Raw genomic sequence first — 144,179 nt, 5'->3', positions numbered from 1 at the left:
CCTTTAAAATCCTTCATTTGCTCACCAAAGAAATCGGTTTGGCAACTGACCTTGTGAGTTTAAAGAAGGGAAAAAAAATGTATTCATTTGATTCCAGCACTAATTTAAAGTACCTGAGATTCACAACCTGGAAATAGGCAGAGATTTCTTCAGGCACAAAAATCAAATAGCCCGGGACTTCCTTGGTGGCACAGTGGGTAAGAATCAGCCTACCAATGCAGGGGGCACGGATTTGAGCCGTGGTCTAGGAAGATTCCACATCCCATGGGGCAACCAGCCCCCTGTGCCACAACTTCTGAGCCCACGTTCTACAGCCTGCACACCCAGCTACTGAGCCTGAGTGCTCCAATGACTGAAGCCCTTTTGCCAAGAGCCAGCACTCTGCAACAAGAGAAGCCACTGCAATGAGAAGCCTGGGCACCTCGGTGAAGAACAGCCCCTGCTTGCCGCAGCTAGAGAAAGCCCTCGCACAGCAGTGAAGATCCGGTGCAACTAAAAGCAAATTAATTAATTAATTAAAGAGAAGAAAACAAATATCCATTTAAAAACTGGATAGGAAATTCCCTGGAGGTCCAGTGGAGACTTTGCTCTCACTGCCAAGGGCCTGGGTTCAATCCCCGACTGGAAAACTAAACTCCCACACGCCTTGGGGTGTGGCCACAAAATGAATAGACTTCATCAGAATTTGAAACTTCTGCTCTTGATAAGACATAGTTAAGAAAATGAATAGGAAATCCATAGACTAGGAGGATATATTCATAAAATGTTTATTTCACAAATGGCTAGTATCAAGAACGTATTTTAAAACTCTTACATGAATGGAGAGAGTAACATGGAAACTTTACATTACCATTTGTAGAATAGATGGCCAATGGGAATTTGCTGTATGTCTCAGGGAACTCAAACAGGGGCTCTGTATCAACCTAGAGGGCTGGGATGAGGAGGGAGATGGGAGGGAAGTTCCAGAAGGAGGGAATATATGTATACCTATGGCTGATTCATGTGGAGGTTTGACAGAAAACAAAATTCTGTAAAGCAATTATCCTTTACTTAAGAAATAAAAAAAAACTCTTACAAATCAATAAGAAAAAGACCAAAAAAATTTTAATGAGCGAAAAACTTGGACACTCACAAAAGAAAATATACAAAATGCTGATAATCTCATTAAAAAGTGCTCAAAATTTTACCCATTAGAGAAATGCAATTTTAAACTATGAGATACCATCAAAACCCCACTATAATGGTTAAAATTTAAAAAACTGAGAATACCAAGTGTTGGCTAGGATGGAGTGACTAGAACTCTTATATACTGATGGCAGGAGTGAGAAATGGTACAACCACTCTGGAAAAATATTCAGTGGTTTCTTATAAACATACATCTACTCTATGACCCAAGAATTCCAATCCTAAGCAATCACTCAAGAGAAATGAAACCTATGTCCATACAAAGACTTGACCAAGAGTATTCAAAGACATTTTAATTCATAATAACCTCGAGTTGAAAACAACCCAAATATCCGTCCCAGTAGAGTAGTTAAATTCATACAGTGGAAAGTTAGTCAATAATAATAAGGAACTAACTATTGAAATGCACAATAATGTAAACGAACTTCACGGATACAAACTTTATGTTGAACAAAAGAAACCAGACCCAACAGAGTGTGTGCAGTTTGTTTCAATTATAGGAAGATCTAGAACAGGCAAAACTAATTAATGGTGGTTAAAATGAGAAGTGTGGTTGTGTCTGGAGATGTCAGATTGCTAAGGCAGCGGAAATGTTCTATATTTTGATAGGAGTGAAAGTTACATAAATGTACGTATTTGTCAAATTTCATCAAATTTTGCACTTCAGATTTGTGTGTCTCATTGTCCCGCCCTCCCCCCCTCCAAAAAAACCTTATAAATAAATACTGACCTATACTTGGTAGATTAGGCTCCAGTAACATAAATATATGGGCTTCCCTGGTGGCTCAGATGGTAAAGAATCTGCCTGCAATGCAGGAGACCTGGGTTCGATCCCTGGGTTGGGAAGATACCCTAGAGAAGGGAATGGCTACCCACTCCAGTATTCTTGCCTGAAAAAAAAACACATGATGGGGGAGCCTGACAGGCTACAGTCCATGGGGTCACAAAGAGTCAGACATGACTGAGTGACTAAGCACAACACAGCACTATATATACGTATAATATGCTATACATACTATATGAAGGTAGTGGGAGCCTTTTATATCACGGTTGGCCAAAGGGAGTTACAAAAATGGAGAGGGAGAACATTCCGTGTGAAGGTCGATTCGATTTGGAGATATCAGTATGAACTCACAGTTTCAAATAAACGCCCTGACTTTGTCCACTGAGAAAGCCTAGAGAAGGAATGACATACCAGTTGTTACAAGTACACATAGCAACCAGACCTTTGGTTCCAAATACCATTCTCCAACAAGGGGTACCAGGATTTCTTGGTTAACAGACTTCTGCGAAGAATGTATAAGATAAACCTAAAATATCTTCTTGTGCCAGAAAGTGAGAAAGCGTTCAAAGAACATTGGGAATTTATCAAAAGATTGTATCAAATCTATCAAATTTACCAAAAACTTATCAAATCTATCTGATTTTATCAAATTTATCGAAAGAACACAGAAGCCAACCTTCAAGACCTCCCACTGGCCAAATTGAGAACAATCTGAGCATCAGAACTCTCTCATTTATTATTACTACTTTAAGGGACTTCCCTGGTGTGGTTTGGTCCCTGGGTCAGGAAGATCCTCTGGAGAAGAGAATGGGAACCCATTCCAGTATTCTTGCCTGGAAAATCCCATGGATAGAGGAGCCTGGCAAGCTACAGTCCATGGGGTCACAAGAGTCGGACATGACTTAGCGACTAAACCACCACCAGTGGTTAAGAATCCACCTCCCAATGCAGGGGATGGTGGTTTGATCCCTGATCAGGGAGCAAAGATCTCACACGCCATGGGGCAATTAAACCTTCGAGCCACAACTGCACCCAGCTCTGGCTCTGCCATACTGACTATGTAAACTTGAGCAGTTTATTTAAAATCCTAGGTTTCCTCATTCATCAAAAAGAGACAGCCATACCACCCAGGGCTCTTGTAGTAAATGAAGCCCACAATGTACATGACATGTGCAGCATAGTGCCCAGTTCGTAGTAAACCATAAATGCTTATTCTTCATGCAATTAACTTCCCATGTCTCTTATCGTGCTAGTTCTATTAATTCCCTGGCTAGTGGTGGGGATTATTCATGCCAAACCTTTCCACGTGCTGCCCATTTGCCCTTTGCTCTCTGCCCTAAGTGTAATGCAGATTTGTTTTGTCAGGAAGATCAAGGCCTTGGAGCTGGGCCCAGCAGGCAGGATGTAACATGAAGAGCAATGGGTTACAAAGTGTTTTGCAAAATATACCTCAAGGCAGAGATCTGGGGCAGTGCTGGCACCCTGAGCCCCCCAGAGATGGCCCTCTCCTAACAACAGGTGCTGGTACACTTCCAACAAAGCTAAGAAGTCTATTCTCTACTCAGGAATTTAGAGGGAGAAGAAGTGGTGTCCAGGGAAGGTCAGATATAACAGCTGTCCAGAGCTCACAACTGTTGCCACACTCAAGGCCACGGTACTTTAAGGTGGTCCAACTAAAGCCTGTCAAAAAGGCCAGCTAGGGGACGCTCCGGGCCTCCTGGTGAACTGGAAAACAGAACACTGGGACTATGAACAGCTGTAGGATGGACTCCTCCACAGAATCACACATGACCATTTCTTTTCTGCTCAAAACAAACAGTCTGGAAGTGGACATCTGGCCCCCAAATTTGGGATCTGCTGCTTGCATAGACCTTACTCCATTTCCTACACGCAACCAAATCATCCTTTGTCCCAACAGCAAGAGGGTGGTTTCATCTTCCAGTCTGTGACCAGAGTCAGGAAATTTAGCAAGTTTAGTTAACAATGTAACTCATGATGGTGTAGGGAAATTGATCTTGTTTTGGGTTAGTAGATGTCTAAATTCTCTTGGTTTTTACAAACTAGTAGATTTGAAACACAGTAAAAACTCGAGACTCCAGATCAAAATTTGAACCCACTTGAAACAGATGGCAACTTTTACTGAAGCCTTCAGTCCACCTTGCAACTTTTGTTCCTTCTTGTGAGAAGTCATCCCAACATTTCTGGTGGTGATGCAAAAGCCCTGGACTTCTCTGTGGCTCAGCTCGTGGTGAGGGGATTCAGAGCTCCTCTCTTCTCCATGCCAGACCAAAGTCCAATCAGCCTGCTCCTAGGATCAGCATTAGGCCCTGCATAATTGTGCTGTTTGCTGACTAACTCCCGAACTCTGAACTTTACCTGTCTCAATCTACAGTCCGGGTCCATTTCCCCATTATGTTAGTCATCTCTATGACTTGGCTCCTTCCTGCTGATAACTGTTAGATCTTGGGATGTCCTATTTTCTTACCACTTCTCATCCTTCAGTGGCCCCAGAATTTCTGTAATAGGAGTTCTTAGAAGTAGCAGTCTCTTTCAAAGGTGGTTAGGCATGTCTCTGTTCTTGTACAATTCTAGGGGCATCCCTTACTCTATATTTCACATAAATGATATTTCTTCAGAGAGATGAAACTTGAGGACTCATATTAGGAAATTGCTGTGAAGTTGCATTTCCCTAGAACTCTTTCTTCTTATGTGTGTGTGCTAAGTTGCTTCAATTGCACCCAACTCTTTACCACCTTGCGGACTGTAGCCCACCAGGCTCCTCTGTCTATGGGATTCTCCAGGCAAGAATACTGAGGTGGGTTGCCCCCTTCCAAGGGATCTTCCTGATCCAGGGATTGAACCCCACGTCTCCTGCAGCTCCTGCACTGCAGACGGATTCTTTACCGCTGAGCCACTGGGGTAGCCTAAACTGTGTGTTTATCTGGAGAAGTTGATGGGTGGGGAGGCTAAAATTCTCTCCAAGTCACCTCTTTGTGCTGCCACTACCACCCATGACCAGATAGGAAAATAAATGTGGGAAGAAAATTTGAAATCAAAGGTTGTGGTAGAAGTTTGCATTACCACCAACACTTTCAGAAGGGTCATAAAGTGACCCTTGCAGAAGTGAGACTTAAGTGAAAACAGAAATGGTAAGAAGGGAGTTCCCTGGTGGTGGTCCAGCAGTTAGAACTTGTTTCACGCTGAGGGCCAGGGGTTCAGTCCCTGGTTGGGGAACTAAGATCCCATGAGTTGTGCAGCTTGGGGAAAAAAAAAAAAGAAGAAGAAAAAAGAGGGAAAGAATTTGCCAGAAGCAAACCTACCTGTAAAGACTCTTAATCCTTGCTGTTGATTAGGAGGATGGCTCCTGAATGTCTGTCAGTTAAAAGGTTTTTCTGGAAGAAGAAGGCGTCATGGGACCATGAGTCAGGTGACTTGAACTTCTAAATCCTCCAACTTCCAGTTACTGAACCCTGTGGGAACTACTACCCTTTCCCAGGGGTCTCCTGGTCTGGAGAAGAGGATCAGTGACCAGCCCACCTCACAGGTTGTTGTGAAGCTTAAAGCTCAGGTAAGATAGCGGTGTGAGAGTATAGTGAAGGGTTTGGTTTGCTTCATATTGTAAGTTTCAGTTTACCTAAAAACTTCTAAGCTTCTCGGAATTTCCTTCAGAAAGTTTAGGGAACCTGACAATCATTTCAAATACAAATTGTTTTTGTAAACTCCCCCTTTTTCCCAGATATAGCTGTGTCCAGAATGACCTTTAAGTCCCCCTTTATAATGCAAATAACCCTTGGGGGGTATTTCCAGGTAGCACTTTGAAGAGAAAACAAAGTTATTAGTCGCTCAATCATGTCTGACTCTTTGCAACCCCACAGGCAGTACTCCGCCAGGCTCCTCTGTCATGGGATTCTCTAGGCAAGAATACTGGAGTGGGTAGCCATTCCGTTCTCCCAGGGATCTTCCTAACCCAGGGATCAAACTTGGGTCTCCTGCATGGCAGGCAGATTCTTTACCGTCTGAGCCATCAGGGAAGCCCAATTGTCCATAAATGCTTCAGCTCAGCGCAGGATTGAGATGTGGTATGTTTCCCTAGAAGGAAGGCAGGACCACTTAGAGGTTCAGAGATCTGATAGCAGATGAGGTGCAGGGCTGGCCATCCTTCAACAATTTTGTTAAATGTGCTGATTCCTATCGAAAGGGTTGAAATCATTTATTTTTCTCTCTGTACTATGTCTCTATTTGTAAATGTACATGAATAAATTATATTTAGTCCAGTCCCTTAATGGACAAACCACAGATGGCTAGTTGGAGTTGGAATCTGAGGTTTGCCAAGGAGGGGAGTGGCGGTTAGTGCTATGTCAGCTCATAGTTCAGTTATGAGAAATAAAATATGAAAGGACAAGGAAAATACTGAATGTTTTCAAGAGAAAAGTTCAGAATTCTCCTTCATTGTCCTTCTCTGCTGGAGAGTAAGTCTGGCTTTTTTTTTGGCCACGCCTTTTGCAACATGCCTCTTGCAACATGGAGAAGGAAATGGCAACCCACTCCAGTATTCTAGCCTGGAGAATCCCATGGACAGAGGAGCTTGGTAGGCTACAGTCCATGGGGTCGCAAAGAGTTGGACACGACTGAGCGACTTCACTTTCACTTTCACTTGCAACATGCAGAATCTTAGTTCTCTGACAAGAGATGGAATCTGTGCCCCCGTGCAGTGGAAGGATAGAGTCTTAACTGCTGGACCACCAGGGAAGTCCCTGGTCATCTTTTATGGACTGATTTTTCCAGTTCTTAATATTTGCCATCTAAACACTGGATGGATCGCTTTCTTCTTGTTGCTCTGATAATTTGGCGGGGTTTTTTTTGGCTGTGCGAGTTGTTGTTCAGTCGCTCAGTCGTGTCTGACTCTTTGCGACCCCCCCATGGACTGCAGCACGCCAGGCTTCCCTGTCCTTCACCATCTCCCGGAATTTGCTCAAGCTCATGTCCATTGAGTCAGTGATGCCATCCAACCATCTTGTCTTCTGTCATCCGTCCCCTTCTCCTCCTGCCTTCAATCTTTCCCAGCATCAGGATCTTTTCTTTGCGTTAGGTGACCAAAATATTAGAGCTTCGGCTTCAGCATCAGTCCTTCCACTGAATATTCAGGGTTGATTTCCTTTAGGATCAATTGGTTTGATCTCCTTGCTGTCCAAGGGAGTCTCAAGAGTGTTCTCCAAGCACCACAGTTTGAAGGCATTTATTCATGGCTCCATCATGCCACTCACCAAACCTCAGTTCCCTGACCAGAGACTGAACCCATGCCCCTACAGTGAAAGCACGGAGTCCTAACCACTGCACCGCCAGGGAAGTCCCATGACACTTTATACATATATATATATGCATGTATATATGTATAAAGTGTCATATATATACATATGTTGTTGTCGTTTAGTTGTTAAGTCATGTTTGACTCTTTTGTGACCCCAGGGACTGTAGCCCACCAGGGTCCTCTGTCCATGGGATTTCCCAAGCAAGAATACTGGACTACCATTTCTTCTCTAGGGGATCTTCCCAACCCAGAAATCAAACCTGTGTCTCCTGCATTGCAGGAGCTGGCTCAGTTGTAAAGAATCCTCCTGCAACTCAGGAGTCACAGGAGATGTGGGTTTGATCCCTGGGTTGGGAAGATCTTCTAGAGGAAGGCATGGCAACTCACTCTGGTATTCTTGCCTGAAGAATCCCATGAATAGAGGAGGTTGGCGGACTCTTCTTGCAGAGCACAGGCTCTAGGGCAAGTGGGCTTCTGCACTTATGGCACCTGGGCTTAGCTGCTGGGTGGCATGTGGGATCTTCCTGGATCAGGGATGAAACCTGTGTCCTGCATTAGCAGACAGATTCTTTATCACTGAGCCACCAGGGAAGCCTTAAATTTATATTTTATATAAATATCAGTTTCTTTTGATTGAGACTCTTTTGAGAAATCTGCCATAGTTTTAGGACTTTAGGCTCCAGTCTGCTCTGAGCTCCATGGCCATAGGAAAGTCACTTCAACTCTTTCTGCTCTTGAATTCTGAATGTCTGAGGATAACAGAGACTGTTGCTATGTGTCTTTTCCTTCTCAAAAGGAAGGAAAGTGAGTCGGTCAGTTTTGACTGACTCACTTGTCATTCAACTGACCTCTTAGGTCAGAGTAAACAAAAACCCTTGGGGAGCTGTCCCGTGGAAGGGTAACCATGTCCTTGAAGCAGAATGAGTGTAGAGGGGAGAGACATCACAGCTTTGCTTAAAATCGACTGTGGTTGTGTGACCCTAAGGGATTTCCCTGGAGAGGAGCTAAGAAATGAAACTGCTTTTTATCAGAAGGAAGGTGGTTTAGAGAGTTAAGGACTTTCAGGGGGAAATCAATGCTGTGTTTAATTCTCGAAAACTTGGGAGAACGAACCGCAAATTTTAAAAAAGCACCCTAAGAGGTAAACGCAAAAAGCACTGCAAAGCTCTGTCACTGAGAGAGTGGCACAGAGGAAATACTATCAGTTGAGTTACATTCAGAGATATCTTCATGAATTTCTGAGTGACAGTTAAAGGTCTGATTTGGAAAGTGAGGGTCAGAAATCTGAATTTTGGTTGGTTTTTATGTGTTTGCCACATTATTGTAAACTAATGCTCTCTCCAAGCCTCTGCCCTCATCTATAAAATGAGGATCTTGTAAGCCTCTGGAGATGATTAGGAGAGATGATTAGGCAAAGCTCTTGGCCTGACTTAGCTGTGGTAAGCACTTTTGTGATTTAGAAAAATCAAGAGAAAAATCACATTCCATAAAGTTTACCATTTTAAAGTGTACAATTCAGTGGCTTTTTCATGTATTCACAAGACTGTGCAACTAGAACTTTTCCATCACCCCAAAAGGAACCCTGTACACATTAGCCCTCACTCTCCATTACCTCTTCCTCCCAACCTCTGGCAACCTCTAATCTACTTTATTTTCATTTTATTTATTCATATTTTTTGGCCAAACCATGGGATCTTAGTTCCCTGACCAGGAATCAAACCGGTACGCCCTGCAGTGGCCGTGTGGAGTCCTAACCACTGGACCAGCAGGGACTCCCTAACCTACTTTATATTCCTATGGATTTTCACAGCACAGTCCCCCTGCCACAGATTTGCCTATGCTGGATATTTCATATAAATGAAATCTACACTATGTGGTCTTTTGTGACTGGGTTCTTTCATTCAACAATATCAAATATGTTATTGTTATTACCATTGTTCCTATCTCTGATGACTCAAATAGCAGGAGAATGAATGACATATTGGACATGGAACCTCTTTGTGTAGAAGAAATTGCTCTGGAAATGCAAAAATGGTTTTATGCCTTGAGGTGTCCACTCTTTCATGGGGACGGTGAGCTGCCCACAAGAACTTGCTAGAAGGAAACAAAATTGTAGAATTCAGAAACGTGATAGGACTGAAAACATCCTCTATTATTCAAAAATACATTACCCACTTGAAAAATGTTCAGCGGGCTTTTCTCCTAAAGCTTTTGCTTTCTCAGTTAAGCAAAGCTTGCTACCACTCATTCAGCTTGTCAGTTTCCCCAACCCTTCGAGCCATGCTCTGCCTGAATGCAGAACATGGAGGCAGGGCTGCAGAGGACCTCAGGAGGCGGCATCAGCGATCACTCACAAACCCAGCTCTGAACCATAGCCTTTGACCAACCCCAGAGAGGTGCTGGAGGCTGTCAACAGGTCTGGAGGCAAACAATATGCCTGATTTCTATCTACTCTTAACATTGATCTTGTGTAACACAAGAGAATTGGGAGTAATTTTTTATTTCAATTATGTGAGATGATGACTCATTTGGGAATTTCCCCATTCAAATGGGCCTGCTCAAATGCAAATAATAATTTATCAACAATCAGAATTCATGGGAGTATTAGCTAGACTCTAATGAAAAGCCCTCTTCACTCATAGAACTAATTATTCTGTTTTGTGTTGGCTTCTGGAGAATTTCTTGGAGACTTGAGGCCTCAGAAGAATCTTCTCAGGGACTTCCCTGGTGGTCCACTGGTTAAGAATCTGCCTCGCAACGCAGGGAACACAGGTTCAGTCCCTGGTCCATGAGCTAAGATCCCACATGCCGCAGGGGCAGCGAAGGCCGGGCGACTGCAGCTACTCAGCTCCAACTTCTGAATCCCATGCGCCCTAGAGCCTGTGCTCCTCAACAAGAGAAGCCGCCGCAATGAGAAGCCCACACGCACCTAGAGAGTAGGCCTGCTTGCCGCAACTAGAGAAAAGTGTGTGCACAGTGTGTGCAGAGCCTGTGCAAAGGCACAGCAAAAGACGCAGCACACACAGCACACCCCCAAATACAATAAATAATGTTTTAAATGTCAATGACCTTAAAAAAAAGGAATCATCTAAGAATTTGCTGTCTGATTTATCTTCTTCATCCCACCCAGATAACGTGGCCTGTACTGTAGTGTTACCACTGTGTAGTGATGGTGTGTGGCTTCTAGGTCTGGGCAGGACTCTCTGGCTTTTGCCATACGACCTGGTGGGAAATCTAAGCATTTCCTCTCAGTAGCAAAAGAAGGTCAGGAAAGAGTGTTGAACTGCTTTTTCACTGACCTGTGTGACGTGGATTTACCTCTATGCTTGGTCCCACCTCCCTTTTATTAAAAAAAAAAAAAAAAAAGTGTTTCAAGAGGCAGTAGGGTTTGGTTGCTAAGAGATGAGACTCTGAAACCAGACTCCCTTCAAATCCCAGGATCACCATATTGTCACCAAATATGTAGCATCTGGCAAGTTTCTGATCTCTGTGCCTTAGTTTTCTCCTCTATAAAATGGGGGTAATCATACTATAGATTGGCCAAAAAAGTTCGTTTGGGTTTTTCTTTTTGGTCAACCCAATAATTACCTCGTAGGGGTATTGAAATGCTTAAGTCAGCTACTACAGTTAAAGAACCTAACAGGATCACTGCCTGTGACAAGTAAAGCATTATACCAATGTTTTCTGCTTGTATACATATGTACCTACAAGTATAAAGAAAAATATAATGAACATCCAAGTCTTTACCCAAAAATCCTAACAATATACCATACTTGCTTTAGATATTTTTAAAGAAGTAAAATATGACAGAAACAATTACACACACAGACACCTGGGTATCCTTCCCCTATTTATATTTCTTTCTTGAGATAACTATTATCCTAAATTTACTACTTGTTACTTTTTAAAGTTGATATATATGAATCCGAAAAAAAGTATACACTATTGTTTCACATGTTTGTAAACCTTATAAAAATGATATTATACTGTATGAATCATTCTGCCACTACTTTTTCCATTCGGCTTCATGGTTTTGAGACTTACCTGTGTTGCTACATATGGCTAGTTCAGTCAACTTAATTGCTGTAGGTGTTTGATTTTATGACTGTGTCATGACTGATCAATCCATTTTCCTGAGATTGCTTCCGGATTTTTGCTGTCACAAGCGCTGTTGCCAAGAGTATTATTGTGTCTTTGTACCACACATGCAAGAATTTTCTAGGGCACATACCTCGAAATGGACCTGCTGGAACATAGGGGAAATCACCTCTTCAACTTTCCTAGACACAGCTCTTGGTGGTGCCAAGTGGTTGTCCCAGTTTCACTTTTCCAGGACAGAATGCGCAGTCCTCTGGTTCCACGCCCTCAGCAGTACTCATTAAGCCTGTCAGTTTCTTCATCCATCAGGGGGAAAACCATGCCTATGGTAATGCATCCACAAGGTCTTCTGTAAGTCCAGAGACACCTTGTGAGATGTTACTGATAGCCCACTATGTGCTGGACATCATGCCAAGCGCCTCATTTACCTTGTCTTGTTTAGGTCTGTTACTGACTATGGAGGAGGTGCTTAGAGTACAAGGTGCATTTATTTAGGAACAGCGTGAAATCAACTCTTGGTTGTGGTGTTGAATTTCTGGTAGAATGCCTTCTGCTGCTGCTGCTGCTGCTGCTAAGTCGCGTCAGTCATGTCCAACTCTGTGCGACCCCATACACGACAGCCCCCCAGGCTCCCCCGTCCCTGGGATCCTCCAGGCAAGAACACTGGAGTGGGTTGCCATTTCCTTCTCCAATGCATGAAAGTGAAAAGTGAAAGTGAAGTCTCTCAGTCGTGTCCGACCCTTGGCGACCCCATGGACTGCATTCTAGGTGTGAACAGTCTGGAGAAATAATGTGTCTGAACACTGTTTTGTTTTGTTTTTTTTTCTAAAATTAGTGGTATATATTATGAATCATAGAAGATTTTCATGTGAATTTTTAATGTAAAGAATGATGTAAGCTTTTCATGTAAATTGAGGGGGAAAATGTCACCCACGTTCCAATGACTACACACACTATTGTCACTGTTAACCGTCCAGTTTTTTCCCCGTGAGTGCATTGTATTGTTTTAAGGAGAGTTTGTAGCCACTTTAGAGCTTGGAGTCATGGCAACAACATGGATGAGAACTTACCCGTAGTGCAATTTCTAAATGCCATTTATGCTAAGTGTCGTGTATAAGTTAATTCCTGTCTTTTTAAAAAATTGGAATGCATTTCAAACACCATAAAATTCAATGTCTTTTAAAGTCTACAGTTCTTTCTTTTCAGATGAGGGCTTAAGAACTGAAATATTCTTTTATGTCTATGAAAATTATAGAGGCCCAATGCCAGTTCAATGTCCAGTACTATGTTAATAGTAAGAGTGGGTAGGCAGGTATAGCTAAAACAAATTGCCTCTTAAGTTGATAATACTGAAGCTGGGTGATGTATACATGGTAGGTCATTATATTATTCTGCCTTCTTTTGTTATATGTTTCATAACTTCCATAATAAAAAGTAAAAAGCAGTTAAAAAAAGTCTACCTTTCTGCTTTAATAACCAATCTTTGCATACCTGAATTTGTGTCTCTTATGTGCAAATCAAGACTTAGTAATAAACTACTTTATAAAACATTGTATAGTTTACAAAACATCTCCACATTTTATCTCACAACTACCCTCTGAGGTAGACAGAGAAGGTATTGCCATCTCCATTTTACTTTATTTATTTATTTTTTGACCTCAAGGATTTTGAGGAATGTTAATTCTTTGACCAGGGACCAGACCCAGGCCCTCAGCATGGAGTCCTAACCACTGGACTTCCAGGAAATTCCCCTAACCATCCCTATATTAGAGAAAACAGTAGATCTGGGACTTCACCCCATTCCTCAGACATGGAATTCAGTGGCCTCCCCACTTTTATTCAAAATGAATACAGCCTTAGGGGTAGGGGACTAAGGGATACAAAACATTATGTATAAAATAAATAAGCAACAAAGATACATTGTATAGCACATGGAAATATAACCATTATTTTATATAACTTTAAATGTAGCATAATCTATAAAATTATTGAATCACTATATTATACTAATACAATATTATAAATAAATAACAAAAGAAATACATACTTATTGCTTTTTTCTGATTATAAAAATAATGTGTATTATTTTAAAACAATGTAGAAACATTACAAAGAAGAAAAAAGTATGTGACCTGTAACCATTACCAAAGAACATTTCTCTTAACATTTAAAAAATTTTATCCTTCCAAATTTTTTGTTTGCAAAAATGATAAAATGTTTCATAATCTTTCTCAAACAATGATATGCTATAAACATGTTTCTCAGTCAGTAAGTATTGATCTGCATTTATCACATGGCACTATGGTAACTTATTTAACAATCTCCTGTTGTGGGACATTTAAATGGTTTCAATTTTCTGTTGTTATGAACAATGGCAAAATAAACATTCTTTACATAGTTCTCGGCTTACTCTTTAAACTATTTCCTTTAGATACATGACTAGAATCGGAAAATAGGCATCAAAGCATTTAGAAAGATATTTACGTACGTGCCTGACAATTTCAGAAAGGTTGTATGGATTTACATTCTCAGTCATCCAGCGTTTTTGTTTGTTTGCTTCTTCATTAATTTATAATTGTTTTTCTTGAGATAGATGTAATTCAGATATACCAGTGAAAATGTAGAGGCTAATTTGTTAACCTATAATCAAGTTAAACTATTGAGCAAACCATTAATAAACAACTCACTGTGTTTGTTTAAATAATCGTCAAGCTTTAGTACATAAGAATCACCTGGTAATGCCTGGGCTCCATCCCACACAATGACTTAAATTCCAGAGGTCTGGAAAGATTGAAGGCAAAAGAAGAAGAGGGCAGGAGAGGATGAGATGGTTAGATAGCATCACTGACTCAATGGGCATGAATATGAGCAAACTCTGGGAGATTGTGAAGGACAGGGAAGCCTGGTGTGCTGCAGTCAATAGGGTTGCCAAGATTCGGACACAACTTAGCGACTGAAAAGCAAAGAGTCGGACACAACTTAGCGACTGAACAACAGAACGTAGCAACCGACATTTTTAACATGAACTCCCGTCCCTCAGGTGCCCCTCATGTAGGTAGTCTAGGGAATTAGAGAAACACTGGTTTAAGAATATACACAGGTGTAGATTGAGAGTTTGCTGCTTATGGGTCCTACTACTTTTTGGGGATGTCAAGTCTGGTAAGAAATGAAATATTCACTTGCTCTTTCTTCTCTTGGCCTCATCCGTATCATTCACTCAGCCTCTATCTCTTCCTCTGTCACACGCAGGCACATTTCTGTAGGAAAAAAAACAAATACTTTGGATTTTTGGAGATGCCTTTATTATAGGCTGCCATAAGTGGTTACAGACAAGTATTTGATGTGTTCAGGCTCCTCTACAGGGCTTTCAGTTTTGTTTCACACTGTCCTGTTTTGCAAGCAGCCGCCTCTGACGTTCCTAATAAGCTGAGCATCTGAGTCACTTTTCTGAAGAAGCTGAGATGGTTTTTAAAGTGGTCTCAGAGGCTCTGTGGTAGGAAGACAGACTGAAGGTGAAGAGGCAGTCAAATTCTATTGCACCTCTGAGGCAGGGAGCCCTGGAGTCCTTCTCGGCCTTTTTAAATCCAAACTAGGTTTTCCAGTATCTACCGTTCCAAGAATGGCTCCCCACTGCCTCATTCAGGAAACGGCCTTTATTTTTCTCCTTGAAAGTCTGACTTTGCCACAAAGTCTCCTTTCTCATGGAACCGTTCAGCTTTCACACATGTGGTGGCTGGGCGAGGCCTTCAGACACGCGGCCCGCGCAGACTGATCTGCTTGTGAGAAACGTGTGAGGAGAGCAGGGCCTCACTGGTCTCTTTCCAACAGTACCTTTAGTGTGCCTGTTAAACTTCATATGAGTGTCATTGTGCAGTACATGTTCCTTTGGATGTGGCTGGTTTTGCTCAGTATATTTTCAAGACTCATCCGTGTTGTTGTACGTATCAACGCTGCTGCTGCTGCTCGGTCACTTCAGTCGTGTCTGACTCTGTGCGACCCCATAGACGGCAGCCCACCAGGCTCCCCCGTCCCTGGGATTCTCCAAGCAAGAACACTGGAGTGGGTTGCCATTTCCTTCTCCAATGCATGAAAATGAAAAGTGAAAGGGAAGTCACTCAGTCATGTCCGACTCCCAGCGACTCCATAGACGGCAGCCCACCAGGCTCCCCCTGTGCATGGGATTTTTCCAGGCAAGAGTGCTGGAGTGGGGTGCCATTGCCTTCTCAGTGTGTGTATCAGTGGTTCATTCCTTTTGGTTGCTGAGTAGTATTCCACTGAATGGCTATATCACACTTTATCCTTCTTCCTGTTGATGAACATCTAGCTTGTTTCCATTATTTGAATACTACAAATAAAGCTACAATGAGGGCCTCCCTGGTGGTCCAGAGGCTAAGAATCCTCCTTGCAATGCAAGGGATACCGGTTTGATCCCTGGTCTGGGAAGATCCCACATGCTGTTGAGCAACTAAGCCCGTGCACCAGAGCTGAGCCAGGGCTCTAGCACTTGCAGACCACAACTACTGGGTCCTCGTGCCACAACTACGGAAGCCTGCTCTCTACAGCCTGTACTCCACAACACGAGAAGCCCCTGCAATGAGAAGCCTGAACACCGCAATGCAGAGCAGCCCCCACTCACTGCATCTAGAGAAAGCTTGCTTACAGCAACTAAGACACACCACAGCCAATAAAATAAAATAAATAAATCTTAAAAAAAAAACAACCTGCTATGAACATTCATGTACAAGTATTTGTATGGAAGTAAACTTTCATTGCTTTGGGGTAAGTACATCGGAGTGGGATGGCTGGGTTTTGTGGCAAGTATATGCTTAATTTCTCTTTTTTTCCCTTTGGCCACACTTCATGGCTTGCGGGATCCTGGTTCCCTGACCAGGGATCGAACCCATGTCCCCTGCAGTGGAAGCATAGAGTCTTAACCACTAGATAGCCAGGGAAGCCCTCATGCTTAACTTTTTAAGAAATGGGGCAGTTAAAAAAGAAATTCTCACTTTTAGTTGTCAAGTGCATATCCTATGTTAGTAATTCCAGCTTCTTGTTCCTGTGGTCTATCTAGTTGGAAAGAATATTGTTTTAAGAGTCAGAAGTCTGGGGTTTGGCCTGAGCAGCTTAGTTCTAGACTTGGATTGTGAAAAAAGGGATCTTTTAGCTTCTTGGAGCTTCAGTTCCCTAATCTTTAAATTGGAGTTAATTTTTCCCTTTTTTTTTTTTACTGCATTGTGAGGCTTATGGGATTTTAGTTCCCCGACTAGGGATTAAACCCTGGGCTTTCCACAATAAGACCACAGAGTCCTAATCACTGGACCACCAGGGAATTCCCAATAATTTCTATAACAATGAAAAAATTGGAAGTAGTTTCAGAATCCATCAACAGGAAACGGGTCAAGTAAAATAAATTCCTAAATTAGACAAACCGTGCTACAGCTCTTAGGCAAATCAGTGTTACAGCTCTATTTTATTTAGAAGATAGCAGGAGAGAGAGAGAGTGAGAGAGAGAGAGAAAGAAAGAAAAGAGTGCACGCAAGCGGGAGAGAGAGTCCCTGAGAAAGCGCTTTGGCTCCTCCTTTTATATGTTTTTTCCTCCACCTCGGCCTGCCCTATGCAAATTGGGCTTAGCCAGGAGTGCTGTTTGTTCTGCCTGAAGTCTTCACTCTGGTCCTCGGATCTTCTTTTGACCTTCCTTGTCTTTTAGCCACCGCCATTTTGGACTCCTTTTCCCTATTCTAGCTACCTAACAGAATACTATATAGCCAGCGGGGTGGGGGAGTTTGGGATGAGCAGATGCAAACTGGTGTATATATATATATATTTATGGTTGTGCTGGGTCTTCACTGCTGTGTACAGGTTTTCTCTAGTTGCGGTGAGCAGGGACTAGTCTTTGTTGCAGTGTGTGGAATTCTCAGTGTAGTGGTTTCTCTCGTTTCCGAGCACAGGCTCTAGGCACACGGGCTTCAGTAGTTGCAGCACGTGGGCTCAGTATTAGTGGCACACAGGCTTAGTTGCCCTGTGGTATGCGGAATCTTCCTGGATCAGGGATTTAACCTGTGTTCAAGACTCTAAGCTCCCAATGCACGGAACCCAGGATTGATTCCTGGACAGGGGACTAGAGTCCACATGCTGCAACTGGGAACTGGTGCAGCTAAATACATCAATATTAACCATATAACCTAATGCCTGTGCTATTTCTGAGAATGAAATGAGGGAATGTGTTGAAAAACTATAAGATTTTATTATATAAATGTAAGATATTGTATTAATATTGATCAGTTTAGTTCAGTTGCTGTCATGTCCGACTCTTTGCGACCCCATGGACTGCAGCACACCAGGCTTCCCTGTCCATCACCAACTCCTGGAGCTTACTCAAACTCATGTCCATTGTGTCGGTGATGCCATGCAACCATCTCATCCTCTGTTATCTGCTTCTCCCACCTTCAATCTTTCCTAGCATCAGGGTCTTTTCCAATGAGTTGGTTTTTCACATCAGGTGGCCAAAGTATTAGAGTTTCAGCATCAGTCCTTCCAATGAATATTCAGGACTGATTTCCTTTAGGATGACTGGTTGGATCTCCTTGCAGTCCAAGGGACTCTCAAGAGTCTTCTCCAACACCACAGTTCAAAAGCATCAATTCTTGGGTGCTCAGCTTTCTTTCTTAATCAAATTATCAAAGTAAGAGAAATAAGAAAAAGGAATGACAGCTCCATAGAAACTGTCAAATTTGAACATGAGGAAGAGGTTAAACTCCGTAGAAATGAAAGAAATCTGGAATGACTAAAGAGCCAGTTTTATTCTGAGCTTTGGGCTTAAATTCTGGCTTTCTCAATATCCATGTCTCCTTGAACAAGTTATTTAAACCCTCTCTCTCCATTTCCTTATCTGCAAAATGGTAATAACAATAGTACAGATCTCATTTTGTCCTGAGAACTAAATGTCAAAGCATTTAAAGTGATGGACATTTGGCACCTTGTAGGGGTTCATTATGTATTTGTTCCCCTTTTCCTCCTTTTCTGTCTTACCTCTGCCTAGGGGCAGATAGCAAGATCCTTTACATATTGTGACCCAGTTGGAGAAGAGTGAAAAGAATGATAATAATGAACAAGAGGAGTTGTGAGCGTTTTTTTTTAACAAGGGGGAGAGGTAAGAAATTGGTATGTTCTTGGAAGATGCTTTGGCTCTGATAAACTAGAGGGGCCAAGAAAAGAAGAAGAAGAAAGAAGAAAAGAATGTACTATTTCTGGATGTATCTAGGTCAAAGGACCAAGGGACATGAAATAAAGACAGGTTTTCTTTTCCATTGTCCCATTCACTACATTAGGGAAAAAAAAAAAAGACCCAGGGCATCAGATGCTTTGTCCAGGAAAAAAAATAGCATAACGGGTTGGTTCCTTCTGTTTTTGTAGCTCTTGAGTAGGAGCATAATAGGGTAGAGGAACTGGAAAACCTCCAAATGTGGGGGATCTGGTCTTTTCCCATCATGCTCTGGATGGATGTTGAAAGCAGAGTTACTGCTCACCACAGTAGGCTGCTCTTCAACCTCACCTCTTCACTTCCCAGAAAGAATGCTCCCTCCAGGACACACAGAAGTGCAAATCAAAACAGAAATCAGGTATCGCCTCACACCCATAAGATGGCTACTATCAAAAAACAGAAAATAACCAGTGTTAGCAAGGATATGGAGAAACTGGAACACCTGTGCACTGTTGGTGAAATTATTTTTTTTAATTTTTTGCTGCAAACTATCTTTTATTCATTTATCTTGTTGCTGCTGCTGCTGCTGCTAAGTCGCTTCAGTCGTGCTGCTACTGCTGCTAAGTCGCTTCAGTCGTGTCCGACTCTCTGCGACCCCGTAGACGGCAGCCCACCAGGCTCCCCCGTCCCTGGGATTCTCCAGGCAAGAGCACTGGAGTGGGTTGCCATTTATTTCTCCAGTGCATGAAAGTGAAAAGTGAAAGTGAAGTAACTCAGTCACGTCCGACTCCTAGCAACCCCATAGACGGCAGCCCACCAGGCTCCTCCGTCCGTGGGATTTTCCAGGCAAGAGGACTGGAGTGGGGTGCCATCGCCTTCTCCGTCATTTATCTTAGTTAAATTCATTTTTGGCTGCGCTGGGTCTTCGTTGCAGCACACAGGTTTTCTCTAGTAGCAGGGAGTGGAGGCTACTCTCTAGCTGCAGTGCTGCGGCCTTTCACTGCAGCAGCTTCTCTTGCTGAGCAGGAGATTTAGGCCTGGTGCCCAGTAGTCGTGGCCCACAAGCTTAGTTGAAATATAGTCGTGAAAAAACAGAGTAAGGACTCTGTCCATCCCTGCCCACATGTTTCTTTTGGAACAGTTTTCTTACTGGTGGACACTGGGGCTATTTTCAGCCTTTTAACTTTTCATTATTATATGTATTATAATGCCTCTATGAAAAGTTCATTTATAAACCTAGGATTTGGGGGTCGGAGTGTACGAATATTTCAAAGGTTCTTCATACCAGTTTATCTAAATTCACATCTACTCACCTTTAGGGAAAAATATATCAATTTCCATTCCCAGAAGCAGTGATATTTGAAAGTACCCATTTCCCTACAATCTTGCCAACAAAAGCTATTACATATTTTTCAAAGCTTTGCCACTCTGATTAGGCAAATGTGATGCCTTATTGTTGTTTTAGCCCATTTCCTTATCTATGAGTGGTATACATCTTTGAGTGCTTGTTGGCTAACTCAATATTCCTTCTTTTGTGAACTATCCGTTTGTGTCCTCATTTTTCTTTTTTTCTCCCCCTGTGGTGTTTCCATTATATTTAAGAGTAGGATGTCCATTTCTATCTATAAATCAAATATTCACTTTATCCTACTTTTTCTCCTCCGTCTTTTTGAAATGACTTGATCGTTTCTTTGACTTCATCCTGGAGATAATGTATTTTTGTCTTTTAAAGGGGAGCATATATTTTTTAAAGTCTTTATTGAATTTGTCGCACAATCGCTTCTGTTTTATGTTTTGGGTTTCCTGGCCCTGAGGCATGTGGAATCTTAGCTCCCTGACCAGGGATCAAACCAGCATGCCCTGCACTGGAAGGCAAAGTCTCAACCACTCAACCTCCAGGTAAGTCCTGAGATAATGTATTTTGAATGGAGCTTGGAGAATTCCAGGAATCTAAGGAAAGCTGAACAACTAGGATGACTCAGGAGGACAGAAACCACTTTCTCCCATGCCTTCAGGCCTCTTATCTTTGCCTCTCTCTGCCTTATGGTCCACTTATTACAGATGGGCATCATCTCTTTTTCATGAGTGCCCCACAAAGGTCGTCTCTTTTTGTGTATTTCTATTATTCACTTTCAAGCACACAGCTTAGGTCTTGTCAAGTGAAAAAAAAAGCACAAGGTGAGAGTTGTGAGTTAAGTTTTATTTGGCCCAGGAGACAGCATTTCAGATAGCTCTGAGAAACTGCTCCGAAGAGGTAGAGGGAAGGCGAGTGTTACATATGATTTTAGTGAAGGGGGGTGCATAAAGTTAAGCACACATTTTTGGCAGAGGCTTGCTGCTAGTCATGAGGAGCAGATGTCACCGTAATGATTTTAGTGCTTTCCTAGACATGAGGGAATGCAAGACTTGGGCTCATAAATCTTCTCTTGAGAAGGTCTAACAATCTAAAGATCAGTTCCGCCAGTTTTCCCCAGAGGACAGGGTGCCTCATTCCTGATCTCCCCACTGAACTTTCAGCAGGTGTTGATGCTCAGCAGCTGCTGATCTAACCCTTATAGAGGTAGATGGCAAGTGCCACTTTGCAGTTGGCAGCCTATTCCACCAGCTCATGCATCAGTTGTGCCTGCTCAACTGTGTCAGCTCAGTTGTGTCCTACTCTTTGTGACCCTATGAACTGTAGTCCACCAGACTTCTCTGTTCATGGGATTTCCCAGGCAAGAATACTGGAGTGGGTTGCCATTGCCTCCTCCAGGGGAATCTTCCTGACCTAGGAATCAAACCCAAGTCTCCTGCATTCCCTGCATTGGCAGATGGAATTTTTTTTTTTACCACTGAGCCACCTGGTGAGCCCTTTTCACCAACTCGCCGAGTTCCAATTTCAAATTCCTGATAGAGAGAATCTGATTGGCTGATCCTGGTCCAGTGTCTCCCTCTTGTCCCGTCAATGAGATGTGAGGGCTAAGGGACATGGTTATCTGGGGAAGAAACGGCTGCTGGGGGCCAGCTAGAATGTTGCTAAAAGTTTGCAGAGAAAGGAGGTCATCACAGTTTGCATGCACACCCAATAGCTTTCTACTACAAGTTGCTACTGTCATATAATGTATTCTAATATCAATTTAGAATCTAATATCAATTTAGAAAACTCAGCAGTGGCCACAGGACTGGAAAAGGTCAGTTTTCATTCTGATCCCAAAGAAAGGCAATGCCAAAGAATGCTCAAACTACCGCACAATTGCACTCATCTCACACGCTAGTAAAGTAACGCTCAAAATTCTCCAAGCCAGGCTTCAGCAATATGTGAACCGTGAACTTCCAGATGTTCCAGCTGGTTTTAGAAAAGGCAGAGGAGCCAGAGATCAAATTGCCAACATCCGCTGGATCATCAAAAAAGCAAGAGAGTTCCAGAAAAACATCTATTTCTGCTTTATTGACTACGCCAAAGTCTTTGACTGTGTGGATCACAATAAACTGTGGAAAACTCTGAAAGAGATGGGAATACCAGACCACCTGACCTCTTGAGAAATCTGTATGCAGGTCAGGAAGCAACAGTTAGAACTGGACATGGAACAACAGACTGGTTCCAAATAGGAAAAGGAGTATGTCAAGGCTGTATATTGTCACCCTGCTTATTTAACTTATATGCAGAGTACATCATGAGAAACACTGGGCTGGAAGAAGCACAAGCTGCAATCAAGATTGCCAGGTGAAATATCAATAACCTCAGATATGCAGATGACACCACCCTTATGGCAGAAAGTGAAGAGGAACTAAAGGGCCTCTTGATGAAAGTGAAAGTGGAGAGTGAAAATGTTGGCTTAAAGCTCAACATTCAGAAAACAAAGATCATGGCATCTTGTCCCATCACTTCGTGGGAAATAGATGGGGAAACAGTGGAAACAGTGTCAGACTTTAGTTTTTTGGGCTCCAAAATCACTGCAGATGGTGACTGCAGCCATGAAATTAAAAGACGCTTACTCCTTGGAAGGAAAGTTATGACCAACCTAGATAGCATATTCAAAAGCAGAGACTTTACTTTGCCAACAAAGGTCCGTCTAGTCAAGGCTATGGTTTTTCCAGTGGTCATGTATGGATGTGAAAGTTGGGCTGTGAAGAAAGCTGAGCACTGAAGAGTTGATGCTTTTGAACTGTGGTGTTGGAGAAGACTCTTGAGAGTCCCTTGGACTGCAAGGAGATCCAACCAGTCCATTCTGAAGGAGATCAGCCCTGGGATTTCTTTGGAAGGAATGATGCTGAAGCTGAAACTCCAGTACTTTGGCCACCTCATGCGAAGAGTTGACTCATTGGAAAAGACTCTGATGCTGGGAGGGATTGGGGGCAGGAGAAGAAGGGGACGACAGAGGATGAGATGGCTGGATGGCATCACTGACTCGATGGACGTGAGTCTGGGTGAACTCCGGGAATTGGTGATGGACAGGGAGGCCTGGCGTGCTGTGATTCATGGGGTCGCAAAGAGTGGGACACGACTGAGCGACTGAACTGAACTGAATATCAATTTGGACTCTTGTTTATTCTCTGAATCGGTTATGTTACCAAAAGCTCAGCCTCTCTGTACACCAGGGCTGAATCTTGGAGATAGTTTTGGGTGAAGTAGAAAAGGATAGCTTTATTATTGGGTCTGGCAAAAGGAGACACCCCAGGATTCTGCCTTGAAAAACTATGTATACCAACCTGGGAGAATCTGTTGAAGGGTTTTCTGACAAGATTAAGGTGTGAGCAGGGTTTGCACCCTGGAGAAGGAAATGGCAACCCACTCCAGTATTCTTGCCTGGAAAATCCCATGGATGGAGGAGCCTGGCAGGCTATAGTCCATGGGGTCGAAAAGAGTCAGACAGGACTGAGTCACTTCGATTCACTAATCTTGTCTCAGGGGGGGCCTCCTAATCTTGATGAGCCTCTCTAATCACTTTAATCTTGCCTCAGGTGGTTTCTTGGCTGCCCCTCCCTTGACCAGCTCCTCCCTTGAATCTACTCTTTGGAATTCAGGGAAGGTCATGGAGGCTAAAGTCTTGACTACAAGGAGTGGAGGACAGAGTGGAGGGTCCTGGGGGGGACCCTGCTTGGTTTCTTATGTTGTGGCATAATCTTGTCACTTGCTGGCCCTGGCAATTCTGAATGTCAAGAACTTGGATACCTGGAGGCAATCTAAGATGCTCTGGTGAAATTGTTAGGGGAATCACTGACTGATACAATAGGAGGTCCTGGTAAGGAATGCAGAACTTACAAGCTACCACCAACTGAATGAATTCAGGAAAAGTCAAAAGGTGAAAAATATACCAGTCCATATTTCTACCAACATCCAATAATTCTTCTTGTTGGAATCCATCTTGGCTGAAAGATGCTCAAGTCACCAGGTAGGATCCTGAGTCAGAATGATTGGCTAGAGACAACTCAAAAACAAACTCTATTACCAAAAGCCTGAGACTGCTACAGAGCAGTTCTCCTGAGTTTTCTAACCCTCCTATTGTCCGCCCAATAGCCCCTTCCCAATAAAGTCTTTTGCTTTGTCAGTATCTATGTCTCCTTCCCTGGTGGCTCAGTTGGTAAAGAATCCACCTGCAATGTGGGAAACCTGGGTTTGATCCTTGGGTTGGGAAGATCCCCTGGAGGAGGGCATGGCAATTCACTCCAGTATTCTTGCCTGGGGATTCTCCATGGACTGAGGAGCCTGGCCGGTTACAGTCCACGGGGTCACAAAGAGTCAGACATGACCGAGTGACTAAGCACAGCACAGCACATGTCTCTTTGAACAATTTATTTTCAAGTATTAGACAAGAAATCCTGAAACTAGGAGTTCCCTGGTGGTCCAGTGGTTAAGAGTCTGCCTGCCAACGCAGGGGACACGGGTTCGATCCCTAGTCCCGCATGCCGAAGGGCAACTAAGCCCATGTGCCACAATTACTGAGCCTGTAAGCCTAGAACCTATGTTCTGCAACAGCAGAAACCATCGCAATGAAAAGGCTGCGCACCACAACGAAGAGTAGCTCCCACTCGCCACAGCTATAGAAAGCGCATGGACAGCAACAAAGACCCAACGCAGCCAAAAATAAATAAATATTGGAAAAAAAAAAAAAGAAACCCTGAAATTTATCTGGTGTGGGATCTGGGATTAGTCTAAATTTTTTACATAAGATCACCAGCCGAAGAGATTTAGAAAGTGGCAGGTCTTGGGCATATTCCAGGCAGTGACATATTTAAGCATAGCCCCTGTGATGTCTGACTCTTTGTGACTCCGTGGACTGTAACCGGCCAGGCTCCTCAGTCCATGGAGAATCCCCAGGCAAGAATACTGGAGTGAATTGCCATGCCCTCCTCCAGGGGATCTTCTCAACCCAAGGATCAAACCCAGGTTTCCCACATTGCAGGTGGATTCTTTACCAACTGAGATGGTACCTAGAAGCCCCTTTGGAATATTGCTTCTCAGTTTTCCTTTCTTAGAGCGGCTCAGCAATTTATCCTTTTGCCTCTCAACCAGCCCTTCTTCAGGCTCTTTTCCTAACAGAACAAAACAAAGGGGCACAGCCATCAGGGCAGGACCATAGATGTTTTTATATGACCACTCAGACTCAAGTGGAGATTCACATGTCTGAGAATCTCCTGATTGGGTAACACCTCATTTCCTTCATCTCATATCCCACCCTACAAAAGAATCTTTCCATGGGGGGATGGGGTGGGCTGGTTCTTCATATCTAATATGCCAGCCACCTTGGTCAGTGTACACAGTGGTTAGGGATAGGGCAATATTTATTGGGCATCACTGTCCCAGGAATTGTAGATGATTAGCATCCTTGGTCTTCAGGGAATTCATGTTCAGGTTACAACCTCCAATCTCGTGAGAACCAGAAATGTCCCCATAAAGTTTCAGAATTCACTTAAGGAGTAGTTATACTGCTTTGAGATAGCTCCCATCATGAACTGAAGTTCTGAGCCATTTGGGTCTCTTATTTGCAAGGATCTTTTTTGTATTATGTGGGCTGTTTAGGTGTGAGCTGAGACCCTAGTACTGACTGAGTTGGCAAAGAACTTTTAATTTCCTTTGGGTCAGCATTCTAATAGCATCATCAGATTTCAATAACATTTTCTTCTTTAGATCCTTGGTCAACACAACTTTAATCCATGAATGTGCAAGTTAAAACAGTTCCTGGAAAAGTGTATACATTTAGAATTATTTTGTAATTTAAGGCCACATTGAAGTCAAAAGGGAACTGAAGCAGGATATAGTGGATAGAGTGCTAGACTGAGAATTTGTGTAATTACTAGCTGTGTCATTTCAGATTAATCAATTCTCTTCTCTCAGTTTCAATTCCTTTGTAGACAGTCTCACTTCCTTTCAGCTCTAAAGTTGGGATTTTTATAATCTTTCTGTGTTCTCATTCTATCATCCATAAGATTCAGACAGTAGGAGAAAAAAAATCATTGGAGAAAGGGTGGTCCCTTATTAAGAAAAGAGAAAGGACACATACTTCATATTGTAACAGAGGACAAGTAAGAGAAGTGAAGTAGAAGAGGGACCAGGTGAAGGAGTAATCCCTATCTCTTCATCTCCTCAAGATTATGGTCACAATATTAGTTACCATTTCTTGAGTGCTTCTTAGGGAGCAGGCAGGGTACTAAGTTTATATATTGTTAACTCTTTAATCCTTACAATAAACCACTCTGGACAAGCACCATGATTACCAATAACTGGCAGAATGAGAATTTTTCCCAAAGGTGTGGGACCTCAGAAACTTTTAAAACCTTTTAGTCTCATTTGGTAGTAGGACAGAAGGAAGTAGAATCTTTCTGCCGTTCCAAAATCTCATGGCACCCTAGATGCTCAGTTCAGTTCAGTTGCTCAGTTGTGTCCGATTCTTTGCGACCCCATGAATTGCAGCACGCCAGGCTTCCCAGTCCATCACCAACTCCCGGAGTTCACTCAGACTCACGTCCATTGAGTCAGTGATGCCATCCAGCCATCTCATCCTCTGTCGTCCCCTTCTCCTCCTGCCCCTAATCCCTCCCAGCATCAGAGACTTTTCCAATGAGTCAACTCTTCTCATGAGGTGGCCAAAGTACTGGAGTTTCAGCTTTAGCATCAGTCCTTCTAAAGAACACCCAGGGCTGATCTCCTTCAGAATGGACTGGTTGGATCTCCTTGCAGTCCAAGGGACTCTCAAGAGTCTTCTCCAACACCACAGTTCAAAAGCATCACCCCAGATGCTACTGGTCTCTTATTCTAGCTGTCTACTTGTTGAAATTGTTATGGAAAACATAGGAATGAAAGATAGTTTCTAGTTTTGCGGCTCTGTATTTTTGGACAAGGCATACAAACTTTCTGGTTCTTACTTTCCTTAAGACAGAGAGCCACTTAAAGGCAGGAGACCATTTCTTATTCATCCTTCCCCCATGGGGCTGTAGGAGTGTCGGGCAAACGTGGTGAAAGAAGGAATGAAGACGGTGAAGAAGGTGAAAGAAGGTAGTCCCTATGCTTCCTTTCTTATTCTTTAGTTTTGAAATGGGGCCTTGATCAGGTACTATATGTACTATATGCACAGTAACACTTTGCTTTCTAAAAACGAAACAAGGCAGGTCACATTCTCATGACTTAAACTTTATTTTGAGAGGCTTGGTGTTGACGAGTGGGTGGAAGATTACATGCGGTGTTGGCACGGACCCGTGATTGCCGTTTGCACCGAGGCCTCCTTTACTTTCCGGAGACTGGAGACTACCGTTGCATAACAAAACAGCACCGGTGCCACCAAGTGTGTGGCCGGCAACCAACTATTCAGGGCATTATCCCTCTGCGAAAGCAGCTCTAGAAACTTAAGCAAACAAGCGCTTCCAGCGGGAGGGGCAAAGCCCTGGCTGCGAAGAAGAATGGGTCCTGCGTGCAATCTGGTACTTGGATCTCGTCCTGGTCTCTAGTTTCTTTCCCGACTTCAGTTTCCTCACCTCCAAAATGCTCACACGGTCGTAGACCAAGACCCCCCAGCTTTCCCCCTGCTCCAGCCCGAGGGCTTAACTCCTCCTCCTCAGGGTAGGGGCGGGCCGAGAAAAAGGTCAGTCAGGGAGTCACCTCCCCGCGCCTCCTGGCCTTCCCCTTCCTCCTTCCTTCCGCCCGCCCCCTCGCCCCACCGTGGTGAGGTCACGCGGGGGACGTCACGGGGTTGTGACGCCACTGAGGGCGGGCCTCTGAGAGAGGAAGGGGCGGGGTCTAGGCAGGCGACGCTTGCGCAGTGGGCGCGGCGCGGGAGGAGGCGGAGGCGGCGGCGCAGCTAGAGGCGGCGGCGGCGGAGGCGGAGGCGGCGGCGCCGGGGGGGTGGGAGGGGGGGGAGCGCGAGAGCGAGTGAGCGGCTGAGAGAGTTTACCCCGATGAGGCGGTGAGAGGCCCGGGGCCTACCTCAGCGGAGCGGGCTCGCGGCGCCAGCTAGCAGCGGGCCCCCTCCCGGTCCCCGGGCCCGGCGGCGCGGCGGCTGCTTGGTTGTGAGGAGGCGGGGAAGCGAGTGTCCGGCCCCAGCCATGGAGGGTATGGACGTGGACCTGGACCCCGAGCTGATGCAGAAGTTCAGCTGCCTGGGCACCACGGACAAGGACGTGCTCATCTCCGAGTTTCAGCGGTTGCTCGGCTTCCAGCTCAACCCGGCCGGCTGCGCCTTCTTCCTGGACATGACCAACTGGTGAGCCGGCTCCGCCGCCGCGCCAGCCCCTGGCAGCGGCCTCGGGGCCCCGAGGGGAAGGGAAGGGACACCCGAGCTCGGCGGCAGGGCGGGCCGGGCGGGCTCTGAGGGACACCCCTCTCTCCAGGGGCGGGGAGGGCGTGTGGGGAGCCCTCGGGGCCTGGGAGGAATTAGGGGCCCGAGCAGGGCTAGAGGGGGACGTAGGAGGAGAGTTGGGGGGCCACGGAGGGCTGGAGAGGCGGAAGGGAGGTGGGGTGGGGGGAGCTGGGGCTGAGGTTCCGAGGAGTGTTCTTAGCCGCCGAGGACCGTGGGAAGAGGAGGAAAAGGGCTTTAGCATCGAGGAACGGGGTCCACCTGGGAAGAAGGGGGCCGTGGTGTTGGCTAAAAGTAAAGCGGAAAATCCGAACTTGCGGAGTGGAAAAAAAGCTTGGGGTATGGAGTTAGAGGCTGAAGATGACGGGGGTTGAGGGGAAACTCTGGGAGAGAATTGGGTGCTATGGGCAGAACCTGGCGCACGGGTGAGACTTGGGAGTTAAGAACATTTGTGTGCGTCTCTCTTAAAGTGTATGTCTCCATTCGAGAACAGACAGGAAAAAGGGGAAAACTTTACTGGGAAGGACAAGTGAGTAGGGTAAGAAAGAGGACTTTCCGAAGAGCTGTGCCAGGGAAGGGGTGGGATCTACTAATGGAGGACCGGGCGTGCTAGACCCGGGGGGCAGGGTCTGGGGGGAAAAGTGAAGGAGAGGAGGTTATCCTGCGGGAGGGAACTTTTCTGACGGGATTGGCGCTCTGGGCTCCAGAGTGCGGGAAGGGAGAGGGGCTTCTCTCAGAGGCACTTACGGGAAAAAAAATGCTGGGTTGTTAGCCGTTTGGGAAAATGGAGAACTTGACTTTTTGGCCTGGAGTCTTCTTGTAGAAGACTGATTTGGGACAGAGGGCCGTGATAACTTCGACTACAGAGGTGTTTCTTGGTTTTGGGTGGAGCACTTGCTGTTTCTGGTAAGCAAGGTTTCCCCCTTGTTCTCTGAGGAGGGCTTGTCGAGTTCACTCTAGGTGAGTGATGAAGTGGAGACCAGTAGACTTCCTTTGAAAGGATTTCAGGTGAAGTAGCTCATCTTTCTTTGGTCAGAAAGCCATAAGATGATTGCCCTTTGCTCTCTGTGTTGGGCACTCAGTCCCCTGGCATGTGGAATCTTGTTTCTTTTGGCATGACTTACAGAGCCAGGCTCCCCTTTATTCCGTGTCTACTTGATGCCTCAAGCAATGCCAGAAAAAGAGTTTGTAAGCTTTGTCTTTATCGCCTTTCTCATGCAACCCTATCCTGAGTGGTGCTCATCGTATAAATGAGAGTTTTGTAGCTGTGGTGGCTCCAAAGGTGATGTGTGAATATTTTTGTGTGTAACATCATTGGTGGTGCCTGTTGTTTTATCATTAAAGTTGATATAGTAAGAGTGGGGTTGACTTCCTAGATGTTTAGAAGTATTTCTTTTTTTTTTTTTTTTAGAAGTATTTCTGATCCCCACTTTTATGTCCAACAGGGACTACAGCTTCCAGTCGTTTTCTGAGCACCAGCCTGTGTGTTTAATAGAGAGTGGCATGGGTTATTGGAAACATTGAGCAGAGGTATTACCCTGGTGAAATTTGGAAGTAAAGCTATGTCTTGAGGAGGGTTGTGCCCTTGCCTGCCTGCTTCCCACCCCCAGGTCCTTTTCTTCCTGTTTACACTAGTTCAGCATAGGAAACTTGGCATATTGTTGCTGCCAGTTTGGTAGAAATCATTATTTCTCCCTACCCTCTTGTGAGTTGTACCATTTAAATCCTGCCCTAATAAGTTTTTAGTTTTTTAGAGTCAGTATTTATTAGTCCAATTATTATGGCTACAAAGACAGTGTAATGAATTTTATATGCTTGAGGTATATGTGTTTAACGTCTAAGATTGTTTTTAAGTGGTGTGAAAGGTGAGGCTCAGTGCGGATAAGAAAAAAAATTATGGTTGCATTATAAAAATTTTATTTGAATTTTATCTAAAAATTATTAAGCTTAGTGACAGAGTAGCATGTGTTCTGAGAAGATGTTATCTCTGTGTAAAACAAGGTGTGATACATTTCTGAGCGAAGGAGTGAGCCATTAAAAATGTATTCTGGTTCTAAAGCAGTTAGAAGTCAGTAGCTTCTTAAGAATCCAGACTGTGAAGTGATAACTCAGCTGTAAGTACATTACCTATTTTTTTGACTGTGGAAGTCATATGTTATTTATTTTCTTTGATTATAAAGTGAAAAATCTGTGAACGAAAGGAAGTAAGGGTTGTTATTCTTTTTCCAATGAAAGCAGTTAGCGTCATAATCCAGTATTGTGTTTTGATTCCAGTGTTGACCTGGCTAAATTTGCCTTGTTAGATTTTTATTTTAAACAAATACTAATTATAATTAATAAATTCTAGCTAAAATAAAATACATGAATGCATACTTAGTCAAAATATTTGTGTGTTAAATATCTAAAGTCTAGAAATGTATTGTTTTTAAGCGTCATTTAGTGTCTGACTTTGAAAACTTCTGAGATAGTCCTGATACAGGTTGCCAAAACTTCTCTCAAATTGCTGTGGTTAACCTGTTGAGTTTGAGATGAATAACCTCTGACTTCCTAAGTGCCTGTTTTGGGTTGTAATAAATAACCGCCATTCAGTTGTCTAGTGATGGTTTAAAAAAATGTGGTAAAATAAAAATAAAAGTTTTAAAATGAAGGCTTAAAATGAGTCTTCTAAAATGAAACCCTATTTGGAAAGACAATGTATTTGTTTTCAAAAGTAAGAATTTATTTTCTGTTGTTAACCAGCAACTTTTTAAGAAACTGTTGAAAACTGACAAAATTGAATGTTTTGGCCTTATAAATTACCTACCCTGCACACAGATTTTTTTTAGTCTTAGGTTGGATGTGTACTATGTAGGTATTTCTTCTTAATTTAGAACCCAGTATTATTTCAGTTTTGTACTGTTTATACCTGAGCTGGCAGCCATGTTGCCAGAGATTGGTGGAACTGCCTCTTAACAAAAGTAGTCAATTTTCAGTTCCTGAGTATCTAAAGTACATAAATGGTATTGTGAAGGAACCCAGTATCTGCAGCAAAACTGAGAAGATTTGTATATTAGAATAACATTGTATAGGTGAATGTCTTCTAAAGACAGTATTAGGCTGTGAGTATAGAACTTGGAATTCTGAAACTGGAAGCTGGCTTAAGATTCTCTGGTTCATTCCAGTTTTTCCTGTAAGATTGCATTGAACTCTTCCAGGTAGCTTATTCTTGAATCCTCAAGGGCAGAGATTTGCATGGTACCTTATTATAGTGTTTAATTACCTTGCTAGTTAGAATCATGTCAAAACTGAATCTTTCTTACTGTAATTTAAGCTTTTTTCATTTGTTTGTGTCCTCCTTGGAGATGAATATCTAATAAACACCTTCCTTAAAAGATCAGAAAGCCTCTATTAATACAAATCACTAGAAGTTTTCAACCATACATAATTTAAAAATATTCAATTTAATGGTTTCTCATCCTTTAATGTAATCTGATAGGTTTATTTTTTCCCCAACAAAAACCAACAGGATTGAGAGCGGAGTTTAATTGTGGTGTGATATACATAATATAAAATTTACCATTTTTAATCAGTTTTAAATGTACAGTTTAGTGCAGCATAAGATTTTAAATTCAGTTGTGTTCCCTCTAAGTCATTTGTCTCTGTTGTGTTTTCAGGGTGAGTTATTCTTTAGCATTTGTGACAAGAGGCGAATAACACTTCTAGGTTAAAAGAGGACATTAACGTGAAAGTTATTTCTCATTATGTGTGCATGCTAAGTCGCTTCAGTTGTTTTCAACTTTTTGCGACCCCATGGATAGACCACTGGGCTCCTCCGTCCATAGGATTCTCCAGGCAAGAATCCTGGAGTGGGTTGCCATTTCTACTCCAGGGTATCTTCCGGACGCTGAGATCGAACATGCGTCTCTCGTGTCTCCTGCGTTAGGAGGTAGGTTCTTTACCATTAGGGCCACCTGAGAAAGCCCTATTTCTCATTATAGAGATAAGTTAATTATCTTTGACGAGCATGTACACAGTGTTGGTTGTTCTGTCCCTCCTGTTCATTTGGCTAGCCTTCCCTGGTGGCCAGTGGTAGACTCCACGTGCCAATGCAGGAGACGTGGGTTTCATGCCTGGGTCAGGAGGATCCCCTGGAGAAGGAAATGGCAACCTGCTCCAGTATTCTTGCCTGGAAAATCCCATGGACCTAGAGAAGCCTGGCAGACTACAGTCTGTAGGGTCTCACAAGATCAGGACATGACCTAGCAACTAAATAACAGCATTCATTAGGCTAGTGCTTTGCAGTTTGGGTGTTGCAACATCCTAGGTTACCTACAGGTATCTTCAGGAAGCAGTGTTTATTTTTTGGAAGACTGCATGCACCCATTATGGATGGAACAGATGTTTTTTAAGAAAAATAACTCAGGGAAAAACATTTTTGTTAAATAATGTCCTGTAGACTTTCAGCTTTGTCAGAGGTACCGTTCTGGGTAACAGGAAGGTATAACCGCTGTGCAATGAAGTGGAATCAGAAGCTAGAGGTGAAAATCAGGTGTACTCTGGTCTCACCATGCCTCCCCTGCCTGATCGAGATCCGTTTCTCAGTCACATGTATGCTAAATGAGTTTCTGATGCACTTGCTGGTGTATACGTATGAATCTAGACGTCCCTTTATGACGGATTAAAACTTGTTAATGATGGTTTCCTTTAAAAATGTGTGCCAAGCAGCAGCTTTAGGATCAGTAGGAAAGGTTGCATAACGTGATAGAGTGTTGTCCACGCTCTTGCATTTTTAAGAAGATTGGGAGTTCTTGCTTTGGGCTTTCTTCCCCACTAAAAGGTTGGGACTCTGGGTATAGTATAAAATAGTTTGCAAATGGTACATCCAGGCTCCTTTTAGTTTTAAAAGGAGGATGGTAAAAGCTACCTTGTTGTCCTGTACTGTTCAGTTGCTGTGAGACTTGCATTTCTGATTATATATCAAGTCAGAACTAGTCTCCATTATAGCTAGGGTGGGTAGAGGTGTTTCTTTACCACCTCTTATCTTCCGACTCCCCACTCCAATTTGTTTAGCATATAACAGCAAAAACTCAACCTGACAGTATTTATTTATTTATTGGCCACATGACTTGTGGGATCTTAGTGCCCTGACCAGGGACTGAATCTGGGCGCCGAGTCCTGACCACTGGACTACCAAAGAATTCCCTCAACCAGACAGTATTTAAACAAATGTATTTTGGATGGACCCCTGGTAGATGGTGTAATACAAAGCAGGAGACAGCCTCTATTATCATTTGCTCTCTAGTAGAGAAAGAACATGCCTGAAACTAAGAGAGAAAAAGCTTGGGGACAATAAGGAAGAAACATTTATATATTGATGCTGAATTAACAGAGGAAAGCTTCAGAACTGGTAGGGATGGACTGAATCAGACAGAACCAGCGATTCACAAATATTGACTGCTCACTATGGGCAGATTTCTTAGAAGGTTTGACATGGCTGGGGGATTTGAACTGATGGAAAAGTTGTGTCATGTTAGGTTTCCTGAATGAAACCAGGAAGGAGCAAGTGGAACGGAGCTGTCTGGATGATTGGCTTGGCAAGAATGTGGTTAATGGGATCAGAAGTGAACAAGAGCTGGAGCTTATTTTTATTTTTGCTTTGGAATATTGTTGATTTTTTAAAAATTGCGGTGAAATTGACTTAAAATCGAACCATGGTAAAGTGAACAATTTGAGTGGCAATTAGTGTCTTCATAATGTGCAACCATACCTTTATCTAGCTGAAACATTTCCATCACTCCAGAAGGAAACCCCACACCCACTAAGAAGTTGCTTCCTATTCCTTTCTCCACCCAGCCTCTGGCAGTCTGAATTCTTTCTCTATGGATGTACCTATTCTGGATATTTCATATAAATGGAATCAAAATATTTTTCCTTTTTGTGTGTGACTTCTTTCAGACTTCATCTGTGTTGTGTCTAATATCCATCAGTACTTCATTCCTTCTAATGGCTATGTGGCTTCCCTTGTAGCTCAGTTGGTAAAGAATCTGCCTGAATACAAGAGACTTGGGTTTGATTCCTGGGTTGGGAAGATCCCCTGGAGAAGGAAATGGCAACCCACTCCAGTACTCTTGTCTGGAGAATCCCATGGACAGAGGAGCCTGGCAGGCTACAGTCCATGGGGTTGCAAGAGTCAGACACAACTTAGTAACCAAACCACTAAATGGCTGTGTAATATTCCATTGTATGTATATAAATGCAGTTTGTCTGTTCATCTGTTGGTGGACATTTTGAGCCATTTCCATCTTTTGGCTATTGTGAATATGTGAATATGTGCTATGAGTATGAGTTTTGATGTATTTGTTTGAGTACTTGTTTTCAGTTCTTTGGGTATATACATAGTTGAATTGCTGGGTGATATGGTAATTCTATGTTTAACTTTCTGAGGAGCCACCAAATTATTTTCCACAGTGGCTGAGTCATTTATTAGGTTGGTGAAAAAGTAATTGGAGTTTCAGACTGTCTAGACTCAAACACATCTTTATTAATCAAAATAGGAACCACTACAATCAACACATTGTTGCCAATGAGAAACAAGTTTGTTTTTAAGTTTGTAACCATCTGAGCTTCAGGATTCAATGAACTCTTGGAAAGCATTTTCTGCCTCCTGCTGGTTGTTACATTTTCCCTGTAACAAGTTGTTGAGATGCTTGAAGTGGTAGTCCCTTGGTGAGAGGTTGGTGAGAGGTCAGATGACGGATGAGGCAGAACTTCGTGGCCCAGTTCATTCAACTTTTGAAGTGTTGGTTGTGTGACCTGTGGTCAGGCGTTGTCATGAAGAATTGGGCCCTTTCTGTTGACCTAAGACTGGCTGTAGGTGTTGCAGTTTTCAGTACATCTCATCCATTTGCTGAGCATACGTCTCTACTTCTCAAATGTAATGGTTTTGCCAGGATTCAGAAAGCTGTAGTGGATCAGACTGGCAGCAGACCACCAAGCAGTGACCATGACCTTTTTTTGGTGCAAGTTTGGCGTTGGAGCTTCTTCTCTCTCCCAAGCATGAGCCGATCATCAACAGTTGTATACAATCCACTTTAAAAAAATTTTTATTTATGTATTTTTTTGCCTGTGCTGGGTCTTCATTGCTGTGTTGGCTCTTCTTTCGTTGTGGCAAGCGGGGGCTTCTCTCTACTTGTGGTGCAAGGGCTTCTCATTGCAGTGGCTTCTTTAGTTGGGGAGCATGGACTCTAGTGTGCACGGGCTTCAGTGGTTGCAGCACGTGGGTTCAGTAGTTGGGGCTCCCAGGCTCTAGAGCACGGGCTCCATAGTTGTGGTGCATAGGCTTAGTTGCTTCCCAACATGTGTGGGATCTTCCTGGACCAGGGATCGAACCTGTGTTTCCTGCTTTTGCAGATGGATTCTTTACCACTGAGCCACCAGGGAAGCCCTAGAATTCACTTTTCATCGCATGTCACAATCTGAGAAATGGTTCATTGTTGCATAGAATAAGAGAAGACACTTCAAAACACTGAATTTTTTATTTGGGGCAGCTCAGTTCAGTTTCATTTCAGTCGCTCAGTTGTGTCCGACTCCTCGCGACCCTGTGAATCGCAGCAGGCCAGGCCTCCTTGTCCATCACCAACTCCCAGAGTTCACTCAGACTCACGTCCATCGAGTCAGTGTTGCCATCCAGCCATCTCTTCCTCTGTCGTCCCCTTCTCCTCCTGCCCCCAATCCCTCCCAGCATCAGAGTCTTTTCCAATGAGTCAACTCTTTGCATGAGGTGGCCAAAGTACTGGAGTTTCAGCTTCAGCATCATTCCCTCCAAAGAAATCCAAGGGCTGATCTCCTTCAGAATGGCCTGGTTGGATCTCCTTGCAGTCCAAGGGACTCTCAAGAGTCTTCTCCAACACCACAGTTCAGAAGCATCAATGCTTCGGCGCTCAGCCTTCTTCTTCACAGTCCAACTCTCACATCCATACATGACCACTGGAAAAACCATAGCCTTGACTAGACGGACCTTTGTTGGCCAAGTAATGTCTCTGCTTTTGAATATGCTCTCTAGGTTGGTCATAACTTTCCTTCCAAGGAGTAAAGCATCTTTTAATTTCATGGCTGCAGTCACCATCTGCAGTGATTTTGGAGCCCAAAAAACTAAAGTCTGACACTGTTTCCACTGTTTCCCCATCTTTTCCCCACGAAGTGATGGGACAAGATGCCATGATCTTTGTTTTCTGAATGTTGAGCTTTAAGCCAACTTTTTCACTCTCCACTTTCACTTTCATCAAGAGGCTTTTGAGTTCCTCTTCACTTTCTGCCATAAGGGTGGTGTCATCTGCATATCTGAGGTTATTGATATTTCTCCCGGCAATCTTGGGGCAGCTCAAGGGGCACTCATTTACCCAGCTTTTTCACCTTTTCAGTTTGCTTCAAATGTCAAACGACCATGGAGTGTTCGACAGCAACTTCTCCTGTAGTTGTAAGAGAATCAGCTTTGGTCTCTGAGTTGTCACTGTCATCTTCTGATGGCTGGCTACTGTGCCCCTCGTCTTCAAGGCTCTCCTGCTGCCTTTGCGCTACTTCTTGAACCGCCACTGCACTGTGTGTTTGTTCGCAGTTCCTGGGCCACGTGCACTGTTGATGTTGAGAGTTGTCTCCACTGTTTTATGACCCATATTGAACTTGAATAAGAAAATCACTTGACTTTGCTTTTTGTCTAACATCATTTCCGTAGTCTAAAATAAATGTAAAATAAACAGCAAGTCATTAGCAAGAAAAGTGAAGCGAGAAATGTGCATTAAACATAACCACATTTATTTAAGAATGTATTCCAATATCAAACATCAAAATTCAACAGAGCAAAACTGCAGTTACTTTTGCAGCAATCTGATACATTCCCCTAGCAAGGTTGAGGGTCTGTTCCAATTTTTGTACAAACTTGCTAACACTTGTATGCCATTTTTATATTAAAGTGAGTCTAAAGAGGTGCCTCATTGTGAGATTGATTTGCATTTCTCTGATTACTCATCATATTGAATGTCTTTTTATATGTTTGTTGGCCATTTATATCTTTATTGGTGAAACATCTGTTCAGGTCCTTTGCTGGTTTTCTAACTGGACTGTCTTTTTATTGTTCGGTTGTAAGAGTTCTTATAGACCCTTATCAGATATGATTTACAAATATTTTCTCCAGTTCTGTGGATTGTCTTTTAAATTTTCTTGTTAATGTCCTTTGGTGCATAAATGATTTAATTTTAATGAGGTCAAGTTTAATTTTTTGTTGCTGCTTGCGCTTTTGGTGTTACAGCTAATAATTCATTGCTTATCCAAGATCTTGAAGATTTACCTCTGTTTTTTTCCTAAGAATCTTACGGTTTCAGTTCTTATATTTAGGTCACTGATCTATTTTTAGTTAATTTTTGCATTTTGTTGAGGTAGGAGTCCATCTTTATTCTGTAGTTTAATTTTGTCATATCATATGCTCTGGAACTGGCTTCTCATTGACTCTGCACTAAATATACCCTTTACTTTTATTTAGTATGTACTTTACTATCTTTAGACTTCCCTGGTGGCTCAGACGGTAAAGCGTCTGTCTACAATGTGGGAGACCCGGGTTCGATCCCTGGGTTGGGAAGATCCCTTGGAGAAGGAAATGGCAATCCACTCCAGTACCATTGCCTGGAAAATCCCATGGACAGAGGACCCTGGTAGGCTACAGTCCATGGAGTCGCAGAGAGTCGGACACGACTGAGTGACTTCACATTCATGCACATTCATTCATTTACTATCTTTGCCCGCCCCTGAAAATTGGTCAAGAAAAGTGTGCACGGTTTTCTGTTTGGGGAAAAAATGTATCATGTTCTATCGGCACCCAAACTAAATGTGTGTTGAAAAGATCAGTCCCTTCTAGCCCACACCAGTCTTTCAACTTTTTCCGACTTTTCTCTGTTCTGTTAACAGCCCCAGTGGTCTTGCAGACAGAAGCCTCCAACTGACTTATTTCCTGTGCCCTCTCCTTCCTGAACACCCCAGATCATTTGCCAAATCCAGTTCATTTCCACTCTGCAGTGCACGTCCCAACTGTCTTTTTTCCATTCTCCTTGGCATCACTTTAGTTGATAGATTATATTACCACTTTAACAGGGTAACATTGGAATAGTCTCCAAACTGGTGTTTTGCACCAGGCTCTCCTCCTCCAGTCCGTTTTGTGGATATCCCAGTACTAGGTCAGTCTTTCTGAATCACAGCTTTGATCAGGGCCCTTCCTTTTTCAGAAACCTTTGGGCTTGGTTGCCGGCCAGGTAGAGAGAAGAGAGCTTTTAGCTTGACTTTTAGGACTCTCCTTAGAGTGATCCAGCGGGCATGTCTTTTGTGATGGATATTGTGCTCCTCTCCTGGTGGGCTGCCGTCTTTGGGTTCGCATAGACTCGGACACGACTGGAGCGACTTAGCAGCAGCAACAGCAGCTGCCCCTTTCAAGCTGGCCGCCTGCTGATTGGCCACACATGCTTTGGCTTTTCCAACTTTTGACTTTTTTCTTCTACCTAGAATGCTATTATTTCCTCTTTATACCTCGTGAAATCCTTTTTTTTTTTTTAATTGGGACATTAATTCTTGGTAGTGCTGTCTGCTCTGAACTCCACTCTTGCCTTTTTGCTAACATCATGTACGATTCTGTGCAACACACAGATGTCATACATAGTGCACACCCTGGAGATAAACATGTCCCCTAACAGCCTTTGTTTCTCCCTAAGCAGCCGATGCAATGCTGTGTATGTGTAGGTGCTCAATAAATACTTGTTAAAGTACTAATAAATACCTGCCTGAAGGTAGATGAGAGTAAATATTTCATTTGTATGGAAGTCTTGAAGTCTAGTGCTGTTAGAAGAAACAAGTTCTATAAACTAAGCTTCCTTTCAGGCTTTTTTGTTTGTAGGTTTAATTTGGGTGTATATGACATGAAAGCAAATTAAAATTTAAGTAGCCAACAAAAATATCATTTCTGGAAGAAATTTGAACCCTCTACAGGTTGGTTCCACCATATTATATATCTGCCTTTCCAGGCCTGTCTGCTTGTACTAAATATCCTTTGTAATCAGTTTATGAGAGAATGTGTTATTCAAAACTAGGTAACATTTGTAGTTATGTAGATATGAATGGGGAAAGTATTCTGTAAACTTTCTAAAGTTCTCTTGGATCTGTGGCATTATATGTATATTTTCAAAGCTTTTATTTTTAGCTGTGCTCTTCGTTGCAGTGTGCACGGAGCGTCTCGTTGTAGTGGCTTCTCGTTGCAGCCTGAGGGCTCTAGAGCGTGGGTTTCAGGAGTTGCAGTTCCTGGGTTCTAGAGCACAGGCTCAGTACTTAGAGGCACACGGGTCTAGTTGCTTCACGTATGTGGGATCTTCCTGGACCAGGGATCGAACCCATGGCTCCTGCATTCACAGGCAGTTCACCACTGAGCCATCAGGGAAGCCTTCCATTATGTTTTATTGAGGAAAAACTTAAAAAGCATTATAAGCAGGTAGCAAGCAGGGTGGTGCTGGTGATGGTTTAGTCGCTCAGTCGTGTCTGACTCTTGCGACCCCATGGACTGTAGCCCGCCAGGCTTCTCTGTCCATGGATTTCCCAGGCAAGAATACTGGAGTGGGTCGCCATTTCCTTCTCCAGGGGATCTTCTTCACCCAGGGATCAAACTGTGTCTCCTGCATTGGCAGGTGGATTCTTTACCACTGGTCCACCAGGGAAGTTCATATATTTGTATATACATATACAAAGTTAAATGTGTATAAAAATTTTTCATAGTGGTATTGCTATTTGAATAATAATTCTTCCTATCCAGAGTAGTGAGTACCATATCTCTTGCACCTCTTTAGCTTCAGTGGGTACTGAATTAGCTGTCAAAGTACTTGGATAGGCTGATCAAATAGATACTCTTTTTAAATTGACAGGGCAATAGTGAAATTAATACATTGTAAATCAACTATACTTCAGTAAGAAAAAACACACAGTAAAAACCAACAGAAAGCAGCAGCAACAAAAAAACCCCATGCATTGGTGGATTTGGTCTCTTCAAATATAGTAGATTCCTTCACTGTATTAACAGATTCTCATCTAGTGATTCCATGTTAAACCTTTGTTTTGGTGTATTAAGAGCAAAATATGTAAGTCAAACATCTAGTAGTGTGCTTGACTGAATTTACTCATGAGGTATTGTCAGAGAACACACTTCATAATTTGAACTTTTTAGGGACCCAAAACTCACTGAAGAGGTTTAGCTCTTTTTTAAAATTTGTATTATTTGTTTTACCTTTGGCTGCGCCCGGGCTTTCTCTAGTCTGGGTGTGCGGGCTTCTTGGGGTGGCTTCTCTTGTTGTGGAGCCTGGGCTCTAGGGCGCGAGGGCCTCAGGAGTTTTAACTCGCAGGCTCTAGGGCACAAACTCAGCAGCTGGGGCGCATGGGCTTTGTTGTTCTGCAGCACGTGTAATCTTCCCAGAGCAGGATCAAACCGCCTGGCGCCTGGCGGGTGGATTCTCAACCACTGGACCACCAGGGAAGTCTGAGACTTAACTTGTTATTAAGCCACCTTGTGCAAATGACACTAACACATTTTTTGCTTGGTGGAAGGGTAACTGATTTTGTAAGTGATTTTCTAATGATTTGTTAATGTGTGAGAGGAGTAGCAGTTTATTCTAAATATGAAACCCAACCCCATTGAATTTACTGTGTACTGGGTTTGAAAAGACTCACTTTAAAAATGAACAGTTGTGTTTTCTTAAAATGTGTGAGCCTGGAGTCTTCAGTGTGTTTCCAGGAGTTGGAACTTGACTTACTGTGCTTGAGGTCAGTGATTCATAGCCTATTGTGCAGCAACAGCTTACTAATGATTGATTGAATGGTACAATCATGTGCTTCTAAATGCTTTTCAGTGTTTTATCTTCTAAAGTAAATTTTGCTTTTTAATTAAAAAAAAAATACTTTGACAACTGGCTTTGAGTAGTGGAAATCATTAGCTGATGGATGCAGTTTGCATACAACTGTAACTGGGAACTGCTGCCTTTTTATTTTAAAATTTAATAATAATAATTTTATTATGGCATAAATCTTGTTACATATAAGCTAGGAAGTACCAAAAAGAAAAAAATAAGCCATACTCATAGGACTCAGAAATAAACAGTTTTAACCTTTTGATATATATCCTTCTAATACTACTGTGTTTGTGCCTGTGTTTGCATTACAGAAGTGGAGTATTTGCTATATTCTGGGTATCGTTTTAAGTGATTAAGCTTAATATATAATTTAATGTTCATAAAAATTCTAAGAGGTAAATACTGTTACCCTTATTTTACAGAAAATAAGAGACTGAGTAAGGTTAAAGAGGTTACCTAAAGTTGTGTGGGTAATAAATAGTGGGATTAAAATATAAGCAGCTGGGACCAGACTTCTGTGCTCCTGATTGTTGTGTTTTACACACTATACAGGTTTCCGGGACTGCCATAACAAATTACCGGAAACTAGGTGGCTTAAAACAAATTTATTCTCTTACTCTGGAGGCTGGAAGTCTGAATTTAGGGCATCCCCAGGGTCATGCCCCCTTGAAAGGTTCTTAGGGAAGAATTCTTCCTTACCTCTTCTTAGCTTCTGATAGCTCCTGGCATTTCTTGGTATTCCTTGGCTGGTAGTTGCCTCAGTCCCGTTTCTTTCTCAGTAGTCTTATGACCTTTTTCTGTACATGGTAACCCACACCGGTATTCTTACCTGGGAAATCCCATGGACAGAAGAGCCTGGTGGGGTACAGTCCATGGGGTCACAGAAGAGTCAGACACAACTTGGCAACTAAACAAGAAAATCTATTATGACTACATCTACAAAGATTATGGTTCTGAGAGTCTGGGAGGACATGAATTCAGGGGGATACCCTTCAACCCATATACACACTATTTGTAATCTGTTTTCACTTAAAAACTCTCTTATTATGGGACTTCCCTCGTGGTCCAGTGGCTAAGAATCTGCCTTGCAATACAGGATATGGGGGTTCAATCTGTGGTCAGGGAACTAAGATCCCCCGTGCCACAGGGCAGCTAAGCCCATTTGCCCAGCTACTGAGCCTGCATACTGCAACTAAGACACAGCACAGCCAAATAAATAAACAAAACAGTCAGACAACAGCAACAACAACAACGTCTTGTGACCATTTCTTCATTCTTAATAAGATTCTACATTTTTTTAAATAGTTTTTTTTATGGGATCATTTTCAACGTCTTTATTGAATTTGTCTCGATATTGCTTCTGTTTTGGGCTTTTGGCCCCGAGGCATGTGGAATCTTAGCTCTCCACCGGGGATTGAACCCACACCCCTGCTTTGGAAGACAAAGTCTTAGCCATTGAACTGCCAGAGAAGCCCTTATACTTTTATTTTTAAAGGCTTCACAATATTCCTTTACCTGTATGTAGAAACTTGCCCCTGCTCAATGCTTTAAAAGAAACGTTGACATGTTATTAGTGTGGACTTTAGGCCAAGCCGTTTTAGGTCCATCATTCACCTTGGTTGTCAAGACTCGACTGGGAGAGCAGGATGTATTGGTGTACCATTTCATATATAGAGGTCTTATCCCTGTCACGCTTTAAAATACACACACACACAGGGAATCACACTGTGCATAACTGTTCTTAAGTTAGCTTAACTTCACAATGTGTACCATCTTTTTTTTTTTTTAATGGATGCATGGTATTCAGTTGTGGCTGACCACATTTTGTTTAGCTACTTTCTTATTGATGGACAGGTACTTGGTTTATATAAAGTTACTTTGGTATTAGGTGTCTTAATACAAACTTGCAGATGCAGTCCTTGAAGTGGGGTTGCTGGGGCTAGGTGTGTGGGCAATTTAAATTTTGATAGGTAGTATCAAATTCACTTCAAGAGTATTGTATCAATATTTATTTTTACTACATACAAGGAGTGCCTGTTTTGCCACCCTCTTAGCAATGGAAGAATAGTGTTTTACCTGTTGCTGGTCTGATAGGATAAATATGTATTCTGGTTAACTTGTATTGCTGTAATTCTGAGTGAGGTGGGACATCTTCCTTTATCCTTATTGGCCATTTGTATTCCCCCCAGCTTGACTGGAGCCATTTATATTGTTCTGTGGCTCGTGTGTGTTTTCCACCTCAAACAGTTGTTACTGTTTGTGTTTTTTTTTATTAATTTGTGTGAGCCATTTGCATATTCAGGAAAATAGCTTATTAAATGCTTGCCTTTCCTCCAGTTTGTCTTTTAACATTGTTTATAATTTTTTAAAACCATGTAGCAGGTTTTTTTGGTGAATTTTTATGATGTTGAATCCAGCAGTCTTTTCCTAAGATTTCTGCTTAAAAATCCAACCCCTTACCTAATTGTTATATAATTATTCACATCTGTTTTCTTTATGATTGCATAATTTACTTATAAATCTTCTATACAGCTGAAATTTATTGGACAGTGTGCTGGGGTTGGTATCTAACATGTTTTTCAGATGATTAGTCAGTTTTCTCATTCATTGTGAAATTCACATCTTGCCTGAATGATTTGAAGTGCTGTGCTTATATGTATATTTGGGCTTGGTTTTGAGCTGCTGCTTCTGTTGTATTGGTGTGTATGTCTCATTCCCCAAAGGCAATCTTTTTAAATTCTTTAAACCGAATTTTGGGTTTTTACCACTCTATTGATTTTTTTGTTTTGACCATTATCTGTTGACTTTTATAGGGAGATGAGAATGTTACTTTGTGAGAGCCAATGTGGTGAAGAGCAAAGTTCAAAGCTTCTACTGTTTACTATCTGTGTGACCTTTGGCAAGTTATTTTATTCTCTCTGTGCCTTGGTTCCTTATATGTAAAGGATAATATCAGTTTATATCTGAGGATTGGATAAATATGTGTAAAGATTTAGAGCTGTACGCAGCACATGGTTATTTTTAGTTACATTAATCCTCTCTGATGCTCCCATTTTAATTATCTAAGTCAGTTTTCAGTGTTTGTTTTTTTTTTTAACTATTTAAAATCCTCATTGACACTTGAGCCATTAGTGTGTTGGGATTCCTTTTCCTCTCCTGCACAATCCTTTGCTGCCATAAGGGGGATAATTGTCTTAATTTTTTGGTTTGCTCCGTCTTAGTTTTAAAATGCTTTATTTATTAAGTTCAGGTGTACAGCTCAGTTCAACATCTATACAACGTCTATATACAGGATATACAGAAAATTATATTTTTTTCTGTATAGGAGTCAGATTTTAAAACTGAGTTATCCTCAAACTCTTTCCGTTCAGTCGCTCAAAGTCTACCAATTACAAACATCTTCTCAGTAGGTTGAGACGCTTCAGGTGTCCGCTCTCAGTTTTATCTTTGTGAAGAAGTCTCTTGCAGAGTGTTGGCCTACTGCACTGCAGAACTCTTGATCTGCTGCGTATTCTCCCCTACTTTGTCAGAACCTCAGTTTCCCGGACCCTATTTGTAAACTTCCTATAGAGAGTGCTGCTGCTGCTGCTAAGTCGCTTCAGTCGTGTCCGACTCTGTGCGACCCCACAGACGGAAGCCCACCAGGCTCCTCTGTCCCTGGGAGTCTCCAGGCAAGAGCACTGGAGTGGGTTGCCATTTCCTTCTCCAACGCATGCATGCATGCTAAGTCACTTCAGTCGTGTCCAACTCTATGCGCCCCTATGGACAGCAGCCCACCAGGCTCCTCTGTCCACGGGATTCTCTAGGCAAGAATACTGGAGTGGGTTGCCATTTCCTTTTCCAATAGAGAATGTAGAGGAGATAAAATTTGACTTTCATATTCTGAAAACTATTTTACTCTGATGTTTAGTTTATACCCCAGGATTGTTTAGGTAGCAACTTGAAGATTAGAAATATTTTTCTCAGACTTTTGAAAGCATTGTGCCTTTATCTTGTGTTTTTCAGTGAAAATGTTGAAATGTGATGCTGACCTGGTGCTTTGTTCTTCGAATTCTGCGTTTTCCCTCTTTGGAAGCTTTTGGTAACTTAGCTGTGTCCCCAGTGTCCCGAAACTTGACAGTGATGCATTTCAGCCTGTGTTCTTGTACATCGGGCTTAGTTTTGGGGAGCCCTTTTAGTGTGGAAACTATTCTCTCTTGGAATATCTCTTATTTTTTCTTCTTCCAGTTTTATTGAGATTCGGTTAACATGTTGTTGTTTAGTCGATCAGTCGTATCTGACTCTGTTGGATCCCATGGACTGGAGCCTACCAGGCTCCTCCATCCATGGGATTTCTCAGGGAAGAGTACTGGAGTGGGTTGCCATTTCCTTCTCCAGGGGCTCTTCCTGACCCAGTGGATTAAACTCGTGTCTCCTGCATTGGCAGGCAGATTCTTTTACCACTGAGCCACCTGGAAAGCCCCTGGCTGACATACAGCACTGTATAAATTTAAGGTTTACAGCATAATGACTTCACTACATACATCATAAAATGATTATCACAGTAAGTTTAATAAACATCCATCATCTCATATAGATACAAAATTGAAATAGAAAAAAACATTTTTTCACGCGAGATAGCTCTTAGAATTTGCTCTCATGTATAACATGTGGCAGTGTTGATTATATTTATCATGTTGTACATTACATCCCTGGTACTTATTTATCATGTATCTGGAAGTATGTAGCTTTTGACTGCCTTCCTGCAATTCCCGCCTCTGCCTCTGGTAACCAAAAATCTGATCTTTTTAAGGAGTTATGTTTTTGAAGTATGATTGACCTACAGCAACACTATGTTAGTTCCTGTCATGCAACATAGTGATTTGATATTTCAGAATATTTTAAAATGATCAGCACAGTAAGTCTGGTAAGTGTAGTTATGGTATGTCACTGTACAAAGATGGCTACTCTCGATGCTCCTCACGCTGTACATTTCCATAACTGTGACTCATTTTTTTTGCACCTGAAAGTTCCTCTTAATCTCCCTCACGTATTTCTTCCCTCCGCTTAGCTGCTTCTCTCTTGCAACCACCTGTTTGTTCTCTCTGTATTTCTGTATTTTGTTCTGTTTGTCCATTTGTTTTTCTTAGATCTTAGAAATTTTCTTGAATTAATTCTTTGATTTCCTCCTCTTTATTTTCTCTGTTCTCTTTCTTTAGAATGCCTATTTTTCAGATACTGGATTTTTTGGTCTGGTCTTCTGTCTTTTTTTTTTTTTTTTTTTTCTCTTTTAATGAACTTTTGACAAAATTTTTGCTCTGCTTTCTGAGATCTTCTGAGAGTTGTTTTCTTCAAGTTGCCTTTTGTGTTGACTTGTTTTAGTTTTTTATATTACGTTTTACCTTAAGTACTTGTTTCTTAGCTATCTACTTTTATTTAAGAGTAGGACACAAAAGTAAATTGGAAGTTGTGGGCCAGACTGTAGGGTTTGTTAACTGAGGGCTTAACAGCTCCACCCATTTCCTCCAGGGTGGAGCACTCACCAGCTCTACAGTGCTTAGACTGTATTGGGGATCTGCGTTCTAATGCATAGTTTGGGCAAATAAATGCATTACTTCTGTTTTTATCCATGTCTTCACCTTCATGTGTAGGGTACTTGGTGCTCTTAGTTTCTCAACCTTTTGGGAATCCTGATCTTAAGTTGGATTGCTTTTCTGCTTGTTGTCACTGCTGACCCAGGAGGAGTCATCTGTTGCAGGTCAGCTAAGTCATTGACCACTTTGCTCCCTGCTTTCTAGCGACCCATGTGTTGCCTCCGCACTTGTTTATTTTGTCCTTGTGATTTTTCTGACTTTTCCCTCCAATTTTTCTTCATTCAGGCTGCTATAACAAAAATATAGACTGTGAGCTGGGAAGTCCAAGATCAGGGTGCCAGAAGATTGCATGTCTGGTGAGGGTCCTGGCTTACAGATGGCTTTTCATTGTAACCCCATGTGATGGAAGGGGCAGACTCTCTAGGATGTCTTTTATAAGGACACTGATTCCATCCTCTGAGAGGGCTTTACCCTCATGACTGAATCACCTCGCAAAGGCTCCACCTCCTATTAGCATCGCATTGGGAGTTAGGGTTTCACAGTGAATTGGGGCGGGGGCAAGGGCACAAGCATTCATTCAGTCTGTAGCACAGTACTTAAATTTTAGGAGGCTTTCGGGAGAGAGCAGAGGCGAAAGTATGAAATTTTTAATTGGAAGCTGAAAAGAAGTATTGGATTTGCATCTAAAATTTTTTATTTTGTTTTTTTATTCTTATGATTCATGTGATTGGATATGATATAAAGTTTCAGTATACCAGTTGAATAACCGATCAGGTAATGATGTGTATTTAGATAGCGTTCATTCACTAAAATGGGTCTGCTTTTACCTGAAGGATAAAGAACAAACTACAAATGGTTATCACTGACTGTGAGATTATATAGTTGTTTATTTTCTTTTTTATACTTTAATTCTTTCTCACATTAATTTACAGATTTTCTGTAAAGAAAATGTATTGTGTAATTAGGAAAAATAATACCTAAAAGTAGAGAAAAATTTTTAATCACAGTCTCAGATAAAAACTGGACCTTGGTCCACTGTTTTTTCTTTTAAGCTAACCACTATTTTGAATTTATTTATAAACAGTGGTTTCCATATTAGTTTTTATTTTTGGCTGGGCTGGGGCTTCGTCGCTGCATGAGGGCTTTCCCTCGTCGCGCGCGAGGTCTTCTCTTGCTGTGGATCGTGGGCCGCAGGGTGAGTGGGCTTAGTAGCTGTGGGCCCCAGGCTTAGTTGCCCCGTGGGATGTAGGATTTTCCGGACTGGGGATTGAACTCCTGCCCTGGCAGGCGGATTCTTAACCACTGGGAATCCCTCTACTGTGTTCTTCTTTTATTTAATCCTAATCTTTTCAGAGTTGTGCTCTGTCCTTTTACTTCCTTTGGGAAATCTGCAGTTAAAAACTGATTTTGGGTAACTGTGTGCTTTGCAGAGTTCATTCTGGTCTATCCCCCAGCTTTTTATTTTGAAGACTTTCAGAACTACAGAAAAACTAGCACAATGAATACCTGTGTAATGGCCATTTTACCATGTCTGCTTTATTTTTACAGTATCTTTATTGAATATAACTTACATATCATAAGTTAACCCACTTAAAATAATAACTGAATGGTTTTTGGTAAGTCTACAGAACTGAGCCACCATCACTGCAGTCCACTTGTGTGATATTTTCATCATTTCCATAACATTCGTCTACATGTTTATAATTCATCCCCATTCCTACTCCCAGCCTCAGGCAAACACTACTTTTTTTTCTGTCTCTGAATTGTTGCTTTTTCTTTACTTTTCATATGAACGGAAGCATATAATAAGTGCTCTTTTGTATGTGGCTTCTTTCACTTAGTGTTGTGTGGTGTTTATCCATGTTTTAGCGCGTATCAGTATTTTTATTTATTTTCCATTTTATTATGTTGTAATTTTCCATTGTATTGATACATACCACATTTTGATTATCCATTTACCAGTTGATGGACCTTTGGATCTTTTCTTGCTTCTTGGCTATTATGAATAAAACTGCTATGAACATTGATTTGCAAGACCTTTTTATGTGTGTTTTAATTTCTTCTGGGTAGATACCTAGGAATTAACTGCCATTTTTTATTGTAAAGTTATGTTTAACTTTTTAAGAAATTCCCAAGTATCTTTTTCCAAAGCAACTATCATTTTACATTCCCGCCCGCAATGTATGGGAGTTCTTTCTCTGGATTTCATACTACTTTGCCCCCTTGAACCATCTGCGATAAATTGCAGTCATCGCCACATTTCACCCCTTAGTCCTTCAGTAGGTATTTTCTAAGAACGAGGGCATCATGCTGCATATCTGCAATGTCATTGTCACTGCCAAAGAATTTAGCCTGGAAATACTAGTGTTTTTCAAATACAGTTCATATCTAGATTTTCCTATTTTTTCCCCAAATGCCCTTTGAAACAATCCAGAATCTTCTCAAGCACCTCGTGTTATGTTAGGTTGTCATGTCTTTAATCTGGAACAGCCCCTCACCTTTACCATTTGCATGTTTTATGACCTTCGGTTTTTGGTGGTGTTTTCTCGGGGCGTGCTGCGCTGGGTCTGTGTTGCTTGTCTGGGCTTTCTCTCGTTGCGCTGAGCAGGGGCTACTCTCTGTTGTGGTGCTCAGGCTTCTAGCGTTAGCCACTTCTGTTGCAGAGCGCAGGCTCTAGAGTGCGGCTCAGTAGTTATGATGCAGGGGCTTAGTTACTCCCCAGCAAGTGGAGTCTTCCCGGACCAGGGATCAAACCCATGTCCTCTTCATTGACAGGCAGTTTCATATCTACTGCACCACCAAGGAAGTCCAACATTGACATTTTTTAAGAGTTCGGGTCAGTTGTCCTCTTGAGTGTCCCATATTGTTGACTAATGTGTTTCCTCATGGCCAAATTAAGGTTAATAAGCATTCTGTTGTTAGAAATAATAACAGATGATTCTGTGTCTTCTGTTACATCTACTGTTTGTTCCATTATTGGGCTAAATTTGAGTATTTAGTTGTTTAAGACAGTGTGTATCTGTTAACTGTCCTTTGTAATTAATAAGTAATCTGTGAGAGACTGAGAATATCCCTTTTCCCAGCAATCTTTAGTATCCATTGATGTTTTAGTATCCATTGATGATCCTTGCTTGGGTTGTTTACTGCCAGGTGATTGCAATAAGATAAATTTTCTGAATTTTCAATTCTGTTGTTCCTTCTGTGTATATTGGTTGGCAGTCTTTTCTGAAGATACAGCTTTTTTTTTTTTTTAACGTGGTCAATGAGGCCTTTCAGAAATTTAGTGGGAAATGCAGTCTAAACCTTGTTTCAGAGGTTTGAAGGAAAAGATTGCTTTTTTAAAAAAACTAACTTATTTTTATTGAAGGACAATTGCTTTACAGAATTTTGTTTTTTTCTGTGAAACCTCAACATGAATCAGCCATAGGTATACATATTTCCCCTCCCTTTTGAACCTCCCTCCCAGTCCCACCCCTCTAGGTTGATACAGAGCCCTGGTTTGAGTTTCCTGAGCCATGCAGCAAATTCCTGTTGACTATCTATTTTACATATGGTAATGTAAGTTTCCATGTTACTCTTTCCATACATCTCACCCTCTCCTCCCCTCTCCCCATGTCCGTAAGTCTATTCTCCATGTCTGTTTCCTCCATTGTTGCCCTGTAAATAAATTCTTCAGTACCATTTTTCTAGATTCCGTTAAATGTGCGTTAGAATATGATATTTATCTTTCTCTTTCTGACTCACTTCACTCTGTGTAATAGGTTCTAGGTTCATCCACCTCATTAGAACTGACTTAGATGCGTCCCTTTTTATGGCTGAGTAATATTCCATTGTGTGTATATACCACAGCTTTTTTATCCATTCATCTGTCGATGGGCATCTAGGTTGCTTCCATGTTCCAGCTATTGTAAATAGTGCTGCAAAGAACAATGGGATACATGTGTCTTTTTCAATTTTAGTTTCCTCAGGGTATATGCCTAGGAGTGGGATTGCTGGGTCATATGGTGGTTTTATTCCTAGTTTTTTAAGGAATCTCCATACTGTTTTCCATAGTGGCTATATCAATTTACATTCCCACCAACAGTGCAAGAGCATTTCTTTTTTTCTCCACACCCTCTCCAGCATTTATTGCTTGTAGACTTTTTGATGAGTGGGCATTCTGGCCGGTGTGAGGTGACATCTCACTGTAGTTTTGATTTGCGTTTCTCTAATAATGAGTGATGTTGAGCATCTTTTCTTGTGTTTGTTAGCCATGTATATGTCTTCTTTGGAGAAGTGTCTGTTTAGGTCTTTTTCCCACCTTTTGATTGGATTGTTTGTTTTTCTGGCATTGAGTTGTATGAGCTGCTTATATATTTTGGAAATTAATCCTTTGTCAGTTGTTTCATTTGTTATTATTTTCTCCCATGCTGAGGGTTGTCTTTTCACCTTGCTTATAGTTTCCTTTGCTGTGCAAAAGGTTTTCAGTTTAATCAGGTCCCACTTGTTTACCTTTGTTTTTATTTCCATTACTCTAGAAGGTGAATCATAGAGAACCTTGCTTTGATTTATGTCATTGAGTGTTCTGCCTGTGTTTTCCTCCAAGAGTTTTATAGTTTCTGGTCTTACATTTCGGTCTTTAATCCATTTTGGGTTTATCTTTGTGTGTGGTGTTAGGAAGTGTTCTCATCTCATTCTTTTACATGTAGCTCTCCAGCACCGTTTTCCCAGCACCGTTTATTGAAGAGACTGTCTTTGTCCCAGTGTATATTTTTGCCTCCTTTGTCAAAAATAAGGCACCCATAGGTGCATGGGTTTATTTCTTTTTTTTTTTTTTTTTTTTTGCATGGGTTTATTTCTGGGCTTTCTTTCTTGTTCCATTGGTCTATATCTCTGTTTTTATGTCAGTACCATACTGTCTTGATGACTATAGCTTTGTAGTATAATCTGAAGCCAGGGAGGTTGATTCTTCTTTCCAGCTCCATTCTTCTTTCTCAAGACTGCTTTAGCTATTTGGGGTCTTTTGTGTTTCCATATGAATTGTGAAATTTTTTGTTCTACTTATGTGAAAAAATGCCATTGGTAATTTGATAGGATCACATTGAATCTGTAGATTGCATTTGGTAGTATAGTCATTTTCACAGTATTGATTCTTTCTCCCCAGGAATATGGATACTGCTAATTTTTAAATGGGACTTAACCAGAGTTATAAAGGATTTTATGATGAATGAAGCAGATTTTGGTTACTTGTCTTAATAGTGTGGAGCTGAACATATTTACCTTGACCTCAGCTATAGAGGATCCAAAGAAGCAGTACCGGAGAGAGAGATCTGCTTGACCTTTGTGAAGCTTGAGAAACATATACTTTTTCATTGTGTTTGCATTGATTGGAGATGTTTGCTTTTCTGTCTTTGAGAGACCACTCTTTTTAGGGAAAAATCAGAACAAGTTACAGAAAGTTTTTTCCTGAGTTTTTGTTAGTTTTTCTTTGTGAACCAAATTAGTTCCCCCTCCCCACCCCATGTTTCTTTGAATAGTTTTGTGATTTTTTTTGTTTGTTTTGTTTTTTTTTTGGTAGTAATTTAACTGGTGGTAATTATGTAGTATCATGCAAAGTAGCTATTTTTAAAAATCCTTTTCTTCTGTAACGTAGAAGAAATGCCATAGTTGGATGAGCCGCCCAAACCTGACTGTTCTCCTGTGCAGATGGTTGCCCAGACGTGAGAACATTAAGAATACTTGAGACTGTTGTAAGGACTTTTACAGGAAATATTCTCTCCATGTTGTCTTCCTTGTTTGTTCTCAGTGGGTTGTTACTAAAGATGGCACCAATTTGTGACAGTTTATACTGTTGTTTTATTTGTTCATAAAAGAAAAAGGGGCCTGGTCCTGTCAGGTTTGTGAGTTGTGACAAAATCTGCCTTTTCCCAAGTTCTGTCCAATTTAATTTAGTCTTCCAGCTCTAAGTATGTAGCTTTTTAAGGTACCTATCCCACATGTACCAGAGAACAGCCAAATATAGCCAGAGTATTTGGAGATGTGTTGGCTGCAGAATGAGCAGAGTAGACATTAAGACCACGAGACGTTATTTGGTAGTGATAACGTTGCATTGGCATTGTTCATCATATTACATAGGACTTGGTCAAGTTTTATTAAGATTCATAAGGTACGGTCATTTTTGGAGGTGAATAGGCTGAGGCTTACTGTTGTGTTCTCCAAAGATGGTTTGGTCAATGTAGTTCTTGTAGCACACCATCAGGAAATCCCTAGGCAGGACATATAAGATTGGTGTGGAGCCTTTTAGTCAAAAGTATAGATAGAAGACTTCCCTGTAGCTCATACGGTAAAGAACCTGCCTGCAATCAGGAGACCTACCTGGGTTCAATCCCTGGGTCAGGACTGGAGAAGGTAATGGCAACCCACTCCTGTATTCTCACTTGGAGAATGCCATGGACAGTGGAGCCTGGGGGGTTACAGCCCATGGGGTCTCAAAGAGTTGGGCACAACTGAGCAACTAAGTGTGCGTACACACACACACACACACACACACACACACACGTAAAAGATGTGTGATTTCTTTTTGAAGGCCCTTCATTCCTTTGCTCTATATGCAGCAACAACAGCTAGATTTGAGAGTGGAATGTTGGTTTAAAATTTGGCTTTATGGCACTTTTAAAAAAATAATAAAAGTAGTACCTTTTAGACACATTTCTGACTAGGTTGTAGGGTAAGACACATTTTAACCATTACTGGCCTATTCTAAGTTCCTTGTGAGGTAAACACTTCTGAAAACCATACTTAATTACAGATTTACCTGATCATTCTGTAACTGCTGCCTTAAATTATGTGCCAAAGAAAGTTTCATGAACAACAATAAGCCACAAATGCTTTGTTTATGAAAATAGTTTTGTCTGAATCGTGTTTTGTGTTCGTCATTCTGGGACTTTTTGGGTGTCATACACTTTCACGTCTACTTTGGGCTTGACTCCAGTATCTTCAGAATTGCAGTTAGCACTGAACCTAGCGATTGTTGACCTTTTTAGGAAGTATCCACGACAGTTACATAGCCGAGGGTGGGGGACAGAAGCAAGAAAGATGGGAGTTATTTCTAAATGTGCATCTTTAATGGGTAATTGAGTTCTTGAGAGCACAGCTATGATGAAGGAAATGACTCAGCAGAAAATAGCAGCTTTTTATTTGTAACATTTCTTTATTTTTTTTTACATTCATAGTTTCCTTATATGATATACATTTTCAAACACATGTTAACAGTAAATTAGCAAAACTAATACAGCAAATAACCATTGTATTAATTTTTTCCTGTTTTTTGTTAATGAATTACCACAAATTTAGTGGTTTTAAAAAACACCAATTTATAATTTCACAGTTATGGAGTTCAGAAATGCAAAATGAGTCTCACTGGGTTACAATTAAGGTGTATCAGGGCTGTGTTCTTGTTGCTGCTGCTGCTGCTGCTAACCTTGCTGGAGAATTCAAATTCATGTCTTTGCCTTTTACCACTTCAGGGGCCACATACTGCCCCATGGCCTATGGCCTCATTTCTCCATTTTCAAAGCCAGCATGTCAGGTGGCTCCTTCTCACACTGCTTTCTCTCTGCTTCTCTCTGTCAGTTCCCTCTTCTGTGCTTAAGGAAGTGATTACATTGAGTTCACCTGGATAATCCAGGATAATGTTCCTATGTCCAGGTCACCTGATTAGCATTCTTAATTCTGCTGTGCCATTAACATATGTATACATTGCAGGCATTCGGACTTTATTGGGGTGATGAAAATGTTCTGAAACATGACGATTGTTTTATAGTTCAGTAACTTTACTAAAAATCATTCAATTGTGCCGCTGAAATGAGTATTTTATGCTGCCTAAGTTGTACTTCAAAAGAGTTGTTTTTATAACCTTTCTGTGCTCTCCGTTCCTTATAGGAATAAGTCCAAATTTCTTAATGAAACACATTGGTTTCATCCTAATAATTTAAAAAATTGTGGTAAAATACATGTAACATAGAATTTATTATCTTAATGGTTTTTAAGTGTATAGTTCAGTAGTGTTAAGCATGTTGTACAGTTAATCTCCAGAACCTTTTTATCTTGCAAAATGGAAACTCTGTACCCATTAAACAATAACTCCTCATTTCCCCCTTCCTTTTGCCCCTGTCAGTCAGCATTCTACTTCCCGTTTCTGTTAATGACTACTCTAGATACTTATGACTACCATTAATATTGTATTTGTCTTTTTTGGTGACAGCTTATCTCTAAGCATAATATCCTCAATGTTTACCCATGTTTCAGCATGGTACAGTTTTTCCTTTTGAAGGTCGAGTAATATTCCACTGTATGTATATACCACATGTTGATAGACATGTGTTTCCGCCTTTTGGCTATTGTAAATAATGCTGCTGTGAACATGGATGTGCACATTTCTTTTTGTGACTGCTTTCAGGCTGCTGCTGCTGCTGCTAAGTCGCTTCAGTCGTGTCCGACTCTGTGCAACCCCATAGACGGCAGCCCACCAGGCTCCCCCGTCCCTGGGATTCTCCAGGCAAGAACACTGGAGTGGGTTGCCATTGCCTTCTACAATGCATGAAAGTGAAAAGTGAAAGTGAAGTAGCTCAGTTGTGTCCGACTCTTTGCAGCCCCATGGACTGCAGCCTACCAGGCTCCTCCGTCCATGGGATTTTCCAGGCAAGAGTACTGGAATGGGGTGCCATTGCCTTCTCTGCTTTCAGGCTGGGGCAGCTTAAAGTAAGAGAACAATGAAGTTTGCCAAATTGATTGCATCTTCCTTTCATGAATGATTTGTCTGTAGCATGCAGTGCTGTTTGACAGTATTGTACCCACAGTAGAACTTCTTTCACAATTGGGAGTGAGTCCTCTCAACCCTGCCATTGCTTTATCAAGGAAGTTTATGTAATAATCTAAGTCCTTTGTTGTCATTTCAGCAATCTCTGCAGCATCTTCACTTGGAGTAGATTCCATTTCAGGAGCCACTTTCTTTGCTCATCCCTAAGAACCTCATTGGTCCAAGTTTTATCCTGAAATTGCAGCAGTTGAGTCACATCTTAAGGCTCCGTTTCTCGTTCTCTTGGTACATCCACCACACCTGCAGTTACTTCCTTCACTGAACCCCTCCACAGTCATCCATGAGGGTTGCAATCAGCTTCTTCCAAACTCTTGTAAATGATGGTAGTTTGACTTCCTCCCATGAATCACAAATGTTCTTAATGGCATCTAGAACGGTGAAGCCTTTCCAAAATGTTTTCAATTGCCTTTGACTATATTCACCAGAGGAATCACTATCTGTAGCAGCTGTAGCCTCAAAAATGTATTTCTTAGAGAATAAGACTTGAAAATGGAAATGACTCCTTGATCTATGGCTACAGAGGGATGTTGTGTTAGAAGGCATGAAAACGACGTTAATCTCGTTGCACGTCTCCATCAGAGCTCTTGGGTGACCAGGAGCATTGTCAATGAGCAGTAATGTTTTGAAAGGAATCTTTTTTGAGCAGATCTCAACAGTAAACCATATTGTAAACAGATGTTCAGCCATCCAGGCTTTGTTGTTGCTTTACAGAACACAGGCAGAGTAGGTTTAGCGAAGTTCTTAAGGGCCCTAGGGTATTTGGAGTGGTACAGAAACATCAACCTCCACTTAAAGCCACCAGCTGCATTGGCCCCTGCGAGAGTCAGCTTCTCATTTTGAAGCTTTGAAGCCAGGCATTGACTTCTCTCTCGCCACTAAAGTCCTAGGTGGCATCTGCTTCCATTATAAGGCTGTTTCATTTGCATTGAAAATCTAGCCACTTTCATGAATTTTCTTATCTAGATCTTGTGGATAACTTGCTGCAGCTTCTGCATTAGCACTTGCTCCCTCCAGGACCTTGCACTTTTATATTAAATGGAGATCACATCTTTTCTTAAACTTCAAAACCAACCTCTGCTAGCTTTAGCACTTTTCTGCAGCTTCCTTACCTCTGTCAGTCTTCATGGAGCTGAAGAGAGTTAGGGTCTTGCTCTGGGTTATGTTTTGGCTTTAGAGAATGCTGTGGCTGATTTCATCTTCTGTCTACACCACTCTAACTTTCTCCACATCAGCAATAAGGCTGTGTCACTTTCTTATGATTTGTGCGTTCACTGGCGTGCTCTTTTTCATTTTGTTGAAGAACTTTCCCTTTGCTTTCACAGCATGGCTGTTTGGTGCAAGAAGCCTGGCTTCTGGCGCTCTTGTATTTTGACATGCTTTCCTTACTGAGCTTAATCATTTCTAGCTTTTAAAGTGAGAGATGTGTGACTCTTCCTTTCACTTGAACACTTAGAGGCCACAATCTAATTTCAACAGTGTATCTCAGAATAAGGAGATCCAAGGAGAAGGGAGAATGACTGGCTGGTGGAGTGGTCAAAACACATACCCTTACCAATTAACTTTACAGTCTTATGTGGGCACAGTTCATGTTACAATAGAAATATCATAGATCACTGATCTCAAATGACCATAACAAATATAGCAATGGAAGAGTTCGAAATATTTGTAAGACTTACCAAATGGGATACAGAGACACAAAGTGAGCAAATGCTGTTGGAAAAATGTACTGATAGACTTGCTTGCCACAGACATTTTTTGAGGGGTATGAAATAGAAAAGAATAGCTTTATTGCTTTGCCAGGCAAAGGGATCCTGTCTTGAAAACTGTGGGTCCCAGTGGTGGAGAATTTGATGAGCAGTTTTATAGCCACTGTTCAGGGATGGGGTTGCTGATAAGATCAAAGATCAGGTGTGCACAGGGCCTGCACTCCAGTCTGGCCTCAGGTAGTCTGATGGGTTTCTGTGGTTCCTAAGCTGGCCTCAGATAGTCTTTTTCAAGAGCTTCTCTGTTCCTGGCCTCAGGTGGTCTTCTCTGGTATGAAGAATACTGACATCGCTGACATCGTCCATTCGTCTGTGGTTTTAGTCTTGCTGTAGGACTTAATGAAGCTTAGGTTCTTGATGTCTGGTGGCAGAAAGAATTCAGTGAGAGGCAAAGTGATAGGTAAGAAGTGGATTTATTTAGAGAGAAACACACTCCACAGAAAGAGGGTAGACCATCTCAGAAGGTGAGAATAGCCGCCACAAACTTGCAGTTTGTAAAAAGGCAACTCTAGGGACTTGCCTGGTGGTCCAGTGGTTAAGAGTATGCCTGCCAATGCAGGGGACATGGGTTTGGTCCCTGGTCCAGGCAGATTCCATAGGCTTTGGGTTAACCAAGTCCATGTGCCACAACTGCTGAGCCTGTGCTCTAAAGCCTGCAAGCCGCAACTCCTGAAACCCGCACATTGTAGAGCCCAGGTACCACAAGAGGAGCCTGGGCACGGCAGCTAGAGAAAGCAGGGACAAAGACCCAGCGCAGCCATAAATATGTAAATTAAGTCACAGTCTTCACAAAGAAAAAGCAATTATATCTGTAAAGCACAATAAATGAAGATATGCCAATACTTCCAGTATACAGTTGTGAGGAAAATTGTGAGGAAAATGTGGTAAAAGGAAAGGAAAAATACAGTTGACTTTTTAATAATGCAGGGGTTGGGGTGCAGACCTGTCTTGCAGTGGAAAATCTGTGTATAACTTATATAATTTGACTCTCCATATCTGCTTTTCCCAAGCTGTGGATTCTACCAGTCTCAGATCATGTACTATTTACTATTGAAAAAAAATCTAATTATAGTGAACATACTCAATTTACCTCATGTTGTTCAAGGGTCAACAGTACTATATTTGGTCACTAGTGTATTCTGTTCAAACAAAGATTTATTGAGCACCTTCTATATGCCAGGCAGTGTTCTCAATCTGGGGGATACAAGCAGGAAGAAGTGTGCACCATGTTCTGTAGGGCAGGAGCAGGAAGAAGTGTGCACCATGTTCTGTAGGGCAGGAGCAGGAAGAAGTGTGCACCATGTTCTGTAGGGCAGGAGCAGGAAGAAGTGTGCACCATCTTCTGTAGGGCAGGAGCAGGAAGAAGTGTGCACCATCTTCTGTAGGGCAGGAGCAGTAAAATACAGTCAGTAAGTCTTGCGGTCACCTGTTGACTCATTTCATTGGCAGAGAACTAAAAGCCTTGGCCTGCCTTCTCCCAGAAAGACTCCACATGTCTGATATTTTTCTTGCATCCTTGAGAGGAGCACAGGAGATACAGGGACAGGGTGGGAGAGAGGTCCTTTATGAGGCCATGCTGCTTAGCTTTCCCCTTCCAGTGAGCTGCTACTTTGGGGGCCTAGGGCTTGATGAGGAGTGTAGTAATTATAGGCACCTCTATAATTATAGAGCTCTTTTAAAAACTTAAATTCATTGCTTATCCATTTCATATTCAAACATCCCCTTTGATAAATGACCAACTCCAGTAATAATATAATCAGATTTGAGTCTCCTGAGATTGCTAAAGAGAATTGCTAGCATTGGGTTAAGTCCCTTAGCTCTCCTTACCACTTCAGGTTAAAGGTTTCTGTTCAGGGCATGGATGCATAATTCTGGATTTTGAGCTTTCTCAAATCTGTGGAATGTCACTCCCTTTAAAATTTCCCCTCTCCCCAGCTATGTTTCTTTCAGATATGTTTCATAATGAAGGGAGGAGATGGCAGGTTGGGGGACCCTGGGAGAAGTTTGGAAAGGGGCTGTCTATATTGTGTTCATCAGGGTCTCACAGTTTTCTTGATACAGAGAATTCTTGCCCTGAAATTCAGCATAAATCTCTTAATTACCTGACCATTAGTAGTTTCAGGTCTCTGACTTTAGGCAGAAAGTTATATTCTTTTTTTTGTTTTGTTATTGTTACCATCTTTCTAAATTCCATATATATGCGTTAGTATACTGTATTGGTGTTTTTCCTTCTGGCTTACTTCACTCTGTATAATAGGCTCCAGTTTCATCCACCTCATTAGAACTGATTCAAATGTATTCTTTTTAATGGCTGAGTAATACTCCATTGTGTATATGTACCACAGCTTTCTTATCCATTCATCTGCTGATGGACATCTAGGTTGCTTCCATATCCTGGCTATTATAAACAGTGCTGCGATGAACATTGGGGTACACGTGTCTCTTTCCCATCTGGTTTCCTCAGTGTGTATGCCCAGCAGTGGGATTGCTGGATCATAAGGCAGTTCTATTTCCAGTTTTTTAAGGAATCTCCACACTGTTCTCCATAGTGGCTGTACTAGTTTGCATTCCCACCAACAGTGTAAGAGGGTTCCCTTTTCTCCACACCCTCTCCAGCATTTATTATTTGTAGACTTTTGGATCGCAGCCATTCTGACTGGTGTGAAATGGTATCTCATAGTGGTTTTGATTTGCATTTCTCTGATAATGAGTGATGTTGAGCATCTTTTCATGTGTTTGTTAGCCATCTGTATGTCTTCTTTGGAGAAATGTCTATTTAGATCTTTGGCCCATTTTTTGATTGGGTCATTTATTTTTCTGGAGTTGAGCTGAAGGAGTTGCTTGTATATTTTTGAGATTAGTTGTTTGTCGGTTGCTTCATTTGCTATTATTTTCTCCCATTCTGAAGGCTGTCTTTTCAGTTTGCTAATAGTTTCCTTTGATGTGCAGAAGCTTTTAAGTTTAATTAGGTCCCATTTGTTTATTTTTGCTTTTATTTCCAATATTCTGGGAGGTGGGTCATAGAGGATCCTGCTGTGATGTATGTCGGAGAGTGTTTTGCCTATGTTCTCTTGTAAACCACTTGTAAAAGAATGAAACTAGAACACTTTCTAACACCATATACAAAAATAAACTCAAAATGGATTAAAGATCTCAACGTAAGACCAGAAACTATAAAACTCCTAGAGGAGAACATAGAAAGTTATATTCTTACCTTGTATGTCATACTTGCCTTTGGAAGGCCAGACTGGATTGTCTTGAAGAACTTGACTCAAGTTTGCCCAGTGTTCTGTGGGCAGTTTCCTTTTATTGTCCAAGCTCCTAAGACTTCATCTAGCTTTGGAGTATGTATGGAGTGTAACCAGTCACTTTGCGACATAACAGGACTGCCGTCTTGCTAAGCCAAGACAGAGGGAGCCCATTTCTTCCTACCTCACCATGACTTTGTTATATATTGTGGATTTCTCACTTTTGTAATACTTTAGTCTTGTCTCAGTTAGGACTTTATTGGAGAGAATGGAACTCTGTCTTAAACTAGTCTGAATAAAAATGAGAATTAATAACGATACAAAAGTATCTTAGAACCTAACTTAGCAATTCTTTTAGGCTTCAGAAACAACCAGAACCAGAGACTTGAATGTTGTTAGACCTCTTTTTCTGGCTGTTTGTGAGTGTGTGGTGTTCTGTGTGCCTTTGGAGATTCTCTCCCTGTATCTGAAATGCCCCTTCACCCCCTTTCTTTAGATGGTTAAACAGTTCATTGGGGGTACTGTTTTGATGTTACCTAGCTGATGATGCTTTCCCTAACGTCCTAAGTTGGAGAAGGGTATTTTCTGTACTTTTGTAGTTCTTGGTTAGGTTTCCTCTCTGAAATTTACTTCATTGAATTGTGATCATGTTTCCACATCTTTTTCTTTTTTGATATTAACCTTTTTTTCCTTTAAACTTGGCGCTGTCTTCTTGTGGCACGCAGGCTCTTTGGTGCGGGGTCTTCTCTAGCTGCGGCACCCTCAGGCTTCTCTGCGTGCAGCTCACAGACTTCTCTTATGATGCACGGGCTCTAGGGTGCATGCACTCAGTTGTGGCATGCTGGCTCTCTAGTTGTGGTGCTTGGTATCTTAGTTCCCCAGCCAGGAATTGAACCTGTGTCCCCTGCTTTGGAAAATGGATTCTCAACCACTGGACCTCCAGGGAAGTCCCCCAAATCTTTCTTAACAGACTTTGTGTTCCTTGGTAGCAAAGACTTTGTCTTATTTATCTACTGTTCTAGTACCTAGAGTCATGAATGAGTGAAAATTTAACAAAAAGAAATATAGGAGAAGTAAATACTATCTATAGTTATTGATTGGCAGTTAGGGAAAGGTTTTTATGCTGCTAATTTAGTTTGATTCTGAACATAACTGTTGTTGGTTCTTTCAGCCCTGGATACTGTGTTTGGGAGTGGGATGTGTCTCTCAGTTGCTCAGAGCAGAAGCGCACTGCGCTCGAGTCACGGCGAGGTGTATCGTGCGTCGCAGCTTGTCCCCGCTCGGTTTCCGAGGGCTGAGCTTTTCCGTTTATTGCCCTTGCAACCGAAGTGTCACCACTGGCTAGCTAGGATCACACAGAGGACGGAATCCCACTCACACCCAAGAGGCTGTCCAGCTTTTTGTTCTATTAAAAATATTTGATCTTCTTTAACACATGGGGCTGGTGCAACTGGATAACCACAGACAAAAGAATGAAGTTAGACCCTCTGCCTCACTCTTTATACAAAAATTAAATAAAAAATGAATCAGTGACCTAAATAAAAGTAAAATAATAAAACTATTAGAAGAAACATAGGGATAAGTCTTCATGACCTTGAATTTGGCTACTGATTCTTAGATTTGACATCAGAGTCACGTGCAATAAAAGAAAAACTAGATAAATTAGACTGCAGTAACAAAAACAAACTTCGTGTTGCATCAGAAGACTTTATCAAGAAAGTGAAGACAGTCAGCATAATGGGAGAAAATATTTGTAAATCTTATATCTAATAAGGTTCTAGTATCCAGAATATGTAAAGAACTCTTTCAATTGCACAATAGAAAGACAAGCAGCCCAGTCACAAAAATGAACAAAGGATTTGAATAGATGTTATTTCCAAAGAGGATATACAAATAGCAAACAAGTACATGAAAAGTTGTTTATTGCTCATTAAGAAAATGAAAATCAGAACCACAGTCAGACACCACTTCACACCCACTAGTGGTAGTTGCTTAGTCATCTCCGACTGTGACCCTATGGACTGTAGCCCACCAGGCCCCTCTGTCCATGGGATTCTCCAGTCATGAATTCTGGAGTGAGTAGCCATTCCCTTCTCCAGGGAAATCTTCCTAACCCAGGGACTGAACCCGAGTCTCCTACATTGTAGGCAGATTCTTTCCTGTCTGAGTCACCAGGGAGTCACCCTAGAATGGCTCTAATAATAGAAAAAAGAAGTATTGTGAGGATGTAGAAAAATAGAAACACTTATACATTGTTGATAAAAATGCAAAACGGTTCAGCTGATGTGAAAAACAGTATGGTGGTTTTTCAAAAAAGTTAAACAGAAGAATTACACGTGACCCAGAAGTTCTACTCTTGGGTATATATCTGAAGAAATGAACACATATGCCCACCCAGACATTTGTGTATGAATGTTTATAGCAGTAATAATCAAAAGGTAGACACAATCTAAATGCCCATCAACAAATGAATGGATAGTCAAAATGTAGTATATACATATAATGGAATATTGTTAGGCCATAAAAAGGAATAAATACTGATCAACATGCTACCATTTGGGATAAATCTCAAAAATATTATGCTAAGTAGAAGAAGCCAGACATAGAAGGTTACACATATTGTGTCATTCCTTTTATTTATATAAATTATCCAAAATAGACAAATTCATAGAGACAAAACAGATTTGTAGTTGTCAGGGGATGGAGAGGAAGGAATAATGAGAAATGATTACTTAATGGGTAGGTGGTGTTTATCTCAAATGATTTAAAAGTTTGAAAGTAGAGGTAGTTGCAAATCCCTGTGAATAAAATAAATACCATTGAATTATATCTTATCCTTTAAAGTACGTAGCCTGAAACTGCATACTTATAATCTGAAACAGTGCCACTGCCTTGGGTTTTCATGCAGAATGCTAGTTTTTTACTTTCTCTTTGGAAGCGGTATAGCTGCTGCTGTTAGAAGGACCAGTTCTAAAAAGTTTAAGAATTAATGGGCCAGTAAATAGCCAGGAAAAGAAGGATGAAGAAACAATCTTGGACTTGGCGAGGGCTCTAAGAAGTGGGTAAACAGTGGTGTGACCTTTGCTGCTCCTCTTAATAAAATCTTTCCCTAGTTCTTTCTTCCTGTCTTCACATATTAAATAGTATCATCTGTTAGTTAACTTTTAGGTTTGAAAATATTTGAGCCTTCTTTAGTTCAGCTTCTGTTCCCTACCTGCATTCATCTTTGTTTTAATAAAATTCTCAGTTTCTTCGAGGCCTTAACATTATTGAGAGTCACATTTTTTGCCCCTCATTTTGGTCTTCCACACAAGAGGCTTGTTGAGTTGATGTTGGAAAGCCCTGGTAAGAACTGCCACCTGTTTTGCTGACCCTTTTTCTAGTCAGGTTTTCTCAGTCATTCAGGATAGTGAGGTCTTCTGGTTCCTGCTAGGCCTGTGCCTTGAGAGCAGGGTCGTTGACACTCTATAGGTGAGAGAGACTTCTTGAAGTTCTGAGTAAGTATTGCTTGAAGCCTGAAGATGCTGCTGTTCATGTTTAACTGGATTGATTCATTATTCTGATTTCCCAATTTATGTCCAGATTGTATGGATAGTTTTCTTTTTTTTTTTCTTACAAGTAATTTGAATCCTTTTCAGTTTCTTGTTCAGAGAGGAAAAGGAAAGATATCTAATTTTATTTTGCTGAAAATCTGAGCTAATACTTGGACTTCTGGCATTCCTTCTTAAATTCTGATTTCCTAGTTTTTTTAACTGTTTTCTTTTACTCCTGTATTTTTGGGATGATGTTCCTGATGTATATTCAGTATATTGATGATTTTTCTTCATAAGACTGTTAATCTGACTTATGTTTGTATAAATAGTACAAAAATAAATCTTCTGTGTTTGTGAATATATACACAATTAGACATTTGACCACTTTCAAAAATTTGGCTTAATGAGATGTTATAATTAGCTGATTTATAGAATTCATGATGGTACTTAGTATGTTCTTAAGAAAATAAGATGTTCAGAGCATTGGTAGATAATTGGAACATTCTGGATAAGTTAAAAGATATAGATAGACGTGTGCAAGTTATTTACCTGTCGGTGTGTCTGTGGCCTCATCTATAAAATGAAGGTTGGACAGTATCACTTCTGAGTTACAGAATTGTGTTTCATCAGAAAACACATATCAGCACTACCAGATTCATCTACTCCAATCAGGTTAACTTGATTATCAGTGTGGTTGAAACTGTGTTGTGCACCAAGCCCATTTTTTTTTATCCCCAGATGGAAAAGCTGCCTTGGGCTGATAAGCATCAGTGTGAGAGATAGTTGCAGTTACCCTTGTTTGAGTCCCTGGTTTGCTGCAGACTGCTGGGCTTTATAATGGGGAGGACCCTTGCCTGTAATGGGTGTCTTTTCTGTCCAAGGCTGAGTGCCTTGCACATGGATAAATGTTCGTTAATTAAATGTCTGCCAACCTAAGGCATTGGCATTTACACACATTGCCTCATGCAGTCTTCACAGCCCACCTTGTAACACCAACTTTGTAATATAAAATATAAGCCAAACTTACCATAAAAAACTCAGTTTTGTACATGAGTAAACTGACACAGATGATTAGCCACTTGTTCAAAGCCCCACAACCAGGGATTAGGAGCTTCCTCTAAATAAAGCCATTTAAAATTTTACCTTTTTATAATGAAATGGGATCTAATAAAAAACTTAAAACTTTTCCACAGGAAGGAAGCCATAAATAAATTGAAAAGACAGCTGATGGACTGGGAGAAAATATTTGCAAACAATGTACTGACAAAGGCTTAATTTCCAAAATACACACAGAGTGCATACAACTCAATAATAAAAAAACCAAACCCAATGGAAAAATGAGCAGACTATCTAAATAGACATTTCTTCAAAGAAGACAAACGGATGACCAGTAAGCACATGAAAAGATGCTCAGTATTGCTAATTATTAGAGAAATGCAAATCAAAACCACAGTGAGGAATCACCTCACACCAGTCAGAAAGGCCATCATTAAAAAGTCTACAAATAACAAGTGCTGTTGAGGGTGTGGAAAAAAGCGAATCCTTCTGCACTGCTGCTGTGAATATAAATTAGTGTAAGCTCTTCCATAGAGACAATTGGAGATTCCTTAAAAAACTAAAAATAGAGTTGCCACATGATCCAACAATTCCATTTCCATGCCTGTATCGGGAGAAAACTAGTAAGATACGTGCACCCCCACGTTCATCGCAGCACTGTTCACAATAGCCAAAATATGGAAGCAGCCTAATTGTCCATCAACAGATGAATGGATAACAAAGATGTGATGAATATGTATAATGGAATATCACTCAACCATAAAAAGAATGTAATAATGCCACGTTCAGCAACATGGATGCACCTGGAGATTATCATACTGATCAAAGTAAGTCAGAAAGGCAAGTAACAAGTGATATTACCTACATGTGGAACCTGAAACACCTGAAACATGATCCAAATGAATTTATTTACAAAACAGGCTCACAGACATAGAAAGCAAACTTATTGTTACCAAAGGAGAAAAGGGGGTGCAGAGGATATAAATTTAGGAGTTTGGGATTAGCAGATACACACTACCAGATGAACAGCAAGGCCCCACTGTAGAGCACAGGGAGCTATATTCAATATCCTGTGATAAACCATAATAGAAAAGAATATAATAAAGAATATATTTGGATCACTTTGCCGCACATCAGAAACCAACACAACATTGTAAATCAACTTCAGCTCAGTTGTGTCTGACTCTTTGCAACCCCATGGACTGCAGCACGCCAGGCTTCTTGCCACCAGCTCCCGGAGTTCACTCAAACTCATGTCCATAGAGTCAGTGATGCCATTCAGCCATCTCATCCTCTGTCCTCCCGTTCTCCTTCTGCCTTTAATCTTTCCCAGCATCAGGGTCTTTTCTGATGAGTCAGTTCTTCACATCAGGTGGCCAAAGTATTGGAGCTTCGCATCAGTCCTTCCAATGAATATTCAGGATTGATTTCCTTTAGGATTGACTGGTTTGATCTCCTTGCAGTCCAAGGGACTCTGAAGAGTCTTCTCCAACACCACAGTTCAAAAGCATCAATTCTTCAGCACTCTGCTTTCTTTATGGTACAACTCTCATATCCATACATGACTCCTGGAAAAACCATAACTTTGACTAGATGGACCTTTGTCAGCCAAGTAATGTTTCTGCTTTTTAATATGCTGTCTAGTTGGACATATCAATAAAAATAAAGTAAAATAAAAATTGAGCATTTTAACCATTTTAAAGTGCATAGTTCTGTGGCATAAAGTATATTCACGATGTTATGTAATCATCACCATCACCCATCTTCTTCGCCTGTGCCTTTTTTCCGCTTGTTACACTGCTCCCCTTCGTTCTTTAGGCACCTTTAACTTTGAGATCAGAGTAAAAACTTTTCTTGAGCGAAGACACTGAAGGAGCCCGGAGGTTTAAACTTTCAGGCTGGGCTGAACACTGCATGGTGTCCGGGTTTCTTTCCCATGTCTTCAACCATCTGTGTTGCACGTGGAGTTTCTTGTTGCCTAATAGTAGTTGAGCATGTTGTTTTAAGCAGGAGTGCATGCTATCATGTTTGCTTATTCTCACACTGAATTGGAGCTGTTTAAGTCTGTTCCTCCTGTTCTTCGGCCCAGGGAGGCAGTAATCTAAATGGTCTAAGCGCTGATGGGGGCTGTGTACCTGCCCTGTGGGTTAGGGAACTGCCAGGCTAATGTCCTCTCTTTCTGCCTTGTACTTGGGCAATGATTATGCTTTGTCATCCTTCACTCTTTCCTGCCAGGAGACTAGTTCTCTACTTTCAGTTTCACTTTGGGGTTTAAAAATGTTTCTTAATCTTTCTCTGGCTGAGTTCTCTGGATAATATAGGTACAAGTAAGCAGTTTTGTTGGCTTGGCTGTGGGTTAAGTAGGAATGTGTGAAAAAAGGTTTGAGGAGTGGGGTGGATCCGCCTAAGTAGAGTAACTGGACTTTTCCACTTGTTCGTGTTTCTGCTATGCTGGTCTCAAAGTCCTGTCTGATAGCAGGCACAGCCAAGTGGTGAAATATGACACAGGCTGAATATGAGAATTGGCAGTTGTCCTGAGTGCACAAATAGTTTCTTCGCTCCCAAGCATATTTTACAGCGAAGTGAACAGAAAACAATTCAGGCTGTCTGCCTGAGACCTTTGGCAAAAAAAAATTATCTTTATGAAAAGGTGGACAGTTAAAAAGTTTTCAGAAGAACAAAATACAAATTCGGCCTCTTTTTCTTTCCCTCATTTTATGTCTGATCTCTAAACGTAAGGCTGATTCCAGACATACTCCTGAGTCTGTTGGTGAGTGGTAGGATCTGGGACTCCCTAAGTTCGACCAGTCACATATTCTTCACTTTAGATAAGTACCAACTAGATAAGGAAGTTGCTGGAAAGACTGAAGCCCAAGCTTTCCTATTGAATGGTCAAATAAACAGGCACAGTTTGGACCCTCACCCAGCTCTGCTCCATGTAAATTTTATCTGGCACACACGTGACAGGCCAGCATTTGGTGGTAATGTAATTCCGGTCATTACTCACTAATACTGCAGGCCACCGTTGCATGGGGCTTGACCTGAGGTGGCTGCTCTAAATATAGCCCTCCTTTCTGGCAGCTGCAAACACCTGGAAGAGTAGGCAGGCCCTCAGCAGAAAGCATTTGCTGTTAACAGCATGTGTGTTGGGCAGTTGTGTACCGTCAGGCCTTACATCATGCTATGTTTATGCATAATTAAAAACAACCCACTGGGTCCGTTGGCTTATGCTCGGGTTATATTTGGAAAAATGCTCTTTGTGTTTTTCCTTGGGGACTGGGGATGATGTCACTAGTTTGAGGAGGACCATAAGAGAAGCAGTTAATGTAATTACCAACAATTTCTTTAATGAACACAGCTTACTTAACTTAGCGGCCTTTGGTTTCTGCCACTGATGAGCCAAGCTGTCAGCTGTATGATTCTGTTCAGTTAGGGACTGGTTTGTATGCTTGGTAGTTCCTTCTCATTAGGAAGTTTATAAGTAATTTAAAAAAACACCAACATTTACAAAATTGTGCTTCTAAAAAGAAGCTGCACATGGCTCGTGAAAGTGTAAAAGATACTTGTGTGCTCAGTTACTCAGTTGTGTCTGACTCTTTGCAACCCCATGGACTGTAGCCAGGCTTCTCTGTCCATGAAATTTTCCAGACAAGAATGCTAGAGCGAGTTGCTGTTTCCTGCCCCAGGGGATCTTCCTGACCCAGGAATTGAACCTGCATCTCTTGCACATCACTGCGCCACCTGGAAAGCCCCAAAAGATATTTAACCTCTCATGAAAAGAGAAAACCATTTTCAGACCTCACCAAGATCTTGTTTTTCACCCATCAGATTGACAGAAATACAAAATGTTAGAGAAGTATTGTTAATGAATGAATGGGGAAATAGACATTCCATACTTTCATGGTGAGAGCATTCACTAAGTGTATAACTTTTTATTGAAGGAAGTTTAGATATATCTATTAAAGCCACAAATAATACCTGTGTGTGTGTGTGTATGGAAAAGAAGAGATGAGATAGGTATTTTTCATCGTATGAAGCTTTTTTAAAACTTTGTTATTTTTGGTTGTGCCAGGTCTTTGTTGCTGTTCCAGCTTTTCTCCAGTTGCAGAGAATGGGGGCCACTCTTGAGCTGTGGTGTGTGGGCTTCTCATTTCAGTGGCCTATGTTGTTGCAGAGCACAGGCCCTAGAGTGTGGGATCAAAACTTGTGCAACACAGGCGCCCTGCGGCATGTGGGATCTTCCTGGATGTAACCCACGTCCCTTGCATTGACAGGCAGATTCTTAACCACTGGACCACCGTGGAAATTCCCATTGTATTAAACTTTGTGAACCAAGTATTGCCTTTTTAAAAAATGAGAATTTTCTTTAATGCAGCTTCCTTGAAGTTTAGTCACATCTATGGAGGACTCTTTTAATTGACTTTCTTAGCCATACTTGCTGTCCTTATGGGTAAAAGGGGAACTTCTCACATTGTTGCTGATGGTGCTAATAATGCTTACTTTCTATGTGGGTACCTTGTGAAGAAAGTATTGCACAAGTTTGTTGGTCCTTGTGTTTTTTCCTGTTGTTCCTAAGCCAGAATCAACGACTCTGAAGATTAACATACTAGGAGCCATCTGTATACCTTCTTTATACAGGTTCTATAACATGGCCTAAGAAAACAGGCCTAGTTTTCTTTTGTTTGACAATTAGATTATATGCTCTGGAGAGGACTGAAGTCGTTTGCCTTTTCTTTTTATTTGTAGGAACCTACAAGCAGCAATTGGCGCATATTATGACTTTGAGAGCCCAAACATCAGTGTACCCTCCATGTCCTTTGTTGAAGATGTCACCATAGGAGAAGGGGAGTCGATACCTCCTGATACTCAGTTTATAAAAACGTGGCGGATCCAAAATTCTGGTAAATGTATAAAGAGCAATCTTCCCTTGCCCAGTTTTCTTTTCTTAGCAGTTAAAAGAAACAAGGAAATGTTTTAGCTTAAATTACGTGATTGTGTAACTCTTTTTTTCCTTATACATGATGTAGCATTTTCTTGTACTGGTATGATGACCCAAACACCAATAAAATATTCCGTGGATTAGGAAGAATTTCGGTCTTGACATTTAAACACAATTCAATATTCTTTTGATACCAGGAGCTAGGCATGTGTTGGTTGTGGTATTGTCTCCACAAGTATAGCTCTACTCCATCGTTTTATTTCTGCTCTAATTAATCTTCCAGTTATTTCCAGCATGCTAGAGAAGGTACATCCTTGAAAAGAACAAGGTAGCTAGAGTTGTGAGCATCTGCTCTTTTGAAAGCTCATTTCTTTGCAACCACAAGGATTATTCTGTCTGAAATTTTCATCGAGCTATCTATCTGAGCTGTTATCATCACTTTGAAAAATAGGGTAAGAAGTGTACCAATTTGCTCAGAATAGAAAAGATGGAAAGATTGAGAAGTTGCTTTTTTAAAGAATTATTGATTGTTTTGACTTACTGCTGACTTAAGAAAAATTCAGCATAAATTAATTATGGTTCTTTGAAAATAATGTCTGATAACTTGTTACATTCTTTTCAAATGACTTTTAAAATTTGAATGAGTTTATTAGCATGTCTTATTCCATCCAGTAACAATTTATGCTGACTAGGTGAGGATGCTTTAACTTCCTTATTATTGAGTGTTTACAAAAGAAATTCTGAGAGATGGAAAGTTTTCTAAAAGTACAAAAGGAGTATTTAGCTAAAATTTCTTGGTGTGGGGGATCCCTGTCTAGCATGGTAATAGTAATGGTAATCTGATGTGAAATCATAGAAAACTCTGAGGACTCAAACCTTTTGTTGGACGCTGTTTACTTCTCAGTTCTTTATACTTCAGTTTTTTATGATGGGGAGAGACTGGCTAAGCTAGCCTTTTATATCATAATTAGTATACCAAACTTATTATTAGTTTGTCTGGCTTATTTGGAAATAACTTTAGCTTGGATGAAGGTTTGGTGTGTGTTGGAGCAAAAACACATAATCTGGATTGACCCATTGTTACAGGTGACTGGACATCAGTGACTTTATAAAATTTTCATTAGCTTCTTTTCCCCTTTGGTTGTAACAGTGTGGTGCATTGTCAGTTTGAGAGGCACATGGTAATACAGGAAAATAGCCATGTTTTCTATTTTTGTTGAAATTCTTGTTACAAGTTTGATTGTTTTATGTTCCTAATTTGTCTCACCTTCTTAATGTTGCCTGCTTTTAAAAACGTTAAAACAATTTCTTCACGTCAGCTTTTATTCATCATGTTTCTTCTCTGACTCACTAAAATCTGTGTTGCTGATCAAAAATGCTTTTGAAACCTAGCCATGAATTTTTTAAATGAGTGATGTTTGTTTAGAAAGTATAACTTATTAAAAGTTTTGTTTATTTAAAATAATGAATCCAAGACCTTGTTTACTTAATAGTGAAAACACTGGAAATGGTCTGGCTTTCCATGGGTTCTTTATAGTGTTCTTCAATACTGAAAGTTGTCAGAGTACTGTTAAATGTTTTAAATACCGTTTTGTTGCAGAATACCATTTTATATTTCAGAAAGCCTCTTTGAAATATCTTCTCACTCACTAGACAGTTCCTTGGGTTAATGGGAGGTTGGAAGGGATTGATATAAAATGGCTAGAATGTCAAATCAGAACCCCAAAGAGACTTTCACCTTGACTTGAAGCAAAACTTGTTTTGGTGGAACTGGCTCTTTTTCCTCCTACTTTTTGCATAATAAGTGCAATTTAAAACAGTCTCTGGGTCTACAGCCTTTCTTCCTATAAAGGACATTTTTGTTCCTGTACACCTCTTGAAAAATTGGGCAACAGTTGCTAGAAAGGTACTTCGAACAAATAGGTTTTGTCTTCTTCTGGAAGTTGTTATACCAATTGTAAAATAGTTTTGTTTGTAGACTAAATGCTTTCCATTTGATTAAGAAGAAACTGGCCTGCCATAGTTACGTGACAGATATGTTATTAGAGATACAAGGAAGGCAGGCACGTGAGCTGGTTCTTCGGCGTCATCCTAATCTGGCTTGAGTTCTTTCTGCAGGTGGAGTGGTAACACAGGAGTAGTGTGGACTGGAACTGCCCTGGTGGTCCAGCAGTTAAGACTCTGTGCAGGAGGCATGGGTTCAGTCCCTGGTCAGGAAACTAAGCTCTCATATCCTGCGTAGTGAGGCCAAAAAAAAAAAAGGAGGAAGAAGTAGAGTAGGCCTGAGCTCTTTCTCCTCTGGCTCTCATTCATAACCTTCCTTAAGAGATAAGTTCCCCCTGAAAGAGTTTCATAAATAATTTTCATGGTGCCTCTCTGCTGTCATGTTTCAGGCATACTGGACATTCAAGTTTACAAAAGATGAGATTGATAGGAAGGAACTGCATATAGCTGTCCCAGCACCTTCCCCAAGGAAGATAAATGTCATGCATTGTTTAAAATTAAATGCCTGCTATGAAAGTCCTTAGATTCATATCACAGAAAAAGAGAAGTGAGACATATAATGACATAGATGCAGAATCCCAGGATCTACACTTTTGGTACTGTGTAAGTTTTAGAAGTTTGGGGAAACTTGCCAAGGATACTTTATGGTTTAAAATGAAAATTTGAAACTGTCCCTCTTAAGCCAAAAGTAGACCATTCTCTTTACCATTACTTAAAGCTTCTCAGTTATCATAGCCATGCTCTGCTATCCAGCTGTGATGAGTGTTTAACTAAGCATATTATGATAACTCTTACATTTATATGACTTTAATGAAGTAGTTGTGATTGTCATATGAGAGAGTGACCGCAAAGTCATCTATATTTTCTAAACTACGTAGAAATGAATATAGAACAAGAGTTGATGGGGGAGGAAGGGAAACTTGAGAAAGAACAACTATTCCCTCCATTTTTCTTCAGCTCCTTAATAGAGTTACATTTCTTATGTTCCAGTCACTTTATCAGGTACAGGAAAGAAAATGGTACCCAGATCAGTGAAGGTCTCTGTTTGCCTGTAGCTTAATTTGAAATGCATTCTCTAAACTACGAGGGGTTAAAAAACAGAAGGGGGTCTTCGTTGAAGTTTGTCTTTTGTCTTGCTCTTTGGCTGTTCCTTCTGTCCCCAAACTAAATCTCAGACTTTCTGAAACTGGTGGACTTTTGTTTTTGCCATACTCACTGTCATCTCAAAGTTGCCATATGATAGGGTTTTTTGTCTTGTTTTGACTTTTTATTTTTTAATAAAATTATATTCCGTAATAACTGAAGAATCACAACCTTTGTGTGCTTGTGATACTTAACTTGAAAAGTTGTAAAACATAGACTAGTCTTTCTTTTCTTCTAGAAGCATGTATCTACCCCACAGTAAGCCAGTTTGTAAGAGACTTAATTTGAAGCCCTATTATGTTACACTTCTCAAATCCAGATTTTTCTGGTATGCTTAGCTTGGTAGGTCAAACAGCCATCAGTATTTCCCTTCCTTCTGTATCAGGAACCAGTATCAGTGACCTTTTCAGAGTTACCTGCCTTTACATTTGGGGTTGTAAGAACTATATGTCATTGTAAACTGTTGGCAGCTCTCAGAAGGCAGATGATTGGTTCTTCATTTTATAGCCAAGTAACACTTTAGAGCTGATGATGCATAACCCTTCCAGTTTTTTCTTCAAGAAGCTCTCCAAGTACCACATCAGTAGGGTCTGACATAGAAAAAGATAGGACCGTAGCCATCTAATTTTTAATAGTTTCACAGCTTACCAAGTCTCCTGGGAATAGAGCAGTACTCCCTCTTTTGCATAGATGAGAGATCCAACTGTCTCAGCTGCTTGTGCTTGTCTGATCAGGGCAGCCAAGTATTTCCCATACCCAGGCGGTCTTGGTTTTCATTTTCTTTAAAGTTCTAAAAACATTCTTGGGTTTTCATATAAACAGATGTTGTCTTGTTTGATATGTGTGTGCGTGCGCGTGCATGTGTGCATATGTGTCTTTTAAAGAATAATTACGGATTCACCCCTATAGTAGTAATTTAATTTTTCTTTTGGATATTTATCTTTAAAGAGACCAACATTTTCCAAGGTACTTCACGTCAACTGCTACTATTCTTGACCTAAGACAAATATACTTTTGCTAGGCCATAGGCCCCAGAAATGAAAAAAAGAATTTGCGTGTATTACCCGTGTATCATCCACAACCTTCTCAATAGCAGCAGTTGCCCTTTAAAGTGTTAATTTAAGAGGGCACTTTGCTGTTAGAATTAAAAAAAAAACAAAAAAAACATAGCAACCCCTGCTCCATCTGCTACCCTAAATAGCATGAGCCACAGCAGGTACCATTCATGAGGCTGAGATCTCAGCAGTAGAGTGTTGGTTGCTTTTCCTGTCTGGTTCTCCCTTTTTTGAGTAGTAAGCCATCAAGTTTCTAAACTGGCCTGGCACTTCAAGAACAAGGGACTGAGGAATCCTAGAGTACTGTTAGATGAGTTTTCAACATGCTGAGAGTCTTGCCGTGCCCAGCTTTTCATAGTGATTTATGTTTATAATGAATGTAGAAAAGATACAGAGAGGTTTCTGTGTATAGTAAAAAGGAGTGTGTCAGAGAGACTTCACAGAAAGTATCACATCTAGTCACTGTATGTGGCTACCTGTGACCGGTCAGAAGTCAGTGTATTGATTTCTCATGTGAGTTAGTTACATGAATATAGGTGCACAGGAGTGGGAACCAAATAGGACCTTTGCCACCTCCAAAGGCGGACAAGGCATTCTTGCCAAAGCTATTTCTCTGTCTTGCCGTTCCTGTTCTTTCTACAAGCACCTCTGGCTGGTGTCACCACCCCTGAGACCATGGGTCACTGTACTGTTATCAGGGCCTGCTGTTCATACTTTCCCCACTACTGTTTGCCCCTGAAAATGAAGCTTTCACTTGACTCCTCTGTCTTTATTTGCAGTCTTTTGACCCTCAATCTTTTCATTGTTAGGGACTCCAGAAGAAAAAGCAGGGAAAAAGTAGTTTTAAAATGAAAGTAATACAGAAATTACTCTTCATGAGTTTCATCCTCTTTCCTCAACGGAAAAACTGGGGACAGTCAGGCATATTTTTACTTTGAATGTCAGTTCAAAAGTTAAAGTGCAAATGGTCGTGTTTCTTAGTAGAGAAGAAAGCAGTCCTCCAGAGATGTGGGGCTGAGCTTCGTTTCCATGGCTCCTTTCAGACTTCATTCCTAGGTTCTATGGGTTAGTGTGATGTGTAGCCTTCCCTGGGCCCCCAAAACACTACTTCTTGAGAAACCGCCTTGCTTTTGCCATGTGTGCTTTCTCTTAGGGATAGACCATTGGTCAGAGGTTGTCGACTCTGATTCTCTCTAATCAGTGTATAGCTCAAGAGTATGGGTAGGTTTATGTATGTGTGAGAGACCAAGAGGCATCTTCTACAGTTTTGTAATAAACTGCACCCAGCATAGGACCACTGATTGCCTAACATTTTTTTCTTTTGCTTGAACTCAGGGGCAGAGGCCTGGCCTCCAGGGGTTTGTCTTAAATATGTCGGGGGAGACCAGTTTGGACATGTGAACATGGTGATGGTGAGATCGCTAGAGCCCCAAGAGATTGCAGATGTCAGCGTCCAGATGTGCAGCCCCAGCAGAGCAGGAATGTATCAGGGACAGTGGCGGATGTGCACTGCTACAGGACTCTACTATGGAGGTGAGTATGTCCCTGTGCAGCCCAGGGGCGAAGGGGTTAAGGTAACTTCTCAGCTTCCCCAGCACTGCTCACAGAGCTTGTCAAATTATGTAGCAGGGTGTGGTCTCTTTTCCAGCCCCATGCTGGTAAATGATTTGAATTTAATGACTAATTGATTCGGTCAAGTGTTCTCTTTACGCTGGAATTTAGTTAACATTTAGTGAAGTGTATGAGATATATCTTGCAGTCTAAACAATGACTTAGTAGCGCTGCTGTTTTTATAATATAATCTAGTAGGTGCTCTAAGAATACTGAAGGCAGTTTTGTTCTCACAGTCTCTAGAGACAAGTTGTATTAAAGAAAGATATAATGCACAAAATGTGCCTATGTCTCTGATGACCTGTCAAGATACTAAAACCTCTCACTCCTTCTCTTTATTGCCACACTTTGTGGACAGCGTGATTTCCATCCATTGTCTTTTATTTCCATATCCCTTATTCTTCAACCCGGTCAATCCTATACCCACTTCGATAATGTTGATTAACAACTACCGAGTTTCCAAATTCAGTAGCTCCTTTCCAGTCTTCACACTAACTGACCATTTGGCTCCAAACTCTGAATGGTTTCTGAAATGTCTACCTTCTTAGTCACACATGATCCCTTTCTAGTTTTTCCTCTGAATGTTCTTTCTCTGTCTAGCCTCATCTTTGCCCTGGGACTACAGGCATACCTTGATTTATTGCTGTTCACTTGATTGTGCTTTATAGATAATTCTGTTTTTTACAAATTGAAGATTTGTGACAGCCTTTTGTTGAGCATATCTGCTGCTGGTGCCATTTTTTCAACAGCATTTGTTCACTTTGCGTTTCTGTGTCACATTTTGGTAATTCTACCAATATTTCAGACTTTCTCATTTTTATTATATTTGTTATGGTGGTCTGTAATGAGCAATCTATGTTGTTTCTATTATAACTTTTGGGGTGACATGAGCTGTACCCACATAAGACTGTGAACTTAATTGGTAAATGCATGTGTTTTGACCACCAACCAGCCATTCCCCCATCTCTCTCCCTTCTCCTTGGGCCTCCGTATTCCCTGAGATAAAACAATGTTGAAATTAAATTGGGTGATAACCCTTCAATGGCCTCTAAGTGTTTTAAGTGAAAGGAAGAGTCACATATTTCCCACTTTAAATCAAAAGCTAGAAATTGTTAAGCTTAGTGAGGAAGGCATATCAAAAGATGAGACCAAATAAAAGCTAGGTCGCTTTCACCAAACAGCTAAGTTTTGAAAACAAAGAAAAAGTCCTTCAAGGAAAGGAAAAGTGCTACTCCAATGAAAGGAACATAGCCTTCTTGCTGACGTGGAGAACGTTTGAGTGGTCTGGATAGAAGATGAAATCAGCCACAACATTCCCTTAAGCTAAAACCTAATCCAGAGCAAGGCCCTAACTCTTTTCAACTCTGTAAAGACTGAGAGGTGAGAGAGTTGCAGAAGAAAAGGCTAAATCTAGCAGAGGTTAGTTCTTGAAGTTTAAGGAAGGAAGTGATCTCCATAACATAAAAATGCAAGGTGAGGGAACGAGAGCTGATGTAGAAGTTGCAGGAAGTTTTCCAGAAGATCTAGCTAAGGTTATTCACCAAGGTGGCTGCCCTAAACAGCAGTGTAGACAAAATACTAATATTGTTAGAAGATACCATCTCAGACTTTCATAGCTAAGGAGGAAACAGCAGTGCCTGGCTTCAAAGGACAGGCTTTCTTGCTAGAGGCTAAGGCATCTGGGGGCTTTATGTTGAAGCCAGTGTTCACTTACCATTCTGAAACCCTAAGATCCTTAAAAATTATGCTAAATCTATCCCGCTTCTGCTCTGTAAATGAGACAGCAAAGCCTGGATGATAGTACATCTGTTTACAACATGGTTCACTGAATATTTCAAGCCTACTGTTAAGACTTTTACTGCTCAGAGAAAAGGATTCCTTTCAAAATATTACTGCTGATTGACAGTGATCCTGGTCACCCAAGAGCTCCAAGGGAAATGTAGGAGATTTTCGTGTCTACTAACACACTATCCATTGTGTAGTCATAGATCAAGGAATCATTTCTACTTTCAAGTTTTATCCTTTAATAAATACATTTTGTGAGTCTGTAGTTGCCGTAGATAGTGAATCCTCTGATGCACCTGGGTAAAGTAAATCCTTCTGGAAAAGATTAAGAATATTTGTGATTCATGGGAGGTCAAAGTATCAACGTGATCAAGATTTTGGAAGAAGTCGATTCATCGATGACTTTGGAGGGGTTTAAGAATTCACTGGAGGAAGTAACTGTAGGTGTAGTAGGTATGACAAGAGTACCAGAAGGGGAGCTTAAAGATATGACTGAATATCTAAGCTCAGCATACAACTTGAACTGGTAAGGAGTTACGTCTTACGGATGAAGAAAGAAAGCAATTTCTGAGATAGAATCTACTCCTAGTGAAGGTGCTGTGGAAGTTGTTGAAAGAATTTAGAATATTACATAAACTTAGTTGATAAAGCAATGGCAGGGTCTGAGTCCCAATTTTGAAAGAAGTCCTACTGTGGGGAAAATGCTGTCAAAACAGCCTTTCGTGCTGTAGAGAAACTGTTCATGAAAGGAAGTCAGTGCAGCAGACTTCATTTTTGTCCATAACATTTATTTGTACTGGGAAACAAAAAAATTCATGTGACTCACTTTATGGCAATATTCACTGTATTGCAGTGGTCTGGAATCGAAGCAGCTTTATCTCCAAGGTATGCCTGTATTAGATTGTGAACTGGGTGCTGTTCCTGCTCAGTGACCTCATCCACCCAGATGGCTTCAGCTGTCACCAGTACAGCATATACGGCAGTGCTCAAAGTCATGTCTGTGGTGCAGACTCTCTGGAGCTTCAAACCTTTATTGAAGTGCTTATGGACAGACAGAACCCCTGGATGTTTTGTAGAGTTTTGAATTTTAACATCTCCTAGGCAAAACTTATTCTTATGGGAACCCAACTCAGATGATCAGGCCAGAGGCTTGAGTCATCTTTTGTTCTGTCTTATCATCCTTAATCACACACCAATTCCTATTTGTTTCTCTATATCCCATGTCCTAGAGACCCAGAGAAAAATAAATACAAATCGCTCCTGTCCTCAGGGAGCTCTTATCTGGACTCATAGCCAGTGGGACCTTTGGAGTTATTTCAAGAAGTCCTGGAATTAATTTTCTCATATGTATTTTTGCAGCCAGTGGAAACTTGAAATATTTTTCTGCCTGAAAAAAAACGTTAGAAAGTGTGTCTCATAGTGTCATCTTTTGTGAAATCATTCCCTTCTGAAAACCTTTGTGCCTTCTGTAATAGAGCCAAGTTCCTTGGCATCGGGCATAAAGCTCCTCACCATCTGGTCTGGCCTCATTTCGCTTTCATCCTGTCACCTCTTTACTCACGCATCCAGTTCCCAGAGGCACCACATGGTTTCTCTTCTCCATGCCCTTGCTTGTGTTGTTCCTGTTGCCTGAAATGCCTTTTTCCTTACGACAAACCCCTGCTCATCCTCAGGGCCCTGGTGAAGTCACCTTTCCTCCTTCCCTCTTCCGCTCTTCCTACTCTCCCCACCACCCCAAGGAAGTTCGTATGTTACGCACACGCTTGAAACATATCGTGTTTTAGGTGTTTGTTTATTTATCCTTTTCTCCTACTAAACAGTAAACTGTTGGCTAAAGAGTCGGCATCATGTAACAGTCATGTTACAGTCAGCATGCAGAGAGAGTGTCTCTTCCTTTTTGGACTCTGTCTTCAGGCCGCCGCTCCTGAGAGTCTTCCTGCTTGCATAGGCAGAAGTCGTTTCCCCATGCTGAGCTCCGTTTCCCTATAAGCTTCCCTCTCCCTCCTTTGCTTTTCTTTGTCACTGTACCTCTTTCTGCCCAGTTAATTTGGTGAATGTCTAATATCACTTTTAAAACTTAAGATGATACATGTCTTGTGTATCTTTGTATATCTTGAAAAAGCTGAGCCCATTGGAGAGTGGCTGCTCAATAAATTTTTAAATGCATGTCAGTGTTTTTAAGGGAGGAGGAAGATAACATACATGACTTTTTAAAAAAAATTTCTTTGATGCAGAGATACTGCTTCCTAGTGTTCTCCCTTGTTTGAGAGCTCTAGTCTTATTTTGTATGTGTGTGTGTTAATGTTAAATTAAAAATAATTATCACTATATGGGACATTAAAATTTATACTTATAACATCCCTCCCAAATTCTGTAAGTAGGTAGAGTGTAAATATATTAGCTCTGAAGGCAGTAAAAAATGGAAAGCCTTTCTTGGTTGTATAGTCTGTGAGTTGTTTTTCAGGACTTTGAAATCTTATACCTTCATGGGATCTTAATAATTCATCTGAATCCATGGTTTTCAAGCATTTTTCTTAATCAGTGGAATCTTTTCCTTGATAAATGTATGTGAATGCCTCCTCCAAAAAAGAAAAGATAAAAATGAAACTGACTTTTTTGAATTGGGAGCCTCCTTGGCCTATGTCACCTGCTTTCTGAGATAATCTCCATTGCTGTGGGGAGAAGAGTTTGCAACTGGTCATCTAGTCTAATAAAGAATTTAATTCCATTCACAAGCTACCATATTCCAGTGAATTCCTTTTACTGTTAATTATAAAACACATAATGATAGCAGAACTGCTAAATGACAGAAAGTGAAATATACATAATGTGCATAAAGCCGCAGCTGTGGCCTCGTGGGGAAAAAACAAGCTGCCGTGTTCACCTTGGCATGATTGGCCTTTCAGGTTTTCTGCTCACTCTTAACTTGCTAGTGCACTGAGGTTAGTGTAGTGCTAGGAGTTTGGAATGTAGGACCATGTTTCCTGGGCACAAACTTGTATAAGTTAGGTAACTTCTCTTTGCCTCATCTTTCTGTTTTAAGAACAAAGCTTATTTGTTTGCTTGTTTTTGGTTGGGTGGTCTTTTCTGTTGTCTTTAGATGGTCTTTTCTAGAAAGAATCCATTCTCCTTATATTTGTAGTAATACTTATGTTGTTTGAACTCATTTCTCTTCCTAAAAGGACCTTTTGCTTATATTTAACAGTTTACAGAGTGGGTCTTCTTTCACTTTAGAATGGTTGTACTGTTTCAGTCTCTCAGCAGGATTGTGCTGTTGGCTTGTTGTCTGGACAGTTCTTCATTATGTGAGGCGTCTATGTCCCTCTCTGAGTAAATACCTGTAGCTCCCCATGTTCGTCTTGACAGCCACCCCTCCTCTCTCTCTGCATACATTTCTAACTCCCTGCACACATTTCTGACTCACTGCACACATTTCTGACTCCCTGCACACATTTCTGACTCCCTTGATTGAGTGCCACTAAGTATTTGATTCTTGGCAGATTTATTTTCAGGCCCAAATATTTTATCTTCTTCCTACAGACTTTTGCTTCTTAGATAAAAGCAACCTGTTATCTAATGCCTACTTTACGTTTGGCATTGTATTGGGCTTTTTCGTATAAATTGTCTTAGGGAAGTATTAGCTGTACTTTATGGGTGGGGAAACTGAAGACCAGAGATAAGCAATGATTTGTTTTGGTAAAAGTTATGAATTAGCTGTAAATTATAGCTATAAATCATCTGAAGTAGTTTTATGATTTTTTTGCCATTGGACATACAGGGTTCACAGGAAAACTTTGGCTCCTGGGTGTTGGAACTTGGCAGAGTTTAGGGAGACTGGGGTAAATGGTCCTCAAGTTCTCTCCATTTCCAGAGTGAGCGAAATGAGAGTTAGACTGAGATCAGCAGGGTGACTCTTAGGTAGGAAGTGTTTCCCAAGGAGCTCATGCTTGTCAGTGGGACACTTTGGACTCTTGGAAAGGAGTAAGGAGCGTGAGGGAGAAGGCTATGGCACCCCACTCCAGTACTCTTGCCTTGAAAATCCCATGGACGGAGGAGCCTGGTAGGCTGCAGTCCATGGGGTCACTGAGGGTCAGATACGACTGAGGACTCCACTTTCACTTTTCACTTTCACACATTGGAGAAGGAAATGGCAGCCCACTCCAGTGTTCTTGCCTGGAGAATCCCAGGGACAGGGGAGCCTGGTGGGCTGCCGTCTATGGGGTGACACAGAGTTGGACACGACTGAAGTGACTTAGCAGCAGCAGCAAAGGAGCATGAGTGCTCGTCCCCATTTTAGCCTTGATACAAACATGCCTCCCCTCTTCCTAATGGAGCACCCTCTTTCAGAGTTCCACAAGAGAGCTGTACCCCTGCCCTTGATGGTTCCTTCTAAAACAGAGTGGTTTTAGTTGTAAAGTAGGCACTGTTGTCATGTGATACTCTGGTGATCAAGTGCTAATGAAGGTTTCTCCCACTTGAAATAACTCTTCGTACTAAAGGCTTCACACAGGTTTTTAGGGACAATTCACATGTAGACAAAATACTTAAACATTATTCATTTAGTTTTCTCAGAGGTTAAAAATGGAACTTCTCTTATTAAGCTCCCAAATCATAATACATAATATAGACCCACAGGTTAGGAAGCTTGATGGGTGCCCCTGTGTAAGCACACCATTTGTTTAAAACCTTTGTAATATCTCCCAGTTTCTCCAGTTTACAGAATGTCCACCTTAACCAGGTAGTGCAGGATTTGCCACTCCTCATTCTTCTCCAGCGTTTTAACTGATCATGTTATAAAAGAAGTTCTGGTTTCATAGACTTCCTCTATACTCTACACCGGTGTCTTCTATTAATATATGGATGCTGTCCTACTTTGCACTAATTACCAGTTCTCTTCCCTTTTACTTATTGACCCCACCTTTAGAATGTCTCTCTTTTATGTTGCACTCAGAAAGCCTGTTTCATTTACTTCTGGACTATCCTCAATAGATGCTCTCTGTTTCAATTCTAATTTCTAGATCCCTTCAGTATCAGAAATATGAGTAGTCATGAAACATATTTCTTTTCCGATAAAAGAAATGGTAGCCTAAGCTGATTGTGATTTGTATGGGAAATGTTTTCAGAAGGGACATTTCAATTTGTAAATGAGATCCGAAATCCTTAAATATCTTTACATTCTAAGGCCTATATTAAGTTTCAAAGGTGATGGGTTGGGGAGTGGAAAGAAGGGAATATATGAATATATATACACTTATGGTTGATTTTCGTTGTTGTATGGCAGAAACCAGCATGATGTTGTCAAGCCGTTATCCTTCAATTAAAAATGTAAAAAATGAAAGGTGATGGCCTGTTTCAGCTTCAGAGAAGCCCCTGGTTCGTATGAGCCGCTTTGTTGTGCTGACACCAAGTGGTCGTTACTGTTGGGTGTTGTGTCCAGGAGTCAAAGGCATTGTGAAGATTAGTCTCTAAAATGTGGACATGTGGGTCCTGAACCTCTATGAAGTATGGAAAATCGAGAGATGAGATGAAACAGGGCTATATCTTTAAAATGTAGTAAATAAGATATTTGCACGTCTAGGTATGAATTGTCAAATGTTTTAACTATAAGGATTTGGTAGAGGAGCAAAAATATAATTTAAAGGCAGCATCTCTTTTTCTTACAGGAGCCAGAGCCCTTCATAGTAGAAACATCTTTGATCTGGAATGTTAGGTTCCAGGGATTCAAAGTTTGGGGATTGACAGTTCATTTAAAAAAACAAATATATTTAGTTATATTTATTGTTATACTTATTGTTAAAAAGAAAATAATCCCAAAACCACTGACCATTTAAGAAGTAAAAACTTCGGCATAATTTGCTTTTTTAAAAAAACATAATCCTTAACTTTTTTGTGTGTATGCATTGGTAAGGGCTATAGCTGAGACTGACTCTAGTTTTAAAAAGTATTTAGTTAGAGAGTATATCCTTATCCTAGTAAAACATATACTCATAAAACTTCCTGCACTTCTTTGATTCTTACATAATTTTAATATGTATCATTGGTTTAATGACTACTTTTCTTGGAAAGAGAAGGGAAGAGCCATTATATTAAATGAACATATTTGGTCATATTGGTTTTGGAAACATTAAAAATGAGGCAACAAGTAAGACTTACAGTGGAGGAGATATGTACATTTCTCCATCACAAAAAAATGTTTATATATATGCAGAAATTGTTTCAGATGAGTAATTTTTACTGAATTGTTGTGTGCTGGGAATTTTTAATAAGTGTCATTATGTACACTTGCTTCTGAATCAGACCAGAGCATATCTCTTAAAAATAAGGATGCAAACGTAGTTGCTTCTTGTTCAAATTATGCTGAGTACCTAATTTATCAGTATGATAGCCTCATCCCCTCTACCCACTTTGAGGGATGTATTTCAAGACCTCCCAGTGGATGCCTGAAACCATGGATAGTGCTGACCCCGTGTATATATTTTTTTCCTATACATACATACCTGTGATAAAGTTCATAAGTTAGGTACAATAAGAAATTAATAATAATAAAATAGATCAATTACAGCAATATGCTGTGATAAGAGTTACGTGAGTATGGTCTTCCTCCTCCCCCCCCCCCGCCCCGCAGTATCTTACTGTTTGTACTCGCCCTTCTTGTGATGATGTGAGATGATAAAAGGCCTACGAGGGGACCATTTGCTTTGGGGGATCCTGGATCATCAAGCTGTGTGGGTGTGAGTGGTTGGATGTCCAGAGCAAGCAGTGCTGATGGCTGAGGGTTCTGGGTGGGATGGGGCAGGAAGGCGTGAGGTTTCCTCATGCCACTTAGAAATGGTGTGCAGTTTAAAACTTACAGGTTGTGTATTTCTGGACTTTTCCACTTAGTATTTTCAGATTGAGGTTGGCTTCAGGTAACTCAGCTTGCAGAGAGCAAAACTGAAACTGGGGGATCTATGTAACTACTGAAAAATATGTGGGTTTTTGTTTTTTTTTTTAAGCAGACTGGTGATTAGGATCTAAAATAATTGAAGGATAGGGCTTTTAACTTTATCTGATATCTTAATTTCTGTGATGCAGTTTATATTCCTTAATTATGGCTTATGATACACTTTTTTATTTTTAACCCCCTATTAGTCTTGTAGTTAAAGGTAGGAATATTTGAAGAGGGTATCTTCTTCAGTTCAGTTCAGTCACTCAGTCATGTCCGACTCTGCGACTCCATGAATCGCAGCATGCCAGGCCTCCCTGTCCATCATCAGCTCCCGGAGTTCACTCAGACTCACGTCCATCGAGTCAGGGATTCCATCCAGCCATCTCATCCTCTGTCGTCCCCTTCTCCTCCTGCCCCCAATCCCTCCCAGCATCACAGTCTTTTCCAATGAGTAACTCTTCGCATGAGGTGGCCAAAGTACTGGAGTTTCAGCTTTAGCTTCGTTCCTTCCAAAGAAATCCCAGGGCTGATCTCCTTCAGAATGGACTGGTGGGATCTCCTTGAAGTCCAAGGGACTCTCAAGAGTCTTCTCCAACACCATAGTTCAAAACCATCAATTCTTTGGCACTCAGCCTTCTTCACAGTCCAACTCTCACATCCATACATGACCACAGGAAAAACCATAGCCTTGACTAGATGGACCTTTGTTGGCAAAGTAATGTCTCTGCTTTTGAATATGCTCTCTAGGTTGGTCATAACTTTCCTTCCAAGGAGTAAGCATCTTTTAATTTCATGGCTGCAATCACCATCTGCAGTGATTTTGGAGCCCAAAAAACTAAAGTCTGACACTGTTTCCACTGTTTCCCCATCTTTTTCCCATGAAGTGATGGGACCAGATGCCTTGATCTTCATTTTCTGAATGTTGAGCTTTAAGCCAGCTTTTTCACTCTCCACTTTCACTTTCATCAAGAGGCTTTTGAGTTCCTCTTCACTTTCTGCCATAAGGGTGGTGTCATCTGCATATCTGAGGTTATTGATATTTCTCCCAGCAATCTTGATTCCATCTTGTGTTTCTTCCAGTCCAGCGTTTCTCATGATTGAAAAGCAAATTCCATTCTGTTCTTTTCATGATGGTTTGACTAGCCACACAGTGCTCTAATGAGTTTTTCCTTGGAATGACAGAGATACATATCACTTAGAAATTAGTTCATTCTATAATCTTTACCTTGAAAAAAAAATCTCCCTTTAAAAAATACTTAATTTGTCTTCCCTTTTACTTTAAACAGCTTATAGTTTCCTTTCTTTACAAAGAGAATGTCCCTATTGGACATTTCGCTCCAAGGTAGGAGTGCTTTGTTGTCGTTCAGTAGCTCAGTTGTGTCCAACTCTTTGAGACCCCACGGACTGCAGCACTCCAGGCTTCCTTGTCCTTCAGTATCTCCCAGGGTTTGCTTAAACTATGTCCATTGAGTCGGTGATACCATCCAACTGTCTCATCCTCTGTTGTCCCCTTCACCTCCTGCCCTCAATCTTTCCTAGCACTAAGGTCTTCTCCAGTGAGTTGGCTCTTCACATCAGGTGGCCAAAGTATTGGAGCTTCAGCTTCAGCATCAGTCCTTTCAATGAATATTCAGTGTTGATTTCCTTTAGGATTAACTGATTTGATCTCCTTGCTGTCCAAGGGACTCCCAAGAGTCTTCTCCAACACTACAGTTCAGAAGCATCAATTCTTCAGTGCTCAGCTTTCTTTGTAGTCCACCTCTCACATCCATTCACGACTACTGGAAAAACCATAGCTTTGACTATATGGACCTTTGCAGGCAAAGTGATCTCTCTGCTTTTTAATATACTGTCTAGGTTTGTCATTGCCTTTCTTCCAAGGAGCAAGCATCTTTTTTAATCTTAGGACTGCAGTCACCGTCCACAGTGATTTTGGAGCCCAAGAAAATAAAGTCTGTCACTGTTTCCATTGTTTCCCCATCTATTTGCCATGAAGTGATGGGACTGGATGCCATGATCTTCATTTTTTGAATGTTGAGTTTTAAGTCAGCTTTTTCATTCTCCTCTTTCACCTTTAATCAAGAGACTCTTTAATTCCTCTTGGCTTTCTGCCATAAGGGTGGTGTCATCTGCATATCTGAAAGTGAAAGTTGCTCCGTTGTGTCTGACTCTTTGTGACCCCATGGACTATACAGACCATGGAATTCTCCAGGCTAGAATACTGGAGTGGGTAGCCTTTCCCTTCTCCAGGGAATCTTCCCAACTCAGAGATCAAACCCAGGTCTCCCTCATTGCGTATCTGAGGTTATTGATATTTCTCCTGGCAATCTTGATTCCAGCTTGTGCTTTATCGAGCCTAGCATTTCACACAATGTACTCTGAAGTTGAATAAACAAAGTGACAAAATATAGCCTTGATGTACTCCTTTCCCAGTTTTGAACAAGTCTGTTGTTCTATATCCAGTTCTAACTGTTGCTTCTATTGTTTCATTCAAATGAGTGCTTTGAGCCTCTAGGTTTTGCTTTGTAGTGGTCAGTGCCCTTCCAGTTTCCTCTTACAGCTTCTAAGGATTTTGCTTATACTTGGTTTTGAGATCATCTTGAAAGTAATTGAATTCTAGAGTGCATCAGGCTTTGCTTTGTAGCCACTTCAGTTTTGTCCTTTAGTTTCACAGTTGTCTTGTAGTTAGAAGTCAGAAGTGATTAGGAAAGCAGACCTTATCTGACCTAAGTCTTACTAAGAGTTTAAGGAACACTTAATAATAATACATTTTATTTACTTAACTCAGTATAGCCAAAATATTACAGTTTCAACATGTGGCTCTAGCTGCATTTCAGCTACTCAATAGCTACGTGTGGCTAGTGGCCTGCAGCTATATAAACTGATATTTGTACCAGTTTTTTTTTTCCCCGTGTAGCAAATTATACAGAATTGGTGGTCATCTTCTTGAAAATTTGCTAGTGAAACCTTCTGGGCCTGGAGGGATCTTTTTTGAAGGTTTAAAATTACTAACTCAGTTTATTTTTGTAATTATAAATCTGTTCAGGTTATCCTTCATCTTGGATGACTTTGGGTAATTCCAAGGAATTAGTCCTTTTCACTGAATTGTTGGATTTATGTTGTGTAGAATTGTTTATACTATTCTTTATTAAATCATTTTAATGCTTTCTGTGCATGTAGTGATAATCCTCTCTCATTCTGTATATTTTGTGTCTCCTGTCTTTTTTTCTTTGATAATCTTGGTAATTTTAAAGAATTTGATAATTTAAAGAAAACAGCTTTTGGTTTCATTGATTTTTCTCTATTCTTTTGTTTTCAGTTGCATAGGTTTCTGTTCTTTTAATATTTCCCTCCTTTTGCTTGACTTGTGTTTATCTTTACTCTTTTTGTAATGTCTTAAGATGAAAGCTCAGGACTGGGTGGCTTCTAAACAACCGAAATTTATTTCTTACATTTCTGGAGGCTGGGAAGCAAGCCTAAGATAGAGGTGCCGACAGATTCAGTGTCTGGCAAGGTCTGGTTCCTACTTCATGATACAGCCTTCTTTTCACTGTGTCCTCTTTGTGTATGTTAGTCGCTCAGTCGTGTCCGACTCTGTGACCCCAAGGACTGTAGCTCGCCAGGCTTCTCTGTCCACGGAATTCTCCAGGCAGGAATACTGGAGTGGGTAACCATTTCCTTCTCCAGGGGATCTTGCCGACCCAGGGATTGAACCCTGATCCCCCACATTGCAGGCAGATTCTTTTACTGTCTGAGCCACCAGGGAAGCCCTGTATCCTCTCTGGGATCTTTCAAAATAAAGATGCTAATCCTACTCATGCGGGCTCTACCCTCATGACCTAATCACCTCTTGAAGACTCAACTTCAAAATACCCTTATATTTGGTATTATATGAATATTTCAAAGTAAGAATTTGTGGGGAAGGGAAGATACAAATATTTAGTCTATAACAACTATAAATTTCCCTCGGAATACTGCTTATAGCTGCATACCATAATTTTGAGATACTGTATTTTCATTCAGTTCAAAGTATTTTCTAATTTCCCTTGACTTCCTGTTTGACCCTTTTAACCTTCCTATATCATTATATTTGGAGTTTCTTATAGATAGCATATAGTTAGGCTATTTTCCCCCATTCTGACAATCTTTGTCTTCTAATTAATGTGTTAAGAGAATTCACATTTACTATAATTGTTGATATATTTGAATTTACTAAAACCATTTTATTATTTGAAAACTTTTAAATCAGTTACATACCAAACTTATAATGTATTTGTTCTTATAATAAAAGAAATATATGACCTAGGAGATACAGAAAATATAAACCAAAAAGAACATTTATTCTGAAGTACAGATATAGATCCTGTTTATGTATCCAAATATTAAAAGCATAAAAATTTTTGCTTTTAAGGTTTGGCATTGTGCTACATATAATCATATAAGCTACTTTTTTACTGCTCACTAATATTTTAGAACCTTTCCTCTTATTATTAACCAAAATATTTTAATAGATCATTCTTTTTCAGTTGAGGTAAAATTCACATAACAAGTTAACCACTTAAAGTGAACAGTTCATTGGCATTTAGTACATTCACAGAATTGTGCAACCATCATCTATTTAGTTCCAACATACTTTTATGACCCCAAAAGGAAACTCTGTACCTGTTAAACATTCATAAAACTCCTGGTGTCCACTAATGTACTTTTTTTTCTCTGTGGGTTGATAATTCTTTTTATTGTGTTGGGGCAAGGTACGTAAATAGTGATCAAACAATAAACTATATTAAACAGCCATCTTGAAGACAGAATCTGGGTTGCTTACTAAAAAAGAGTAACCATAACTTATTTGGTTCATTTATAGTTAAATTCTTAAATATTCTTTTTTTACTGAAGATGGATAGTATAGTTGTAGCATGAATAGTGCAATAGCACTGTGACCTTAGGAAATTATTTTACCTTTCAATGGCTGAGTTTCTTCACCTATAAAATAGGAAAAACAGTACTTACCTCATAGGATCTTGAGGGAATGTGGTGAGTTAACGCATGTGAAAGCTTTTAGAACAGCACCTGGCACGGTCGTCAGTGTAAAGGTGTGAGGTGCCGCTGCCCTCCTGCTGCTGCTTTCTTCTACGGGACTGTACTGTGATGCCTTGTGCAGTAACCCTTGTCAACTCTTGTATGAATTCGCTTGGTAAATGCTGATTCCTTAAGTTTTTCTTTCTCAGGTATCTCAGTGATCTCTTGCCCTAGTGGCATCTTCAAGGTGAGTCAAAAATTCCAGGTCATAAAACAAGAAAGTTAAACACTTATGTGGAGTACCCAAGGCAGAAGATTATATAGCTTAATGTGCACTGAAAATTTTGCAGGAAATTAAATTTTACCAGAGCAGAAACCAGCTACAGAATCCTCTGTGGGAACCAGTACTGGGGTCAAAAAACTAGAACTATAGTTGACAAAATGCTGGAGGCTCAGTGTGGACAAGCCTGAGAGATGAAGAGTCTAGGAATGTCTTCTCAATTTTGTCAAGAATCTCTACTGGGTTTTCCCAGTGAATACTGGAAGAAAAATCCCCTAAATCTTCTGGCAGGTGAAAGGGGAAAGTAACTGTTTTGCAATTACCCAGAATATTGTGTTTTTCTTAAGGCCTGCCCTCAGGAGAAATTATTTTACCAGAGTCTTACCCACTGTGGGTTTATCAGAGCCTGACTGACCTGGGGAAAGGGAAACGCCCAGTTCCAGTCCGCTTAGCCTTCCTGTCCCATAAATGGGGAAGAAAGCTGAGAAATGCTGATGAAGTTCACAGTTCAGGGGCACAGGATCACCAAAAGACTGAGGCCTATCAGAGGACTGCAGAATGTACTTTTCAGCAGTTCCTTTTACACAGTATATCATGTACACCTTTCAACAGAAAAGAAAAGAGACAGCAGACATGGTTCGAAGAGACTGAACAAGCATCAGAGTCAAACATGGCAGGAGTGTTACAATTATCAGACTAGTAAATCTGTGATTTAATATTTAATATGTTATTTTAATATGTTAACACGTTTAATATGTTAAACACGTTAACATATTTAATATGTTATTTAACATATTAAATACCTTCCAGTGAGTATTCAGGACTGATTTCCTTTAGGATTCATTAGTTTGATCTGGAATGAAAAAAGTAGACAACATGAAAGAACAAACGGATGATGTGAACAAGAAGAAAGCAAAACAGAAAGCCAGAGATCAAAAACTGTAACAGAAATGAAGAATGCCTTTGATGGGCACTTTAGTAGACTGGACCCGGTGAGGAAAGAATCTCTGAGCTTGAGGATATATCAGTAGAAACTTAGAAAACTAAAAAGCAAAGAGAAAAAAAGACTGGGAGTAAAAATGGAAAAGAATACCCAGGAACTGTGGGACAACTACAAAAGATGTAACAAATGCATCATTGGAATACTGGAAGGAGAAAAAAGGAACAGAAGAAATATTTAAAGCAATAATGACTGAGAGTTTTCCTAAATTAACATCAGACACCAAACCACAGATCTAGGAACCTAAGTGAACCAGATAGATAAACAAAGATAGAGTATATAATGACTTCTTAGAAATTAGGCAAGGAAGAAGACAGTGAAATGAAATATTTGAAATACTGAAAGGGTGAAAAAAACTCTCCCAACGTAGGATTCTGTGCTCTGGAAACTTATCCTTCAAAAGTTAAGGAGAAATAATTTCTCAGACAAACCAAAATTAAGGGAATTTGTTGCCAGTAGTCCTCCCTACAAACCTAGACAGCGTATTAAAAAGCGGAGACATCACTTTGCTGACAAAGGTCCGTATAGTCAAAGCTATAGTTTTCCAGTAGTTAGATACAGATGTGAGAGTTGGACCATACAGAAAGCTGAGGACTGAAGAATTGATGCCTTGAAATTGTGGTGCTGGAGAAGACCCTTGAGAGTCCCTTGGACAGCAAGGAGAGCAGACCAATCAGTCCTAAAGGAAATCAGTCCTGAATACTCATTGGAAGGACTGATGCTGAAGCTCCAATACTTTGGCACCTGATGCAAACAGCCGACTCATTGGAAAGACCCTGATGCTAGGAAAGACTGAAGGTGAAAGGGGAAGGGGGCAGCAGAGAATGAGATGTTTAGATAACATCACCAACTCAGTGGATATGAATTTGAGCAAACTCTGGGACATAGTGAAGGACAAGGGAAGCCTGGTGTGCTGCAAGTTCATAGGGTTGCAGAAAGTTGGACATGGCTTAGTGACTGAACAAAAAAAAATGTCCTCCCTTGCACAGAATGTGAAAGAAAGTTTTTTCTGAGAGAGGGAAAACTATAGGTTACAAACTCAGATCTACACAAAGAAAATGCACTGAGGAATGAGAATGTGAAGGTAGAATTAAAAGTTTTGTTTTTATTATTATTAATTGATCTAACATAACAATGTGTTCAAAATAATAGCAGTGTAATCACTTATGTATGCTTGTGTTCAGTTATATGCGCTTGTGGTGTGGATCTGTGTGTGTGTACCTATATATATGCAAATTAATAAGTGAAATGAACGACAGCAATGATACAAGGGACTGGAGGCAGAAGTTAGGAGTATTTTGCTAATATATGATACTTGAACTACTCATGAAATGATGTAGTGTCATTTATGATTTCATCTGAATTAGTTGTAAATATACACTGCAAACTGACAATCTCATTTGAAAAAGAAAGCTAATTTTTATACTAGGAAAGGAGAGAAACTGTCATTGTGTAAAATACTCAATTAAAACCTAGAAGACAGAGACAGGGTAGAAAATTAAAACCTAAAAGACAGAGCTAGGGTAGAAGACAAAAATCAGAACAAAGAACAAGAGCAACAAATAGAAAACAGTAACAAATATCGTAGATATTAATCCAGCTATATTGGTCACCACTTTCAAGCCTCAATACTCTACATACACAAATAGAAAGAGATTGTCAGAATGGATCACAAAACGAGACCCAACCCTGGGTTGCTTTCAAGAAACTCACTTCAAATATGAATGTATTTATACATTAAGAATAAAGGGATGGAGAAAGATGTACTATACTGACACTAGTTCAAAGAAAGCAGGAGTAGCAGTGTTCAGTTCAAACGGAACGAAAGTGATCAGAGATTAAGAGGATAACATGTAATGATAAAGGGGACTATTCAGTATTTTTTTAATATAATTTATTTTAATATTTTTGGTTGCACTGGGTCTTTGTTGCTACAGGCAGGCTTTCTCAAGTTGTGGAGAGTGAGGGCTACTCTCTGGTTGCGGTGCGTGGGCTTTGCATTGTGCTGGCTTCTCTTGTTGGGAAGCATAGGCTCTAGGTGCGTGGGCTTTGGTAGTTGCAGCACACAGGCTCAGTAGTTGTGGCTTGCAGGCTCTAGGACACTCGGGCTTCAGTAGCTGTGGTGCAGGGCCTCGGTAGTTGTGGCTCATGGGCCCTAGAGCAGGAGCTCGGTAGTTGTGCATGGGTAACAATTCTTAATTTGTGTGCACCTGACAACAGACGCTGAGACTCTGGGAGGTGAAGGTGATAGAGCTGCAGGGAGACACAGATGACTCTACCACGGGAGCTGGAGATGTCAGTACTCCTCTACCGGAAATAGGCAGGGAGGGGGACAGTACACAGCCTTGACGTACTGCTTTTCCTGTTTGGAACCAGGCTGTTGTTCCATGTCCAGTTCTAACTGTTGCTCCCTGACCTGCGTACAGGTTTCTCAAGAGGCAGGTCAGGTGGTCTGGTATTCCCATCTCTTTCAGAATTTTCCACAGTTTATTTCCACACAGTCAAAGGCTTTGGCATAGTCAATAAAGCAGAAGTAGATGTTTTTCTGGTACTCTCTTGCTTTTTCGCTGATCCAGCAGATGTTGGCAATTTGATCTCTGGTTCCTCTGCCTTTTCTAAAACCAGCTTGAACATCTGGAAGTTCACGGTTCACGTATTGCTGAAGCCTGGCTTGGAGAATTTTGAGCATTACTTTACTATCGTGTGAGATGAGTGCAGTTATGCAGTAGTTTGAGCATTCTTTGGCATTGCCTTTCTTTGGGATTGGAATGAAAACTGATCTTTTCCAGTCCTGTGGCCACTGCTGAGTTTTCTAAATTTGCTGGCATATTGAGTGGAGCGCTTTCACAGCATCATCTTTCAGGATTTGAAAATAGCTCAACTGGAATTCCATCACCTCCACTAGCTTTGTTGGTAGTGATGCTTCCTAAGGCCCACTTGACTTCACATTCCAGGATGTCTGGCTCTAGGTGAGTGATCACACCATCGTGATTATCTGGGTCATGAAGATCTTTTTTGTACAGTTCTTCTGTGTATTCTTGTCACCTCTTCTTAATATCTTCTGCTTCTGTTAGGTCTCTATCATTTCTGTCCTTTATTGAGCCCATCTTTGCATGAAATGTTCCCTTGGTATCTCTAATTTTCTTGAAGAGATCTCTAGTCTTTCCCATTCTGTTGTTTTCTTCTATTTCTTTGCATTGATCCCTGAGGAAAGCTTTCTTATCTCTCCTTGCTATTCTTTGGAACTCTGCATTCAGATGCTTATATCTTTTCTTTTCTCCTTTGCTTTTCGATGGGAGAAATATCAGTAACCTCAGATATGCAGATGACACCACCTGGCAGAAAGTGAAGAGGAACTGAAAGTGGCAGAAAGTGAAGAGGAACTAAAAAGCCTCTTGATGAAAGTGAAAGTGGAGAGTGAAAAAGTTGGCTTAAAGCTCAACATTCAGAAAACGAAGATCATGGCATCTGGTCCCATCACTTCAAGGGAAATAGATGAGGAAACAGTGGAAACAGTGTCAGACTTTATTTTAGGGGGCTAAATCACTGCAGATGGTGATTGCAGCCATGAAATTAAAAGACGCCTACTCCTTGGAAGGAAAGTTATGACCAACCTAGACAGCATATTCAAAAGCAGAGACATTACTTTGCCAACAAAGGTCCATCTAGTCAAGGCTATGGTTTTTCCAGTAGTCATGGATGAATGTGAGAGTTGGACTGTGAAGAAAGCTGAGCGCCAAAGAATTGATGGTTTTGAACTGTGGTGTTGGAGAAGACTCTTGAGAGTCCCTTGGACTGCAAGGAGATCCAACCAGTCCATTCTAAAGGAGATCAGGCCTGGGTGTTCATTGGAAGGACTGATGCTAAACCTGAAACTCCAGTACTTTGGCCACCTCATGCGAAGAGTTGACTCATTGGAAAAGACTCTGATGCTGGGAGGGATTGGGGGCAGGAGGAGAAGGGGACGACAGAGGATGAGATGGCTGGATGGCATCACCGACTCGACGGACATGAGTTTGGGCAAACTCCAGGAGATGGTGATGGACAGGGAGGCCTGGCCTCCTATGATTCATGGGGTCGCAGAGAGTCGGACACGACTGAGCGACTGAACTGAACTGAACTACCAGGAATGGACAGACCCAGCAGGCAGAAAACCATTAAGGACATAGTTGAACTCAACACCACCAACAATCTGCTGGATATCATTGACATATGCAACTGCTGAACAGTAGCTGAATATACATTATTATTAGGCTCACATGAAACTTTTGCCAAGGTAAACCACATTCTGGGCCATAAAATATCTTTAACAAATTTAAAAGAATAGAAATTATACAATGTATCCTCTCAGGCTACAATGAAATTAAACTAGAAAGCAGCAACAGAGAGCTAGTGGGAAAATCCCCACACTTCTAACTGACACATGGATCAAAGAAGAAATCTCAAGAGAAATCTAAATACTTTGAACTAAATGAAAATGAAAATAACACCTATCAAAATTGTGAAAAGCAGTTTGCTCTACTTTAAGCAGTACTTAAAGCAAAATTTACAACACTGAATACATATATTAGAAAAAGAAAAACCTAAAATCTCTAATCAAAGCTTTCACTTTAGGAAACTAAAACAGTAAGAGCAAATTAAATCAGAAGTAAAATGTAAATTAGAGCAGAAAATCAATAGAGAAAATCAACAAAACCCAAAACAGTTTTTTGAAAAGATTAAGTCAGGAACTTCTGGCCAGGCTAAGAAAGAAAAGGAAGAGAACACAAATTACTAAAGTCAGAAATGAAAGAGAGCATCAACTCAGATCCCACAGACATTTAAAGAATGATAAAGGAATATTAATGAGCAACTTGTGTTGGTAACAAACATATGTAATGCCCACAAATGTGATAGATGGATTTAGATGTGATAGATCAATTTCTTGATGCGTACAATCTACCAGAGTCACAAAAGAAGAAATAAACCATCTGTATTGGCCGTTTCTATAGAGAAATTGAACCAACAATTACTAATCTTAGAAAATAGAGAGCACCAGGCTTAGGTGAGTTCACTACTGAATTCTACCAGACATTTAAAGAAGAAATTATACAACTACTCTGGGATCTCTTCCAGAAGAATGAAGCAGAAAGAATACTTTGTGACTCATTCAAGAGGCCAGCATTATCCTAATGCCAAAGCAGACGGTACAAGGCAAGAAAATCATAGACCATTATCTCATGAATATAGATGTAAAAATTATCAACAAAATACTAGCATATCAAAGCCAATAATGCACAGAAAGAATAATAGCACTACGTCCAAATGAAATTTATCCCAGATATTCAAGGCTGGTTCAACATTCAAAAAATCAGTTAATATAATTAACTATATGAACAGGATAAGAAAAATCAGCATGTTCATATCAGTAGATACAGAAAAATCATTTGCTAAAATTCAGTACCTATTTGTGATTGAACTCTCAGCAAACTAGGAAGAGAGGAGGGGCTGTCTCTGCTTGATTTAGAATATTTACTAAACTAAAATATTCTTACCATATTTACAGCAGTTTTATTCATAATTGCCAAAACTTGGAAGCAGTCAAAATGTGCTTCAGTAGGTGAATGGAGAAATAAACTAAAAAGAAATGAGCCTTCAGTTCATGAAAAGATACAGAAGAACTTTAAGTGCGTATTACTAAATTAAAAAGCTGGTCTGAAAAGGTACAATTCCAACTGTATTAGCATACTAGAAAAGGCACAGCTGTGGAAACAGTGGTTGCCAGTGGCTGGTGAGGGAATAGGCAGAGCACAGGGCAGTGAAACTATTCTGTGGGATATTGTAGTGATAGAGACATGTCATCATACATTTATCAAAACCCGCAGAATGTGCAACACCAAGAGTGAACCCTAGCTGTTGACTTCAGACGATAATAATGCATCTGTGTAGGTTCATCAGTTGTAACAGATACATCACTTCATGGGATATTGATGGTAAAAGAGATGGTGTGTATGTGGAGCAGAGAGTATATTATCTTCTCAGTTTTGTGGTGAACCTGCATCTACTTTTAAAAATAATACAATCTGTTTACAATGCTTCTTTTCAATAATAGTAATAATAAACATTAGGAAATAATAACATTCTAGGTCAAATGGTGTCTGAAGGGGCTTCCCCAGAGATGCAGTAATTTAACTGGAAAGATTCAGATTGGCAGCGTATCACACTTCCAGGTTGTAATAAATAAGTATAAACTATGGTTGAGCTTGACTAATGCAGTTTGACTTGAATTGAAGGTTCTGTGTGTGCAAAGAGTGGGAGATAGATTGAAGGTGACGGGCGTCTGAAAGAGACGAGTAGCAGACTTGTGGTCCAGACTGAAAGGCGCAGTGCGCTGCACCTCAGCAGCGAGACGGTAGTGAGGGTGGCTCCCGCTGTAGGGTTAGAAAGTCTCGGTGGCCTTGAGGAAGTCCTAACACCCCAAGGTGGTGGTTGCTGCTACTTCAGTCTAGGGATGATAATCATTTGTTCTCTCAAAGCTCTGTGCCCAGATTCAAGCCAGGAGAATATTCTGGCCTGTTAAGTGGCTGGAGTGGAAATGAAGAGGAAGGGGTACTTAGGAACAAAAAAAAGTTAATGCAAAATGATAGTTTAAATACCAGTTTAATTCTGTGTGTTTCATGCCAGTTGCATATGTTTGGCTCTTAATGTGCTATAGTTTTGATTCCCTTTGTAGTTTTGATTATACTTTGAGATTTAAATTAGTAATTTAAGTTGCTTAAATGTATTTTCAGGCTGTATTGGTTTTCTGCAGTTGCACTATCGTCCATTCAGTTATATTAGTGGGCTATAAAAGTTTTAATTATTAGAATGTTAATATTTTCATCTTTTTTGCCAGGAACAGTTGTGTCCATGAGTACTGTCTTTACTGGTTTGTGGAACGCTCAAAGCTGACTGGGGAGGGAAGGAAGCGGGAGGTAGGGAGGAAGTAAGCACTAGTCCAGGAGTTAAAAGATCTGACCTCTGGTTTTGATGCTGCCATGTAATATATTACTGATTGACCCTGAGCTACTAATTCAAAGTTACTAGACCTCAGGGTTTTGTTTGTTTAGTTGTGGTGAAATAAATACCCATAACAATTTACCATCTTAACCATTTTTAAGTATACAGGTCAGTGGCATTAAGTGCATTCACATTGTTTTACAACCATCAGTACCATCTATCTCCAGAACTCTTGCAAGAGTGAAACTTGGTACCTATTAAATATTAACTCCTCTTTTCCTTCTCCCTCCAGCCCCTGACAACCACCATTGTACTTCCTATCTCTCTAGGTACCTCAGATGAGTGGTATCACAGTTTTTGTCCTTTTGTGACTGGCTATTTATTTCAGTTCATCTTAAAGGCTCATCCAAGTTTTAACATGGTTCAGAATTTCCCAGTTTTATGAAGCTGAATTATATTCCGTTGTATGTATATTCCACATTTTAAAATCATCTATCCATTGATGTACACTTGGATTGCTTCTCCATTTTAGTATTATGAATAATGCTGCTATGAAAACAGGTATACAAATCCCTCTTCGAAACTCTGCTTTTAGTTCTTTTGGGTGTATACCTAGAAGTGAGGGTTGCTGAACCATGTGGCAAAATATTTCTAATTTTTTGAGGAAATGCCATACTGTTTTCCATAGTGGCTATACCATTCTACTCTCCCCAGGGTACAAGAGTTCCAGTTTCTCCACATCCTTGTCCAGACTTACTAGTTTCTGCTTTTGTTTTGTTTTTGACAGTAGCCATCCTAATGAGTATGAGATGGTATTGCATTGTAGTTTTAATTTATAGTTCTCTAATGATGAATGATACTGAGCATCTTTACCTGTGCTTTTAGGTCCTTCTGTTTGTCTGTTCAAAAGTCCTTTTGCACATTTTACCCCCCAGCATGAATACTTTTATATAACTGAGGGAAAATAAGTCACATATTTTAAAGATGAATCCATTGAGATTAGTTAGTAAGTTTTTAAAAGATTTCTGTAGTCAGTTGATTGTTCCATTCACATTAAAACATAATTGAAAAGGGTTTTTTTTTTTTTTTTTAATGTGCATTGTCTCTGTGGTAAGGTAGATGTCCTGGGTGACCCATTCAAGGAAGTTCACTTAGTCCAACTAAGTGAAGCCTATATCCTTCAGGTACTGTTGGAAACAGCATATTAAGGCTGTGTTTTTGGATCAGACAATGCGGGTTTGAGCAGATGCAGCAAGAGTAAGAACCCTGGCCTGGTTTTCCTGGATGACTCCAGTAGAGCCGCTGGTGACCCATCTTTCTTTCTCAGATGCAATCAGGCACAAGGCCCTTTGCCCATTTTAAAACTCAGGTTATGAGTTTTATTTTTTTAGGAGTTCTTTATATATGTTGGATTGACCAGTGTATAAAGTAGTTATGTAAGATGTTAACAGAAAAACCCAAACCAACTTTTTGGCCCATTATCAGATATTGATTTGTAAGTTTTTTCTCCATTTCATGGTTTGCCTTTGCACTCTATTGATTGTGTCATTTGATCCACAAACATTTTAATTGTTTTTTCCCTGGGTTGTTGTTTGTTTGTTTTTAATGACACAAATATGAATATTTTTACTGATAAAAGGTACAATTCACAAAGAAGATAGAGATCATAAAACATTAGACACCTAACAGAAACCAAAATATATAAAGCAAAAATAAGAAGAAATATAAGGGAAAAATATATATATATATTATCATAGTGAGACACGTTAACATTTCTCTGAGAATATTTTATCAAGTGCAGAAAAAATAAGAATAGGAGCATCTTGAATGATGTCATTAATAATTTAAATATAATAGATTTAATAAATATAAAGTAATACCTGTACATTTGTAGTTTTCAAAAAATTCCAAAATAATTCTGATATGCATCTGGATTTTAAAAAGTAATTCTAGAGTTTTCTATTAAATGTTAGTTTTGATAATATAGAATTCTATTATTTTTCTGCTGACCAATCATGATACAGTGGTGTTGTGAGTAATAGTTACATAATCGCAATAGTGAAAGGTGTTTTATCAGTTTTCACAGTCAACAGCCAGACAAAAAATAAAAAATAATTACAATTGCAAGGCACAATGATAACATGATTAACCTAACAATATAACACAATTACATACAATTTGGGGGGTCAAGCAGAGTGATGTGCTAAGTGGAAGTGCATACACCTGCTCAGCCTGTCTGTGTGTTTTGGTTGGTGCATTTAATCCATTTATATTTAAGGTAATTATCAATATGTATTATCCTGTTATCATTTTCTTAATTGTTTTGGGTTTATTTTCTGTAGGTAGGTCTTTTCCTCTTGTTTCCTGCCTAGAGAAGTTCCTTTAGCATTTGTTGTAAAGCTGGTTTGGTGGTGCTAAATTCTCTTAACTTTTGCTTGTCTAGAAAGCTTTTGATTTCTCCATCAAATCTGAAGGAGAGTCTTGCTCCATAGAGTATTCTTGGTTGTAGGTTTTTTCCTTTCATCACTTTTTTTTTTTTTTTTTTTCCTTTCATCACTTTTAATAGATCATGTCATTCCCTTCTGGCTTGTAGAGTTTCTGTTGAGAAATGGGCTGATAGCCTGAAGGGAGTTCCCTTGAATGTTATTTGTCATTTCCCTTGTTGCTTTTAATATTTTTTAGGGCTTCCTTGGTGGCTCAGATGTAAAGAATTCGCCAGCAATGTGGGAGACCTGGGTTTGATTCCTGGGTTGGGAAGATTCCCTGGAGGAGGGCATGGCAACCCACTCCAATATTCTTGCCTGGAGAATCTCCATGGTCAGAGGAACCTCACAGGCTACAGTCCATGGGGTAGCAAAGAGCTGGACACAACTGAGTGACTAAGCACAGCTCTGTCTTTAATTTTTGTTGGTTTGATTATGGTGTGTTTCAGTGTGTTCCGTCTTTGGTTTACCCTGCCTGAGATTCTCTGTGCTTCCTGTACTTGGTTGACTATTTCTTTTCCCATGTTTGGGAAGTTTTCAGCTATTAATCTCTTATTAATAAATTATAAATATTTATTATAAATATTTTTATCTTATTATAAATATTTTCTCAGGTCCTTTTTCTTTCTAATCTCTTTCTGGGACCCCTACTGTGTGAATGTTGGTGTGTTTAATGTAGTCCCAGAGGTCTCTTAGGCTGTCTTCATTTCTTCTCATTCTTCTTTCTTATTCGCTTCTACAGCAGTGATTTCCAGGAAAACAGACTCCAGTCTTGCAGGGCACAAACAAAACCTTTTGTGCACCAAGACTCAGAAGAAAGGAGTGACCCCACAGGAGACTGAACCAAAACTGCCTGCTAGTGTTGGATGGTTTCCTGTGGGGGAGGCATGGATTGGCAGGGGCTCACCACAGGAATGGGGCAGCAGCCTGGAAGGTCCCCCTTGGAGGTTGCCATCAACCAGAGGGTTGGGTCACCTCAGGCCAAAAAATACCGGGGAGGGAGCACAACCTCACTCATCAGCAGATAGTTGGATTAAAGCTTTACTGAGCAAGGCCCTGCCCACTAGAGGAAGGCCCAGTTTTTTTCACCACCAGAAGGCGATGGCACCCCACTCCAGTACTCTTGCCTGGAAAATCCCATGGACGGAGGAGCCTGGTGGGCTACAGTCCATGGGGTCGCTAAGAGTCAGACACAACTGAGCTACTTCACTTTCACTTTTCACTTTCATGCTTTGGAGAAGGAAATGGCAACCCACTCCATTGTTCTTGCCTGGAGAATCCCAGGGACAGGGGAACTTGGTGGGCTGTCGTCTATGGGGTCGCACAGAGTCAGACACGACTGAAGCGACTTAGCAGCAGCAGTCCCTCCCATCAGGAAGCTTACACAAGCCTCTTAGCCTCCTCCATCAGAGGGCAGACAGAAGAAGCAAGAACCACAGTCCCACAGTGACTAAAACAAAAACCACATTACAGAAAGTCAATCAGCATGTTAAAGCAGAAAGTTATGTCTCAGATGAAAGGACAAGATAAAACCCCAGAAAAACAACTGAATGAAGTGGAGATAGGCAACCTTCTAGAAAAAGAATTCAGAATAATGATAGTGAAAATGATTCTGGATCTTGGATAAAGAATGGAGGCAAATATTGAGAAGATATAAGAAATGTTTACCAAAGACCTAGAAGAACTAAAGAAGAAACAGAGATGAATAATATGCTAGAAGGATCCATAGCAGAATAACTGAGGCAGAAGAACGGATAAATGACCTGAAGGATAACCGTTTTAATTTTGATGTAGTCCAATTTATCTTTTTTCTTTGGTGCTTTTGGAGTCAAATCCAAGAAATTACTTCCAGATCCAGTGTCGTGACTCTTTTCTTCTAAGAGGTTTATGTCTAGATCTTTGATCCATTTAATTTTTATATATGGTGTAAGATAAGGATCCAAATTAATCATTGTGCATGTGGATATCCAGTTTTCCCACCACCATTTGTTGAAAATATTTCCCTTTGCCATTGAATGCTTAGTATTCTTGTCAAAAATCATTTGACCTTAAATGTGAGGGTTTATTTTTGAGCTCTTCATTCTCTTCCATGATCCTTATGTCTGTTTGTAAATACCACACTATTTGGATTACTATTGTTTTGTTGTAATAATACTTGAAATCAAGAAGTGTGATACCGCCATTCTTCTTTTTCAAAATTGTTTGACTCTTAGTGATGCTGAGATCAGTGAAAAGGTTCAAGTGGTAACAGCATGATCCCTGCAAAGATCCTCCCCATCAACCAACCTTTTGCCTAATGTTTTTGTTCATTGATTATTGCCTGAATCATTTCAAATAGGGGTTAGAGAATGGCAATTTTCCCCCACATTTATTAGCTGGGGTAGTTCTGGGGGGAAGAAGCTTTTCTTTATCAACAATGATTTATTTTCCTGAAATTGAGTTTTACAAATAAGGCTAGATTAAATGCTTAATTCTTTACCTTTAATTGCAGTTCTTTAAGAGTAAGGGTTTATTGCTCTATTTACTTTGGTGAAACTAATGAATGATGAGCATTAAAGATTATATATCCTTTTTATAGGTATCAAAAACTCTTAGATTTTATACAAGAAATCTGTTTCACTGTTATTGTTAGAGTCCTCTACTACTACAGTAGTCCTGACTACTGATGATGTCACCAATCATCAGACTTTATTCTTATCATTGACTCTATCTTCCAACAAAGTAACACAGTAAACATTTTTTTTTAATGTCACTTACAGTGCTAAGTACTTCTGCATAAATAATTTAATATTTTTTTGTATTTATCGAGCACTCCTACCCTGTGTGCCGTCACCATCCTGGGATGTTTCCCCAGACATCTCCCTCCCGTGCTGCCCCTTTCAGTTAGGCCGCTGCTCTTACTCTAGGCGCTCGTTTCTGTTTATTCATTTATGGAGTGTCCATTTGGAGTTGTGTTTTGCAGACACCAGCAGATGTATGTAAATGTGTCCCTTATCTTACAAAGGAGTGTTATAACTATAGATACCGATATACATCTTACTTTTTTTCCCACTTAATTCTAGAGATTAGTGTAGAAATCTTCATTCTTTTTCTGGCTGTGGTGTATTCTCTTTGCTAGATATGTCTTCATTTTTCTAGCTTAGACTCCATTGATGGACATCTGAGTTATTTAAAACTTCTTCCAATATGAAATAAAAATCCTTTGGAGACATAATATTGGCACACATTATTGTTTTACATGCCTTGAAAAAGTACGTATAGGTTGGATTGATAAAAAAAATTTCTTGCTGTTGCATATATAAATAATGTACTATTAATTTTTCTCTAGCTTCTTCCCCATTTCTCTTCTCTTTTTCACATTCCTGATAGTATCAGAAATGGATATTCCCTCCTGTTTGCCTAGTCTCATGACTTCTTTCCATTCAGGCTTCTGTCCCTCCTACGCCACTAAAACTGCTGCTCTTTTCAAAATCACCAGTGACCTACATGATGCTGCAGCCAGTGCTTTGTTCTCAGTTCTCAACTTACTTGATTTGTTAGCTGCACTGGGTCCAGTTAATAATTCTGTTCTCCTTGATATACTTTTGTCACTAGGCTTCTTGAGTACTGTATACTCCTGGTTTTCCTTTATTCTTTGGCCTCCTCCTCTTTCTTTTTTTCTGGCCTCCTGAATTCACTCCTCTTTTTTTTTTTTTTTCTTCCCCTCCCCGAATTCACTCCTCTTTCCTTTTGTTATCAGCTGGTGGTAGGCCTACTTCAGGGGAGGGTAGTTGTACAAGAAGAGAAGACTGGTAGGAAGGGGTGGAATCTCTGTGCTTCTAGGAGTTGAGGCTGGGAGTGGGAGGAGAGGAGGGCATCTGGGTTCAGAGAGCACCTGAAATGAGCCTGTAGTCTGACAAAAGCGTATTGATTGACATGTGGTGAGAGAAGGCATTCCAGGGGAACTGTGGGGTGCCATGTATGACATCGGCCGGGGTCAGCAGCTTCTGTAAGCTTGGGTTCCTGCTGAAGGAGTCAGAAAAGGCTCTGGGGAAGTGGGATTAATTTTGGATTGGCTGCTGTTTCTGAGGTAGGGCTAGAGGGGAGGATTATTAGGATTTGGGTGATGTTGTGGGGAAGGGCACTTTGGCAGTTGGATAGCCTCAGTGATAATAGATGGCTCTAACAAAGCTAATCTGGGGGCATCATTGATAAGAAAGCAAGTAGCCACTGAAAGAGAGTCAGTATAACATTTTACAGCATCTGAATGACCTTGCGAGAAACAGTGTCTCCTGTTATCTTTGTGTCTACCTTTCTCTGTGTCTGTCCTTCCAGCCCAATTAATGGCAATTTTCCCCCCATTCTGAGCCAGTTTTCATCTTTTGTCTCAGACCTGTGTATGTTTTTACTCTTCATTTCGTGGCACTGATTTTACTGGGTTTGGGAAGTAGGAATCCTTATTTCCTAAGACCTTATTAAATCCTAAGATTTAATAAGAGATTATTAAATCCTAAAATTTAATAAGAGATTATTAAATCCTAAAATTTATTTATTTATTTTTAATCCTAAAATTTAATAAGAGATTAAATGACAACTAAAACCCCCTCTCTCCCCTCACCTGCCGTGTTACGGCAGAAGCTCGTGATTATTACATAGGGCGTGATTTGAAAAAACTGTGAAAATGAATCGTCTCTTTGTTGTTGCCATGTCTGCTTTTCTTTCTGAGCCTCTCTCCCTATTCCAGGCACTGAATACCCCTCACTGTCTCGTCTCATCCAGGCTTCCAGTGCTCTGTCCTGGGCTTCTCTTTCTTCTCCCCCTTGTGCTCTTAGGCCTATTGGCTAATCTAATGATGAGGTTAATGTAGCTTAATATGTTCCTTATGGAGGCGTTTTCATTTTAAAATGAAATTCCTTACCTCACACCAGTCAGAATGGCCATCGTAAAAAGATCTACAAATAATAAATGCTGGAGAGGATGTGGGGAAAAGGGAACCCTCTTGCACTGTTGATGGGAATGTAAATTGATACAGCCACTATGGAGAACAATATGGAGATTCCTTAAAAAACTAGGAATAAAACTACCATGTGATCCAGCAATCCCACTTCTGGGCATATACCCTGAGAAAGCCATAATTGAAATAGACACATATACCCCAGTGTTCATTGCAGCACTATTTAAAGTAGTAAGGACATGGAAGCAACTTAGATGTCCATCAACAGATGAATGGATAAAGAAGCTGTGGTATGTATATACAATGGAATATTGCTCAACCATAAAAAGGAGCGCATTTGAGTCAGTGCTAATGAAGTGGATGAACCTAGAGCCTATTACAAAGAGTGAAGTAAGTCAGAAAGAGAAAAACAAATATTGTATATTAATGCATATATGTGGAATCTAGAAAGACGGTACTGAAAGGTTACTGCTACGAGCTGTGAAGGATGCCGGGATTCTTGGCCTCCGGAGGAGAGGAATTTGACCTGGAGCCAGTGACAAGGCTTGATCACTCAGAGCTTTATGTGTAGCAAAGTTTTATTAAAGTATAAAAGAGATAGTGAAAGCTTCTGACATAGACATCAGAAGGGGACAGAAAGAATGCCCCCTTGCTAGTTTTTAGCAAGGAGTTATTTACCTGTTAGGAAGCTGCTAATTAGAGGAAGGAAACACCTCAAAACTGAGAGAGTTGCACCAGACCCCCTCACCCACAACATGCATTTTGAGGTAGCATTGGCACCAGGTGAGTCATCCCCAGTCATAAAACAAATGACATGAATCTTGAAGAAAGGCAGATTTTCAAGCAAATACATAGTTCATTAACATAGCTTCAGTTCAGTCACTCAGTCGTGTCTGACTCTTTGCGACCCCATGGACTGCAGCACGCCAGGCCTCCCTGCCCATCAGCAACTCCTGGAGCTTACTCAAACTCATGTCCGTTGAGTCATTGATGCCATCCAACTGTCTCATCCTCTGTCGTCCCCTTCTCCCTTAAGGAAGATATGTCCCTGAGAAAAACTCATTGGTTAGCTCAAGATTTGAGATAAAGTTCAGTTCAAGTGGAACCAGGTGCCTTGACAATGCAGGATTAGAAGAGAAAAGAAAAAAAAAAAGTCTGCCACTTGCCGTTTATTTCCTCCTGCTGCTTGGGGACTGTTAACGAACCTGTTTGCAGGGCAGCAGTGGAGATGCAGACACAGAGATCAGACTTAGGGACAAAGGGAAGTGGGAGGAGAGGATGGGATGAATTGAGAGAGCAGCATGGAAGCAGACACACTACCATATGTAAAATAGACAGCCAGTGGGAATGTGCTGTGTGATTCAGGGAACGCAGACTGGGTCTCTGTGACCACTTGGCGAGGTGGGATGGGGTGGGAGGTGGGAGGGAGGTTCAGGAGGGAGAGGACACATGTATACCTGTGGCTGGTTCTCGTTGATGTATGGCAGAGACTAACACAGTATTGTAAAGCAGTTATCTTTCCATCAAAAGTAAATTTTAAAAAGAAATTCCTGAGAAAATATGAAACTAAGGGATACGTTTTTACTACACAGTGTGGCAAGATGGAGGGGAGTGAAGATGGGGAGGGAGGCGGAGTTGAGTAGAGGCAGCCCTGGAGCAGTCACTCTGCTGTAGATGGCGCCTAGGCCCCAGAAATCAAGAGTTGCCTGTGAGGAGCGGATGAACTGGAGCCCGGCTGTCCCTTCCCCCGTAGATCCTAAGGTAGGTGTTGTGTTAATAGTGAAAGTATCTAAGTGCCTGGGCAGGTGGCATGGGAGCAAAGCGTGTGTGGAGTAAAGAGTATGGAAATGCAGACTGGAGATTGATGCTGGACAGAGACAGAGGTGTCGAGACCTGCTGTAACGCCGACCTTTGCACTACCTGATAGAGGCATGTTTCAGGCTGCCAGAGCACCAGCGCGCAGACTCTCCTTTCCATTGACTCCCTTCTCACTGAAGCCAGGCAGCGCACACCCAGCCTCCCTACTCTGGAAATGAAACATGAGCCCCTATGGCTTGTAGCCCAGCAGCTGACTAGAGCCTGTTTACCTCTGTAGACCTAAGTTGTTTCTTAATCCTCAGGGAGAAATATGGAGTTCCTACAGTGCTTTGAAGATGAGTTGAGCTTTAGGAAGGATTTGAATTTGCAGTCTCCAAATCCAAATCTAGGAGTGGCTAAAACCAGCCTGTGTCTCCTGGTGCTGTCTCACAGCTCTTGGGGATGAGCCCAAGGCAGTTGTTCTAGAGCTCAGAAGACTGTGAGATTTCAGTCCTAGCCACAGTTGGAATTACTTTGAGGTGTCCTTATATAATGGATCTTTGAAAGTGGTACTTTCTGAAGCCTCCAGCCCTTTCCCCTTGGGAACCCAGACCAAGTAGAACCTATTAATGCAGCAGTTTATCACTTGCTTTCCGTGGCTTCCATTTGCATCTTGTGTGGGGCACAGGCAGGCTCTGGAATTAGGCAGTTTCAGCCCAGTATCCACATCAAGCTGGTTCATTTGTGCAGTCCTTGCTGTTCCTGTTTGAAGACTGTAATGCCCTTACTGCACTGCTGAGAAGGGGCTGACCCATAAGGGTGAGATTTCCCTGCAGGTAGGAATGACTCGAGTCCAGTTGATGGGGTGGTCTTTTTGAGGCCTCTGAAGAACTGAGTGAGTGATGGCTCCTCCTGCCTGCCCTGCTACAGCTTTGTTCTGTCCCCTGTAGATCAAAGTACTCTCCTTTGTCGTCACTTCACTACAGAGAGAACTGTTAGTGTTGGCTTTGTTACAACTTTACCTTTTAATGTCTGAAAATACACTTTTAAAATACTATACTAATTATTTTAGTAAACTTGTAACAATTTTTAGCTTTACAGTTAGTTTCATAGATGAACAGAGTTCCCATGTACCCGGTTTGCCCCGTTGTTAGCATCTTACATAGTCACGACACTCTTGCTAGTGTGAAGGCGCCGATGTTGGTACCTTACTATGAACTCAACTCCAGACTTTGCATTTCATCGTTTTTCCTACCTTTCTGTGTCAGAAATCCTTCTGTTCCAGAAACTAGAGTCCCATGTTACGCTTACTGGTCATGTGTCCCAGTCTCCTCTGGTCTGTGACAGTTTCTGTCTTTGCATGTTTTTCATATCCCCTGATAGTTTTGAGGAATACTGGCAAGTATCCTTTATATAAACTGTCCTTTATAATGTCCTCCAGTCTGAGCTTATCTGATGTTTTCCACATTATTGGACTGATGTTACAAGTTTAGGAAAGAATACTACGAAAGTGAAGTGCCCTGAAGTGCCCTATGGCGAGGTAGGGGTACTTGATATTTGCAAAATATCTCTGATGAAACTAACCTTGGTCACTTGGTTAAGTAGTTTGTTTGCCAGTTTCTCCACCATAAAGTTAATCCTTTTCTCTTTCCCTATGCTATCACTAAGATAGAGTGGGTTGGGGACGGTGTATAGAATTAAGCTGTACCTCTTGGAAGGGAGAGTATCTTTATATATTATATATCTATATCTATCTGTCTATCTATATGTATGTATGTATATTATTTGGAATTCTTTTGTAAGAAAGTTTGTCTCTTCTCCCTCATTTATTTATAGAACTATGAACTCATGTATATTTATTTTATAATTGGAGTTACAATGCAGTGCTCCATTATCTTGTCGCCCATGTTGTTCCAGCTCCAGAGGGACCTCTTTCAGATGGCTCCTGTATCCCTGTAACATGCTCCATCTTTTTGTGTTTTGAGCACTTCCTTACTTTCTGGTGCAACAAGATGTTCCAGGCTTTTCTTAAATTTTCCATGCCCCAGCCCTAGAATTAGCCATTTCTCCAAGAAGCCCTTGGTTTTTTTCATTAGAGAATAGTGTTTAGGAACCACTGAACACTAGGAGTGGCCATTGCTCCTGGGGAGTCATTACTTGTAGGTCACATTAGTAATTAGAGCTAGAGTGTGTGTATATGCCCACTACCCCTGTATGCAGAATGTCTAGTTGTTTCTGTTTCTTTATTTGTATATATATTAGGATAATGGTGAGTTTGTATTGATGTGTCTGACTTTAATCCAGTACCACAGGGTTTTAGAATGCCTTCTTTGCTTGCTTTACTGTAATGTCCTTCTTCCATGAAGAAAAACCTTGCACCCACTATCCATTTACTTACATTCAGCCCAGTATACCCGTTCCTGTACTATAAATATATTGTAACCTATATTCCCACAAGAAACAAGTTTACCAGTTCTAATATTGTACTCATTTTTTTAAACTATTTCTATTGTAGTGGACAAATCGTAGGTGCTTGTTTACTTTTATTATGATGTTATTTAAGTGGTTTTCATATTCTTTAATCTGGGATGTGTTTGTATGTCAGCATGATTGATTAAGATGATGGATTTTGTCTACAAGTTTAATGTTTCCATTTTACTCCACACTTCTGATAGTCTAAACTTAAGAGTTAAAAGGTTATGTTCTTTCTTCAGTAATTTATGACACATTTCTACAAAAGGAAGTATAGACTTATTAAAAGTTTATACTTACTATTACAGGTTTTATTATATGTAAAAGAGACGAGTTGAAGGAAATAAGATTTGCATCACCTTCTCACCCCAAAGTTCTGGCTCAGGTGCTTTTTAAAAATTTGCCTTAAGGCAAGACATCTAAACTCAGTTTCTCCATTTGCTCAGTAAGTCTTGACAGTGTAGGCTTGATACTTGGTTATATTTTCTTGGCTACTTTTCTAGTACATCCTGTGTTGACCCATTCTTGTTATTGGTGCCAAAGATCATATGCCTATCAGTAAAGATATTATGGTCCTGGGAAATGAGACTGACTTAACTAAAGCTTTCATTCCCTAGACACTTGGTTCCCAAATTCCTGTGGGGAAGAAAGAAATGTGGGTTTAAAAAGCTATACTAAGAGCTAGAAGTTCTTGATAATCATCATGGTTAACTTCTAACTTGAAGTCTGACCTTGGGCCATCACTTCTACCTCCAGACCACAAATCCTTCATCTAGAAAGTGAAACAGTTCCATTAGATAACTCCTAAAGTTTCTTACAGCTGTGGTTTTATCATCAGAGACAGTGAAATAACCTGGTATACGGCCATGCCATCCTGAATGCACGGGTTCTCTTCTGATCTCAGAAGCTAAGCAGGGTCGGGCCTGCTTAGTACTTGAATGAGAGATAGTGAAATACCTGGTTGGCAGGTTTAATCTCAGTAGTTAAGGTGCTCTGGCAAGAATTGGAAATGGTCAGCCTGTTTGAAATAAGCTTATTGGACCATTCATTATCATCCTTTTAATTTGTTTAATTAAAATACACACACACACACTGTGTGTGGGGTGAAATGTGAGGTCTATAGGTAGAATGAGGAGGGCTCAGATGGTACCATGGAGAAGATGTAGTCTTCATAGTGTAGTGAAGAAGTAGTAGTATGAAGAAGACTTCGTAATGTAGTCTGCAGAATGCTCCATCATGGTAGTGACTTTGGAGAATCAGAACTGGGCTGTTTATTATTTGGTGTTTATGAATCAGGGACTCCTTAAGTGACATTCCTTTTACAGCTATTATGTAGAATCTGTGAACAGTACAGAAAAATAGCCAAGGTGAAGAGACTATGATGGCTTAAGTATGATTAAGGCTCAGTGAGTTGTATTGAAGAAGCTTTCGCTGTCAAAGCATTAGTCTCGTACTGCTAACAGCCTTCAGAAAAGTCTGTTCCTTCTCATAAGAGTTTCCTGAGCTAAGAGAATGAAACATATGACCTATAGCCGAGTATGCTATCCATACCATATTTTACAAGACAATTTTGGTAAACAGATGAGTGGAAGACAAAAGTAGGAATTAATATACTAAAAGACAAGGCATTTTGCTTGGAAAAAATTAATAATAGAGTGAAGGAATGTTGCCTTTGGTTAGAAAGTATAAAATAAGAGAGCACAGAATGAGTCTCCCTCAGGCTGCCTGCCATTGAATTGTTCTTTAAAAGCCACATGGTATCAGTTTATGAGATTGAACCTTGTATGAAAGTCTTGAATGATAATGTCCTCTGACCCCCATTCCTGGCTCCTCTTCCACATTTCTAAATGAAGTGGTACTCTGCCTGTCTTTGTTTACAGTGTTAAATCCACAAGTTGAACTTTTTTGATACTTATGTAAAGTTTTACACTTGCTTTAACAGTGTGTCTGAAATGGATGTCCATTCCTTGATCCACACTGGTGTTACTAGCAGCTTTAGCTTCCTCTTCACAATAGGTAAAAAGAGTTGCTCATTATAGAAGTGAACAGTAGATGTCACTGCATCTCCACTCACTACTGCTCTGGCTCAGTTTATTTGGATACAACCAAGTTTTAATACAGCTTCCAAATCACTAACCTTAAATCAAGTATTTATGGCTATCTGACAATTAAGATCCCCTTTTTCAGATATAGAATTGAAAACTGAGAACAAACATAATCCAGAAGAGTTTTCTTCAATTTCCTTTTTAGTGTATTTGTTCTCAGTTCAGTTCAGTCGCTCAGTCGTGTCTGACTCTCTGCGACCCCATGAATCGCAGCACACCAGGCCTCCCTGTCCATCACCAACTCCTGGAGTTCACTCAAACTCACGTCCATCGAGTCGGTGATGCCATCCAGCCATCTCATCCTCTGTCGTCCCCTTCTCTTCCTGCCCCCAATCCCTCCCAGCATCAGGGTCTTTTCCAGTGAGTCAACTCTTCGCATGAGGTGGCCAAAGTATTGGAGTTTCAGCTTTAGTCCTTCCAATGAACACCCAGGACTGATCTCCTTTAGAATGGACTGGTTGGATCTCCTTGCAGTCCAAGGGACTCTCAAGAGTCTTTTCCAACACCACAGTTCAAAAGCATCAATTCTTAAGCACTCAGCTTTCTTCACAGTCCAACTCTCACATCCATACATGACCACTGGAAAAACCATAGCATTGACTAGATGGACCTTTGTTGGCAAAGCAATGTCTCTGCTTTTTAATATGCTATCTAGGCTGATCATAACTTTCCTTCCAAGGAGTAAGTGTCTTTTAATTTCCTATCTGCAGTCACCATCTTCAGTGATTTTGGAGCCCAAAAAAATAAAAGTCTGACACTGTTTCCACTGTTTCCCCATCTTTTTCCCATGAAGTGATGGGACCAGATGCCTTGATCTTCATTTTCTGAATGTTGGGCTTTAAGCCAACTTTTTCACTCTCCTCTCTTACTTTCATCAAGAGGCTTTTTAGTTCCTCTTCACTCTCTGCCATAAGGGTGGTGTCATCTGCATATCCGAGGTTATTGATATTTCTCCCGGCAATCTTGATTCCGGCTTGTGCTTCTTCCAGCCCAGCGTTTCTCATGATGTACTCTGCATAGAAGTTAAATAAGCAGGGTGACAATATACAGCCTTGATGTACTCCTTTTCCTATTTGGAACCAGTCTGTTGTTCCATGTCCAGTTCTAACTGTTGCTTCCTGATCTGCATACAGATTTCTCAAGAGGCAGGTCAGGTGGTCTGGTATTCCCATCTCTTTCAGAGTTTTCCACAGTTTATTGTGATCCACACAGTCAAAGACTTTGGCGTAGTCAATAAAGCAGAAATAGATGTTTTTCTGGAACTCTCTTGCTTTTTCCATGATCCAGCGGATGTTGGCAGTTTGATCTCTGGTTCCTCTGCCTTTTCTAAAACCAGCTTGAACATCTGGAAGTTCACGGTTCATGTATTGCTGAAGCCTGGCTTGGAGAATTTTGAGCATTACTTTACTAGCGTGTGAGATGAGTGTGCAATTATGCAGTAGTTTGAGCATTCTTTGGCATCGCCTTTCTTTGGGATTGAAATGAAAACTGACCTTTTCCAGTCCTGTGGCCACTGCTGAGTTTTCCAAATTTGCTGGCATATCGAGTGCAGCACTTTCATAGCATCATCTTTCAGGATTTGAAATAGCTCAACTGAAATTTCATCACCTCCACTAGTTTTGTTGGTAGTGATGCTTCCTACAGCCCACTTGACTTCACATTCCAGGATGTCTGGTTCTAGGTGAGTGATCACACCATTGTGATTATCTGGGTCCTGAAGATCTTTTTTGTACAGTTCTGTATATTCTTGCCACTTCTTAGTATCTTTTGCTTCTGTTAGGTCCATACCATTTCTGTCCTTTATCGAGCCCATCTTTGCATGAAATGTTCCTTTGGTATCTCTGATTTTCTTGAAGAGATGTCTAGTCTTTCCCATTCTGTTGTTTTCCTTTATTTCTTTGCATTGATCACTGAGGAAGGCTTTCTTATCTCTCCTTGCTATTCTTTGGAACTCTGCATTCAGATGCTTATATCTTTCCTTTTCTCCTTTGCTTTTCTCTTCTCTTCTTTTCACAGCTATTTGTAAGGCCTCCCCAGACAGCCATTTTGCTTTCTTGCATTTCTTTTCCATGGGGATGGTCTTGATCCCTGTCTCCTGTACAATGTCACAAACTTCCGTCCATAGTTCATCAGGCACTCTATCAGATCTAGTCCCTTAAATCTATTTCTCACTTCCACTGTATGATCATAAGGGATTTGATTTAGGTCATATCTGAATGGTCTAGTGGTTTTCCCTGCTTTCTTCAATTTAAGTCTGAATTTGGCAATAAGGAGTTCATGATCTGAGCTACAGTCAGCTCCCGGTCTTGTTTTTGCTGACTGTATAGAGCTTCTCCATCTTTTTGTTCTAGGCTTATATATTTATACAGTACTGCTGCTACTGCTAAGTCACTTCAGTTGTGTCCGACTCTGTGCGACCCCATAGACGGCAGCCCACCAGGCTCCCCCGTCCCTGGGATTCTCCAGGCAAGAACACTGGAGTGGGTTGCCATTTCCTTCTCCAGTGCGTGAAAGTAAAAAGTGAAAGTGAAGTCGCTCAGTCGTGTCCGACTCCTAGCGACCCCATGTACTGCAGCCCACCAGGCTCCTCCGTCCATGGGATTTGCCAGGCAGGAGTACTGGAGTGGGATGCCATTGCCTTCTCCCATTTGTACACTAGTCCCCCACTTATCTGTGGGGGATATGTTCTGAGACCCTCTAGTATGGACGGTGAAACCACAGACAGCACTGAACCCTATATATACTGTTTTTCCCTATACATACCTAACTATGATAAAGCCTAATTTACAAATTATTCACATTAAGAGATTGTCAACAATAATATATTTGAACAGTTAAGACAATATACAGTAATAAGTTATGTGAATGTAGTCTCTCTCAAAATAGCTTATTGTCCAAATTCAACACCTTTTCCATCTTAACAAAGCACTTACCACTTGCTGTGGATCTCACTTTTGCAGTTTAAAGTGTAACAGCAAAACTAGCATGAAGTTTCCTTTTTCCTTCACAGTTTCATGGTTAGAAGATTTGTTACTCTAAGTCTTAGCAACCTCAGTATATGGTTTTGCTTCTCTTTCCTTATTCAGTTGAAAGCTTTTCACCTTTGCAGTTGAAGCACATTATGACTTCTCTTTGGCATATCTGAATTGGCCAGCATCAGTACTCTTGCACTTTGGGGCCATTATTAAGTGCCATAAGGGTTACTTGAGTACAAGTGCTTGCTGACAAGGAAAGGAAAATGAAGAACTGAATTATGACCAAAAGTCCTACAATGCATCTTTCCAAAGAAACCTCTTACAGTTTCAGTGTAGATGGTACAGTTTCCATATCTGACAGATTAAGTTGGTATTAACTTGAATTATTTTAGAAAGCCTGAGGCATACTGAATTTGATATCTTTTGAACTTGTTGTTGAGTCACTTAGTTGTGTCTGACTCTGTGCAACCCCATGGACTGCAGCATGCCAGGCTTCCCTGTCCATCACCGTCTCCTGGAGTTTGCCCAAATTCATGCCCATTTAATCAGTGATGCCATCTAACAATCTCATCCTCTGTTGTCCCCTACTCCTCCTGCCTTCAGTCTTTCCCAGCATCAGGGTCTTTTCCAGTGAGTCACATCAGGTGGCCAACGTATTGGAGCTTCAGCTTTAGCATTAGTCCTTTCAATGAATATTCAAGATTGATTTCCTTTGTCATTGACTGATTTGATCTCCTTGCTGTCGAAGGGACTCTAAAGAGTCTTCTCCAGAACCACAGTTTGGAAGCATCAAATCTTCAGCACTCAGCCTTCTTTATGAACCAACTCATAGATGGTGAAAATAGCCAGGGTGATATCTGTTCTCATATGTTAGGGTTAGTGCTGGTTTCCTCCTGGTATAACTACTAATAGTTGCCTCGTTTACTCTCAGTTGTCCTAGTTTGGACAATAGGTGGTCACTCTAAATAGCCCAAGAGGGAGGTGGTTAATAAGTTGCAATTCTAGTCATTACAGGCACTTCTTTTTTTTTTTTTTAAATAAACTCAAGAGTTATGCCTGCCCTGAATTTTCTGAGTTAAATCTACAAAATAAAGTAAAACCCATGAGTTTGTAATTCTGAAAATATTACCTTTGGGTTTGTATGTATTGATCATTGTTCTTTGGAGTAATGATTTCCAAATATGGTTATGCATCAAAATCAACTAGGGACCTTTTTACAAATAGTTTCATGGGTCTCAACCATAGACCTCTACTGATTTTGTACCAGAGTTTGAACTTGACATTACTAAAAATGTAGAACTGCATGCAATGCAAATGTAATAGGTTACTCTGTCAGTAAAGCTTCTAAAGTAGCATGTAGGAACATTTCTTTGTGTGGTTTGGGTGGTATCTGGGGTTCTCCGTGATGGCTGCTTTGAGCCTTGAGGGTATGCCGGGCGTTGACATGAGTTGCCTTTTTGTTTCAGATGTCATCTGGGTCATTCTCAGTGTGGAAGTGGGTGGACTTTTAGGAGTCACGCAGCAGCTGTCATCTTTTGAAACGGAGTTCAACACACAGCCACATCGCAAGGTAGAAGGAAACTTCAACCCGTTTGCCTCTCCCCAAAAGAACCGACAATCAGATGAAAACAACTTAAAAGACCCTGGGGGTTCCGAGTTCGACTCGATCAGCAAAAACACATGGGCTCCTGCTCCTGACCAAACCGAGCAAGATGAGAATAGACTCTCACAGAACTCTGTAAATCTATCCCCCAGCAGTCACGCAAACAACTTATCAGTAGTGACTTACAGTAAGGTAGGTGCCCTCGGAGAAGAGGAGAAGGGATAGGCGGTGGGCGTTGGGATTTGTGATACCCCTTCTGGCAAACCTAGAAGCCTAGAATGTTCTTTAAGACTGCTTAGCTCTCCTGCCAATGCAATAGCACAAAAACCTACCCCTTCTCCCCTCCCCCCCTCCCCCATCTCCAGGTCCTGTGGGTATTAACTCCTCCATCCACATTTTATAAATACTGCTGTCTCTCTGCTCTGGTTTGGGTGTTGAAAGAACAGAGTTCTTTACCTTTAGCATTTAAAAAAAAAAAGTCAAAATATCACCAGGCATTCTTCCAGTGTAAATGTGTACTAAATGTAGAGCAATAACACACCTTTGGAATTTGTTCCTACTGTTTATTTTTTTTGGTTTTGGGTAGAGTGTTTTTCCTGAAGAAAAAGACAGACTCAATTATTTATCCTACGTGTTGTTGGGCTTCCACTTTACTGACCTAGTTCCCAAGCCTTGATTATCTTCCCGTCTCTTGCGGCCCATCTGCCTCCTCACTGACAACCCAGAGTGGCCCAAGTGATATTTTGACTTTTCATGTGTGCAGAATAAGTGAGAGAATTGTTTGTTGAGTTAATCATAATTTTAAATATTCTGATTGTTCTAAGACTGTCTTCTAGGTGTTTGATCTCTTGATCTGCTTCCCTATGCTTGCTGATTACACAGCGCCTTCCATATTCTGCTAAGGGTGAAGACGGTTGCTGGTTGTTTTTGGTTGGTTGAATAAAGCCCTGCTGCTGAGAGCTAACTGTTGTAGGTGATTTGTGTGGCAGGGCCTGTGAGCACTGCTGTTCCTTCTTCGAATAAAAATGTGATGCATTAAGCTTAGCTTCCCATTTATAGAATCGTATAACTGTTAAGTCTTTGCTTGCTTCATGCTGGCATTCACCCTCAATATTTTAAAAATAAAATTGATTGTTATTTGAGGGACAGCTTGCTGTGTTTTAAGAATGGCATTTTTCTGATCAGTGCTTTATATGTGGTCTAGATCCACAGGCAAATTAAGAAAACAAACTTGGTGATGTGAACTCTTTCTCCACATGGTCGAAAGAGGGACTTCATTCAGTAGAAGGGTAACAAGATTGATTTATTAGTTAGATGGTCATTATAAAGGATTGTGTGGAATCATGTTAGTCGTACAGGATATAAGAAGCAAATAGGCGAGGGAATGGCTTATATTGGAGGAAAGTCTTCACGTCTTAACATTCTAAGAAAAGATTTTTCCTCTAAGTTCCTATTGCTCCAGATAGCTCTTGCTTAAATTTAACCCTTCAGGGTATGGCTATTCCAGGTGGTACAGGCCCTAGGGTAAGCATGCCCTGTTAGAAGGAGAATTCTGAAGCAGTTGAGTGTGCTGTGAAGATGGGAGCTGCAGAAAGCAGAACCTGTTGCCCCAGTGCTTTCTGTAATGGAGGCCCCTCCACCCAGTCGAGCTCCATGGCTCGGCCGTCACTGTAGCCTGAGAGGGCTGCTGCTCCTGGCCAGAGACTGCACTTTTTTCCTGGGTTTCGAACCTGTTAATTATTTTTTGCTCCTTTATGGCTTTAGGGACTGTTGCCCTTTAAGTCTGTCATTGCCCTGGCCTGGGTGGAGTTGGGGGCTTATTTCATAAACTGTAGGATCATTTAGAAATAGCATTTGCAAGAACCACAGAGAAAAGTTTCTCATTGCAGATGATATCCAAGACTGTTGCCTATAATGCATTGAGAATGTGGCACTTGGACCCCAAAGAGAAATCAGAGCCTCCTTTTCTTCTTAAGTGAATCAGAATCTTATTCAGAAGGCACTTGTGTGAACACTAGCAAGTCCTCCGGTAGCAATTCTGGCTAAAATGGAGTCAGCTCTGCCTCTGAGAACGCCTTAGAATTGGGGTAGAGGATAGACAGTCACCAGTAAGGACTTATCGACACATCTGCACTGATGTACAAATCAGTGTACATTATTGAATGTGGAGACTTGAAGGATAAGTTATCACTCCCAGCTCGAAGTTCTCAGTGCAGTGGGGAGATGAAACACGCGTGCCGTTCGGTCCAGGTGAAGTGTGAATGTGGTCAGTAGAGCACCACACAGTCAGAATGTATGGTTTGTGTGCGCGGCTGGGGGTTAGTTAAGAAGGCGGAGATAAAGCAGAGGTGGGGCTGATGTAAAAGCACAGATTTGGAAAGACAGGAAGGATGATGATAGCAGAGCAGTTGCAGTGCTGAAGGCAGAATACTGAGTAAGCGCGGTGTGGTCAGGAGTGATGAGTGGGGGTGACGTTCAGTTAGTTGCGATATGTTCCTTTAGATGAAAAAATTTGGATAGAATAATTACAAATGGCTCTGAAAAAAATTGGACTATAGTTAAATGAATATCTTCAAGCAGGGATCATTCATAATTCTAAGTATTTGTGTTTGGCTTAAGAATATAGATTTATTTATTTATAAGGCAAGACTGCTTAAGGTTCTGAAGGGGTGTACTTGACCAAGTGATGAGATCAAGTAGAGACTAGAGTTATTTTTTAACCATTCCCGTGTGCCAGGTGTGCTGCCAAGTACTTTACATGTATCATCTCGTATTTTGATAAGAAAACAAAAGCTCTGAGGGGCTTACTTGCCCCAGTATCACACAGCTAGTGAGGGGCAGAGCTGGGACTCCAGTCCAGGTGCCACATTACTGAAGGTATTAGTAGGTGAGCCTGGGCTCCGCTTAGATCTGCCTTTGTTTTGTTTTTCCTGTGATCAAAAGCATTAACTGAGTCGATGACCAGTATTATCAAGGTGTGAAAGACACAGAAGTTGAAGAAAGAGGCTCTAATGTAAACTGGGGATTGCTGTGGCATTTCTTTTTGGTGGGGGGTGGAAGAGTTCCTCTATTTGTTGAGTCTTTACAGTAGTGATTTCTTTTTATAGTTGATAAAAATAAAAACTTTTTAAACTCTCAGGGTGCACCAACCATGTGGTGTTAATAATAAATAGCCCCCTTTTGTTTATGAATGAGTGGAAAGACTGAGATAGCATCCTAGAAATCTAGAGTTAGAGCAGAGGTGTTCAGTTCACCCCAGGTGCCATCTTTATTGGATAGGAAAGCTGAGCGCCAAAGAATTGATGCTTCTGAACTGTGGTGTTGGAGAAGACTCTTGAGAGTCCCTTGGACTGCAAGGAGATCAAACCAGTCCATTCTAAAGGAGATCAGTCCTGAATATTCACTGGAAGGACTGATGTTGAGACTGAAACTCCAGTACTTTGGCCACCTCATGCGAAGAATTGACTCAATGGAAAAGACTCTGATGCTGGGAGGGACTGGGGGCAGGAGGAGAAGGGGACGACAGAGGATGAGATGGCTGGATGGCATCATTGACTCGATGGACGTGAGTCTGAGTGAACTCCGGAAGTTGGTGATGGACAGGGAGGCCTGGTGTGCTGCGATTCATGGGGATGCAGAGTTGGACACGACTGAGCGACTGAACTGAACTGACTGAGGTGGAGCACCTGGTGCCCTGGTATCAGGGATCACTGAGTTGGCAGTAGATTTGATTTACTCTAAAGAAATTCCCTGCCTGCCCTGAAGGCTGGAGAGAGCATGATTCTCTGGGAAGCCCATGACCACAGTTGTAGGAGACCCGTCCAGTTTCCTGCTGCTTCCATAGTTACAGTTTAACTTGCTAAGGTTGGTAGGATGAGATGAAAAGATTGCTCCATGCACCTTCTGTGAGGGCTGGGTAGATAATATAATGGCACATCTGTCAGTGCCAGGAGCTGGACGCCCTGGGAGCCCTTCCCCTGCCTCCCTTGAGTAATGCCAAGCTCTCTGGACCCAGTGCTCTGTGCTGTGGGCAGGGAGTCAGGGAGCTCTGTCTGTCCTAGCTTCATCCCTCAACATCCAGAGGGCCTGGGCCCTCCTTGTGTGAGAACTGTCAAAGGGAGTCAGAAAGGTGAGTAAGTATATGCTGACCTGCTCCAGGGATTCATAAATCTGACTGCTTTTGTTAAAAACTGGCTGGCCTCATTATCAGCTCAGTTGTGGCTGACCTGTCCCAGGAGAACAGTCAGACCAAGTATTGGTGAAGGTTAGGTGCTGTTTTAATGAACCCTTTTATTTGATTCGCTCAGGAGCCTGTGAGGACAAACAGTCACACTGTTGACTCAAGGCTCGTCTTGCCATGCGTTCTAACGGTGACTCACCTCTGGAGGTCGGGGTAGCTTCTATTTGGGCAGCATTAGATAGTAGCAGAAAACAGTCTACAGAGGTGTGGAACGAGAAAGTAAGTCCTGTTGAAATTAGATACTTCTTTTTCTTACTTGCCAGTAATTTTTTAAATTTCTCAATGTTTTTTAAGAAGGCCTTACAGAGAGGAGCAAGATACAAACCAAATGGTCTTATTCAGGGTAGCTGGAAGTATGAGTATGACTGGCCAAGACCAAGGGCCTGCTCTTCAGGACAGCCCAAATGCTTGCTTCCTATCTCTAGCAATTGAGTAATGATTTACATCGGAGGAGCTGAAAAGAATCTCAAATTCATTTATTCATTTTGTTACTTGGACTATACCTCTTATTTTGTATTTGTTCTTCTTTTTTTAATGTTTGGAGCTGCTGTTTGTCATATACTCCTCCTTTAAACTGATTACAGCCTGAACCACTGTTATTACTTCCGCCAAGTGCTGGTTTGAAAGGAGAAACGTGTTATTATCTTTGGGGGAGGCTCCTCATGCTCTTCAAGCGTCAGCCAGTGCCGAGTGCCATCTGCCCTGCCTGCCCACAATTTCCACCTGCTCCTCTTTCTCTCTGTCTGACAATCACCCTTCAGTATATCTTGGATCTGGAGCTGAAAAAGTTAGTCTGCTTTTATTATATCAGAAATCACCTTTCTTCTAACCTACAGCAGGGAAGAGCTCGTTTCTCTCTGCTTAGGTGAGGGTTTAGAAACGTAGGCAGAGGATGAGGTGTTAGGTAGCATCACTGACTCAGTGGACATTAATCTGAGAAAACTCCAGGAGATAGTGAAGGACAGGGAGGCCTGGTGTGTTGCAGTCCATGGGGTCATAAAGAGTCAGACACAACTTAGCCACTGAACAACAGGAGGTTAGAGGGAGAAGTTTAGAAAAGCAAATCTGCTTTATGGGCCTGAGGGTGTAATGGCTTGTGGATCTTATTATCTACCTTGAAGTAGCCAGTCCAGTCAGTGTAACATAATAATAAGAAATGACTTAATGGAATTGGGCCCAACATTTGCTCGGTTCTGAGGGCACTGAATTTGACCCACAGGCTGGCGGTTGGTGTCCTTAGCTGGGCTGCCAGCGGTGGAGGGCAAGCACGTCCTTCCCGCTGCCTCGTGCTTGGGGGCAGCCCCTTTCCCTGAGAGGTTTAAAGATGGCGCAAAGAAGCTGGAAGGAAAACTTGTGTCACTTGGTGCTCTGTCCAGCTGTGCTCTCCTGTCGAGGGACAGCTAACAGAAGCATGCACCTGCCCCCTCCCCTCTGGGGGCCAGTGGGAGTGTGGTAGTCAGTTATATAAACTCATTGAGCACTTACTCTGTGCCAGGTACTGTGCAGAAGACTTCTTAAATTTAATTTTTGTTAAAATTATCAATGTACATAGTATAAGGAGCTAAGTAGTTCCACAAAGTTTATATAAAAACACCAGTCACCTCCCTGCCTCCCAGCCCCCAGAGGCAGAGGCAGCAGTCTGACATCGTTTCTTTTAGTCCACACAACAGGGCCATGATACAGGCTCTGTTAGTATCACTGTTTACAGCTGCTGAGACTGAAGGCCCACAGGTTCCATGGCCTGCCCAAGCTCATGCAGCCCGAAAGTGGTAAAAGCAGGATATGAACAAAACCAGTTCTTTTTGACTCCTGAGTCTGCTTTCTTGACCATCTATTGCCTTGCTTCCTAGTTACAAATAGTATTCAAGTACATGTTTTTATTGGCTGAGCTTACAGCTGTCGGCTGGGAATAGCATGCTTTCTGTGGTACACTGCTACATTTCAAATGAGAATCAAGCCAATTATTGACCAGATATTATGTGACTTCTCTACTGCTAAACCCCTCTTTCTCCACAAGCTGCTGTCTCTGGCGGCTACAGAAATTAGCCCCTCTCTTCAGCCTCCATATAGGGAAACGAGTCCCTGGAACCTCGTGGTCACTTGGGTATAGATGTTTGGTGATGTTGAGATTTCCTTTAACTCACATTTGTGACAGCAGCACCTTGTCTGTGTTCCGTGACTGTGGCCAGAAGATACAGTCTGGAGTTTTTTTTTTTTTCATTTTCCTGTAATGAATCTAAAATCTCCTTTTGAACATAATATTTTAAAGCTAGAACATGCTTAGGGCTGTCTTAGTCCCTTTAAAGCCAGATTTTGTTTCTGCAAAGGCTATCTGGACAATGAATATTTTACAGTTAGTATGAGCCCTGAAGTGGAAGTTTACGTGTTTTGTTCAAGACCAAAGTGGGTAAGAGAAAGTAGAAGGAGAGGAAGATGCAGGATGGAAACCAGATCATGGAAGGATTTATGGATCTTTGTGAAGCTTGGGCTTTTGCCCTGAGGAGCAGAGGTTGGAACCATTAAAGGATTTTGAGCAGAGGGGTGATGTGATCTGACTTCATGTAGTGAAAGATATGCTCTGACACTCCTGTGGAGAGTAAAGGACAAGGATAGAAGCAGGAGACCAGTGGGGGAGTTAGTGCAGTCATGTGGATAAAGAGAATGGGCACTTTGTGCCAGAGTGGTAGCCAGATAGGTTGGAGCAGTGATCTGTGTCTGGGTCTGCTTTATTAGCTAGAACAAACAGGATTTGCTAATGAGTCCGAAGGGTGGTGTAAGGGGGAATAAACGATGACAACAAGGTTTTGGCCTGAGCAGCTGGAAGGGTAGAATTGCTCTCCATGGAGAGAGGAAAGGCTGTGGGAGAGGGGGGCAGAGATCAGGAACTCTATTTGGAATACATTGGAGATTTCTATAAACATCCAAATGGAGGCATCAGGGAGGCTGTTGTGTATCCAAATTGGTAACATGGTTTAGGAGAAAGGGTTTGGTGGAGATAACATATTTGGGAGTCATTCCATATGGATGATATCTAACACTGTGAGCCTGGCTGCCGTCCACAAAATGATGAGTCTGTGTTGAGCAGGGTTCTCTCAGCCGGCTGAATAAGACTATTGGCATTTTAGGTCAGACGAGTCTTCTTTTGTTGCAGAGGGGTGCAGATCTTATACGCTGTAAGATGTTCAGTAGCATCCCTGGCCTTTACCCATTGGAAGCCAATAGCACCTCCTTGGCCCCAAGTGTAACACAGGAAGGAAGTTGTCACTGACTTGCTCACATTCACTTGCTCACATTCACTTGCTCAGATGACTTGCCCAGATTGGGGGTGGGCAGTGGGCTGGAACTCAGGGAACCCAGTTTGAGTCTTATGTTCTGGATTGCATTATGCTGAGGCCTGCTGGCAGGAAGGAAAGTTTGTTTGCTGTTCTCTGAAGGTAGTCTCTACACTTACGTCAGGTGGTAAAGACCTTCTTGTTCATCTTCAGGAGCAGGAAAGAATTCGTGGCCAAGGAGAAAGCAGTGCCCGGCAACTGAGGAAGCTGACCCAGTTTGCTGGCAGATTAGCACATCTTGGACAGAAGAGGTTTGCTAGGAAACTTGGTTTAATGATATTAAGATGACTCCCTTCTGAGAGCCCAGAAGAATCTGTAAAGTCCTCCCAGCCTTGCTGGTGTTTGCATTGGCATGGGTCATATGTGCATTTTAAAAATAGGCAAACACCATGAGCCTTAGAAAATGTCTTTTGTTGTTTGTAACATTACCATTTGAGAATAAAAAGTTACCTCCAGGAACTCTCCCTTTTGTACTTCAACAGCTTCAAAGCTGAACGCTCAGCTCCATCTTCTGTGCTTTGGGGCTCTGAGCATTGTTTTAGGCGGCACTGACACTGGGCAGTCTTGTAACTGAAACAGAGCTAGTGTTCCCATATTTTTACTTCAGTTGTAAGGATGTATTCTTTTCCCTATAAGGATGTATTCTTTTCCCTATACTCTGAATTTAGCATTTTAATTTCTGATGAAAATTCTCAGAGTGGGACTTTCTCAATGTGTAGGTTTAAACAGATGAGTTTAATTCAGAAATGTGAGGATGTGCGCCGCGCAGGCGCTCTCGGCCAAGTCTGCTCCGACTCCAGCAGGGCCGGGTGCACAGCGTGAAACCCGTGGCAGCTGCACATCAGGGGGCCGTGCGGGCGTCCTTAGAGCTTTGCTCAGGGAGACCCTTGTCAAAACTGTGGACATTCACCTGCAGAAGCTTGAATGTCCAAGGTCTTGGACTTTTTGCTGTAGTTTCACCACCTGAGGGCAAGTCAGAACTAACAGGGAGCTTTGGTATTTAGTCAGTAAGGGACATGTCCTCGGGTGCTCAGCCTGTGTTAATCCTTCCTAAGAATTTACTGTCTGATTACATAGATGTGACTAGCTCATAGGAAAGAATGAGACCAGTAAAGATGGAGTATATTGAGTTTTGAGTGCCCTTGAATTTGAAGGAAGGAGAAGGCAATGCAGTTTGGGAGTAGCCAGGAACTGCTATCTTGATGAATGATAGATTCATACTGAAACTCCATGGTGGTCCAGTGGGCAGGACTCTGTACTTGCATTGCAGGGCCTGAGTTCCATCCTTGGTCAGGGAACTGAGATCCCACATGCCGTGCAGCACGACCCCCCCCCCAAAAAAAAAAAAGAAGAAAGAAAGTAAAATGATAGATTCAAACTGATTTGGAGGAAAAAGGAACCACATGCAGGAAGGCCCAGAGGCATTCACAGGCAGTGTTCTGGGACACCAGCCAGCCTGACTGTGCTGAGTGAGGTGTGCTTAAAGAGGGTGGGGTGAATTTTGGAGGAAACCTTTGAAAGCCAAGCAAAGGAGAGTTCACGTTTAATGTGAAAGGAAACAAGAGAGCCTGCAATGCTTTTGAGCAGGGAAGTGGCAAGATGAAGCCAAGTATGGCTGAAGGAGAGACAGTTTATTCTCCCTCAGTCAGCCAGTGGTTGTCCAGGGTAGGGGAGGTGATGCTGTGAATCCATGGTGAGAGAGGCGGGGGAGTCCTGGGGCTTGGATGGAGACTGCGAGAGGAGGTGGGGCCCACAGCCTCACCCCGTGCCTCAGGGCGCCCACGGGACGGTACCCATGGCCACGTGGCGGGGAACTGGGGTGAGCTTTCCCTCCTTTTAGCTGTCCTCCCCAGTGAGACTCTTATCACTTCTTTCTTCCTTTCTAGGAATCTCCTGTACCCTAGGAGATGGCCATGAGAGAGCTCTCTGTCTGCCAGCATGTCACCTGGATTCTAGCACACTTGATATTGCATGAGATCTTGGGGGTTAGAATTTCAAATAGTAAATAGCCTTTTCTGAAGTCTTTAATGAAAGGCAAAGTCGAACATAGCCAATATCCTTCATCCCCTTGTAGGATTTTCAGTAATACAGTTTCATTCGCAGTGATGTTTGAGTTTTATTCTTTATGGTGATTTTCTTGATCTGTCAGAAGGTAGGTGAAGGCTCTGAAAGCTTGGTCCTGGGGAGCTCGGGAGGATGGGAGGACAAGTGACAGAGGAAGAATGAGGGATGCATGATGGAAGGAATGGGTGGGTGGATAGAGGGAGATGGAGAAGGTCCACAGCAGGATTGTAGAAGTTAGTTAAGAGCAACAGAAAAACTGTCTTATTGAGGTAAGTATAAAAATTGCTTTATAGGGCTTTTAAAACACCAGTTCACCATGCTTAAAACTGAGTTAAGCTTTTCAGCATAACTTTGACACAGAGGCTGTGAACTGAGCCTGTCCCATGAACAGTTTTCATGCATAAAAGTACATTTGTTTTCTTTTCTTTGGCTGATTCTCACACTTGTCTTCAGCCATTGCATCAAACACATCTTTGAAATTTTGAGGACTGTCGCATGAAAGCGGCTTGAACACCAAGGTTAAAGCGTCCACAGAAGTTCCCGTCGTGCTGGTCTGGCCCTGCTGTCCCACCAGCGAGCCGCCTTGAGTGGTCAGCACCTCTCGAGGGAAGGGCCTTGCTTTGTGTGCTCCTGGGAGAGGAGTCCTCACTGCGCAACCTGTTGCTGCAGTACAGACTTGACTTGTAATTAACGAGAGACGAACAGGTTCCATCAGGGGTTGATCAGTCTCTGGTCCTCACCAGCCAAGCCAGCCCCTGACAGGGCCTCGAAGCAGATCTGCAGTGCAGGATCAGAACAGAACTTAGCACTAAACCGTGTATTCTTCTGTGTTTGCATTCAGGGCACATAAGCAATACAAAAGAAGTGCTAGGTGGGCCAAGCGTTGGCTGGGACTGGCCCAGAGGGAGAGAGGAGGGCCCGGTGGTGGTATCTGATGCTGCCATCAGTACACACGGCAAGAGCATGTGCAGCAAACACTCTTGCCTATTTTATTAACCGGCATGAACCTTTTTATTTATTTAAATCAAATCACAAATAAAATAAAGACAGGTATGTGAAAGTTTTTGTGTTGTGATGCTTTATCTAAACCAGCTTTCATATAGGAAGAGTAACCCCAAAAGCCCTCATAAGACATCCTTGTTTCTTTAGGAATTTTAATCTTTTTTTCTCCCCCGGAAGGTTAAACAGATAGCTCAGCAATGCAGAGCATTCCATAGTTCATTCATTCATTTTACTGAAACTTGGGTCTTAACTCTATGCCAGGCACAAATAAGTGGCAGAAACAGGTTCTACCATCTTGAAAGGGTGACTTTCTCTTCTAATAGCATGATCGTCCTATGGGTAAACATCAATAAGCATTCCAGCTGAAACAAAACTAGTTTCCTGGGGGTTTTTGTACTCCTTTTTGGAAAAGTTATTTTGATTTCTGTGTAATTTTAGGAAGAATTTAAAGATATTGTAGGTGCCCATTCACATAAAATCAGTGAAAACCAGATCACCGTGGGCTTTATCAACCATTGTGAAAAACAAATCATAGAGATAGTTTTATTTTTAGTTTTGCTTTGAGCCCAGGCCCACAAGTACTAGATCTTAAATTGTCCTTTCAGAAGATTGTGATGAATGAAACTGAGCTTGTCTGTTTATCTCTACTAGTGTTCTCTTTTAAAAATATTTTAGGAGGTTAGCCAAATTATGGCTCACAATGGTTATTACCTTTCAGAAGCCCAGTCAGGGACCTGGCCCAACTACAGGAGTCCTCCAGCTGGCCTGAGGCCAGAGTCTCTTCCCAGACGCCCTTGAACAGAGAGGCCCCTCCGTGTGGGCCTCGAGTGGTTTAAGGGGACTCACGCGCCCCGTTGTCAGTAGAATTGAGGTCCCAGTGCTCACAGCCATGACAGTGTCCATCAAAAAGCTTAGGGAAGACTGAGGCAAACAGGCAGCACCTCAACCCTGTGGACCTAGAGGCTGCCACTCCTTCGTCAGGAATGCTTTCTGGTCCCTTAGCAGATGTGGGGCCTCTCCCAAGAAATGTCGCTCTTGAAAAGCCATTTCTGCACAAGTTGGTCCTGGGTTTTTTTAGACCTGGAGAGTCAGATAGAGGAGTTCTTCTCTGGGTTTTGTCATTCACACCCTCTATCAGTATGCCTAAATCCAGCCTTGCTGCTAGTGATGTGGTGAGAGATGAATCCTCATAGAGAGGAGGGTGACCTTCTGCATCAGACTCAGTGAGCTTTGTAATCATGCTGTGATGACCTCCTTCTCTGCTTGTTGGAGTTTAACTCGGCTCTGTGGCACCATCTGATGCATCCATCCCTTTATCTGTTTTCCTTATTCGTGGCACAGTGGCTGTAGAAGAGATGTCAGGGATGCCAGGCTAAGGAAAATATTTGGCATTTGATTTTCCCAGGGGTAACAGTTGAAGAGCCGCTACGTCTCAGGAGAGAGTGAACACTTACCTGTATTGCCAAACCCTACTTTTAGACTGGTGTTGGAGACATTAGCCACCAGAACCTGTTCCACGGGGTCTTGGAACTCCGGTGGAAGCTGAAATGTGGATGGGCCTCTCGTTTCGAATATACGTCTATCCCACTCTTAGGAAAGGCACTTCATGCTTGGCCTCCTGCCATCAGACACCCTGGACAAGCTGTTCCTGGACTCTCCACCAGGCTTCTCCTGTGTGACTGGTATTGCGTTGCTGTGTTCTGTGATCCACTTGTAATGCCTATAATCCTGCATGTGGGGAGTCTAGATGATCAGGTAGTTTTGAAATAGACTCAGCTCCCTCTCTCTTCCTTGAAGTGATCGTAGTTAATCTGAGGGGAAGGAAGATAGAGCTTGTTCTTCAAGCCACGTTTCTGCACCAGTTAAACGTCAACAACTCCAATATGCCATTATCTGGATGAAAGGAAATTAGATGGCATTTTTCTTTCCAAAAGGCACACAGCACCTCAGTCAGTAAATAGGGGGTCGCCGATAATTCTTAATCTAAGCTAGTTAAATACCACACTGCATATTCTAAGGACCAGAGTCTTCAGGTGGAAATCTGAAAATGCCTGTATCTGTACTCCTCTCTCTGCCAATTGCTTGGGATCCATTCACTTTATCTGTAATTAGGAACGCACGACCACTCCTTGGCAAAGTCATCAACTCCCTTCTCCAAACATTCCAGACAAGTCACAAGGCTAGTGCTGGCTTTATAAAGGCCCACATGAAGTGTGTGAAGCTTCCGTCTGGAAAGTAGTCTAATTTAGGGTAAAGGGGGAAAAAAATTCATAAAAGACAAAAGCGTGTTTGTTTTTCAGGGTTTCTTTTCTCTGTGCGTGTTTTCCTGCACGAAGCATTGTGTTGGTTCTGAATCTTACAGGGATCTAAGCCTTTGTCGCTCTCCTTGGATTGTAGTTCATCAGTAAACGTTGTCAGGAAGTACTGAGAGCAGCGTGTTTTAAGCTTCTTTAATTTCCGCCTCTGGGGCGTGTGACCCTCTAGCCAGGTCCCACACCATGGGGTCTGAGAGCCCTCTGCTCATGCAGGCCACACTTGAGCAAGTGGCTGGGTGTGTGACCACCGAGGTGGTGTGACAGCCTCCACTCGCCTGCTGGCAGCACAGTGAATCGGGGACTTGCAGACCTGGCATTTGAACCAGCACCGCTCCGCTCGCCAGCTCTGTGCTCCCAGTCAGGTTGCTGCCTCACTTCTGTGAGCTTGGAGGGCGTACTCATCCCGGTTTGTCTGTGTCAGAATTTAGGAGAACATTCTCACCTGCCCCAGCGGCACCCAGCACACCGCTGACGCTGTATCGCTGTTGGCCTGTCTGTCCCCCATTTCTACCTCTCCGGCAAATACCACCAAGCAGCTCGAGACCTGTATCTGATCTCTCGAGGCTTTTTATGGGGGAGGAAATAAAAAGGCAAAAGGCAATTTCAGTGTTTTCCACTGGCGGGGAAAAAAACTGAAAACTTGAATCTCATGTTCCCTATTCTTGGCAGCTTTGACCTCTGGTCTAAATAAGTGTGATCAAAGGGCTTTTTTTTCCCTTTAGAATACTGTTTTTCAGCCTCCTGAGTTAGGTACTTTGAGTCAGCTCCTAGAACCTTAAACCTGTAAGTTTAAAGGAGCAGTCTGAGATCCTTTGAGGGGAAGGGACTTTACTCAGGGCCACTTGGAGAGCTAAGTGCAAAGCCAGGAGCAGAACTCAGATCTCCTCCTGTTTCTGTGGAACCCGCAGTCCACCGCCTTGGGAACGAGTGCGAGCTGTGCATCTCGAGCTAACCACCCCCAGGGAGCCCACCCTCTCTGGGACCTAGGAGGCTGTGACCAGATGGGTGCATGACTCGGATGCGTGTGTCCCCAAGCCTGGGTGGCTGTTTAAAAACTTGGTATAGGGGACTTCCCCAGTAGTCAGGTGGTTAAGGCTCCACCTTTCAATGCAGGGAGCACAGGTTCAATCCCTGGTTGGGGAACTAAGATCCCACATGCCACACCATGTGACCAAAAACAACAACAAGAAAAACTTGGTTTGGAAAGGCCAATATTCTTGTGACTTAAAAGGGTCTGATGCTGCAGGTAGTCGTCTGAGAAATACCTGTCTTCTTTCAGCTGTTAATTCAGTAGTACTTACTGGGTGCCGATAAGCACTGCTCAGGGACAGGTGTGCTAGAGAGATGGCAGCAAACAAAGGGATTTGTGCTAATCATTGGCAACCCTGCAACCGTGCACTTTTTTACATTTTTTTCCCAAAGGAAAGTGTCATTTTTTAAAGAAAATCAGATTCTAACCATCCATGTCTTTAACAAGCTAATGGTCCAAGGGCCCTGCTGCTTCTGAGTCAGCTTGGGATGTCGGACCTTTCTTGAGGCTAGTTCCCAGTTACCTTTGCCCACCCAGGTCTTGGCATTGACCCGGTCTCTTCAAGGCCCACGCTTCAGGGAGCTTTGGAACAGGGAGGCACAGGACGTCCTCCAGCGAATTCATGCAGCTGCTTTTGGGGTTGGCACCTCTTTGTGTCTCATTCTTAACATAAGGAAAAAGGGAAACTCTGGTGCTTTCTCCACCAGCCAAGCAGCAGGGAAAACGCCTTTGGAAATTTGGAACAAACCTTATCATCACATGGCCAGGGAGAGACAATGTGAAGAGAACAAAGATCAGACCTGGGCTTGACTCTTGGCTCTGCCCTTTACTACCTACATGACTTTGAACAAATCTCCTCCTGTCTGCGGTCAGATGGGCATAACAACACTCAGCCTGGCCTTTGGGGTGAGAGGTGAAGACAGTGTACGCCAAGCCCCTGCCTCCATGCCCATCCTGGGTGCCTGCTGGACGGCTGCTGCCTCTGCTCCAATGTGTGTGCTGCTGATATGTGTGTGTGTCGTCAGCCCACAGCGGCCTGCATCTGAGGTCAAGGTGCAGAAGGCGGTGTCCAAGGATCTTTAGCAGAGATGTAAGGTGTTGTCAGGAAGGAGGGAAGACTTTGTGACCTGGGTGGAGGGAAGTTGGTACCAGTTGATGTAGAAATTGAGAGATGAGGAGTCTGCCCACCAGCCTCAGCTCTCTTGGATGATGTCTTTGAGGGATGAGACTCAGCACCTCACACTGCCGATCTGTGGCCTCCCGAGGATTTGCATGGCAAAGTCAGCCCTCAAGCCATGTTTGTGCCTCGGGGCTTCCTTCCGGCTCACTGGGAACCGTGGGTTCTTTTGCTCGGGTTGGTTGCCTCGTTGTCCCTGCTGTCTGCCACCACTGACTGTGTTCACTCTCTTCCAGGGGCTCCACGGGCCTTACCCCTTCGGCCAGTCTTAAACGGGTGTCAGCAAGAAGAAAAACTAACAAAAGAAGGCTTGACTCTGGGGGGGGAAGGGCAGGGGGTTCCTCTGGATTGCAGACCACATCGCACGGACCCCTGGCTCTGACCCCCGTCCTGGAAGAAGAGGAAGACGCAGAAAAGACTAGTTTTGAGTAAACTCAGTGTGCATGTGTGAATGCCGAGTCGCAGGAGTGGTGTTGAGGCTACCAAGAAGAGATCCATGCAGCCACTTTGGGCTTCGTTTGTTAGGTGTCAGTCTAACAAGTCACTAGGTTGCTCGGGAAGGAAAAGAAAAAAATGTTTAAATGGGGGAAAAAAGCCATCTTTTTAAACAAAAATTATTTTGCCTACAGACAGGTTGTAGTTTTGAGCACATGTTAATTTTCTTCCCCTCTTTCCCCACTTTTTTTTTTTTTTACTATTTTTTTTTTTTTTTAGATAAGGGATAACATGCTGTTTATAGAATAGCTGCTTGCTCTGGAAGCGATTCAGGTCAAAAGCTGGCGCGGCCTGCTCAGGACCGTGCGGGTCGGCGCTGCAGGACGACACCTGCCTCCTGACTCCTCGAGTCTCTGACCCCGTTTTTTTAATGGCACCAGCCAGTGAATTACCACGCTTTTCCTCCTCTTTTCTCTTTAATCTTCTGTTGATGTACACCTTTGACATTTGTATGCGTCAACCCTGTGGCTTGTTACCACCAGAACCTCTCCGAAGACCAGACTTCCCTGTGCGGCCAGCAGTGGAAGCCTGGAGGACAGAGCGCAGGTGACGGAGCTTCTGAGGCCGAGAGGTGTCCGCCTGCACACGCGTGTAACAGCTCAGATCACTTCCCTTCCCGGCGCCGGCACGCTCACCGCACAGCTCTCTCGGATGCTCGGCACACAGCGGCTCCCCATTCACTCTGGGAGCAGTGCCTCTGTGCTGCGTGCATGCATGCGTGCATGTGCGCCCTGTGCCCGCGCGCAGGGGTCGGTGCTGCTCACCAGCGAGTGTGCAGCAGGCGGGTGTGAAGGTGCCCATGCTTCTCTGTTGTCACACAGCTCCCTCCCCCGTGTCTCCCTGCCGTCGTCCCGTGCGGTGTCTTCTCAGCCTGTTAGTGGAGGCTGTGTTATTCAGGTATGAAAACGTAGCCCCAGGTGGGGGATTCGCCACAGGGAAGGGCCACGCTTACTGACCGCGTGATCTTGGAGACCACGTTTTGCCGGGAATGAAAGGACCCTGCCCCAAGCAGGATGCTTAGTGACTGGGAGGAGGCGGGCTCGGGGCAGCCCCGCGGAGCCCGGGTGGACAGGCCGGCTGCTCACAGGAACAGGTGGCCCCACGGGCACCCTGTGGGTTCTGAGCAGGCTGGGATGTGGACGCCTCCATGGGGAGCTGGAACCAGGCCAGAACAGCTGTCTGCCAAAGATACAAGAATATGCAAAGGCCCTCTTCTCTTCTCAGCCCCTCCTTCCCTGAGTCTTGGTTGGTTTGATAGCCGGGATACAAATCTAGGGTGCGGCTGCTGGGTCGCCTGCCTGTTGCCACACCGTCCCCCTCCCCGGGGGTGTGAACCAGCAGGGAGGCCAGGTCGATGAGGCAAGGGGTCGTATAGCCTGGGTGTGGGTGAGGGTCTGCCTGCCTATCTGTCTGTCTGGGTGTCTGAGTTTCGAACGTGTGTGTTGTTTGTGCCTCCTCATTCTCTTCTGAGACTGTTGTTTTTTTAAAAGCTTGACTGTGAGAGAAAAGCTTGTATGAAATTCCCCCAATGCCTCCCCACCTCCCCCCCACCCCAGAATAAAGGGGGAGTAAACTCTGGTCCACTGGAGGAACCCCAAGGGAGGGTGGAGCCAGGCGCTGAGAGGGCGGTGCAGCTGGGGTGGACCAGGGCTCACCCTGGGGCACCCACTCTCTATGCACACCAAGAGCACCCCATTGCCAGCAGAGGAGAGGGGAGTCCCTGCCGGGTTCCCAGGCTACCACAGGCCTGAGCCAGGGGCTCACGATGGCTTTTTGTTTGAAGGCCCTGCCAGGCCCAGACTGCCACCACTGTTGGTACCAGCCTCCCAGACACTGCCCCCACTGGAGCACACCCCCGCTCAGCCCCTCCTGGCTTGCTGGCATCACATCTTCAGCTGCCCGCATGGGATGGCAGGAGGCTTCACATCCCCTGGTTCCCAGCCTCCTGATCTGCCCCACACCAGCCGCCCCTTCCCCTTGCCCCACGGGGAGCTGCCTGCCATTGGTTACTCAGCATTGGCTTCCAGGTCACCGTCAGTGGGTCTGGCCCTGCCAGGGGGCTCCTGCTCCTCCTCTTGCTTCTAGGCAATCTCACCTGGCAAGGTAATTGTCCCAAGCATGTGGGCTTCCCTCCCAAGAACAAAACCATTTCTGTATGTGTCCTCAGAGAGGTGGGCTCCTTGCCGAGACCAGAGCATGCACAAGCTGTGGAGTAGGGGTGGGAGGAGTCTGAGGTTGCCCCAGGACCTGGAGGCCCTTGAACCATCATCTGTCTCCTCTCTCTGACTTGAGTTCCAAGCAAGTCCTGGAGTCCCTCTTCCATCCTGGTGGGACGGCAGAGGCTACCCCCTCAGTTCCTCTTGGACTCTTTACCAAATGGCAGGCTGCCTCTGGGCAGGACCACCTGTGTCTAGCAGGCAGGAGGGGAGGCATGCGCCATCCTTCAGGACCTGAGTCCACGGGGGAGGCAGAGGGGCTCAGGCTTGCGAGGAACCTCTCTGTGTGCATGGAGTGAGGTGTGTGTGGGTGTGTGTGCACGTGTGCATGCTTTTTTTCTTTTTGCCACGGGGACAGTTGAATTTGGGGCATTTTTCTACAAGAAACAAGCTTTCTCTCCCCCATCAAGGACTGGCCGTAAACTTTAGTCCATCAAAGGCACTTGTAGCCAGAAAAGAACCTCACCAGAACAGCTGGTGTGGCCCCAGGATGGCCAAGGAGGGGAGAGGGCTTAAGAATAAACACCTCCCCAAATCGAGTGTGAGCCCCGGCAGGAGAGGGTGGTGGGGTTGCCAGGCCCCAGAAGTGCAAGCCGGTTCCCTGCCCCACCCCGCCCTGCCTTTTTGCTGTTTCCTTGGGTGAATGCTGGAGCAGCTTAGCTGCTGCTTCCTCCTGGACACTGGCGTGTAGCAAGCAAGCTGGGTGGGTGTTCCTGGTGGGGCCTCGTGGTGCCTGGGAGGAGATGAAGATGAGGAGGTTTTTCCTTACTGTATAAATGAATATTTGTATGATTAAATTAACACACACCAAAAAAAGAGAAACAAAAACCCTATTTTCATGTGTGTCAGTGACTTTATCGCGCCCTGAAGCCCTGTGTAGCCTGCTCTGTCACCCGGTCATGTGACCAGAATCTCCTTGCAGTGGCCTTCCGGTTCCCAGGGCCCCTGCCATGCCTCTGTTAGGCACTACCCCATCCCCAGCACAGATGTACCGGTTAGTGTGGACTGGCAGCGGGCACTGTGTGGACACGTGCTGCGTGTCAGGCCCGGTGTGGGGGTGATAACACCAAGCACCACCAGCCTCTCCTACTGGAGAAGCAGACAAGGCTGAGTTGGGACTGGGACTTAGAAGAGAAGGAACCTTTTCCCTGATGTGTTTCCTTGGTAGTTCTGGTTGATTTCGGATTAGATGCATTTTTGCAGAACCATTTAGGGCCCACACTCCAGGCAGTTGACAAGCAAATCTGGATCCTACCCCCATGTACTTTTGTGAGACAGACCTATGACCTTGGCTAGGAGATGGTGAGGCAGGTTTCAAGGTCTGTAGCATGAAAGAAACTTAATTGACAAATGCATTAGCAAATGGTGGGCTCACTAGATCCATGCTTTCATGACTCTTGGGAGCTCAGAACTCAGCTGTGTCCTCAGCCACATCACTCTTGTGTGTATGTTGAAGGGAAAGTGAGATCAGAGGGGGAAGAGAGTTACTTGTCACCCAGGCTGGGACCCAGCACATCGGCTCCCAGATGCTGGCGTTTTCACTTAATTGCGGGCCTTCACCCTGTCTAGCAGAGCTGAATGTTCTAAATGGTGGCCCTGGCGCTGAGCCAGAGTCTAGGATGTAGGTATGGGGAGGGGGATTCCCCAGCCATCGCCCTGAGGGCAGTTTGGTGAGGAAACCTGTGGCCACAGATTACACGAGACAGAGGTGCCACAGAAGAACCAGTCTTGGCCACAAGGTCTCTGTATAGCGTGACACGGAGCCCAGTGCGAGGGAGACTGGCCCAGAGACCCCTGGGGTGAGCACCTTGCCTCCGCCCGTGCCGTGTGAGTGCTCCCGCATCCTGCTTCCTTCCAGGTACCCGCGGCTATTTGTTTTCTGCAGAAGAAGGGCCCCCACCCTGTCACCTGGGTCTTCTGGCAGCTCAGACCCACTCCCAGGCCTTCCCCAACACCTCCGCCACTGGACAGTTATTTGCTTGGCAGAATCTGTTTGTCTTTGGGGCTGTAACCTGTCAAGAAGTCACCAGGCCCTGGGAGAAAGAAGCAGATTTGATGGTAGCTCCTGGCCGGAACCATTCCCACGGGGGCTAGGTGACAGGGAGGGCGCTCAGCCGAGCTTTTGTCTGGGGGTGTGGTGGCGGAGGTTGCAGTGGTGTGGGCCCAGCCCTCCAGGCAGAGCAAACAGGTCTTCTCGGCCACCTCCCTGTCCCAGCTCAGGTGGTGGTGGGTGCCTCCCACCCTGTTCTTGGGAAGGCCCCTCCTTTATCTGCTTGCTCTGACCCGGCCACTTTCCCAGACACCGCGTGGTGTCCAGCCCTGTCTGGCGGCCAAGAGAACAGGCTCCAAGGGCACTCATGGCCGCCCTTTATTTCAATAATTAAGTAATGGGAGCTGGAGAAGGAAATGGCAACCCACTCCAGTATTCTTGGCCAGAGAATCCCATGGACAGAGGAGCCTGGCAGGTTGCAGTCCATGGGGTTGCAAGAGTCGAACACGACTTAGCGACTAAACCACCACCACCACCAGAGCAGGGAGCGGGCAAGGCTGCTTGAGAAGAGTATATGAGTTTGGGAGTCACGAGTGTTCAGAGAATGGATTCTGACAAGCTAGCGTGACTGACGGATGGGCCTCAGATACCTCCTCTGTAAAATGGAGATGTATTGGATTAGAAAGCAGGACTTGGGTGGAACTCACAGGTTTTTAAAAATATTCTGAGGTTCTGTGATCTGGAATAGTGCTTCTCAAACCTGACTGTTAAAAATGCAAATTCTGATTTAGTAGATCCTGCGGAAGAGGACAAGATTCCACCATTCTAACAAGCACCCTAGTGAAGGGGCTCTGCTAGTCCTCCGACCGCACTTCACGTGAGGATAGTAGGTGGTGGTCTGAAGGGGTTCACCCACCCCTGCAGCCACCTGGGCTAGGAGACCAAGCCAGATCTAGCCAGGGCTGTGTTGTCCAGACCCACGAGAATTGGAGGGAGCTGAGATCTTTTAGAACGGTAATGTTCAAGCTGGGCCGTGGCTCCCCGACATTTCCCAGGGTTTATCCAAGGCTGTGATTTCTGCCTTAAATATTATTTCTAGCGTTCTGTTTTTCCATCACAAACAATAAATGTCTGAGTGTCCACCATAATTATGGTACTATTGGCTGACCAACTCCTATTAAACTGTTTATATGGATGACCTCATTTAACCCTTACAACCTTCTAGACGTAGCAGCCAGCCTGGTGCTCAGTTTGTGAACAGGTAACCCTGGAGTGTTCCGACTCCCTGGGAAACGTGTGAAGGCTGGGAGCATGGTGTAAGCAACCTCGACTTCTCCCAGGGGTGTCCGGGGGCTCCTCTGAGGGTGCGGAGGTGGCGGATGGATGCACAGCCCGCAGTTCAGCGGGGAGGTTGGGGCAGGAGACGGTGTGGCAGAGTCATCAGAGACCATTTAAAGCCTCAGGACCAGATGAGGTCATCAGAGGAGTGGCCGCGGACCTGACCCCATGTGTCACACACTCCCTCAGTCTGCCGGGTGCCCCAGCTCCCTTCTGCAATGATCTCTGATCAAGGAGACTTCCTACTCCAGTGGCTAAGACTCTTGCGTTCCCAATGCAGGGGGCCAGGGTTCAATCCCTGATCAGGGGACTAGATCCTGCATGCCACAGTTAAGACCTGGCATAGCCAAATAGATACAGTTTAAAGACAACGGCCCCCACCTCCCACCCCCCGCCCCTGACTCACCGCTCTGACCGCTCTCCTATCCGATCCCCATCCTGTCCCTGACCCCTGTGTCCCTGCGGATGGTTATAGAGTCACCGAGGGACTAGATGGAACCAGGTGGCCGGGGCCTGGGGGGAGATTGGAGCCCCAGGAGCTTGTTGCTTACTTCCTGTGGCCCAAATCCCTAGAGCCCCAGAGCCAACTCTAGGAATTCCTCCAGCTGGGCTTTGGGAAAGGAAGTCTGAGAGGGGCGGGGCTGTGTGCCTGGGGCCCAAGGAGCAGGGCCCTGTGGTGCCACCCTCACCTACCCCGGGCCCACCAGCCCCGGCCAACAGCCAAGACGCTTAAGATCCCTGAGAGGCTGGACCGTGATTGCTTGAGGCCTCTGAGCAGCCAAGGCCCCCCACACACACAGCGGTGGAGAGAGGGGACTCCGGCTGAGCTGTGTAGGGATGTCTTCCCAGCCCTGAGCTGAGAGATAGACAGAAAGGGGGAGTGTGGAGGGCGGGAGCAGCCCTCCGGGGTGCTGGGAGTGCGGCCACTTGGGAGCTGGTGCGGGTGGGCCCGTGGCCAGCAGAGGGCACCACGTGGCCGAGGCCTTGTCTGGAAAAGATAGACACCAGCCTGGCCTGGCTCCCGCGCCAATAGCTTTTCCAAATCCTCACACCTCCAGGGCAAGTGTCAGCTCTGCCCACCGAGCCTGGCTTTGAACCCGGGCTCTGCTGCTGCTCTGCTCTGTGATCGCTCAAGTGTATGTCAGCCCTCGGAACCTCCATGTCCTAACCTGTGAACGAGGACAGTTCTTTTTCTCCAGAGAGATCATGAAAATCAAAACCCTTCGTAAAAGTTTAGCATTGCATACCTGGCGCAGGTGAGTGTCCAGTATGTGGTGGCCACTGTTATTTTTGTGACCCTCCAGATGGAGGTCTAGCTCCCAAGGAGAAGGGGACTGGGACCCTGGGCATTCGGGAGGCGGAGTCCAAGAAATCCACAGCCTGCTCAGGAGTCTCTCCCAGGACCACAGCAAGTCCTTGCCCTGAGGGTATTCCTTGGTCGGGGTGGGAGTTGGGAAGCAGGAAAGGACTGTTCTGGAAGAAGGTCCAGCTCCCTCTAAGAACAGACTCGAGGGGGAGGAGGCGGTCCTCAGGGGCTCTCAGCACGCTTGTTGAGTGAGGAAACGACCGCATGTGTAGGAGACACAGCCTCGTGTGGGACTGGCCTGACTTCTGCAGGCATACACTGCTTAGTCCAGCGCAGACCTCAGACTGTGGGGGCTCCTAGAGAGGGGTCAGCGACTCACAGGTGTGCTCAAGGTTGAGAACGACAGCCCAGAAGCCTGTGGGAACTGGTTCGGCCGCTGCGGTTTACCACTTCCAAGGGCGGAGCGCTGGGGCTCACACGTTTGCTTCCAGGTGCCTGCAAGGACTGTATCAGGGCCAGGGACGCAGGCCCGGCCACAGGTGGGCACCAAGATAGACTGGCATCCCACCCTCGTGGCATTTCCTGCTTCCAAAGGCACCCGGACCCCCTGAGCATCTCCAGCTCTTGCACGCTTCTGTCTTCACTTACCTCTCTCCCCACATCCTGGCTTCCTGGCAGTTGAGCATGCTTTAACCAGGAGGGCCGGGGCAGTGGTTACCAAGATAGGTCAAGAGGGCTGTCCGTGTGTGTGCGTGTGTTGAGCCTCTGCCAGGACCCTGGATATGAGTCCTCCAGGGCTGATGTAGACATGTCCCTGAGAGGGAGACGGGCAAAGTGGGCATGGTGGGGAGTGGGGTAGGCTGAGTGTCCTGTGAGAGGAGCCCACGCAGGAGGGTCTCAGAGAGCCAGCCCTCCCTTGAGCGCCTTGGGTTGGGAACAGTGACCATTCAGTGTATCCCCAAAGGTGAGACCGGAAAGGGCCCAGCGAGAAGGGGCCTTCTCTCCCCAGGGCCCCCCGGCCAGTGTCAGCTGCACCCCAACCCGGCTGCCTCCAGGACACCTGAGCCAGTGGGGGAGCCAAGGTCCCCCAGGGAAGAGAGAGAGGTTGGGAAGCAGGAAGTGACTCTGGCTGGCTCCGATCCCCAAGCCAGGCATCCAGGCTGGGGGCATCCAGTGAGGCCAGCCGTGGTGGTGGTTGGGCCCCAGGGGAGGCAGCCTTGGCTCTGGGGATTCGTTTGCATGGACCTAAGTGGAATTTGCATCTTTGAGAAGTTCTAGCTGTGGGAAGGGAGTGGGCGCCAGGAGCTCTTAGTCAGGCCTTCCGTCTCCCGCCTCCCTCTGGATGGGGTGGGCGTGGGGGAGCAGGCCCTGTGCCAGCCAGCCACCACCTCACCCAGGGTGACGAGCTCAGCTGAGTCCCAGTGCCCTCGGCTCAGCATTCAAGCTCTGTCCTGTGTGGAATACAGGGGCTCAGAGAAGCAGAGCCGTCTGCACAGCTGCACACGCATGCCCACACTCGCAGCATGTGATCCAACATACATGTGCAGTTCTGTGCACCACTCACACGCAGGAACGTGTCTTCACACAACATCTGTGCCCTCCATGTACTGACACGCGTGCAGGGACACGACCTTAGTTCACACACAGACACGCCCTTGGGGTCACGTCCTCTCACACCAGCATGTGCCCACACCAAAGTTCACACCTGTTTCCCACATTCATCCTCAATAATAGTTGATGGTTTTTACATTTTCGCTCCGAGTCAGGCATGTTTGAAGTTCTGTTCGATCCTCACAACAAAATTCTGAAGCACGGTTTTTCCTTTGTCATTGGTGTGTACTGTACACACAGTAAAAGAACATAAAACTCGATGGATTTGGCTTGATGAACTTTTTTTTTTTTCACTTTAATTTTTTGGCTGCACCAGATCTTTGTTGCTGTGCGAAGGCTTTTCTCTAGTTGCAGCGCACGGGCTTCTCCTTGCGGTGGCCTCTCGTTGCAGAGCACAGGTTTTCAGGCACTTGGGCTTCAGCAGTTCTGGCACATGGGCACAGTAGTTGCAGTTCTTGGGCTCCAAGGGCTCAGCAGTTGTGATGCACGGGCTTAGTTCCCCCAAAGCACATAGGATCTTCCCGGACCAGGGATTGTAAACCCGTGTGCCCTGTATTGAAGACGGTTCTGTACCACTGGACCACCAGGGGAAGTCCAATGAACTCTTTCTTAAGTGCACGAATCATAACTGTCATTTCACTCAAGATCTAGAACATGTCCACTCCCCCAGGAGGCTCACTTGTGTGCCTTGTCAATCAACAGCCACACAAGAGAAGCCAGTGTCCTGTTACAATAAGTATCATTATTATTCCCATTTAAGAGATGAGAAGACTGAGGCTCAGGCTCCTGGTCGCATACTCAGCAGTGGCCAGACTGGAGGCTCTGACTTCAGACCACCACACCACATAGATGGCTCTTCTTACACAGTGCCCACCTCACACTGATAGAGGGCCATGGTCATAGAGGGGTGGACGAACCTATTTTGTTTTTTCCATGAGGAAAGCAGCAGAGACAATTTAAGCTTTGTTTTCAATCTGCCCTTAAAAGGGCACAACTTGGCTCAGGAAGGATCAAAGGATCGGTGAACTCTGTGAGCTCAGGGCTGCTGCTCCTGCCCTGGGGCACCGTGTATCCATGGGGCGAGAGATGCATTTGAAAACACTTCTGCCCCAAAAGAAGCCACCTGAACACTTTCTTCGTGCCTTCCATCAAAGGAGCACTCATGGCAAAGCTTGATATGCATTCATTCATCCATTCATTCTGTGAATAGGTATGTAGTAAGTACTTACCTACCTGGTGCCCAGCCCTGTCCTAGGTACTGAGGATGCAACAGTGAAACCAACACAGAATATGCCTGCATCACGGAGCTGACAGACAGTGAAATACATGGCATTTAGGTAGGAGAAAGGGAGAAGCAGGAAAGGATGGGGTGAGAGGGGGGAATACAACTTTTTTTTTTTTTTTTTTTGGCTATAACATGCAGCACACGGCATCTTAAGTTTGCTGACCAGGGATTGAACCTGTGTCCCCCTGCAGTGGAAGGGCAGCCCTAAACCACTGGACCACCAGGGAAATCCTGAAGTGCAGCTTTAAACAGGTGGTCCCCATGGAGAAGGTGAGGGTTAAGGAAGGATACGAAGCAGCTTTGCAGCTATCTGGAAGAGCATTCCAGGTAAGGAGAATGGCCAAAACAAAATAATGGCACCCTTTTAGATGCCAGTTGTGGGTCCTGTGAAGTGCAGACTGGCATCTGAACCCTTCGCCCATCGGGGCAGTGTGACTTTGGTGGGCCAACTCTTCCTCTCTGGGCTCCATCTCGTCACCCGTAGGAGGTGAGGCTTCGACAATGAGCTGCCCTGTCCACCTGCGCACTCGGTCCTCATGGACCTGCCCTAACCAGCAGAGGGGCATCTCTGCCCACCCAAGTTCTGGCCCTGGGACCTGGCCACCCGACTCCAGGGCTGGCCACATACTCCGGTCTGGGACCAGACCGCTCTAGATGCAGGGGCCAGGGTGGCAGTCGGGGAGGCGCTGGCACAGTTCCGGATATTACAGCATTTCCAAACAAAGCTGTGTGTGTTTGGGTGAATGGGGTGGAGCTACTTGGGATTTGTGTGCGCCCTGGGTGTCATGTCCCAAACATACGCTGTAGGCTTATTTGCATATTTATTGTTGAATGCAACAGTGGACAGTAGGGTCCCTCCAGACGCCACCCTCCCTGGACACTCCCAGGCCTGGCTTGTCTCTGGAGGATCTCTCTCCTAGGGACCCCCTGACCACCTCCCAAGGTTGGCTTCATGTCTTGGCCCTGTTCTCCCTTCCTTTAACACCTTTAGTTTCTCGAAGTCCTCCTTAAGGGAAATGCTTACCCAAGACCATCTAGACAAAGAAGGAAATGGCAAAGAAGGAGATACTGACAGGCCCTATTGAGTTATTTAGGAGTTGCAACTAGCTGTAAGTAACAGACGTGAATAGCAGTGGCTTGAACAAGATGGGGATTTACTTCCGTCTCCTTAAGTGGAGAAGTCTGGAGCTAACGTCAGGGCTGGCTTCTGGCCTCAAGGCCATCTTTCTGGCAGAGTGTAGCCACCACAGCTCCAGCTATCACATTCCCATTCCAGGCAGAAAGGAGGAAAGATGGACTCAGTCCCCTTTTAAAGGAACTGTCCTGGAATCCCTACCCAAGAACTTATTTATATCCCCCTGGCCAGAATTTGGTTAACTTCCTTCCGTCTCCAAGAAATGCTGGCGTGATTTCATCCAAGGTAATTGGGATTCCATTAGTAAGAAAGAAGAGAATGGATACTGGGGAGACAGTTAACACTTTCTTCTCTGTATATGCCCTGAACTTGTCCATCTCTACCTTGAAAAACCTTGTGCTGGGACTTCCCTGGTTCAGTGGCTAAGACTCCGCACTCCCAAGGCAGGGGGCCTGGGTTCAATCTCTGATCAGAGAACGACATCCCGCATGCCAACTAACAGCATCCTGCAAGTGAAGATCCTGCGTACTGCAACAATGATCGAAGCTCCCGAGTGGCGCGACTAAGACCCAGCACAGCGCACACACACGTGCACACGGACAAACTGTGCTCCTGCCTCTTCCTGCGGAGTCCTCCGCCCTCACCCCACAGTCATCTAGTCTCTGGTAAGGAGCACACGGTACATTTTCTGAACTTACTGGGGTTGCCACAACAGAATGCTCCTGGGGGTCACTCAAGTGAAAGGGGGAGGGTGGAGTTAATTCTCAGAACACAGAATACCAGCCCTGGGATCCATCAAGAGGCAGTGGTAAGGCCTCTCCACCCCCTGCTCGGCAGGGATCAGAGCAGTGGATAAGCCAGGCCAGTCCCTGCCTCCAAAGAGCTGACATTCTGAGGGAGAGAGACAGCCATCATACAGACCAAAACCTAATGAATCTGGTTCAGGGACTTCCCTGGTGGTCCAGTGGGTAAGACTCCACGCTTCCAATGCAGGGGGCCTGGGTTCAACCCCTGATTGGGGAACTAGATCCCACATACCGCGCAGCTAAGAGTCTGCATGCCGCAACTAAGACCCAGCGCAGTCAAAATAAATCAATCAATTAAACACTTAAAAAAAGAAGATCAGTTCAGACTGCCCTAAGTACTGAGAAGATAAATCAGAGAAAGGGCGTAGATAGAGATTAAGCAGGTGGTCGGGGAGCACCAGGCACGCACTTACTGAGTGTGCTGAAGGGAGCCCTCAGGAAAGTGGCCCCGA

At 42.6% G+C, this 144,179-nt stretch overlaps 1 protein-coding gene and 1 long non-coding RNA gene across 6 annotated transcripts in view; one reads left to right on the top strand and one right to left on the bottom strand.

The window, feature by feature from the left end:
• Positions 1–27,895: 27,895 nt before the first annotated feature.
• Positions 27,896–135,089, top strand: ILRUN (inflammation and lipid regulator with UBA-like and NBR1-like domains). 5 transcript variants are annotated; one of them, XM_070777857.1, is made up of 5 exons: positions 27,897–28,250; positions 70,025–70,179; positions 75,755–75,952; positions 116,249–116,352; positions 125,844–126,063. In XM_070777857.1, the coding sequence occupies exons 1-5, from the start codon at positions 28,093–28,095 to the stop codon at positions 125,859–125,861; spliced, it is 633 nt and encodes a 210-aa protein (XP_070633958.1). In that variant the 5' UTR covers positions 27,897–28,092; the 3' UTR covers positions 125,862–126,063. The 5 variants fall into 5 exon arrangements, with proteins under 5 accessions (XP_019841210.1, XP_070633958.1, XP_070633957.1 ...); XM_070777856.1 differs by having other exon boundaries at positions 116,249–116,577; XM_019985652.2 differs by lacking the exon at positions 125,844–126,063 and adding an exon at positions 131,782–135,089 and having other exon boundaries at positions 27,898–28,250.
• Positions 135,090–142,590: 7,501 nt separating this feature from the next.
• LOC139178941 (uncharacterized) overlaps positions 142,591–144,179 on the bottom strand; it is a 5,282-nt gene continuing 3,693 nt past the window's right edge. The window contains exon 2 of the long non-coding RNA XR_011563361.1: positions 142,591–144,179. This exon is cut by the window's right edge and continues 112 nt beyond it. This is a non-coding gene — a long non-coding RNA (uncharacterized lncRNA).

Source organism: Bos indicus, chromosome 23, assembly GCF_029378745.1.
Source record: "Bos indicus isolate NIAB-ARS_2022 breed Sahiwal x Tharparkar chromosome 23, NIAB-ARS_B.indTharparkar_mat_pri_1.0, whole genome shotgun sequence".
NCBI classification, from domain to species: domain Eukaryota; kingdom Metazoa; phylum Chordata; class Mammalia; order Artiodactyla; family Bovidae; genus Bos; species Bos indicus.
The sequence above is the reverse complement of the archived record's forward strand: the minus strand, read 5'-3'. Positions and strand labels throughout refer to the sequence as shown.

What these genes read in the sequence shown, in the direction of transcription:
- ILRUN (XM_019985650.2), top strand. Translation starts at nt 28,093, where the DNA reads ATGGAGGGTATGGACGTGGACCTGGACCCCGAGCTGATGCAGAAGTTC. An exon ending in GTGGCGGATCCAAAATTCTG is followed by an intron (nt 70,180 to 75,754) that starts GTAAATGTATAA and finishes GCTTGAACTCAG; the next exon opens with GGGCAGAGGCCTGGCCTCCA. An exon ending in TACAGGACTCTACTATGGAG is followed by an intron (nt 75,953 to 116,248) that starts GTGAGTATGTCC and finishes TTTTTGTTTCAG; the next exon opens with ATGTCATCTGGGTCATTCTC.